The 144179-nt window shown below is 41.9% G+C and overlaps 4 protein-coding genes across 9 annotated transcripts; 3 read left to right on the top strand and 1 right to left on the bottom strand.

The window, feature by feature from the left end:
- Positions 1-44691: 44691 nt before the first annotated feature.
- On the bottom strand, positions 44692-59371 carry SETD4 (SET domain containing 4). Of its 3 annotated transcripts, none has more exons than XM_083500220.1 (11): positions 58102-59371; positions 56223-56331; positions 54628-54723; positions 54072-54109; positions 53082-53170; positions 50365-50797; positions 49038-49212; positions 46911-46992; positions 46338-46418; positions 46042-46165; positions 44692-45338 (listed from the first exon to the last, which is right to left on the bottom strand). In XM_083500220.1, the coding sequence occupies exons 2-11, from the start codon at positions 56293-56295 to the stop codon at positions 45204-45206; spliced, it is 1326 nt and encodes a 441-aa protein (XP_083356346.1). In that variant the 5' UTR covers positions 56296-56331; positions 58102-59371; the 3' UTR covers positions 44692-45203. The 3 variants fall into 3 exon arrangements, with proteins under 3 accessions (XP_083356346.1, XP_083356347.1, XP_083356345.1); XM_083500221.1 differs by lacking the exon at positions 58102-59371 and adding an exon at positions 57736-57838 and having other exon boundaries at positions 54628-55306; positions 55631-56331; XM_083500219.1 differs by lacking the exon at positions 58102-59371 and adding an exon at positions 57736-57838.
- Positions 57986-62381, top strand: LOC310705586 (carbonyl reductase [NADPH] 1-like). The gene is made up of 4 exons (XM_083500250.1): positions 57986-58058; positions 59482-59772; positions 60831-60938; positions 61106-62381. Exons 2-4 carry the CDS (start codon positions 59487-59489, stop codon positions 61540-61542), a joined length of 831 nt encoding a protein of 276 aa, XP_083356376.1. The 5' UTR covers positions 57986-58058; positions 59482-59486; the 3' UTR covers positions 61543-62381.
- Positions 62382-63865: 1484 nt separating this feature from the next.
- Positions 63866-72329, top strand: LOC310705584 (carbonyl reductase [NADPH] 1-like). Of its 2 annotated transcripts, XM_083500246.1 has the most exons (5): positions 63866-64332; positions 64673-65590; positions 66118-66449; positions 69794-69901; positions 70945-72329. In XM_083500246.1, the coding sequence occupies exons 3-5, from the start codon at positions 66161-66163 to the stop codon at positions 71379-71381; spliced, it is 834 nt and encodes a 277-aa protein (XP_083356372.1). In that variant the 5' UTR covers positions 63866-64332; positions 64673-65590; positions 66118-66160; the 3' UTR covers positions 71382-72329. The 2 variants fall into 2 exon arrangements, with proteins under 2 accessions (XP_083356372.1, XP_083356373.1); XM_083500247.1 differs by lacking the exon at positions 63866-64332 and having other exon boundaries at positions 65373-65590; positions 66142-66449.
- Positions 72330-74498: 2169 nt separating this feature from the next.
- On the top strand, positions 74499-139164 carry DOP1B (DOP1 leucine zipper like protein B). Of its 3 annotated transcripts, none has more exons than XM_083500159.1 (37): positions 74499-74749; positions 78870-79032; positions 85939-86120; positions 86651-86821; positions 88465-88654; positions 89895-89993; positions 90549-90672; positions 92357-92466; positions 93752-93866; positions 97500-97620; positions 98311-98430; positions 99193-99289; positions 99976-100167; positions 101315-102005; positions 104037-104308; positions 105361-105513; positions 106710-106810; positions 107382-107572; positions 109378-110995; positions 111726-111837; positions 112696-112881; positions 113992-114117; positions 114413-114547; positions 115097-115152; positions 118574-118678; positions 118780-118846; positions 121463-121607; positions 123087-123169; positions 123555-123664; positions 124366-124512; positions 125044-125105; positions 125259-125387; positions 127416-127552; positions 130027-130082; positions 131554-131709; positions 133591-133723; positions 136056-139164. In XM_083500159.1, exons 2-37 carry the CDS (start codon positions 78895-78897, stop codon positions 136311-136313), a joined length of 6888 nt encoding a protein of 2295 aa, XP_083356285.1. In that variant the 5' UTR covers positions 74499-74749; positions 78870-78894; the 3' UTR covers positions 136314-139164. The 3 variants fall into 3 exon arrangements, 2 of the variants coding, with proteins under 2 accessions (XP_083356285.1, XP_083356286.1); XR_014525393.1 differs by having other exon boundaries at positions 74529-74749; positions 124366-124517; XM_083500160.1 differs by having other exon boundaries at positions 74611-74749; positions 86651-86825; positions 88470-88654.
- The last annotated feature ends 5015 nt before the right edge of the window (positions 139165-144179 follow it).

The raw sequence follows: 144179 nt of genomic DNA, 5'->3' as shown, positions 1-144179 counted from the left end.
ATGCATTTCTCCACAAATACACATTTTTTGTCTAATGTACACAATGTCACGAGCCATTTTCACAACTTTATACATTTTCACTAATGTATCGATTTTTCTCCACACTTTCCCTTAACATATGCATTTTTAATACATTTTATTTCTTTACTTATTTAAGAACTGCATTAGAATTTGAAGAAATATAAATTTTGAAGGGTAGCTGTGTTTCAGTTCCCTGTATTCTGACTCAGTGGCCCTTTTTACCATTCCATTTGATTCTGTCAAAGGTTTTTAGCACCATTTCATCAATTTGGCTAAGCTTTGCTCTCCAGCTGTAAAACTCAGATGTACGGTATGTCATATTTATACTTTGGATTTTTATGAGCACCTTTAAAAGATGGTACATCTCATCTTCAGCATCATCACATTTATTTATATGTCATTTATATTTATATGTCATTTTTCCAAATTATGTTGAAAGTGGCTCGCAATAACAGCAAGAAATAATCTGTACAGAAATACAATAAAAATGTAGACAGTCTATATATCACTACATTTCATAGAGTATTTTCAATCCACATTAGTACACTAACAAAAACATTCACATAAACATTCCCCTAAACATATGGAAAACATATGAAGTCCAAAGCAGCTGGAAGAAGAAGAAGAAGAAGAGTTTGGATTTGATATCCCGCCTTTCACTCCCCTTCAGGAGTCTCAAAGCGGCTAACATTCTCCTTTCCCTTCCTCCCCCACAACAAACACTCTGTGAGGTGAGTGGGGCTGAGAGACTTCACAGAAGTGTGACTGGCCCAAGGTCACCCAGCAGCTGCATGTGGAGGAGCGGAGACACGAACCCGGTTTCCCAAGTTGGTGAAGACTGCCTTAGGCTGCAAGATGCGGATCTATAGCTCTAATTGAGAAAAAGACATAATAAAATACAGTGGTACCTTGGTTCTCAACCTTAATCCATTCAGGAAATTCGTTCCAAAACCAAAGCGTTCCAAAACCAAGCTGCACTTTCCCATAGAAAGTAATGCAAAATGGATTAATCCATTCCGGACTTTTAAAAACAACCCCAAAATAGCAATTTAACATGAATTTTGCTATCTAACAAGACCATTGATCCATAAAATGAAAGCAATAAACAATGTACTGCAGTCACACAATCAATCAATCAGTAGGTAAACTGGGTTCCACACAGTCACAGACCTCGGCATAACACTCAAAGCAAAAGTGTGGCACTCAAAACAGAAGCTTAACACTCAAAACGGAGCACGTTCGACTTCTGAAAAAAGTTTGCAAACCGGAACACTTACTTCCGGGTTTGCAGTGTTCGGGTTCCAAGTTGTTTGAATACCAAGGCATTTGAGAACCAAGGTACCACTGTACTGCTATTCCCTGACACTAGCTTTGACCAACTTTCCCCTACGTTTTGCAGCAGCTGCAGCAAACAAAGCAACTTATGTGCAACTAACTTTCCGTTCCGTTCCAATCAGCAAACACTCTGTAGGAAACTCTGGATAAACGGGAGAGAACTTCTCCTACTAAGCACACACATCTGGATGGCAAGAAAGCAGATGATAGATGGAATCTTCCGCCCTACCATTTCCACATATGCCCAACCTAAATTCCATTCAGTCATTTCTCTATCAGCCCTCCAGATTGAAGGAACCCAACTCATTTCTTTAAAAATGTATTAAGTTTCCGCATCCATCAGATGGACAAAAGAGTCCGGTGTAGGCATGAAAGGGGTCTATTCCAATCTATGTCTAAGAATCTTTCCTGTCAAAAGAGGCATTAAGTTTGAGCATTCTTTTGCATTCATTTCCAAAGTAATGCATCTAAACTGTTTGGGAAAGCATATTTTGTAGTGTTGTTGTAAGCAACTTCCTTTGAAATAAAAAAGGGTTTCCAATATTGTTGTGATGCATGGAGAGGTATGTCTTGCCTGTGTATTTATATTTTAGATCATCTGATAGATTGCCATAGATAGGTCTGTTGTGTAACAAGGTGATGCCATGATTAATATAACTATTAGATTATGGCATGCACAGCACAAAATGAACATTTTGCAGAAGGAAATCATGGCATAGCACCACAAAAATGTATGCAAAATGGGATAATAAACTGGGAATGTGCTTTCCATATAAGTGGGAAAACTTTTGTAACACAATCTCAGTAATAGCGCACCTTCACTGCAATGAACAGAACAGCGGATCACTTTGGCTTCCTCTGTTAAAAGGGGGGAAAGCAGAACAATAGGCTTATTAACCCTTTATAACTGAAAATGGCTTGTTCCGAGTTTCCTTCTCCAAGCCCGAGGTCATGTCCTCCTTTCATTTTCTTGGGTTCTGTTTCAGTCTGACAAGTAGCAATTGATTCCACTGCTGGTTAGGCCAGTGGTAAGTGGAGGATGAAGTTTCAGTGAAAACAAATAGCACTTCACGAGTCTGACCTTTCCTTTTGAAGCTTTTGTTGTGGTTTACTTGAAGATGTGCTTTTTTAAAGACTCTAACCAGTGGTGTCTATCTGTGCAGTTTTGAATAATCATCTTCATGAGCTTTACATTTGATAATGAAAGCTGCTATTATCTCCAGTTCAAATAACAACCTAATCCTCTTTTCCCATTAATTATCATCACCATAATCAGCAGCAGCCTTAATATTTCTTTCCCACCTTTCTCCAAAACATAGAATGAAGTAGAGTTGCTAGTAAATAAAATCATAGCAGTGCAATGATAAATCAATCGTATAATACTATAAAACAGTGCAATTTAAAAGGGACTTCAGACCATGCCAAAAGCTTTCCAAAGGATTTCAGAGATTTTTTGAGAAGGATACCAAGACTGGGCCAAGTGAGCTTCTCAAAGGAAGGAAACCCACAATTTTGACACCTTAAGAGCACAAGAAAAGCACTGCTAGATCATATATAAAGCCTATCTTATCTAGTATCTCATTTTCATTGTGGCCACCTGAAATGTCTATGGGATGTCTACAAGCAGGAAGTATGTGTGATAGCCTTCTACACACTTGTGATTCCCAGCAACAGAAATGCCCTGGTTTGTTGTAGCTGCTATCCAAACCTCCCAAGATATCAGGATGTAGGGCAGAACTTTACAGAATGTAGAGTTGGAAGGAACCCTGGGAGTCATCTGGTCCAACCCCTGCAATGCAGGAATCTCAACTCAAGCATCAATGACAGATGGCCACCCAACCTCTGCTTTAAAGAAGGAGAGTCCACAGCTTCCCAATGGAATCTCTTCCACTGTCCAACAGCTCTTACTGTCAGAAAGTTCTCTGAAGATCAGTGATTATAATGGGGTCCAATCGGGCACAGACATTCCAGTAAGTAGACATGGCCCAATCCACTTAGTGCTTTTAAAGTCAGTACCTCCAGCATCTGAAACAGCTGCAACTTTCTTTCTCTGAAGAAGACAGATGGTCCGTCATCACTTCTAATCTGTCCCACTCCCCATTTGAGCAGACTGCCAGGTTCTCAGAATGATGGAGCAGCCACTGTGCCAGTTGTTTTTCACACACGCAATGCTACACAGAGTGGCCACCATGAACCACCTACATGAAGCTCCTGGACCACATTTTGGATCCCCCTGCTCTACATAAAACTCTGGGTGTGATATTTAGCTCAAGGGAGAACTTTGGGAACTTAGAATATAGTGTATAACAGGAATCCATGTGCATGAATTCAGTCATGTCTGTGAAATGCTAACACTGCGATTTGAAAGGCAGCCATTTCAAAGTAGAAGCGCTCTACAATACGTCTCTGCATGCATGTAATGGGACTTTTTTGTTCCCTTTTGATGCCATCAGTCCCTCTTACTCAGCCTGGGTAACAGCCACCTCCACTTATTCCACTGTAGTAATCAGAATTTGTCTCTAAGCGTCTCCTGAACTTTCTATCTTTGAAATGTCTTTTTCCATTACATGCAAATTGTTGTTGCTGTTTTAAACGAGCCCCCTTTGGAAATCAGAAACGAATTATAATGAAAAGCAGACAACCTCAAAGGATCATTCATTACCTGTCTGCAGCTATTTATATTTTGCTAAGAAAAGAACAGAGCCACAGGGCCCGTGTTCAGAGCCGTTTGCTTCAGAATAAAATATCTCAGAAGTGGGCTTCTATATTTACAAGCAAGCTGTGATTGCCAAATGGAGGCTTTATGTCCTCCTCAAAAGAGTGCCCAGACGTTGCATTTGAGCTGAAGTGAACAAACCCTTCCTTGCCAATAAAATGTCATGTCGACGTGGGAAGGTTTTATATTTTTGCTCCACAGGTGTCTTCAACTTTTATCAGGATTTCAATCTTTTTCCTCCTCTACTATATTTCCTGCCTAGGAACTGCCCCTGAAATAGACTTTTGAACTCTGGATATGATTTGCTGACTGTTGGACTTGATCCTGACAGAATTTCCTTCCAGCTGGACTTGATCTTGCCCATACCAGCTACCACTGAGCCCTGAATGCTCAGGTGGATAAAAATGGTTCCGTTTAGCATATTGTAATTTATGTTTTATGTCACTATACTTGTGATTTTACCCTTTTTTAAAAAAACAACACAGACCCTAACAGCCAGTCTTCACGTGCATTATCTTTCAAAAGTTGATTACCTCAGCCTTGAAGCTCATCCACATCCTTGCCATTTTTGTAATCCTGTATGTGTGATAGGACAAAGGAGCTGTGTGCATGTGATTTAATATCTGATGTAAAGTGTGCAACTATAACTTAGAACATGAGAGTGCTTCCTCTACTCTAGAATGCTCTCCTTGGAGAGGACTGCTTGCCTACATATGCACTATACATTTAAAACACTATACAGTGGTACCTCTGGTTACGTACTTAATTCGTTCCGGAGGTCCGTTCTTAACCTGAAACAGTTCTTAACCTGAGGTACCACTTTAGCTAATGGGGCCTCCCGCTGCTGCCGTGCCGCCACCACACGATTTCTGTTCTCATCCTGAAGCAAAGTTCTTAACCCGAGGTACTATTTCTGGGTAGCGGAGTATGTAACCTGAAGCGTATGTAACCTGAAGCGTATGTAACCCGAGGTACCACTGTAATACCATTTTAAGAGTCCTGGTTTCCCCAAAAGAATCCTGGGAAGTTTGGTTCATTAAGGGTACTTAAAGTTGTAAAGAGACCCCTGTTCCCCATATAGAGCTACAATTTGCAAAGTGGTTTAACGATTAATTGTTCTTACTAGGGAACTCTGAGAATTGGAGTCCTGTGAAGAGAATAGCAATCTCCTGACAGCTCTCAGCACCATTATAGCAAGCAACAAGATGTTTGAGAAGATGTTGGAGTTGAATTAACTGATTTTGTTGCCTCTTTTGACCTGTTGCACCATGGCTCTGACCTTGAAACAAAGAAGGAAAACCCATCAGAAAAAGAGTGTGCATGCCAGGAGGTGCTTGAAATGTTGATTTGGAAACAGTGAGCCAGGAACCCCTTGAGTTGTAATCCAAACTGTGACCTCTAGAGACAGCACAACCTGAGCCAAACACTCTAAGGAACCAGCACATTTTACACTGGAGGCCTCCCCAATGTTCACTCACGAATGTGCAATGCATTAGTTGACTGAGAGGTGGCAGAACCATAGGTGCCAGGCCAAGAAACCTTCCCGTCAAGGCTCTTCGCAACTCAAGGAGGGGGTGGAACCCAGGAGGGCTAGTCTGGCCAAAGTAGGATAAGTAGCTTCTGCTGAGCTCCATACCTTGTTGAATCCATTTGTTTGTTTGTTTGGAGCTATCCAAGGTCCTGCAGCTTCAACGTACAGTGGTACCTTGGTTTGCGAACAGTCTAGTTTGTATACGTTTTGGATTACAAACATGTCAAACCCAAAAGTGCGTGTCCTGGTTTGTGAACTTTTTGGGGGATTACAACCCATTATTTTTTTTGGATTACAGACAAAAAAAATTGGGAGGCCCCATTGGCGAAAGCCTTCCTTGGGTTACAACCTGTTTTGGTTTACAAACGGACCTCCGGAAAGGATTATGGTTGTAAACCAAGGTATCACTGTACTGCTGACTGTTGGCTGCCTGAGTCAACCTTAGGTGCCCTTAGTGCCCCATGTACTCCTCCTCATAGTCAGATTATGTTAGCTGTTCCATTTTTGTTCTTTATTGGCTTCTTTATTGTTCTGTATTGTTCAACTGCTTTAACATTTTTTTTAAAATGATATTGTTAGCTTCCTTGAATGTTTTTGATATAAAGACAGAAGGTTTTAAACAAATAAATGTGCATTCCCAATTCCTCTTACCCTTTCACCATGCATATGGAGTGTAAAATTCACAGAGGGTCATCTGTATGTAAGTATAGCTATTCACTTGTATGGACTATGCCCTGCACTATATTGTATTTGCCCATGGGTCCACCAGGGTGGTGTAACGGTTAGAGTGTTGGCCTGCGATCTGGCAGAGCAGGGTTCAAATCCCCACTCAGCTACAACGCTCACTGGGTGACCTTGGGCCAGTCAACTGACAGGGTCATTGTGAAGATAATATGGGAGGGCAGCGCCATGTAAGAAATAAATCTCTATGTACCCAACACACACGCATAAACCCAACAAGGGAGGGAAACTATGCCAGCCCTGGAGCTTTAAAGCAATGAGAGGGAAATTTTAAAAAAAGACAACCAAGAACAATAAAAAGGGGGAAAGCCACCTCCACACAGGCCTGCCTTCTACCCTGGCTGGTGCAACCCAGTGGGGCTTAGGAAGTGGTGGCCCTTCTGTTGTAGACTCTCCCTTCATACCTCCAAGGGATTGCTCTGCCCATTGACTGAAGCCAGTTTATGAGAGACAGAGAAACCACAGGTGACCAGTTCCCCCTTCTCCTCACAAGTACAGGGCATGCCTCTTCTAAGATGTTGCCTGCTGTGACACATGGGAATGGACTCCCTCGGGAGGTGGTGGACTCTCCTTCACTGGTGGCTTTTAAGCAGAGGTTGGGTGGCCATCTGTTTTGGATGTTTTAGTAGAGATTCCTCATTGCAGGGGGTAGGACTAGATGACGCTTGGAGTCCCATCCAACACAGCAATTTTATGATTCTATGATTCTTTATTTTGTTTTGAAAGGCTAAGTGCCTAGGAACAGGAACGCAGCCTTGTCTTCTCACTTCAGGGTTTCAAGCAGAATTAATTGCCATCATCTTCTGCCTGGTCCCTTTAATGAGGGTCATCGGGGATTGAATCAAGGGCATTCTGCATGCAGAACATGTGTTCTGTCACTGAGCTCTTCCAAATGGGATGACTTGAGGACTGACTGCACAAAATTCTCCCATGCATCTCAAACTGCATGGAAGTTAACGGGTAGAGATTTGTACAATATAACCAATGAATTAAATATTGGTTTATATAAATGGGAAAAAGACTGCACATACAATGGTAATATATTGGTAAAGGTGGAGGAGACAAAAGATCCAAATTGTATTTAAAAATGTATGGAATTCAATGTCGTGCTAATATTGTTCCATCATTGCAAGCATTCTGCTTGCCCAACAGAGTAATTTCCCCTCTTCATCCCCCCATGTTTTGTTCTTGGGGTGCTCCCAACCCACCAGAGATGATTTGAGAGGGTGGAATATGTTGGGGGAAGAGACAGGGGGAAGCCCCATTGTGCTAGCGGGACTTGTGCTAGTTCTGCTAGCGCAACTGTTTAGTTGAGTCTGGTCCAATATGTCCTACAGCTTTTAAAATGTAATGCATATTAACTCTGCTCAAGCACTGACTTTCTACTGGAATTAAGCAAACATGCCAAAAGGCACAGGGGAGCTTTTGGATCTAAATCCTAGCCTGCATTTAAATATATTTAAAAATGCAAGGCTGTTTGAAAGGGCCAAATTAAATATTTGCTCCCACAGACTTGTGTTTCAACACAAGCTATTTTTAAACCAGTAACCTGCCATTTTCCCTCCTGATGAAAAAGGAATTCAGCAAGAACTCTGACAAAACAAAATAAAACAAAAGAGACACTGTAATCTAAAGCCATGCTGTAAAGGAAGTTCATGCTGCAGACTCCCTGACTAATCAGAAAATGATGCAGATGTGAAAGGAAATAGGGAGTCCGGTTATATTTTCACGCAGCTGAGAATCAGATGTTTGGAAATACCCTGTATTTTCCCCCTAAATCCTTTTGGCTGTTGATATAAAAGCAACTAAATGCACTAAGGAACTCTGGCCTGATGATGAGCTCATTTGCACACATCCTATACTAATAGAACTTTGCTGAATGGGTTGAAAATGCATCTCATTTGAACTAGAAGAGTGAGCTCAGGGTTCGCTTCAAAAAAAGACATAAAATAGATGAGTCAGGGACACATTTTTCCACTGAACTTGCCTTCCTTTTATAGAATCTGTTTGGAGAAAGAAAAGGTGGCAAACCCATTTGCCAAATAAATCATCACAGTATATGCTTGCGGAATAGGGATGGCTAATCTTCCTTGTGAGGAAACGTTTAAACAGCTGTGCTTTCTACCTTACTGAGGAGCTTGTAATAGATGTTTATCAGCCCAGGAACAGCTCCCCACCACCACTCACAAATGAATAAAAGGGGGAAAGGTTGCAATCTCACAAAAGAAGGGCATAATCCAACACACAGTGAAGTTGTTTAGGCCCACTGAAATCAAGGGCTTGCAACCTAAAGTGAGTGAAGAAAATTAATTTGCATCTACTTGTGATTTCACTGCCCTCACCACCACCACCAAAGTCTCTCTATGGTGCCTTCCATGGCACCTGTGAAACACCTCAGAAAATATTCCCTCAAAAATCCACAATACACATATGCCTACAATAAACCCTATGGCTACTTAAGAACCGCACAACATTACCACTATGAAATATTTGATCACCTCCCAAAGAATCTTCTTCAAGATGAAGCTGTCCAGTTCATTGTTTGTTCCTTTTTGTTGGATAGTTTTAATTTTATGTAGTCAGAGGCTTTCCAATCTCAATGTATTATTTGATTTTGTATATTAAGAAAATGAAATAGGGAAACAAATATCTATTTTAAAATCCACGGTCTGTGAGAGAGTGTTTGCTCTCCCTGCTCAGTTCCTGTTTGCCCTGGCTCGGTAGGCTCATCTCCTGCACTGAATATGTCCCTTTAAACATGCCCACATTTCCCTGGATGAAATACCAGGATTAGACACCCCTCTCTCATGTGTTCTAAACAGTGGAAAGGTGCAGAGAGTTTCTCTCTGTGAGTGACAGTGGTGGCGGCTGATACAAGTGCCTTTTTTCTGATGGATGGAGAGAGCAAGCCCACACTATTCTCTTGACTTCCTTAAATCCACTTCTCTTAGGATCCTATCCAATGGATCATAATTTGGCCTAGCATTGTGAATTAAAAATGTTCTAAGCCATTGTGATCAAACAAAAACAAGTCCACCTGCACCAATCCAACAGCAGCACTAAGAAAAGACAGTTACAGCCGCTTCACTTCACAATGTAAATCCTTGGCTAGGCCTTTTGCTCACTGCTCATTTTCATTTTGGCCCCTGCTAGCTTGACTCTAACCACAACAAGCAGAGTGGGAATTTCCTCTGCCACTCAGGAGTTCTCTACTTCATATGCTGCCTCCCAGGAGTCCTAGGAGACAGGGAATAGCTGCATTGCTGTGCAATTCAGCTCTGTGCACATTATAGTATTTGTTTTATGTAGCACTAAACAAGCATGTGTAATTGCTTTTCATTAGTCATACCCACACTAGCTGGTAATCTTAAGGGTCAAGGGCATTTGCAGGTGTGGGGAGACACAAGCTAGATCCATCAGGGCTCCTCTCCTCTCAGCTGCCATCTGGGAGCAGCTATTCCATCAGACTTCAGGGCTCATTTCGGCTACTTTGTAGGGGACCCAGCTACATCAGGCACTTCCTGCCCCATAACTGGGCCAACTGGTCATTACAGGAACAATTGTTGGTGCCTGAGGGTTTTGCCCTCCTTTCCCCTCCCTGTCCTTTCCTCCTTGTGTGTCATATTTCTTTGCTTGTTTTCTGTTATAAGCCTGCAGGTATGGACTGTCATTATCGCTTAAGCCTTTTTTGCTAAAGAGTGAAGTACAAATGCTCTAAATAAATAATAAATACAACAACAATAACTTATATCTAACTGGTTCATATTTCTTTATCAGCAGAAGGGCCTGTTTTTCACAAATCCCACCATTTTAAAGGATCCATTATCATTCTGAGTTGTCTCTTTTCAATACATACATACATACATACATACATACATACATACATACATACATTTGTATTTGCTTCAGAATCTGTTGTTATTTTTTTTCATCCTCTGCCCTCAACTTTTCCTGAGGTAGTTTTTATAACCAGGGGTGGGGAGATTGTGCCCCCCCCAAATGCTGCTAGATTATGGGTCTCATCATCCCTAAACACTGGCGATGCGAGCTGGGGCTGATGTGAGTTGGGAGTCTAACAACATCTGGAAGGCCACAGGTTCCAGATTGTTGTGGCACCTTAAAGACTAACAAATTTATTATGGCACAAGCTTCCGTAGACGAGAGTCCACTGCATCAGACTCAATCTTGTGTCTGGTGGACACTAGCGCGTAAAAGCTTATGCCATAACAAATTAGTTAAGACTTTAAAGAAAGTGCCTTATTATTTATGATACAACAGACTAATACAGCTGCCGCTCTGGAAATTATTTATAGGATCACTGTTTCCTTTGGAAATGAAAGCACAGGAGATTTGTGTTGCCCTTCCAATGAAGTTGTTGATTTAGAAGTTGCAGTGCGCAGGTTGAAGACATTAGGTGATCAGAAAGAATCACACAGCATTCCAGATTATTACCAGCATCAGTCAAGCCTCCCAAAATCTAACCTCAGGTTGCACATTTCCAGCTCTCCTTGCTCACACTTTGTCAGATAGCCCTTTTATTAGAATGCATTTACTAATGTGCATTATTGGAACATAGGAAGATACCTTTAAACCACATCAAACTATTTGTCCGTCTATGCCAGTAGTGTCCACTCTGCCTGGAAGTGGCTCTCCACATCAACTGTCACTTGATCATTTCAACTAGAGAGGCCATAGGATTGAATCTGGGATTGCCTGCATGGGAAGTATGTGATCTACCACTAAGATATAATCTTAGAAGAGAGCTGTTTCTGGTTTGTGGAAGAGAACATTGTGGCTCAGAACATTACTTTTCTAAACTCATATCCCAGTTCAGTTGCCTCAAAGCACGCATAGGGCCAGGGGGCTCTGAAGCTTACGATCTACATGAAGACTGCACCCCATGAATGTCAGGAAGTTCTCCATTGAGGCATAGTTCTTCAAGTGATAGACATTCAGGTCAACCTTATTTTTGTTTGGAGGAGCAGTTACTTGCCATATCTTCCTCTATAAATATAAATGTAAGGCTGTCACCATGGAGCTCCAATTGGAAGATTTCTAGTGCACAATCCTGGATTTGTATGAAATCAGGAAGTTGGTCAGTGGAGCGAGAGGGGGAGAAGCCCTTAGTATGCTATATATGCTATATTTTTTTTAAAAAGAAACAGTATTTTACATTTAGAAGTTATGGGGAGAGGAGCATAGGGAGCATAGTGTAAAGTGTACAGGCAGAGCTGGTGTCACAATTGCCCTCTAATCTAACAAGATTTCATCACAGTAGGTGCTTCTATCATTCAAGCACCACACAGCAGTAACAGAAACACTATTTTGTTTAAGATATTTCTGTGTTGCTCAATTATTTCCTGGAAATGGGACAACAAATTTGTAAAAGCAAGCATTACCTTAAAATGCCTGCTGTGACAAGAAAGTCTTAGTCAGACATAGGCAAACTCGGCCCTCCAGATGTTTTGGGACTACAACTCCCATCATCCCTGACCACTGGTCCTGTTAACTAGGGATGATGGGAGTTGTAGTCCCAAAACATCTGGAGGGCCAAGTTTGCCTATGCCTGCTCTTTGTTATGTTCCTGAAGTTCAGCAAGAAGGGTGCCTGACTAACCTCAGCTGGGAGGCAGTTCCACAGACGGGTCCACTACACTGAATGCACAGCTGTTACTTTACTGAATGCACAGCTGTTACTTTACTGAATGCTCTAGATTCCCCCAACTCTGAGCTAGGGAACTGGACCTGATTCCCAGGGAAGTGTGCTATGCTTGCAGTGATTTCTGGATTTAGCTCAGTGTCCCCTTGATTGGTTAATGGCTATGGCTAAGATGGAAAAAGCCATTTCCCCAAACTATGCCTCAAATTATGGGTCATTCCTTCATAGTACAAGGACTCCTTGGCTGTGCTTTTTGCTGAGGATACCAGAGAATTTGAAACAGCCTAAAACAAAAGTGTAACAGCACTTATATAATTTGATTGATTTGTTCTTGAACATTAATTATGCTAATTGTATCTGACACTAGTCAAGGGCAGCAAAAGGCCCTTTTCTTCTATTTTGAGCTCACAACAAAAGGAAGAATATAGGACACACAAGAGATTTTGCTTTATTTTATTATACCTGACATGAGTCAAATGAGGTTGCACTAAAAGCTCTGTCTGTCTTCTGTCTGAGCATTAGCCTTTTAAAAAGCTCTACTGAAAATTAGGTCCTCATTTAATATATGTATGGGATATGCAAATACAGAAAAGTAACAGCCCTCTGAAAGCATAGAGAGATTCCTTGCTGTGTCTGAAAATCCTCTTTCCCACTTGCAACTCAAAGGACAGGAAGAAAACGGCTTCGCAAAATGGATATTGGAACCTCCAGAATCAGACATAGTCGTGTCATTGAATACCAATCGCTAGGTAGAAAAACTGCCCTGAGATCTTCGGATGAAGGGCCATATATGAATGTAATAAATAATAAATACATACATACATACATACATACATACATACATACATACATACATACTGGAATAGAGCCATTGCCTTTTTATGGGCTTCCCACAGGATTTGACTGTCCCCATAGGAAACAGTGGGGGTCTTCTTAGAATATATTTATGTACCTCGGGGATGTGAAATCTTTCTCATCTCAATGGCCACATTTTCTCATGGGCAAACTTCTGGGTGCTGCAGACTAATAGTGGATGGGGGCAAGGCAAAAGAATTGGGCAGAGCAATGGATATGACTCACAGCTTTGTGCAGCAGGCTGCATTCCAGCTACGCAAAAATCAGAGGTTTAAATAGATACGCGCACCCCACAACATCTGCCATCCAAACAAGCAAAAGCATTATCACAATCCAAAGACACTTCCCATCCAGGCAAGGGCACCCAATGAGGGCATAGAGCAGGACCACTGAGGGATGTGGTCCAGGGAGAGATGCACAAGGGAGGCACAGAGCCACATTTGGCCACCAGGGGACTCTGTCCTGAGAGAGAAAGCAGGGCGGCAGGGGGCATCACCCATTCCAGAGTGTGGGGCATATACAAAATGTCTGCTTTGCATATGTTCTAGAAACGTATTCACAACTGCAGTGCCCATATCAGTAGATACATATGGGAAGACCAAGCATCTTCTCAAGCATAGGGATTAAAAACCTGTGTTGATCCTATCAGCCGGAAAATAAATGGGTGGAATGGGAACCCAGATATAAATGACTAGGATGGAAACCCAGAACACTACAATGTGTACTTTTGTAATAGTAATACAGTGTGAAACTGGGCTTTGCAGCAATGTACATTCAGCTTGCAAGATACAAGTGATGCACGGAGGCACTTAAAGCAGCCTCAGTGAGGCAGTCAAACCTGTGGAACTGCTTCCCCACAAGAGTTTCCATGCCAATGGCAACCATAATTAGATGATGATGTGGGATGTATTCACCATTCAAGTAGTTTAATTCACCCAGCACATTTTACCTGTTGGAATCAAAGGACCATGAGACCAACAGTGCAGAGAGAGCCCAAGGCCATGCACACTTATGCATTATCATATCATTAATTACTTAAGACTTGGCTTGTGTTTGTCCAAGGCGTTTGGGGAACAATGGTCTGTTATTCCAGGACTGAGGAACCTTTGGCCATCAGGATGTTGTTGAATGCCAACTCCTATCAACCACCATCTTCAATGGTCATAGATGATGGGAATTGTAATCCAACAACCTCTGGAGAGCCAAAGGTGTCCCAGCCCTGTATTAGTCAACCACTGTGAGAGGGATTTTTTTACTACCACTATGAGAGGGATGAAATTAAGATCCTGTGCATTTGGTTCCCTTAGCACCCCTTCGTCCACAGCTCTGTAGACACATTGGTGGATCTTTCTCCCCTCCACCTGCTTGCTTAAATTTCCTGTAGGCTACAGAAGTTATACTACAGAGGATCGGAGTGATCAGCAACTTCCCTCAGGAACAAGTTGAAAGACATGTCAGTTCTTGATTTCCTTTTCAAGATGAACTTAACAATGATCAATAAAACTGGAAGATGGCTGGCACCATCCACCTCAGACAAGAACAGTGTAACAAGCCACCTATGGAAGTTTATTTTAGAACAGTCCAGACAGCTCCACTGAATTTAGTGAGAATCGTTTTAATGGATTTAACAGGAGATGTCCTGTCACCTTTACTTCTGATTTAAACTGAGTATTCCAGTTCCTTTTTTGTTTCATAATATTCATTGCACATTCCCCCCCCCCCCTGAATCTTAGCTAAAGGGTTTCCTGCTTGGCAGGGGGTTGGACTCGATGGCCCTTGTGGTCTCTTCCAACTCTATGATTCTATGATTCTATGATCTCACCACCTCTTGAATGATGCCCATGTAGAATCCACCCACAGATGCTAGACGTACCTCCACCCTCGCCTCGGCCAGCCATTTTATTCTCAGCATAGCACAGCAGTTTTCTGCTTGTAGGTCCCCTTCACTAGATCACAGTACCCCACTTGTTACTTGCACGAATGAGTGCTTTAAGTACAAAAGGGCTTTTTAGCCACACCCCCATGGCCCATGGGCCCTTCAGGCTTTCCACATGTTCAGGGCAAACAGCTGCAGGAGAGATTCTGCTGTACTCTTGTAGGCTTCCTACACGATTTAGAACCATTATCATGCAGGGACTCCACATGACGCAGGGACTCTACATGAGTCCAGGAGGATCTCTGCGGCAGATGTTAGCCCTGAACATGAGGAACATGAGGAAGCCAAAAGGAGCTGCATGTCAGTGGGGCTAAAGTGGTGTGCCCAGTGTGAGGTAGCAGTTAGGAGTGCTAGACCAGGATTTCAGAGACATAGGTTCAAATCCTCTCTTAGTTATGAAGATTGCTGGGTGACCTTGGGGTCGTCACTGTCTCTTAGCCTAAGCTACCTCATAGAGTTGTGAAAATAAAAGGGAGAGTGGGGAACTATATATGCCACTTTGAGCTCCTTGGAGGAAAGTGAGATATAAAAATGGAGGAGGAGGAAAGGAAAGAGAAGGAATATGACAACAACAACAACAACAACAACAACAACAACAACAACATTTTTCTTTTTTTAAAAAAGTGGCCCCACAGTCCCGCTGAACTTGTGTTGTCTATTCATGTAAGTAGGGCTAGCATTCCTCTTGAAAAGTTATAATTCTCTAAATAATCCAAGGTTATACCTCGTACTTAAAAACAACATTCTTAGATGGTTTCCTTTTCGCCCTATGCATAGGACCAAGGAAGAAAACAGAACTTTGCTTCTAGCAACGAAGTCATATTGCTGCACAAGTTAACCAATGCGATTGCCATCAACTAACTGGTTCCTTGTTATTATCCAGGTGTTTATGCTGGATGCTGCTGCCTCACATAGCATCATTGCTCCAAAAGGCGTTTGCTACCTTAGACGTAGTCTAAACACAGACAAGTACAAACTGGCCACACACAAAAAAAGAGAGAAGGATTTCAAAGTGCTTATTTTAGAAAGACAAAATCAATAGCTGTGTTCCAGGCACCAGAGGCTACAAAATACTTGGCCATTATGCTAAATGCCAAAGAATGCAAACAAATGCCAGCAAGCATTCCACTGATATGTGCTTATATCTGTACCTTGAAATCATCCTGAAAATCAAAAATACTTGGGATTAACACTTCCTCTTAATCATCCAGAACTGGCTGCTTCCAAGAACTGTGTCAGACATAATGATATTATTGCCAGGTAGGAACAAGAGACGCCCACCAGGTCAAGCTTCCTAAAACATAAGCATTCATCACCCATGATGAAAGTGTATATATGCTTTTGCCTACACTAAACAGAGATCCACACAGGGGAAATGCCATGTGGGAAGCAGTACTGAAAGAGAGAGATCCAGGTTGATTGACACATTAGGCTGAAACAGAGAGACTGCAGTCATATGCCCACTTACCTGGAGGCTTAGGCAGTAAGTCTCATTTCCCATAGCAACCGTTGTGAAATGGGTTACTATTTCTTCTCAAGCTACATGTTATGTAGAATTCCATAATTCATTCCTCCACTTCTTGCCTTCTTTTAACTCAAAGCATGATTGGGCAAGCTAGAGCCAAGGGGGTAGATGGGAGCAGAAAATGCATTAGCAAACTAATACAACACACAACAAATCCACAGAAAACGCATTCCTGAGTTCATGGGTAAATAAGATTGTGGTGAAAACTCACCAGCATTGAAGCCAGCCAAATCTTAGACTTACATCTTACTTTGGCTGCTTTAAAAGAAAAACAGGCGAGGGCAAAAAAAAAAGTCACAGAACCTCCCTTAACAGTAGTTTGAAGCCTGGGATTGAAAGAAACCTCATGACATGGAGGCCAACTTTGACATGAATGACCCAACCTTGAAAAGGTGTCCTTGAAAGGCAGAGTAGTTTTACAAAAAGCACCTTGATGCCAGTTCCCTTCATTTCAATGGGGCTTACAGGCTAAACCTGAAACAGTGGAGAGTAAAGTAGGGTTAGGAAACTTGTAGTCAACCCCCCGATGTTCTTGGCTTCCAGCTTCCATCAGCTCCAGCCAGCATGGCCAGTGTTCAGGGGTGATGGGATTTATAGTCCAGCAGCAACTGGAGGGGCAATGCAGTAAATGGAAGACTGGAGAAGCAAGGATAACAAGGGATGAAAGAAAGGAAATACTGTTACACATATATAGATTTTCACTCAGGTTTCAGTCAAGGGAGAAGACTAAGGAGTTATGGCAAAGTTACCCACTGATGATGAAAAGAGTACCATAAGCTGGAAATCAAAGCATCTGTTTCTCATATTCAGTATTAAGCAGGCCAATTAATGGAAACAGCTGGAAGCAAAAGGGCCACCCATGGAGACTCAGAATCCTTTGTGTCATTTGGAAATCCTTTTTTTTAAAAAAACGAGAAGCAACAGAGTTAGCCTGTCAGAAAACAGACCAGCAAATGAGGCCAATGGCAGAGGGGAGTCCACTGTCAAATCTGGTAAAGAGTTAGGAAAATTCCATGAGCGAGGCAGGCAGGAGCTGCTCAAAATCCAAAGGGGAAGCCTGTTGGAAGCTGAAAAGTGAGCAAAGGAGGTGGGAGACAAGTCCAAGGCTATATAAGAAGAGCCTGCTGGATCAGGCCAATGGCCTATCTAGCCCAACATCCTGATCTCACAGTGGCCAGACAGATGCCTATGGGAAACCTGCAAGGAAGACCTGAGCACAGTTCCTGCAGTCTTCGGCAGCTGGTAATCCGAGACCAACTTCATCTGACAGTGGAGGTAAAATATAACCATTGTGGCTAGTTACTGTTGATAGCCTTGTGCTCCATGAATTTGTGTAAATCTCTTTTAAAGCCATCCAGGTGGCCCTCACTGACTCCTGTGATAGTAAGTTCCATGAAGGAGTGCTTTCTTTACCCTTTCCTGCCTGTACACAGTATTTAAAATGTGGTTGCACCATAGATTTGGTATAATGACATTCTGATATCGACAGTTTTCTGTTCAATTCCCTAGTGTGGAACTTGCCTTTTTTACATCTACCGCACACTGGGCTGACATCTTCCTTGAGCTGTCTCATACAACCCCAAGATCTCATTCCTGCTCAGTCACCACCAGTTCTGACCTCCTGACTATACGTGAAATTAAGATATTTTGCCCCAACATGCATCACTTTACACTGAATTACATTTGCCATCTTAACCCCATTCACCAAGTTTGGAGAGGTCCTTTTGGAGCTAGTGTAGATATTTTCGCCAACTAATGTATTTTTATGTACACATTACCTCGGCGTGTGCAGATTTGTACCCATTACTTGGTTGGAGAACTGCACAGAAAAATTTGGAGAAGTGTAAGTTTCAGTCCATTTATTGTTTCAGGAAGTTCAAGTTAGGTAGGCACATGGTACACTTACCTGCATTAGGAACAGGCGCAATTTTGTCCCCTCTCCCCAGTGTATACCGATTGCTTGGCTTCTATCTTTTCACCATCTGCAACTTACTCTCAGGTAGACCCACTGACCTATAAACTGCTTCAAGCAACTTTTCACACCATTCCAATGAGAGATTTGTCTTTCGAATAACACCAGCCTGTTCAAGGGCAGATACTTTAGGACACTGGATAATATTTCTCCCATTGCTAAATTATAAATGTTCTACAGGTCTCTACTTAATACCAATGAAACTGCCACTTTAGGGCAAAATGAAATTAAAACCAGGATTATTATGCCGTTTTAATGGCCAGACTCGCATAAAGTGATACTCTGCAGCCATCTAACCTTTTCATAATCAAGTGTAAAATTCCCTTTTTCTTTGCTTTTAATGACTCATAAAAGACTTGGTGTATAAGATATATTTCTCTTTCCGTTGTAAGCGGAGCCAGGGTGGCTGTGCCTTCCCTGCCTATTGCAGGTATTTGGTGCCAACACTCTGATCCATATGCATGAACTGGATATACACATAAGAGCTTACTAAACAAACTGGACAGAGTCCCAGAGGGAACACTCAAAAATGTATTAATCAAAGTCAAGCGGCAGAGCAAATTGAACCAGTTCATTAATTATGAAAATTCTCTCGCAAAGTGACATGTTGTTAACTGTGTGGAGACTTGACACATTTTCATCGGGAAAGGGCTTTTTTTTTAATACTGTGACTCAATATGAAGCATTTAATTTTAAAATTAAGAGAATCTCTCTCTCTCTCCACAGTTTTTAGTCTAAATTAAAATACACATATATACTTTTACACAATATCTTCTTCACTTTGCAAGATCCCTGCAGTACTGATTCGCACTCGCTTCTAGCATACAGAGGGCACTTTAAATACACGTGTCATGCTAACACAAGTTCACAAATCTCCATAAACTGGAAGCTGCCCTGGGTACATATGAATCAACATTCAATTGCCATTTCCAGCTTTAAATAAACCTTCCATTAAGCTGAAAGAAATCTCCCCTTCCCCAAAATTTCCTCATGTCAAATTTTCTGCAGATACGTTCTCTGGAGTCTTTATTGGACATTCTATAATACTTGATTTTTACATTTGATACATATCCATTGTTGGCATGTAACAGATTCAACATCTGACAGCATACTGATATTTTGTTGTTATTTCTTATTACATTTGTATCTCACCTATCCTCCAAGGAGATCAAGGTGGCATACACATTCAGCCTCCTCTCCATTTTATCTTCACAACAACCCTGAGATACATCAGTCCTGCTCCCCGTGGGGGTCTGCATCATCAGCATGATCTCTGTGAGAAACAAGCTGGCAAAGAAGCACTCAGCAAGGTTGGACTCTCTGCTCATCAGCTAGTAAGCAGAGGGTTCAGTCATATCCCCACAAATCAGATGACATCACCCAGTGACATCAACTGATTGACAGAAAGGTGTGTTTGGGGGGAAATGCCTTTGCAGGCCAGAGGTTCTGCATCCCTGAGAAGGAGGAACATTCCCTCCACCGAATCACTGTTTGCAGTGGTGCAGCCAGAGCCAGATCTTCGGGCCAAAGCCCAGAGCCACAAATCATAGGAGGTCTCCAACACCCAGAGAGCAGCAGATGAGGAGAGAGTTGCAAGTAGGCCCCGTGTCAGCACCATGTTGGCCAGAAGGCACCTGGCTGGGCATGTATATCGTTACAAATGCTCCCTTTTTATTGTTATTATGAAAATATTTATCTTTTTCTAAAACACAATGGTGCTTAGTCCCATCAGGGCAGCAGAAGCAACACTCATTTTATTCTGGTGGTCCTGCTGCTGCTAACATTTAAAAAGGTAAAGGTAAAGGGACCCCTGACAGTTAAGTCCAGTCGCAGATGACTCTGGGGTTGTGGCGCTCATCTCGCTTTGCAGGAGGAGGGAGCCAGCATTTGTCCGCAGACAGTTTTTCCGGGTCATGTGGCCAACATGACTAAGCCGCTTCTGGCACAACGGAACACTGAAACCAGAGCAGCACATGGTAACGCCGTTTACCTTCCCACCGGAGCAGTAATTTAAATAAGTTTAAAATGCAAAAATGTACATTCTCAGAGTATTGTAGAATTCCTCTTTTTTTTGTAAGCAGGGTTGGCAAACTCTCTTTCTTTAACATACCATAGATACATGGACTATTTCCTTTGAGTGAAGGCTTCATAAGGAGTCCTCTGATCAGTTCTAAAACTATCAACAACGGACCTCGCTTAGGAACATAGGATGCAGCCTTATACTGTCTGAATCAGGCCTTTGGTCTACCTAGCTTAGTACACTGACTGACAGTGGCTCCCCAGGATTTCAGACCGAGCTATCTCCCAGCTGTAGCTGGAGAGTCTGTAGATAGAAGCTGAGAACTTCTGCGTACAAAATAGATGCCCCACCACTGATCTCCAGCCCTTCCTCTCAGTCCTAAAAGCCAGACACAGACGTGTGCCTTAAAAATGTACCACCATGTGTGAGGAATGGATTCTTCCAAATGTTATCCTGCCCTGAAAGGATCGTGTCTTAAGGGAACATTTTTAGAAGAAGGAAATGTGAATGCCATTCTTATTCATTTCTGGCAATCTGCACGGCGTTATATTTATAAAATGGGTAAAGATACTTGGGCAAAGTCTATAAGTGTCCTTTCCAGTAATTTCAGGTCTGGAAACAAATAAGAAAACTGTAGCTTTAAGACAAATGGAAGCTTAAAGTTAGTGAAGCTGAAGGAGGGTTGGTTCCTTCCTGGTGGTGTGGGAGTCGCTTCCTTCCTTGTGGTGTGAACTGATGCCAGCACCACCCCCAGGAAGATGTTATGAAGAAATCATGTAGACAAGGACAATTATATGGTTTCTTCCCACACAACTGTTACCTTTTCTCCAACCCTAGTTGACATTCACATGGAAAGAAAACCTATCATTTGCTCTACCCACACAGTTCCTCTCTCCACACAATTCCCGTATCACTGTGGGCAAGTGTGAACCAGTTCTGTGTTTGCTAAGAACATAAGAAGAGTTCTGCTGGATCAGTCTTGCGTTCTGTTTTCACAGTGGCCAATCAGATGCCGGTTTGCTGGCTTTTTTGTTTATGACGTTCATTTATTAGACACTTCATAACATGGCTTCTCTGGGTGGCATACATTAATAAGGCCAAAGCAAGATTAAAACATAATAATATAATCAAATACAACAATAAAATATAGGACTAGAACAAAACAAAACAACAGATATCAACTACGGTCAAGTAGTTAAACAAAGCCAGCCTCTTAAGCCAGTCCTATTGCTTCGTTACTTATAAATGCAGGACTTACCATTGTTTTTTCACTTGATGGTTTGTGTATTGCCTCATGGCCATAAAAACACTCACCTCCATGTCTGCCACTTCCTAACTGCATTCTCCTTCTGTCGGCCTTGTGACAGAACTTGTGTGTTCACGCACAGAGAGACATCAATACTCAGCCCACCATTGATTTGTGTCATTGCTTCTAACCTAAATGGAAGTATATGGGAAAAGCAGGGGGTCAGTGTCCAGTTAGGTGGCTGGTGTCCCCAGAGGGCCCTGAGTATTAGTGATCCACAATTCCCTACAGAGAATTGTACTAGGCATACAGTGCTGTCTATTGTTGTTATCCCAAGCAGGGAAGGAGTAGAAAATTAAGAAAGGGAGACTTAGAAGAACTGTGGGGTGTAAATCAAGCAGACATAGCAGAGGTCTCAAAAGAGACATAGCAGAACATCGGAGGAAGTGAGCTAAGCCAGAGGCAGCAAACCAAATGGAGTTGTGGCAGCTTCTCCCTCTGTCTCTGTCTCTGTCTCTCTCTCTCTCTCTCTCTCTCTCACACACACACACACACACACACACACACACACACACACAAAGACACACTAAGAGAAGAAACAGTACTTCACACAATCACAGACAGAGCACCTCAGCTTACCTTCCTCATTGCCTTCCACAAATGCAAGCCACTCACTGAAACCGCAGGAAGGAAGGGGTGGAAAAGGCATGTAGAAGGAATAAATAAGCATGTGTTCAGGAACTGGCCCTCGATGAACAACCAATTAAATCTGGAACTTTCAAACCTCATAACTTGAAGAACTATGGGGTTAATGTTGCACAATAGAGAGCTCTGCAATCACTTTGAGTTTCTGATATTACCTAAACTGCCCAAAGGAGAAAGTGAAGAGTTAGGACAGTGGTTCTCAAAGGGTGTGCCATGCCACACTGGTATAACTCTTCAAGAGCATTAGCTATTATTCAACAGTTCTGCATGATGATATTGTTGTGAACAGGGATTTTCAATTCTGTCAAATATGAAAGATCAGAAAAGGAAGAGGCTTCTTTGTACTGAAGAGGAGATGAGAGTTTGTTGATCTCAAATTAGACCTAATATAAATGAAATTACCTGGCATAAACAAGCTCACATCTCTCACTGAGTTTGAGTACATACTTAAGATACATATGTAAGAGGTTCATTTATAATTATATTTTGGGAATGATTCATATTCTGATGTAGCTGCATTGTTTTATAAATCAAGCACTGCTAGTTTTTTGTTTTCCAATGTATTTCTTATCAATAAAAAAATTGGTGTGGCGTGAGCAAATTTTTATTCTGGAAGTATGTCCCATAGAAAAAAGTTTGAGAACCACTGAGTTAGGAGGTGAACAATGGTAGGAAACATGAGAAGCCTGCGCCTCAGCCACTTTTCATCAGGGCTTTCGGAAATTTAGTCAGATTGTCATTGTCACAAGATCCTCAATGCCCAACTTCATATGGATAGTACAAATCATGTGGATATTCAGTCTTTATAACATGAGACAATGCTAGAAAATTCAGCTGGCTGAATTATACAGCTGTATAATAGGTTTTCCATTACTTCTTTTATATAATGGGCTTTGCTTTAAACAACGTTTCCCAAAAGTTTCATTCTCACAGTAACAGGATGCCTCTAATCCTTCTGATTCTCTCCATACAGCTGTTGCTTTCAAAGGATGCAGCCCAGATCCTATTGAAGTCAATGGTAAAATGTCCAGCAAATTTAATGGAGCTCTAAATAAGTTGCCAGATAATGCCATCTCCCCAATGATTTTGCAGGCAAATTTGCATGTATAGCTTTTTGACCAGTACAAGTTCTGGCATTTTACAAGCCAGAATAGCTTCTGTATTTCCAATCATGCTGGGTTAAGCCATGACCAAGGACCAGGCACAACTGAGTACTGTACTTATTCTCCCTTTGATAGGAAATGAGTGGAAGCAGCAATATTTAGTATAGATAACTGGCGACATCTAGTGAGCAATTTATATAATGCACAAAATGTTCCAACAAAATTCCGACCTTGATTAAAAGTATGGAAGACCAGCTCTTGCAGTCACCATAGGAAAACTTATTGATCAACAGCCTGGGTCCTGATAAGTCTGCAGTTCAGCTGAAGGGGTTTTTCTGTGGATTGGCAGCTTTGCCAATAGCCCTAAGCCCTTTCCTCTGGAGAGAAGAGCTTGGAACCTAGGCTGGAAAATCATCATACACCACATTGTGTTTATTTGTGGTGGTTTTTAACTGTTGTGATCTGCATTGGGAGCCCTTCTTGGCTGAAATGCAGGGTATAAATATCATCAATCACTTAACTAATTACATGAGATTTCAAGATTTGAGACCTGGGATTGCATGTGTACATTCGCTCCTCCCTACTGCAAGTGTTGGAACGGGTTTGGTGGGTCACCCAGCCATGCTGTTAGGAGTTCCCTATTTAGTTGCAGAATCGAACAAGGAAAATGAAAAAGCAGCAGTACCTAGCTCTTCAGGAAAGCTTTTGTTAGTCTAGTGTTTTCTATACTATTTTAATAATCATACGAGAGAGAGAGAGTGTTTTGATCCTATTAATGTTTAATTGTTTTTAAATTCCCCCCCCCCCATGTTTTTAGCTGTTCTTATTTTATCTGTGAGCTGCCCTGAGTTCCTGTCAGGAGAAAAGGTGGGGTATAAATATTATAAAATTAATAATATTTAAGCACTTTGTCTATGCATATAAAGTAGGACTATTAAGCCTCTTAGGCTTGCCAGTCAGAAGGTCGATGGTTCAAATCCCCGCAATAGGGTGAGCTCCAGTTGCTCTGTCCTGCCAACCTAGCAGTTCAAAAGCATGCCAGTGCAAGTAGATAAATAGGTACTGTTGAGACAGGAAGGTAAATGGTGTTTCTGTGTCCCATTGCACCAGAAGTGGTTTAGTCATGCTGGCCACATGACCCAGAAAGCTGCCTGTGGACAAACACTGGCTCCCTGGTCCTGAAAGCAAGATGAGCGCCGCAATCCCATAGTTGCCTTTGACTGGACTTAACCATCCAGGGGTCCTTTACTTTTACCTTTTTACCTATAAAGTAAGAGCATAAAAGGGCATGGGTTGACTTTCTGATGCTCAGTATATGGACACAGTGACCCTGATCCAGGTTTAATCATGCCTTGTTGCATGCAACCAAGGGTACCAGAAGGGAAGTGCATCTTCATTCCCATCAAGTTCTCCAGGTGTGGAATAAGTATTAGGATGCACTCATAAGGATTCCAGATGCACATCTACATCACCTATAGGCATGGGACCCTCTAACTGGATAGAAAGATGTGTGCAGGATTTGGGAGACCCTCAAACTTGATACGTATAGTGGAAACTCCTAACTGGAAGAGGTGAGATGTGCCTGCCCCTAGTAGTGTGCGGAGTGAGGTGTTTAACAGTTCCCATTCACCATGAGGGCTGTCTTAAGCATATCTGGCACCATTGTGCAAAGATCCCTCCAGCCCCCCGCCCCATTTTCCAGAGTTGTTGTCAACCTTTTCCCAAGCCTCTGCGGGGATCGCTCTCCTCCTGCGGAGGCTTAGGAAGCAAGCTTCACGTATGGTTACACAGCTGGCAGGCGTGCAGAGAAAGGGGAGGCTGCCGGCAAAGCCATACAGCTCCCCCACTCACTGGGGCGCCCCTGAGAGGCCAGCGCCCTGGCGCAACACGCCAGTAAGCCCAATAAGAAAGATGGCTCTGTTCACCATCTTTCTTGTTCTCCAAGTGCCCGACATGAAATCCTCATGAATCCTATATTCGTCAATCCCAACACACCCTGTAACTGAACATAGATTGGGCCTTGTTTCCAGTGCTGGGCAGAACCTACTGTGTGCCAGCTTCCATTCCTTTAAAGGCTTCAGAAGTCAAGCTCAATGAATGGAAATGCCATTGATGCTTTTGACTGAGGGAATGGTTATTGCTGAATGAATTTCTGTCACATTTTGCTGATCTGAATGCGACCTCTAAGGAGTTCTCAGCAGACAAACAGCTCTATAGACTCTCTCTTTTTGATATTACATGTGTTTTTGTTCCCTTGAAAGGCTTTTAGCCCTGAGGTAAGGATTAGACAACAATTTAGCAGCCTTAAAAGACTTCAGGAAAAAAACAACCTGACAGCCTTGAAAGAAGGAGGCCTGTTTTGTTTTTCAAAGGTGTAGCATTGTTTTCTGGGCTGCCACCAACAATATGTGCAGAGAAGAATCAGTTTTACAAATCAAGTAACACTGAAAGCATTACAGAAGTAACATCTTTTGTAACTGTTTATGTTCGATTGATATACCCCACAAAAGACATCTCCAAACATTTTAATATAGATTCTCAGAAAGGAGCTGTGTTCAGCTGAAACACTTTGAACTAATTCAAACAAACCACAAAGAGCGGCATTTTTTTACCATCATGTTGGCAACTGTTATATCTTTGGCAAGACAAATTCAAGGGTATTCCCTTCACTGAGCAGAGCAAATTCTGTCTAATGGTTTGAATCCAACAAAACCACCTCCAGGTCTGTTCTGAGGTTTCGTCTAACTCTCCAGAGCAGAGTTTTTGTTTGATTTTATTTTGAGCAGGGAGCACAAAGGAAGAGGAGAGGGATGACTTTGTTGGATGTAACCCAAAATGTCTCTCAGATGTAATGGTGATGGATGGCTATCACTCTTGAATGTGCTCTATTCAATGCCAATATAGCAGAGCCTGAGAATGTTGCTATACTTAGATTATAAAATGTCTTTGGCTCTAACCGCTGAGCCCTTCAATTCAGAGGAGGATAGGAATCACACACAGATGAGGATAGGATTTGCAACAGGGCATGCATGTGGTGCTGTTTAAATTGACACTGGATGCCAGCCCATTGCTTTCCATCAGGATCAGATCCACCTGATGATATCAGGTGATTGACAGGTAGACAGCCCCACCCACCTGCCAGCAGAAGCCGTGACCACTTTTTAATCTGGCTCACCAGACGAAAGTGGTTTCCCACAATGAACTAAGCATATTAGTTCTGTAAAAGAATATAAACAATAAATGGGTCAGCATTTCTGGAATAAAACTTAACCAATAGGCTTTGGATCTTGTATATGAAACTTCAAAGGAAGAGGACAAGACAATTCACTTCAATGCCTCTTATGAACAATCAACTCGGGCAAACCTGCAATTTTCAACAATTGCTAACTGAAATAATATAAACCTATACCTGAGCAAATTCCAGACCACAAAATTAACCTTTCTCAAAGTTTACCATATTGTTATTCATCAACTGAGCCATCAATGTAAACCTTCCCAGGATAATAAATATCCTGTATTGAAATGCATTGCAGGGGTGTTGTAATATACTGTATTGCAAAGGATTCAACCTACAGTGGTACCTCAGGTTACAGACACCACGGGTTACAGACTCTTCAGGTTCCAGACTCTGCTAACCCAGAAGTAGTACCTCAGGTTGAGAACTTTACCTCAGGATGAGAATGGAAATCATGCGGTGGCAGCGGGAGGCCCCATTATCTAAAGTGGTACCTCAGGTTAAGAACAGTTTCAGGTTAAGAACGGACCTACGGAACAAATTAAGTTCCTCCCGATGTCTGCTTTTGGTTGATTTCTGTCCCCTCCAATAGTGGCTGGTGGGGCAGCAGACATAAAGTGCTGCTACTCTCCCAGCTTACAAGTACAGCATGTTACTGCTGCAGTTACCAGAGGGGAGGAGCAAGGTATGGGGAGTTCAGCGCTGCGCAGTGGAGCACAGTGGAACCAATCTGCTGCTCCTGCCATTATGTGCATGTACATAGGTTATTTAAAATAGGAAATGTGATGATCATCTGAGGCCCTCTTTCACCTGTCACCTTCACAGGAGGTCCAGAGGGCAGCAACACGAGAATGAGCCTTTTCTGTGGTGGCCCCTCATTTGTGGAATGCTCTCCCTAGGCACCTTCCTGGCACCTTCCTTACATTATCTTGAGGCACCAGGCAAAAAAAAAATCCTCTTCTTCCTAGCTAATTAAGCAATCTATGACCTTTTAAATTTGGGTGGGGGAGTATTGTTTTGTTTGTTATTATGTTTATGTTTTGTGTTTTTATACTGCAAACCACCCTGTGGTCCTCAGATGAAGGGCAGTTTATAAAATTTAACAGCAGCAGCAACAACAGCGTGTATATGTTAGTTATTGTCCCATTTGCTTCTGCATTTAAGAGTTTGTAAGGTTTGGTGCACTGCTGAATATCACACACTAGGCCTTCAAATGTGAGGCCTTACAAATCAACATGAAATGTGATAGGTAAAGGTAGGTCGGCAGCTAAGCCTGCTCTGGAAGCCAAGCCAGGAAAAAATACATTGTTGTTGACAGGTCTATAATGCTGTGTTAGACAGCACCCATAGAATGGGATGGATGTGAAAAGCTCACAGAAAGCCACGTTGAATAGAGGGTGGAGGAAGATTCGATAACATTCCAAAGTACTGAAAGATAAAGGCGTGTAAACTTGAAAAGGAGAAAGCTAAACGGATCATCAAACACTGCATTTGGGCTTGAGTGAATGCGGCATTAACATAAATATTGAAACGTTTGCCAATAGCTACACACAGGGAAGCCAGTCATTCTATAGAAAGAAGTACCTTTTCTGTATAGAAGTTAATCAGTACCATGAAGGTTAATGGCAAGGACCCAGGTGCTTCTGATCCTGGCTGTACAGGCAATGCAGAATAGGAAGCAGTGATATTTCCAAATGATAAACTGGGATTGTTAACCAGCGACCCTTCAACCTGCAGCTGGTGCATATTTCACCAGGTGATTATCCCAGAATAGCTGCAGTTGAAATTGGGCTTGAGAGGGAATAATGGAAAACATTTCTCCACATCAAAGGCAGTCTGCTACTGAATACCAGTTGCTAAGAATCACAAGTGGGGAGAAACGTGGGTCTGCTTGCAGGCTGCCCGTGGGCATCTCATGGGCCACTGTGAGAACAGGATGCGGGCCTAGATGGGCATTTGGCCTGATCCAGAAGGCTGTTCTTACATTCTACCAAACAATACCATTTGGCAACAAGATGTCCTATATAACCCAGCAGCTCTCCTTGGGCTTTGAGAGGAATTTGTAGGGAATACAATCTTTGCTGAAAGCTTTGAATAGCAGGGGCTTTCTTCTGTGTCAATGTCATTTGTAAACAAGGCCTGACATGAGTATCTTTTATGAGCATTCAGAAAGCACAGCTCTTCCATACACACACTGTTCTACCGATAACATCAATGCATTCATGTCAAGAATGGAGAACTTGTGGTCCTCCAGATATTGTTGGATGACTAGCTCCCATCAGCCACAGCCAACTTGAACCACAGTCATGGATGATGGGTGATAACGGGTCAAGCAAGATCTGGAGGGCACCGTTAGCTTGCCAGGCAATAATGATGCAATGCGATACTGAAAATCATTGGCACTGAAACATTTCAGGGGTTAAACACATTTTGGCTTTTAAATAAATACTGAAGTGTGATTAGGAGGCTTTCACAGGACAAAAACTTCCCAGATGGTATCGTTATATCACCTCTACACATCTGTCTTTGATTCGTTAAGCCATGTATCAAAATTGGATTTCATTTTAATACACACCGGGAGAAAGAAAAACTATACCATGCTAGCTCTTAGACAGTGGTCTTTCTTTAGCTATAATCCCAGGAGATTTTCTGGATGATCCAGATATCTTTAGAAAGCATAACCTGCACATTTCAACACCACACCTCCATTCACCTTCAGAAATTTGGAACCTTCAAAGAACATAAAAAGTAAGATTTGCAACAAAGGGATACTGCAAAGACCCAGGAAGGATAATGATACTGCCAGCATCTCCCTAAAAAAGACACCATCATTTCTCTTATTAGCTAAGAAGCTATATAGCTGAGGAAGCCCAAACATCAATGAGAAAGGAAATAAATGTGGAAACAGTTTTAAGGTTGCTCCATCATACATGTAAATCAAACTAGGATCAATTTCCAGATCTGGAACTAAGAACTTAAATCTGAGTTTGCTTATTTCCTCTTCGCTACCAATTTGTATTCCTTTTTGTATCATGTCTTTTTAGCTTGTAAGCCTAAGGGCAGAGTATGTCCTGTAAGCTGCTCTTTACTGTGCTGACTGGGGCTGATGGGAGTTGTAGCCCTAAATATCTGGAGGACACCACGCCAAGGGTTGTGTTATTTTGTGTGTGCCAAATGTCATAGCAGACTTCTTAGGACCAACCACCAAACAGATCTCTTGTGATTTTTGCTTTTCCTATTTGCAGCCCTATTTCTCTGAGGATGTGGTAGGGGTTCACGTTTAAAGCTGAATCACACTTTTTGAAACAGTATGAGAACCAAAACACAGCCATCCTTCAAAATTAGAACTTATCCAAATTTTATGATGCTGATCTTCAACCAAATAAGATTTACAGAAATGCCTACATTAGGAGGAAGAGTGCATAAATATGCATATATGAGTGAAAAGAACATTAAAACATATTAGGGAAAATACTTTGCAAAGATGTGTAGATTAGTCAAAACGTCATATAAATTGAGAAATTTGCCCTAAAATGCTGAAGAATTTTAATAAGGACTTTTTATTTTTTAAAAAAAAATAGTGAACTGATACGGAATCATGAAGAACTGATTTATGATTGGAAAAATGAGAAACTGAGAGAACCGAAGTTGACCGATCCTTCCATTCCTAGAAGTGAGTGTTGCTCTGCAAGATCACCCTCATCCCCTGACATAGCTATTAGCTCAATTGGGACAGGGGCGGCATCTGCTCCTATCTTCTCCCCTCCCCTATTGGGGGAGGGACATGAGAAGAAAGGATTAAACACACCCTGGATCATGGCTGTCCTACATCACCTCTGGTTTGGCTCAAAGCGGTTGGTGAACCACAGGTATTTCCTTAAAAACCACTAATGGTTCATTATTCTAGCCTTTATCTTTAAAAGGTCACGTATTTTGTTTTGTGGATTTGTAACTTTTTGTGGCTTTTGTGGCCAGCCCTGCTTCAGAACCAACACTGTTGGCCTGTGTCGCTGCTTGCTTCTCTCTGCTCAACCTGTTCATAAGTAAATAAAAAGATACTGCCAGGTCTCAGCAAATCTCACAAAGGAAACCGACTCTGAAAATCTGCTCTGGAGCGTCTCGTCGCTTGGGGAAATGGGGAACACAAACCAGTATGGTTTTTTTTTGCTCTTTGCAATTGAATTATACAAAATGCCACATGTTGGGTAAATTACCATAAAGATCAACCAAGGAATTGATTTCTGCACTGATTTAATAAGTGAATAATCTGTATGCCATTTGCACCAAATGAAAACAAATGTTAGTACATAATCTAAATGACAAATTTGGGAGGGAAAGTGGTATTTCTTTTCATATGTATAAATGTTCATTTGCATTGCTTGCTGCTGAAGACATCTCTTAATATGTATTGGTATTAGTCAAACACTGCTGCCACTATTTTTCTTCCTTCCTTTATAAATATTTTTAATAGACAAGGAGACTTACAATTTGCATGATAGGCAGATCATTAATTAATCTCAAAACTGGCCAAGGTTCATATTTTGCTGTGATTGTCAAACCGGAACACCTACACGCTGCCTAAAAGCTTTGGAAAATCAACTTCCAATCATTTATCACAGGGAAAGGTCAGAACTGATTAAATTCTGATTCTTCATCATGCTCTCTTTCATATGCACTTAATCAAGGTTTGCTTGGAATATGAGAGATTCTCAGCCATTTCTTTCTTTGGAAGAACACCCTAAAGCATACTGAATGAATAAATGCAATGAGTGAAATTAAGATCATAAGCATGCAAGTGTCCTGCTGCATCAGGGCTAAGGCCCATCTATTCTAGCATTCTATTCTCACAGTACAGGACCAGCCCACCTATACGGTCAGATGAGGCAAGTGCCTCAGGCGGCGAGATGCACAGGGACAGCAGATCCTGATGTCAATCTTTCTCTCCTCTCCCCCTGCCTGTTCTTGATGTAGCTATTCCTTCACCCCTTCTTCCCTGGTGGGGAGGTGGCACCATTTTGGAGTCTGCCTCAAGACAAACTCACCAGATAGAGACATTACTGATGTTTCTAACCTGAAGTAGGATCTGAGGTCACTGCCCCTGTGTCTTCCACACCAAATGCAGCAATAAAAACATATAATGTTAATAAAGTTATCTGTAAGTACCAGCCATGCTTTCACCCCCACCCCAATGTTTCTGAATCAATAGATGCAGGAAAGCCTACAGGAAACACCTCCAGCAAACTTAGACACAATGGAAGTTTCAAAACTGACTGTTGATATTTGCTCACGTATTCTTTCTAGCCACCTGTGCTGAGTTTACAAAATGGGTGTGTGGTTCTTCTGTCTTTTGTGTTTGCAGCTTGCGTTGCTGAGATACGGAGTCTCAGGCCCCAGCAGTGAAAATAAGCCAAATTGTTTTCTCTTTTATTTGAAACCCAGGCGTTCTCAATCAGATCATACACCTGAGTGACGCTAATGAACTCTTTTATGTGGCTTGTCATAGGCTGTCTTTGGAAACTCAGAGTGATGGAGTACGGTCTCGAGGATTTACGAAAGAAAGAGACTTTAAACAAACAGTACAAAGCCCAGATCTAAACAGACGGCGAGAATTGTGGTCCGTTCCCATGCTGTCTGGAGTTGCAACATTATATCACATCTGTGCAACAATAAATGATCTGCTTAGTCATCAGCCTAAGCAGTGTGTGTGTTTGGTACCCATCTGTATCTCTTGAAGGGGCAGGGTGCCACCCCTGTGCAGGCCTTGTCGTGCCACTTCCGTTGCTGAACAGATTTCCATGTTTCTCAAGTGCATGGCTGGACTTCTCTGCAAATTTAGACTCAATGCTGAGCGATGATGTTGATCTACAATTTTTGCAGAGCAAACCCAAGCAGGGGTCAGAGGGCCAAAGCAGCAAATTCACTGCAACATCCAGAGCCATACCAACAACTTTCAGCTGGGACAGATGTGCAGCGAAGCTGTTTGTTTCCTTTTTGCAGCATCAGCTGCCTTATTGTCTCATATCCACCGTAATAGGAACCCGTGGGGCTTCATCAAACTTTGATAGAGTTCCACCCCACACTCTTCCACCAAGTAAACTATTTGGACACAGTGAGCATTGGCAAACAAAATGTGCAAACACTGACACTTTCTGTCACTTCTGCACCTAACTCATACTGTAATATTTCTCCTGCCGGGGCCTCTCTAGACACTTACTTTATTCCTATCTCATCTTTCATTCTGTGAAATTGACACTGACGTACATAGGGTCCCCCGGCACTCACCAGACCCAGTTCTGCTTAGCTTCAGCAAGTTGGCCCTGCATCCTGGACTCTGAGACCATGGCCTGCCCGAGACACTTCATACAGTCTATGCAGAAGAATAATGGCATGGCACGCACTCTTGAAGTTTTGCCATACAGAATAAACTCACTGAGCTTTCCTTGAGTAAGATTCAGAGCATGAGGCCAGTTCAAACAAAGCTTCGATGGAACACTTGTAGTTACACAGCCGTTTGGCTGCAAATGGAGACACAGAACAGAAAAGTCTTGTCTCACACAACCTGCCTGCTTCCTTGTTTGCTATGGACCCTCTCCTTCAGGCCCATGCCTCTTCAGATGCAAGCTACTTTCTTCCAGGTTTGTTTTTAAAACTTAAAGAAGCTGGATACAAAGCCTGTGCAGAAGAACAGCACAGGAACAAAAGCAGCTTGCACAAGTGGCGTTTCTGAACTTTTAAAGCAAGCAGAAGGGAAAGGGTTAAGTAGTCTCTCTCCCTACCATCCTTCCAGCCTGCCGTGGGGTTTTTGTTTGGCTTTTTTCAAGGAGGAAATAATCATAGAACTCCATTTAACCTGTTGTTTGAGGTGCTAATACTGAAAGAAATGTTAGCTAATTCTCATGACACAATTGGGCAGGGTTTGTTTGCTTTGGAAGGTGCTCTGTGTCTTAGTGGGAGCCCAAAATAACTAATCAGAAAGTTGTTCTAGAGGGAAAGGTGGGGATTTCAAAACATTCAACGGCAGCCAAGTTGCCAGGAGTACATGCAAATGAACTACATTCATGCTCTGAAACGACATATACTAAATAGATCAATGTATGCACACAGGCACAAAGTACACAAGAGTTCTCCTTTGCATCCTCAACTCTTTGCAGCCTCACTGACCCTCTTTCACACACTGAAGTACAGGCACTCCTCATCAAAGGCTGTGCTTGAAACCATATGTATGAAGCTTTCGTTAAAATCTTGTGAAGTTGGCTTTGAGCACTCCTAGTTATTTTGCAATGAGACTAGAGTAACAGGATCTGGTTTTGTTTTTTAAACTTACCTTCATTCAAATGCTACTTTTAGTTGTGGTGTAATGACCACAAGAGAATTTTACAACCTTGATTTCACATGCAGAGCATGTCATTTGGATCGCATGGAGAAAGCTGGAATTTAGCATCCCAGAGCAAATTTCCAAAGACTGGGCTTCACCATGTGAATCTCTCATGTGGGAAGCCACATTTGTAAACATATTCACCAGATTTGTAAATAGCCTGGTTGCCTGTGGTGAGCAAGAATCTCCCCAACCCCTGGAAAGGGAGATTAGCAACAACAACAAATGTTATTTTCTTCTTCTTCTAAGTTGAGGCAGTAACTGAGGAACATGGGTATATACGGGAAGACAAGGTAGTCATAGAGCATGTTACTTTTGCAAGCTGTTTTCCAAGGCTGGCATTGACCACGTGGAATCAACATACATTTGTGCAATTGTTCAGATCCATTAAAAGTCATGCAGCCATTTGATAATGAGGCATGGGTTGTATTCTGTGCCTCTATCCCTTTCTGGCATGGCCATCTCAGAGGGGAAGCAAAAAGAAGCCAGGATTCACAGCTGTCTGAAGGAAAAGGCAGATGTGTTTACAAATACAGTCTCGAGTCACCAGTGTTTACTGTGGCTCCAGCCCTCAAAGCACATAAGAGCTCCTATCCACTTTTCAGCGTATCTCCACTGAGGTTTTTGTGGTAAGCCATGAGAAGTGTTCCTAGAGTTACACTATCTAACCACACTTGTGTTATCCCAGCATGGCTGTGGTTTGGTCTTCAAATAATCTCAGAAATCAGCAAACATCATCATACCTTGCGTGACCCCTAAGCATAATGAATACTACTGGATGAAAGCAAGCAATAGTTTAAAACTGTGATTCATTTGATTGCTGATTCAGCTCTGCAGTTAACTATTTCTACATCCAGGTCAGACTCCCAATATACACAACCAATAAGTGGTGCAGAGGGCAAATAAAGAATGGTCCTTGGCCTTTAAAGGGGCCTAATACTGGGATCCAAAGGTCACACTACATGTATAGGCTGCATCAACAGTTGTGCAAAAAAGCATCGCTATTGATTTTCTCCCCACCAATAATATTCAATGGTTGAATGTGGTTTGCTGTGTTAGGCTGCAGGAAACACACAGCTAATAAGACACTTCAGCATCTGATCTGCCAAGCCTCTGAGCAAATTGGCACCTTCCTTTTCATCAGTCACCTTGGACACATGTCCAGTTATTCCATACTGAAAATATTACATTGTTTAAATTCGTTTTTAAAAAGTGGTGGTTTACTGAATTATCAGTGGCACTCACTTTGTGTCCTGTCAACTTTGTCACCCCATTCTGAATAGGATGACAACTATTATAATGGCAAAAATTTACAGCATAGCTTCATACTGTGGGGGGACTTGACTATAGCTACAGTGGCAACTCCTGAGGGATGCGGACAACCTATCCCATTAAATCTCATATATCCATGGCTACCACCAGCATAAATCAATGTAGATTTGAACGTGCATCAAAATGCAGGTGCCATCTAGCTGCTCCATACTTTCAGTGAGATGTGCATTAGAAAGCACACACAGATGAGCATCCAAATCAGCATCTGACTTGCTCTCATTCTACTCCATCTCTTTTAATAGGCTGTATATTTGGATACAGCTTGTGTAAGAGTTTCTGTATCCTTTTGCTCTTCAAAATAATGTGTGCAAGAATTTGTGCTTGCAATCACCAATAATTTTGTATTTATCTTTAATTTATTAATTAATAGATTTAAATACCAATGGATATATGAAAAATAAATCAGATACAATCATACACAATTGTTCATACCAGTAGACTATGATACTCAGGACAGAAATCATGGAATCTCTAATAGAGAGCTGAAAACCACATTGGCCCAAAATTTGAGCTTTTCAGCTCATAGGAAATAATTTCTAGATGTCATTCTGAACCTTGACGTTTGTTATATCTTATATGCACACTCTTGCATATCAAAGATTGAGGTTTCATTCTTCCCACACTTTTCAACCTTTGCAAGACCAACATATTGATGGTGATACCCTTTTCATTCCTTCTTCCATTCTCAGCCCCAGCATGTTCTTCTATACAATCCCCAGTGTTCCACAGGCAGCCATACAAGAATACAGCGAAGCTCTCAGTGAACAGAAATGTAGGGGGGAAATCCCAGCTGACTCTACTTTATGGCAGGATGGGCAAGCTGTTGCCTCCAGATGTTGCCAGGCTCCAACTCACATCATCCTTGAATAGTGGAGTGGCCATGCTGGCTGGGACTGATGGGATCTGGAGTCCAACAACATCTGGAGGGCAACAGCATTCCCATCCCAGTCTTAAAAAGTAAAGTATTGTTTATTTACTCTTACACACACACACACACAGAGAGAGAGAGAGAGAGAGAGAGAGATGCTGTAAGTATAAGGCAGGGGTCTGCAACCTTTAAGACAAAAAGAGCCACTTGGACCCGTTTCCGAAGAAAAAAAAACTGGGAGCCGCAAAACTCGTCATTATAAAAATAACTTTTTTATTATTTCTTTGTTTGACCCCTCAGAATTACTCCTCCTCATAGAAATAAACATTAAATTAACAAGTTACCTTTTTGTGTGTGTGTGTTCTTCACTCCCCTTCAAAACAGTGACCAGCGTACATGCCCCTTACAATGTAGCGGGCGGGCGGGAAGGTGACGTCGGGACGGTGCGTGACTAACGCACGCACCGCCCCCATGCGAAGTCACAGCCAGTACAGCGCCCGCCACAGTGGGGAGTGTCGGGGTGCACAATGCGCCTCCTCCCCTCGCTAGTATCCGCCCCGGAGCCGCGGCAAAGGTGTAAAAGAGCCACATGCGGCTCCGGAGCTGCGGGTTGCTGACCCCTGGTATAAGGAATCCATTCCCATTTAGTTGAGTGGAATCAGGATTTTGCTGTGTAATTATCTTTTTGCTCTCTTGAGCTATAAAGTTGTCCTTAGCAACCTAAGATTAAAACATGGTTCAGAGTCCTTTTTAAACAAAAAAAAATGATGATCTACAATTTCCAGTAAGCATTCCCTTTTCTTCTAAGCAACCCTTACATTGGAAATTCTTGATGATAAAAACAATATTCTCGGTGATTAAAATACACTTGTGGTTATTTATGAAAGCGCAAAATAATTACCAGTGTTTCTTCCTAGAATTTCCAGGCTTAAAAAAGTATTTGGGTGAATGGATGTATTAAAAGCATGCGTATACATAAATAATACACAGTGTGTTAAAAATTTGCCATGTCACTTAGGTCCTGTGTTTCCAATCCATAGAGCAATCAAATCTGCTGAAGAATGGGATCAGCTAATATAGAAGGTTATAAGGGAGTTTAGAGAAATGTGCCACTCACTTGGCTACCACACCCAAAAGCCATGTCTTCCACTGTCTGGTATGTTTGGGATACATCAGAAGGGGCCCTATGTATGCACTGACAAAATTCCATAGAGTTCCATAGGGGACATCCTGGTTGGTCTGGGTCCTGCACCCCATGTAGAATGATAAGGTTCACAGAGATAATATAATTACCGAAGGGACCTTGTTGGACTCCCTCTAATCCAATGTTCTTCAATCTTGAATCCCCAGATGTAGTTAGACTACAACTCCCAGGACGTACCATTTCCTGCATGTGGCTGAATTTCTCATTGGCACCATCTCTCCCTAATATACCGTATTTTTTGCACCATGACACTCACTTTTTTCCTCCTAAAAAGTAAGGGGAAATGTCTGTGCGTGTTATGGAGGGAATGCCTACGGGTGGCATGCCTACGGATTTTCCTCCTCTAAAAACTACGTGCGTGTTATGGTCGGGTGCGTGTTATAGAGTGAAAAATACGGTACTTTTTCGCTGATCCATTCACTGTTGCAGACTCTTGGGAAGAATTACCATGCCTTCTCTCTTTTTACAATATATAATTATTTCCTTAAATAAAACAATGGGGAGTAGAACCATTGGAATGAATGGCCTAACTTAGTAACAGTTATTAATTTCAATGTCTACTCTAATTAAAACAGAGTTGAATACCAGCCCAAGGGGTGACTGTCCTAGAATGAAGCTCATAAGCCTACTGTGTATATTAGGGGAAACTGAGTGAAAAATTCATTTCAGATTCAACGCCAATCTTTCAAAGATTAGGAAGAACATTGGGCCCTCTTCAATGAAGCCTCATCATGCACCTGGTCAGAATGGGGGTAGGGAGAGAGAAACCAACCCCATGCAAGCCTGACTTGTGAAAACTGTAGTATTTGTTAATCCATCTTTTGTCATTACTGTAGACAAGCACACCGACAAGAGGTGATGAAGTATTTTTCAATTTGCATGGCTGCATTAAGAGGAAAGGTGATTAATTGCACAGAGGTCTTGGTGTGAGAGTCATTACTCAAAAAGGAAACACCCAGGAAGAAATCTATGACTGCATGAAAAAAAGGGAGGGCGTCAACATGCAAGAGGTGCAGTCATCGGGCAAAATATTATACCTTTCCAAACTAGCCAAAACCACAATAAGTGGTTGATTTAAAAAAATAAAACCTTTTGAAAAGAATTCAGAAAGTAACTGTATGTACATTGTGGTTACTTCCCAGACAATACTGTACATTACTAAAGAAAAGCTACTTCCTGAGGTTTAAGAAGGAGAACTCTTCAAGTTACGGAATGCAGACATACATCATGTCTGTAGAGATTGAGGCGGGGGGAGATCAAATGTAATATTTTCTTTCAACACAGACAACTGCTTTGAGATTTTCCACCCAGACAGCCTTGAAAACTGCCTGCAGCCTTTGCCAATTACTACTGACAAATACCACTTGGTCCTGAGTGATGTTTTAAGTGAAATAAAACAGTGTGGAAAACTGAACATGATGAAAGGGCTCCTTCTCTTTTCTTTCCCCCCCCCCCTTTCCTAAGAGGCGACTACAAGTTATATATTCACAAGGAAAGGTATATGCTTCCTATCCATGACAAATTCCATATGAAGTCAAGAGCCGAGGCAAACTTTGTTTGACAGTAAGAGGAAAGGAAGACTGAACTCATTTTCTTGACTTCTAAAACATATATTCTTTTAATTTTAAACAAAGGAAGAGAAGCTAATACAGTCCCCCTGTTCAACATCATTCTTCACAATATCAGTGCTCTAATGGGGTAAACTGATTCCTTACTGTGTGTGCGTGTGTATAGGATACATGCAGGATCCTTGCAATACAGACTCTCGATACTTTTAGCATTATAAAATGCTTTGAACACAACAAACCAGCAGCCATTTTAAGAGGCTTAATCATCACGGGCAACTAAAATAAAGATACAGATATAGAAGTACAGCTCCCTCAGAGTGTACATGAACCTTTGTTTGCCACCAGGAATGAGATGTCCTGTGCTTTATTCAAAATTTAAAACAAGCAGGAATTAGGGTTTCTTTGCCAAACTAAACAACCACTATGCCTATCAACACTTGCTACTGCACCCATATCTTCAAATATGCATCACTACTCATTTCTTTCTACTATTCCACTTTAGAATAGACTGTTCTAAACAAGAATAATACTTTATTCTATTCTCTCTCACACAAAAAACACACCCCTTGGCCTGCTGCTTGCAGCTTTCATTACCAGGAAGGGGAATCAGATGACATTTGTCATTAACCCCAGTTTAGCTGATCCTTGGGCATGTAAAATACAAACCTCTGCTAGTCAATATAGCACAACCAATTGCTCCTAAATAGCAGCATAAGAAAACAAAACACATCCTGAACCTTGGGAAGATTCTGTGGACTAAACATGTTAACAAACAGGCATGGGTATGCAAAACCACGCACCACACATCCCTTGTATGAGGCACCTGTGGAAATCCACAGCAATATGTTCTTGTGAAGGTCAGTTTTATAACTAACTGGGTATACAAGATCAATGGGTTATTGGTTTTCAAAGGTTATCAACATGTTCCCAATGGGAAGATCAGTGATGGGAGACATGCTTCCCTGAGATAACTTACTTGCTGCTTCCAACCTGAAGGCAACAGTGGAGTTTTGTGTGCATGCTATATAGCAACATCTTGAGTGAACTCACTTCTCTCAGCAGTCACATACAAAAGAACTTCCTCAATAAGTCAATGTGCAAAAGGTTTCCAGGTTGGTAAAGTATTTGAAAATTACTGATTACAGGTTGGAAGCAGCAAATTTACTTGTTTGTAAATAAAAGTCTTTATATACAGGCATCATCAAATATCTGCAATCAGCATGCAAAGTAGTCAAGGGAAGCAGAGCTAAGGGGCTGTGTCTGCTCAACTGCCCAGGTTGATGGACAGTTGGATATGCCAGGATCTCTGTGGGATACGGGACACATGGATTGACCCTGGACTGGATATTTGACATGTTGACTTGCCGCCAGGTAGGCCAGGGGTTTGAGACAAGTGTGTATCAAGCAACAAAATTTAGGACTTAGATTTTTAAGAGCTGGAAGGCTCTTCTATCAAAACTGAACCCACAGTGTATTTGGGTAACTGGAAATGTTGTCCAGTGAACAGGCACTTAAACTTTCTCACTCTTCCAAAACCTCAAAGAGCTATTACGGTTGCATGCTGCAGTTCCCTGCCAAGACCATTAATGGTCAATTTAACTGGACTCCACTGGAAGGAAGTGCAGGCCCCTGTGATGAAAGCTATCAGGAATCCCTATCATGTTGTGCTTTATTGCAAATATTAAATAATGCCGTTAGGAAGGATTTGAACCTTCCGCTTTTAAAGCAGGTGCCTGGTAGACTGATGGGCATTATGGCAGAATTCATTTGAAGGGAGAGGATAAGTAGATAACCAGAAGGGTAGCCTTTTTAAGGCTGGCCGTGAAGTTGAGAGCTCAAATCATCTCACAGTGAGCTTCAGATATATGTAACATTTTGTATGTCTTGTCTGTGCTATGCTTCATGTGATGTTTAACATTCCATGTTGTCTGGGGTCTGTTACTCCAGTTATTTTACAATGAGCCCATATAAATAAATCCAATCTGACCTGACCAAGCCCTAGTGCTGTCTACTTTGGGGGGACTTAATATGCTGTGTGCTTATTAAAATGGGCAAACAAATTCTCTTTGAAGAGGTTTCAGAAATACACTTTTGCCTTACTTTTTCTTGAATGGCAGAAGTCAGTGAAGAACTTCACTAGTGAAAGAACAAATATATTTTCAAGCATTGTTCTTTTTAAAATAATAATAATAAACTTTCAGTAAAGGGTAGCTTCCACTGCAGTATACATGTGCCCTCTAGTGCACTGCTATGTAAACAGCAGTGGTTTCTCAGAAATTATCTTGCCAATGCCTTCTGCATTTGTCTTGAGTTTAGCACATTGCTTCCTTTGTGAGCAAGGCAAGCATGTTTAAAGTACATTACTCCCCCCCCCCCCGATTGCTGGGAACTGTAGTGTGTTAAAGGTGCTGAAAACTAACTCTGTGATGGGTGAACAGAGTTTTGGGGTGGTGGGGGTGATTTAAATGTTTGGTGTGCATGTCTTGCAATTGCACATTTTAAAAAGGTTTGTTTCTTATGGCTTGTGAGCGAGGATGACACCATGATTTAACCGTATTAAAAATATTACTGACATAGTAGCTAAAAACAAAACCAAGCTATTAGTAATAGTTTCTTCTGCACATTCAATGGGCAAGATGCTTATTCACTTTTGCAGTGCTTTTGTAACATAAGATGCTATGCATAATCTTCAGCAGCAGCGCTGAGGCTGGGACAGCAATTTGCTGAAGACCAGGGTCAGTGTGGCTGAAATTTAGAATCACAGAATTGTAGAGTTGGAAGGGATCACGAGGGTCATCTACTCCAACCGCTTGCAATGCAGGAATCTTTTGCCCAACATGGTGCTCAAACACATGACCTTGAGATTTAAGAGTCCCACCGTCGTGCTGACTCTGTGTATATATACAAGCAAAAAATATAAAACACCTAAAAGTTTTTGGAATCAATAACAAGCTTCATCCATAGGCCTTTAGTCAGTATCCCCAACCTACTAGGCCAGATCCAGAACAGACCCACCCTCAGGCGGGATGGGCAGAGCAGTCTTTAGCCAGGGGTGCAGGGCACCTGGGCGCCAAATTCTGGGGGGCACCAGGTGCCCACCGCTAAAGTCGCCCAAGCTCTTAACTAGCTACCTGTTGTGAAATAATAATTTTGATCAAGATAGAAAAACAAAATACATATATACCTAGGTCTTACCGAAATGTATACCTACTGTTTCACTAAAGGACTTTCAACTTTGTGTGCTCATTTACCAAAGACGCGACACGCCAGCGGCGGCACTTATCATTCACAACAGTGGCACTTGTCAGACTTGGGGGTGCTGGGCAGATCTTTGCACCCCGATGGCGCATATGCTAAAGACTCCCCTGGGGGCGAGGGGGCCATTTTTCACAGGTAAGCGGTCACTCAGCTGTTGTCATATGTCACAAAGGAAATGCACTCCAACTGCCCTGCCGATTCCTCCATTCTAGCCCTTTCAATTAACCTTGTGCTACTTTCCCTGTCAAAAGCAACGCTTTTGTGAGGGGAGAAACCACTCTCAGCTCAATACCAGCAGGAGTTTTATTTGGGGCCAAATTTAGAAGGTGCGGAATGCAAGTTCTGCTTAGAGAGGGACAGGTGGATGCACACTGTAAGATTCCCAACTGCTCCTCTGCAGCCACAGCTGTACCTGCCCCACATACGGCATCGGGTGAGAGGCAAGTGAGCAGGGTTGGGGGGGGAACCCCGGCAAGCCTAATTAGTCCCTCTGGCAAGAAACAACATCATTAAAAGGCCCCAGACCTGGGCCATTGGCAACGGACAGGTATCTTTGCCCTACAAAGGAAGATTCATTCTACGTTCTGGTCAGACAAGACTTGCATTGACCCAGTGTCACCCGAGCAGATAGCAGTGCACTGGCTCCTGCTATATTAGACTTTTGCCTGGAATCACTCAGCCTCCATTCTGATCCTGTCTTGTTTCTTCAGCCACACAGTCCAACTTTGAGAGTCTAGACAAACAAACTTCACAGCTTAATTGCTTCGGCTGACTTTTGCATTCATCTCTCCGCACCACCAACATCACCGACCTACCCCACCTACAGCATACCTTTCAGAATTCCAACATGGCCAGCACCCTTCAGCAACAAATAAGGACAGGGATTAAATTCATGCTGTGACAATAAAATTCAGACCACAACGTACATTTAAACTGCTTTTATGCTTATCAAACTATCTTTAAGGTTCTCCTGGCTGCACATTTCAACCATAAAATGCTAGGAATTTGTGTGTGCTATTAGCACAAAAGCAAAAATAGCCCCAGGTGGATGTGAAGCACAGCCTATGTTTACAGTCCCTGTAACAAGTCCAGCCTGCATTTAGTTTGCAATTAAAGCAAGCTAGGCATGTTTCACTTTGCAGCAGGGCTAACCTTTTCTTCCATTCTCCCCGTTTATCGTCTCCATCTACACTCATAGATGCACCATGCTGCAAATTGCTTCATATAATTCATGCTGTAAAAAAAAAAGTCCCTTTCTTCTAACGTGGCTTCATATTTCTAAGGAATATTTCACTTCTAAGAACAGTGAATCCTTAAAGACATCACTTACTGATCTTTTCCCCTTAGTGAGTGTCATCTTTTGACATTTCATTCATAATGTACTTAAAAGCTTTAATTAACAGAGTTTGAAAGTTGATACTATCTTATCTTTTCCTGAATAGACAGGTCTAAAAGCACTAACGCAAGATGAATGATTCCCACATTTTATAGCTGAAGCTGGGAAACTAAAAACCATTCTAATGATAGCTGTAAAATGATATCAAGGGAGCTTCTGAGATCACCACCCTCCCCCTTTTTTCATGAGTACCTGACTAGTAATAACCAGCAGGGGGAATAAAACACAGTGCCTTCCATTGGCATAACAGTGTAGAAGGCATATACTCTTTCCTGTAACTTTATTATAGCGAACACAATTGTTTCGCTGTTAAATTTAAATAATGCGCTAAAGTGAAATGTAACAGCGTCGCACGACATATCACTCCTCTTGGCCTTTAAAAAAAATATGTAGTTGCGAAAAAAATGCTAAGTACCAGAAAAATACTTAGCTATGTAATATGCTAGCTGCTTCATCTCTTCCAGGATAAATAATGCTAAAAAGAGTAAAATCTGTCTTTGCTGGGGAGGTTTGATAAGCCTTATAAACAGATGGAGAAAAGTCAGGTTACTAAGCAGCTCTGATGAATTCCTGAGACACAGTCAACACAGAGACTGCGTAAAAGGAAAATTGCCATATTGTTAAGGATGCCTTGCTCTCAAAACTAACAACTCAACCTTGTTAATGGGGACCCTAACACAAATTCTGAAATTCACCCTCCCACACGAATTCAGGAGTTCTGCTCATCTTCCAAGTCCCTTCTTGGTGTCTTGCTTCTAATGGAGGTTTGGCTGGTGGGGATAAAAAGGCCTCTTTTTATCATGGTCTCCCCACAGGCAGGTGCAGCTGACCCCCACCCCTTTGTCCACTTTTAAAACTGTCTTGTTCCTCCCCACCCCCATTAATGGTAACTCTTAGGATTAACTCTTATGGGTTTGTATTTCCCCCCACCTCCCTTCTATTTTATTAAGCTCCCTTCAGTGGCCTTTAAATTATTTTACTGTGGTACTGTTCTACTCAAATTGTTGCAAGCTGCCTTGTGTCTGCTTTGCCAAGAAAGTGGGGAATACTAAGTTTTATAATTTAAGTAAATAAATAAGCAAGCTGGTGGCTTTTGCCAATAAATAAATAATTTATTATTTATACCCAGTCCATCTGGCTGAGTTGCCCCAGTCACTCCGGGCAGCTTCCAACACATATAAAAACATAATAAAACATCAAACATTAAAAAACCTCCTGATACAGGGCTGCCTTCAGATGTCTTCTAAGAGTTGCAGTGTTATTTATCTCCTTGACATCTGATGGGAGGGCATTCCACAGAGCAGGAGCCACTACCGAGAAGGCCCTCTTTGCCTGGTTCCCTGTAACCTCACTTCTCGCAGGGAGGGAACCGCCAGAAGGCCCTCGGAGCTGGATCTCTACATCCAGGCTGAACAATGTGGTTGGAGATGCTCCTTCAGGTATACAGGGTCAAGGCTGTTTAGGGTTCTAATGGTCAGCACCAACACTTTGAATTGTGCTCAGAAACATACTGGGAGCCAGTACAGATCCTTTAGGACTGGTGTTCTATGGCCCATTGCACACTAGGTATTCTATTCTGTGATGCAACTCTGTTCCAAGGAGGTCAGATTGTGGTGGAATGTAAATGCTGAAGAATCTCTGCTGACATTTGCAAGATCTTTAGGTCTTCTGTACGCAACGCCTCAACCAAAGTTAGCTGGCTTGCAAGATGCTGGCGATCACTTTTTAACAGAGAAATCTGAAAAGTGAAAAGGTAAAAAGATCATTAATAAAATCCTATTGGACAGAGAGAGGCCTGGGGGGGATTTGCCCCCACCCATGGTCTAAGGTTCCCCACCTATGTGTGATGGAGTGCAGAGAACCAATATTCATGGCTCCTGCACAATTATACAATTATCCATTGAAAACTGTAACAGCCAAGTTACAGATCATAGATTTAGAATAACATTCTTGATAGAAATCCATTAACTAGAGGTATGGTGGGCTCTCCCTTGCTGGAAGTGTACAAGCAGAGGCTAGAGAGCCATCAACTAGGGATGTTCTAACTCTGGATTTCTTGCATCAATGACGAGGAAGATCTACATTGCCAAGAAGTCCCCTTGCAAACTTCATTATTATTATTTGCATTTCCTTATCACTTACTACAAAACTGTCTCAAAGTGCTTAGGATTATAGAAGCACACATACAATGCTAGATATATATATAGAGATAGACATAGAGATATATGAGAACTTTAATTAAAATAATTCTATGATACTGTTTTCTATACAAATTGAACCATCTTCATTTCTGAGTGTTAAGCTGGTATCAGTGTGCGGGATTTTCAGTCTTTTGGGGATCCTATTGCTCTTAAATGCAAGTAGGAAAGGGTTTTTTCCCCCCATGTGAGTTTCACCTCCAGCCCTTGGGTTACAGCAGGCTAATTCATTCAAACAGATACCTTCTGAAGGGCATGCTGGGTCTCCTCTGTCAATGACATACATATTTTTGTTGCGAGATCCAAACTCTTCTTTTCATTCCTCTTTGAAATTACATCTCCAATCAGCACTTTCTTCCAGGAAGTACTACAGTCAATAAACGTAAACACATTTATTGTGTAAATGTAATAAATGTAAACACATTTAGGTATTTTGCTTCTGATCCAGCCATCAGACAGCTAAACAAAGTCCAACAATGGCATTCAAGAAATGCAACTTTTGCATTAACGGCCATTTTCAGCAAACATTCGCTACTTACAATTGGTCTGCTTCAAGACATAGCAGCTTGAGAGCCGTAAGAAGTCTCCAAGATGGTCCATCCCAGTCAAACGTCAGATTACTACGAGACGAAAAATAATAAATCATTTTTAAAAGGATCTATATCCAACATATTTTATAATAGCAGCCTCATACCCAGCACCACTTGGGAATTCTAAGCAACTATAAAACTTAGTGCAGTTTTGAAAAGTTCAGTCCAGCCTCCTGATTCAAAATAGCAGAATCCAATTGCACCCTAACTTGGAGGAAAGCCTGTTCCTTGTCCTCATGCAAAATATGGTTATGGTATGTCCAAAGTGAACAGACAACTTTCCAAAATATGTAGTACATACTGCATACGTACTGTATATGACACACACATTTATTAATATTAGCACAATTTATAAAAGGATTTTACTTGATTATATTTTATCCAATTTTTGTCTAAGGTTTAACCATGGGAGGCACCCACTGATCAAAATCTCCTAACCTATCTTCTTTGTTGACCTGAAGTTATAAACTAAAATCACAGGAGGGAGGCTATTGCGTTCCAAGATACATATGCGTACTTAACTCTAAAAAGTTGTTTTCTTGTAAAATTGAAAGTTTCGTATGCCTCTGCTTATCTTCTGGAAGGGTATATTTGAGTAAGGTTTCTGAAGAAAAAAAATTTTTTAAGCAAATAAGTTACGAGAGTTACGGTAACAAAGAAGCCTTTTGTGTGTCTCTAGCACTATTAACTATTAGCATTTCTGCTGAAAATATTTTAGGAAACAAAGCCAAGAACACATTCGCTCTCACTTGTGGCTGGGTGCTCACATAATTTTAGCATGACTGTCTGACTTCACTGGCGTAGGGGGAATCTAGAAACACACACGTGCTGTGGTTGCTTGACTAGAGGAGGAAAAGCAGGTTTTCCTTTCCCCAAGAATGGTCATGTCCACACCATACATTTAAAGCACTCTTACAAGTCACTTTAACCATTAGGACATTCCTACAAAGAATCCTGGGAGCTGTAGTTTGTTAAAGATGCCGGACAGTGTATTTCTGTGGCAAGCAAACTACAGTTCCCAGGATTATTTTGAGAAATCCATGACTATTATAAAGAGCCACTTAATGTATGGTGTGGATGTGATCAGTGGGAGGGAGAAGGAAATTGTGTGTGTATATATGCTTGTTTAAAATGAATGTATTTTGATGGAATAGAATATGATCATTTTGTGGAGGGTTTGGCAGGTGTACTTTAAGTTGCCTTGTCTCTGAGACTAAAAGCCTTCCCAACACAAACGTATATATATGAATGACATGACTGAGATACCCTTCCATCAGAAAAACTTCAAAGAGATTTGCATAAAGCAAAGTTAAAGAAAATACTGATAAAATCAAACTTTAAGCACAAGTAGACATAAATAAAATTTATCAGCTGAAGATACAATCTACACTTTAAAAAGAAGCATGCACAATAAAATTAAGTGTCTGAGTAGGCTCGCCTCCCCCACCAAAAAAAGCCTACATAAAACAAGTGGCTCCAGCCTAGATGTGGAGAGTTGGAAATGAAAAAAACAAAACAAAAGGCAAAACCCTAGCAAAGAAAAACCAAGGAAAAAGGAAAACCAAAAACAAGCTGGCTATTTAAAAACACAATAAAAAGGTGGGGAATCTGCCTACGGCTTAGATTTTCCCTGCCAGCCCCAACCAGAGTGTGTGGGGGGGTTGTTATTATTTAATTGATTTACAATCCAAGTTGAAGCAACAACATTAGCTGCAAAATATAATAGCTGACCGCAAAGAGCACACTGCACACAAATACCAAAGCATTAAACAGAGTGTAAACACCAGCAGCTAAAACTTAAAGGACAAACAGATGCTGAGTGGCAGAAAGCTGAGTTTTCTCAACCAATTCCATAGCTAAGCCAAGATGACCATTAGCACTAACAGCAGAGTGCTAGGATAATGTGTGTACCAGGATAATGTCAGCTCTCAACAGCAAAGGATGATGGCATCCCCTTCAGCGATCAAATTCACCTGGCACATTTTGCACCTGGCTATTGGCCACTTGCGACCAAGTGAAGATGGCTAGACACCAGGATGATGCCTGACATCTCCACCATCTGGAGGTGCATGCCTGGGGATCCTTGGATTAGTTTTCACACACTAGCAACACATCCTGTGTAATTCTGTTATATTTCATTGGCACAATCAGAATGAATTTTAGGAACAAAAACGTTGTACTGAAAAATATGGCTTTTGAGCCATCTGCCCCAAAAATGGCAACTTGGCATTCTATTTTGGCGACTAACCCTGGTTTAAGGAGCCATTTGGCACCTAACTTTTATGTCCGAGTTTCTAACTCTGACCCCCATCATTCCCAGAGTTATAAGCCAGAGGTGGGCAGGCTTTGGAGAGATGTTATACTGCCACTAATAGTTACAAGTAAAGGACAACCTCACTGTGGGCTTATCATTATTCTACTACACCGTGCATTGCCCTGGTTGATTTTCAAAGGCAGCTCTGCCCAAAACTTGCAAGATGAACTGAAGTCAGGCAGGTACAGTGCACAGCTAGCTGCAAGTGGTAGCTGGAACCCTTAAAAAATGGTAGTGGAATTATAAGCTCCGCCCACTGAGTGGCAGGTTGGCCGTCCTAAGCCTCCAGTAAAACTGCATCACCCATCAATGTCAAGATCAAATCTCAAATTTACCTGTCCCAACATGCACACTGCTGTGTGGATTGGAGTTCGCAACAAAACCATATTCAAGAAGCAGGCGCTGATTATCATGTGGGCCATAACAAATAAATACTTCTTTGTATTTCTGACAGCCTGAAAGTGTTCTTATTTCATAACACTTTGTCTTCTCATTAAATGCAGCTTTCACCTTGGAGGAGGAGGAGGGAGGAGAGAATAAGGCAATTTTATCTGAAAAGAAAGTTCATGAGAACAAACCAAGCCTAAAATGTTTCAAGTTATTTGTGAACCACTCTTCTTCCCAACACCAAGGACAACAGAAAATAGGAGCGTGTGGAAACGGCAAATTTAAATGCCAGTGCTGGAGGAAATGTTGACTGTTTGGTGTCCATCTCTTGATTGTGTGCCGCAAACGGCGTCTTCACATCTTACTCACTTGGAGCGTCCCTGTGTGGTGCAAGGGAATTAGGACTGCAGCTCCTGGCCCATGCATTGAACATGGATGCCTACAAAAAGGCAGCTATGTGTGAACTCCTGCATAGCAACTCCATACAATCACAACCACCACCACCTCAATACACACACCATTTTGAGGATAAGCAGCTGTTCATGCAAAGGTGTATTTTTGCCAATGCTCACACAACATGTGGCCAGGCGCAGAAGGGTCCAAGGAGTTGGTAAGTTGTCTGCCCTGGTTGTGCATTCCCTGAAGGAGCAGGTGCAGAGTTTGGGGTGCTCCTACATCCAGCTGGGTCACTGGAGGCACAGGCATCCTCAATGGCTAGGAGTGCCTTTCTTACTAACTTCTATCGGCAAGACAGCTGCAGCCGTTACTGGGTCAGGTTAGCCCGACCACAGTTGTCCATGCATTTGAAACCTCACAGTCGGTTTGTGCTCCATGTGCCCTTGGGGTTGGTCTGGGGGCTGCAGCTGGTGCAGAACACAACTTCTATCACCCCCGAGCAATGGTCAAGGGGGCCTGGGGCAGATTGGAATTGTAGCTCGAAACAAGTGGAGTGCACCAGGTTGGGGAAGGTTGATCTACTTCAAAGCAGAACATTAAACACAATGAGCCTTCCAACAATTAAAGTACTATAGTCAGCAGAATGACGGATGTCCCTTTTTGCCTTTTACCTGGGCTCTGGCAGAACACACGGATTAATTTGGGAAAGTATTAAAAGTGGGATTTTTTTGTGCGAAACACAGAGAGGAGTAATGAAAGGAGGGTACCTTGAAAGAAGGCATGGCTGGCTGGAACTGTTCGCACTGCACAGTTCAGTTCCTATTGTTCATGCCAATCTCCCACCTCCATATTCTAGAAACCTGGCTTCAATTAGCTTACCTGGACAGCTGGATTGTGATTTAGCAGATCCAAGTAAGGGGCCAAGGCGTATGTATTTGACTCCCTAGAAAAACAGTCCCCCTGAGAATGTTTCATATACACTGTCCTGGTATTAACGGTGCACCAAGCCCACCGAAAGGCACTATAGTTAAAGACAGATGCTACGTCTTCAGAAAACAGAGGCTGTAAGGAGAAGAAAAATGGCTGGGACGAAACAAACAGCTCCTGGACCCGTCTTCTTTGCTCAAGGGCTTTTCTTCTTAAGGGCTCAGGGAAAAGGTTCACTGTTTCTTGCTCCAAACAAACAGGGCAGGTATATGTTTCGGGTAGGAGATCCAGGTATGGCTTCCACAGAGATTCCTCCTTGCAAGCACACTTTTCTGCTATTAAAAATGTACACAGTGCTGCCAAAGGAGAAATGGGGGGTCTCCATCTAAAGGCAGAAGAAAACATGAGAACCACAAACACTCCTTACTACATTCCTATAGCTTTAAATGACACAGAAAGCTGCTCACGTAGCATTAAGACTTACTTACGTCACCATCGCCCATGCAAATGCTATGAGTAGGGGCAGCCAAGATGGCACCTTCCCGATGTTGCAGACTTTGTGACTCTCAAATACCCCAGCCAGGATGGCCCCAAAGATCAGGGGTAATGGGAGATGTAGTCCACAGCATCTAGAGGACACTACATTGACTACTCCCACTCCAGAGTAAGCAAATTAACCAGAGGATCCAGTTTGTCCATGTGTGATGGATCGGCCTTGGAGTCATCTTCACGGACACCCAGAAGCCAGTCATGGCTGGGCAGAGTGTCAACCACTCAGGAGGCAGTGGAGAGTTAAGACGGAAAGTTTAACTGTCAGGTCTTAAATAGGGCTTAGGGTGTAGTAGATTTTAGAAAGGGTTTGTCTGGGAACTAGCTGGGCTTGCTGTAAAAAGACTCAGATGCTTTATGCTGTATAAATATTTCATATTTCATTTAAGCAAGGGAAATATTATGTAAGCAGCTGAAGAGGAGAGGGCAGAGGGTGAAGAAAGAGCTGGCGAGGGGGGCGCTTTTCACATCCTCTGGACCCCCTAGGAAACTCAGCAAACCTGCTGTACAGTCATGCCTCGTGTTATGTTTGCTTCACATTGCAGCTTTTCAGGTTACAAACGTAGCAAACCTGCAAGTGTTTACTTCCAGATTCACTGCGCACGCACACATAAAAGCAATCTGCGTGCTTCGCACACGTGCAGTAGCGGTATTCTACTTACGGACTTTTCAGGGTGCAAACAGCACCCCGAAACAGATCACGTTTGTAAGTAGAGGTACCACTGTACCTGGAATTGGGTGTGGAGAGCGGAACTGAATGGGACATGGCTGTGGGCAGCCTGAGGAAGTACCATCCACCTTGGGCCTGCCCATAAAAAGCAAGCCTAGAGTGAGAGACTAGGGTGATGTCTCTGGCTGCCAGGAACTCTTCTCATTGTGAGACTTTTGTGGGTGAGCCAAGAGTTTGTTTGAACCGTGAGTGAGAACCCGGAGCCTGAGAGGGAAGAAGTGCCAGAAGGAAAATGAACTGATATTCTTGATTTTTATATATTAGCAACTTTGTTTTCAAATAACGTTTTTATATCCAACTGTATTTTTGTAATGTTTTGTTTAAGTCATCTGTTGTTGCTTCAGTTTTTTGTACACCACAGAGATATTTTTATTAAGTCCTACAAATATTTTAGAAGAGCATAAATAAAGAGATAGAAACCAAATAAAACCCTATTGGAGTCAGTGATTTTTAATCATTTCAGTCTTGTTCATCTGCCTGCAGCTTAGGTTTCAATTCTATAACCACCTACCTGAGTGCAAGTCCTACTGAAATCAATGGGGTTTGTTTCTAAGTAGACTATAAGGGCAAGGACATTTGCAGCACATACTGCCCATGGCTACTCAGAAGTATGTCCCACTGCGTCCAATAGAGCTTACACTCCAAAGTAAGCGTGTGTGAGGCTGCAACCAGTTTTCGTTCTGAAGTAAAATACTTTTCTTCTGCTTCTACAGTGGTGCCTGAGGTTACATACGCTTCAGGTTACAGACTCCGCTAACCCAGAAATATTACCTCGGGTTAAGAACTTTGCTTCAGGATGAGAACAGAAATCGTGCAGCAGTGGCGCAGCGGCAGCAGGAGGCCCCATTAGCTAAAGTGGTGCTTAAGAACAGACCTCCAGAGCAAATTAAGTTCTTAACCCGAGGTACCAGTGTATTAGTTTTTATTGTTTTGAAAGTTTAGCATATATACTGATCAACAATTCTAGAGAAAAAGAAGCAGAGAAAGGGTAATTTTAGTTTTAATTTCCATTACCTTTCCCTTGCTTGTTTTTCCTTATTAGTTATCATTATAAAGCTGTTCTGTGCAATACAATCCTATGCATGTTTCTTCAAAAGTTAAATCTTGTTTACTGGCTAGAGTATATTCCCATGTTGAGTGCATTTAGGGTTGTGGCCTAAATATCTAAATTTCCTGTGGATATACTTTATTTCACTGTTCTTTTCATATTTGTGTCTTCAAATATATAGCACCAAATAACTTCTCTATCTGCATGGCTATGCTGAAAGCGATGGAAATGATTCTGATAAGAAAAAGTACAGTGTGAGGAATGCTAAGAGTAGGTTCAAGGGAGAGCTAGGAATTCTTGATAGACAGAATTCAAAATTGTATTAGGGGATTGTAAACTTACTTTACGATGAATTCTCCAAGGTAGCTGCTAAGGACAGTATCAGTGGTGAGCAAGCATTTTTCAGGCAATGAAATAATCAGCTCTTCTGCCTACGATTTTTTAAAAAGAAAGAAATCAGAGTGAACATACTCCCAAATACAAACTGCAATAAGAAATGTCAAAATGCACACATAATTATCACTATTGGGTCAAGAAAAAATATTGCACTGATGAATCCAAGAAAAAATTAGTATGGCCTGCCTGCACCTTAACAAAGAGCATTAACTTCAAAGAGGCTTTTCTTCTTCTTTTTTTACAAAAGACTGAAAGTTGTCACTTGAAACAAGACAAGCACTGGACACTTTAGATACAGACTATATTACTCAACAGAGTGTTGAAAGATTAATAGCATTGGCAACAAAGAAATATATTTCTGTTCTGATTAATAGTTGAGTAAAAACCAGATAAACTATAGTTTTTAATTGGTTGTCAGCACCTTTCTCCAGTTCTTTAGAAGTTATATTTAGCCATGAATGTATGACTTGAAGGTCGAAACTTCTATTCTGATTTTTATTGTGGTCAAACCATTACAAGATTACCTCAATTTTGTTAATTTCACACACTGAGTATTTCTAGCAAATTCACTACTAGGAGTTGACCACCTCCTATGCCAATTATTTCAGAGGAAGTGGTAAATACCAGCTTTTACCACCTGGGGGAGCAAAATCATTCACAATAACTTGTTCCACAATAAAAACAGTGTTAAGAAATTGGCCATACACCAATCTACAAAGCTCAGAAATAATTATTTTAAAATGGTTGTTCTGTTTAACCCCCCCCCCCACTTCAGAATTTGATTCTGTGAATCCAGTATAGTCTAGTGCAAAGGCAGCTTTAAGACAGTTGTTAATACTATACACAAGGATACCATGGGGGCTGGTAGAGGGAGGGATCTCATATTTTCAATCTGGCCCAGAAGTGGTGCACCGGCCTCTTCTTTGGAATACAAACCTGAAGAGCTTTTGTGGTCATCAATCCTCTTCCTGTCTCTAAAAGACAAAAAAGAGAAAGCTGCAATGAAATTCACTCCTGGTCTCTCCAGAAACTTGCAAATGGTTGTTAACTGGTGGTTCAAGAAAAGAAATGGGGTCGGGGGCAAGAATTCAAAAATGGTTTGTATCTTCACCACCACTAGGTTCCCCAGAGATATGCAGTATTAATTATTTCATTATTTGACTTGTGAAGCACCTCAAGGCAATTTGACATTACAAGAAAAGCATGTATAAAACAATTTCATACACATGCATACTGCATACTGCATATCTAAATAGACTGCTCAGGCCTCGAGGAAACAAGGCAGAAGGAGGGGGAAGAACACAGAAGAGTTTTAGAAAGCATAAAAACTCATGGAATGTTTAATCAGAATTATAAATAGGGCATGGAAGCTCCTGCCTTCAAACTTTTGCCGCGGAGGCATCCCAGCTGTCCCTGGATCACCTGTAGTTTCAAACACAAACAAAACACTCAAATACAGCTGAAGTTTGTTATAAAAGTATTATATCATTACCTGAAAATTGTGTTGGCCGTAATTTATTATCTTCATAGCCTCTTTCTTTCAGCCATTTCTTTAGCAGCACATATTCGTCTTTGTGGCTAAGATTTACTGAAACCATTATACAGAAATTATTGTACTATGGCATTCTTTCATTAATGCTGATTCACCAAAAGATGTTTTTCACAGCAACATAACTACTATACATGCAAATCACAACACTGGGGGAAAATGGATGCCATGAAAGTACTTTGGCTTAGCGGAATAAACAGAATAACTTGGCAGTACAGTAGCAGGACTGCGCTCCTCCCTGATAAAACTATTTTATCAATGTTACCCTATACACAGGAAAAAATAGGGGATAGGAATTCCATCTTCCTATCTGCACTATACAATGTGCATTGGGGTTCACTAATCACTTGGGCTGCAATCCTTAGCACACCAGACATCAGAGTACATCCAACTGAACACAGTGAGGCCGCTGCTCAGAAAACATGTACAGGAGCATGTTGTTACACTGTGTTGGCTCAATGGCTTTTATGAACATTAACCCCAGTTGCAATACTGAATTAACTATTCCCCCACTCCTAAGCTAGTGTTGTTTTCCCATTTCACTGATAAAAAAAATTCAGTAACAATATGACACCCTGGTTTGTAAGAATGTAAATGCAGTGGTGCCCCGCAAGACGAATGCCTCGCAAGACGAAAAACTTGCTAGACGAAAGGGTTTTGCGTTTTTTGAGCTGCTTCGCAAGACGAATTTCCCTATGGGCTTGCTTCGCAAGACGAAAACGTATTGCAAGTTTGTTTCCTTTTTCTTAACACCGTTAATACAGTTGCGACTTGACTTCGAGGAGCAACTCATAGAACGTGGCGTGGTAGCCTTTTTTGAGGTTTTTGAAGACTTTGGTGATTTTTGAAGCTTTTCCAAAACTTTTCCGACACCATGCTTCGCAAGACGAAAAATTCGCTAGATGAAAAAACTCGCGGAACGAATTAATTTCGTCTTGCGAGGCACCACTGTGTTTTGTATTACAAATCCCATTAAGTTGTACTAGCTTAGGTTAAACTTTTTCCATTTGGGGAAGGCCACAGCAGGTGGCGCTGTGGGTTAAACCACAGAGCCTAGGACTTGCCAATCAGAAGGTCGGTGGTTCGAATCCAGGGTGAGCTCCTGTTGCTCTGTCCCAGCTCCTGCCAACCTAGCAGTTTGAAAGCACATCAAACTGCAAGTAGATAAATAGGTACCGCTCCGGCAGGAAAGTAAACGGCATTTCCGTGCGCTGCTCTGGTTCGCCAAAAGCAGCTTAGTCATGCTGGCCACATGACCCGGAAGCTGTACGCCAGCTCCCTCAGCCAATAAAGCAAAATGAGTGCCACAACCCCAGTCGGTCACGACTGGACCTAAAGGTCAGGGGTCCCTTTACCTTTACCTAGGCTAAATGCTGGAATGCTACATATCAAAGCATTCATTGGCCCAGCATGTGTTAAGATAGGACTTTAGGTAACTTTGTAATCTTCACTTTTAGACTTTGTTTAGCTTTCCGAGGTTTGAGGGTGCCTTAATAATAAAAGGCCTTGAAACAAACAAACAAACAAAAACACATTACCACCACATAAAGACAAACTTCTCGATTGTTTTCTTCGCCTCTTTCGACATGTTCGACCTTTACTCTTCTTCATGTTAATCAAAGGCCTTCAGATTCTGTAGATCAAATTCTGCATGGAAACAAAATGCATTTCTTACAGTAGGTTTTTTCAGTTGCTATAGATACAAATATGTTTTACACCATGATAAAGTTGGGAAAAAACTTTCATGGCCAACACACTCATAGATGGCTTAACACAAAAAACATCAAATGTGCAAAGAAACAGGGAACAAAAATCTCATCCTCTTGCATCCACTGAACTAACTCATTTTGGAACAGACCAACAATAGCCGACTAGTTTGCTGGTTGCCTATCTTCATATTGCCAAAACAGAGTCATGAGGGTGGCATTGGTAGGCTTTGGTGACCCCACAAGGTTTGAGGAAGTACAAAAAAACACAAAAAACCCACAACTATTGTGGGAGGGAGAGGTTCTAAGGGGATGGGTGGGGAGGAAAAACAGAAAACAGCCAATAAACACAGACTGTGTAAAGCAGGCATGGCCAAACTTGGCCCTCCAGATGTTGTGGGACTACAGTTCCCATCATCCCTGACCGCTGGTCCTGTTAGCTAGGGATGAGGAGAGCTGTAGTCCCAAAACATCTGGAGGGCCAAGTTTGGCCATACCTGGTGTAAAGCATGCACTGAGATCTATCAGAGCGGGCTTAAAAGTTCCATACTGTATTAAGTTGTTCTCTAAAAATCTGCCCCAAGTTAAGATATACTGCAGAGTAGTTCATCACATATTTGGTGACAGCTGCACTGCATGTGGGTTTACTGTCGGCAAAAATATTAAGCGTTTCCAACCATAACTGTATTTCCAAAACTAATTTCTGAACATATAAAATGAGACTATTCATCTAGCTATTGGCTAGCTCTTGCCACCAAATACCAGCTGCTGGGGGCCAAAAGCAGGACAGGGTTTTGGCCTTTAACCCCTACTTGTAGGATTGAAAGGGGGCAACTGACAGGCCACTGTAGAAAGGAGAACTAGAGACAGCCTTAGTCTGAGGACCATTATTGGTGGAGGGAATCCATAAATATGGGGGAGGGGGGGTTTACAAAGAAGCAGAAGCAAATCCTCATTTATTATTCCCTCATTTCACTACGATCATAAACACACGAAGACCAATCCTATATATTATATAACAGTGCTTTTTTCTATTAAAAAAAAGTTTAGGTACTCTCATTTTGACTCAAGAGAATCACCATTTTATAGTTCAAATCGGGGGAAATAAATACAGTACATGGACAAAAGTACAACGATTCACAAAATGTTTAGGGGTATGCGTAGCCCTGCCTGCTCCTAGGAAAAAAGCACTGGAACCAACAGAGCTCCCGCCTATGTAAAAACAGCACATGGCCAATGCTGCAACACAGAGCGACGCAGCCTGCAGAGACGTCTGCATTGGGATTTGCTGCCTCCCTAAGGAACAAGCCGCGCGGCATCTCAGCGCACAGGCAACTCCACTCACCGAGCTCCCCGCAGCCCCCCGGGCCCCTTAGCGGTTGCCGCGCTTCTCCCTTCGGCTGCCACCGCCCCCAAACTCTCGCGGGCTCCTTTCCCAGGCTGCAAGTGGCCGGAAGAGGCGGGCCTTGTCCTTCCACGGCAGCCGCCTGTCGGCCAATCCCCTGGCGATTCGAGAGAAAGGGTTGAACGAGCGCCGCTTCCCATTGGGCGGAGAATAAAAAAGCGCACGCTTTCCTCCTTCACCCCAGCAGGCGCAGCTCTTTAAGGCGCCTCCACCCGATATAGTTGGAAGTCGAGCAGCTTTGCAGCAGCCTGGTTTCCGCAAAGGTCTTTCGCGCTAATCCTACATTATAACTCTTGTTTTCCTAACCTGTAGCCGCGCAGCGACACTAAGGAATTTATTTGTCGCTGGGTGGTGTTGGCGCCTCTGGATCCTAATGCATTCAGCGAGTGCGTCGGTTATATGCGGGGTGTGGCTACTGGGAAGGTTGCAGCCACACGATTATGCTCTGTTCCAGGGAGCATTTTGCAGAACTGCCCTTGTTCATTTTTATTTTATTTTTTTGGGCTGCTCTAGGGTGCAGCGTCACGGTAGGGAGTGGCTTGTAGCTGTACAGTAACGCGAGAAGTTTCCTTGGGGAAGTCCAGCCAGATGGGCGGGGTATAAATAATAATTTTTTTTTATTATTACTGACCCTGAACCTTCTTTCTTTGTAGTCAGATATCTGTTCTATGTTTCGAGTTACGCCACTGAGAGATATGCTTTTGACCAGAATGGGTGCAAAGTGATAACAGTAGAAAGCATGTTGCCAGTTTCGTGCTTTCGGCTTCCCCTCCTGCATTGCACGACTGCATTTGTAACTGAAAGGTCTTTTTCTTCCCCCTTCGTTGGGCCTCCCTGCTCACGCTTAGGTTACCCCGTTGCAAGGTTATGGCGATCTAAAGCGGTGCTTCCGAAACTTTTGGAGGCCACTGCTCCCTTGGTTGTATAAACACATCCTCAATGCGCACTGCCCTACGCTGTGAAAAGGATTTTTTCAGAAGAGCGGTTTGCACAACCCACTAAGGAAGATAACACAGTAAAACTCAAACCAGTAAAAATAAATAGCATATTAATTGAAAAGCTAATCCAAACTAGTTTAATTAACTCAACAAAGTGGATGAAGGTGCAGTGGTGCCAGTGTGATAGTTGTTTACACCTCCAGTGCCACCCCTGCCACCCACTTGCCTCTTTGCACACACCCCCATAGGTACAGCCCACTTTGGAAACCACTAATTTAAAATGTAGATGGATTTAATGTTGACTCATGACACAGGGTATTTGATCAATAAAGATCTTAAGTCAGTGCCATGGCTAAACTGTGCTTTGGCCTCATAACTGGTGCCATGGCTTACAATGCAAAAAAGCAGCCCAATGCAGTTTTCTTGAAGCACAGTCCTGTGCCTGTCTACTCAGAAGCAAGGCCCACTCAGTTCACTAAGACTTACATCTAGGTAGGTGTTATAAGATTGCAACTTGGGACTCTGCATAGGTTCCAAAGTGGTGTACCAGTTTATTATTTTTTAGCTTTTCAAGCAGCTTACAAGGGGTAATTTATAGAACCAAAATCACACAAAATTAAAACAAAAGCCATTCAATGCTATTGTTGCAAAAGGTTTGATAGAATCTTTTTAGCAGTGAATAAATTAACCATCTCATTCTTTTTGATATTAATGTTCCTTTTGAGTTACTTTGAAATTTGCTTGGCAGGGAGAATGTCTAGTACTCCAGTGGCTGTGGTGACTGGATCCAACAAAGGCATTGGGCTGGCCATCGTGCGGGCTCTATGCAAGAAGTTCACTGGGGATGTTTACCTAACAGCCCGGGACATCCAGCGGGGCAAGGAGGCAGTGGCCAAGCTTCAAGAAGAAGGGCTGAAGCCACAGTTCCACCAGCTGGACATCACTGATCTGCAGAGTATTCAAACCCTCCGTGATTTCTTGAAGGAGAAGTATGGAGGATTAAATGTGCTGGTCAACAATGCAGGGATTGCTTTCAAAGGTAAAATACATTTATAGTCTTTGGCTGCAATCATGCAGTCTGGCTGCAAGTTAACTCTGCTTCAGGCTCCAGCCTTTGTCATTTTCTCTCTTGGTGAGTGGCTGTCTGTCACTTTCTGGTACTTCCTCACTTTAATTGCCTGGTTACCTGCACTATGAACAGGTTGCTAGGAAGAATTGTCCAGAGTAATAGGCAGAGCATTTCTAATTGTTAGCCGCAGAGTGTGGTGGAGCAGCATAGCCATACCCACAGTGCTTCTGCTCATGTAGGCTGGGATAGAAGTTGAGGGGAGCAGGGGAAAAGTCTAAACTGGCATAGGAATCAGGTCCAGTGCCATATAGTGATGGGAGAGGCACTGGATCCTGGTCCGACTCAGCCCCGTTGCTAGTAAGGCTTTTTGTGGGACATCAGCTGTGGGAATCCTGTCAGTGGTACTTCCAGTGGGCTGATTGGAAAGCTCTGTGCTGGAAAAGAGAGGCTGGTGCCGTATCAAGGGCAGAGGCTGGCCGAGCTGTTTTGGATCAGGTGGACCTCTGCTTCAGCCAAGCCCCCTTCTTCCCCCAATGCGTCAGATGTGAGAAAGGGGTTGGATTGCAACTTAAGGTTCTCTAGCTTCTGCTACTTGAAATACGCTTTTTGATAAGATCGCGGTTGACACATTAAATCATTTTAGATTCGATTTTTTAAAGTTAATTTAAAGCCTCACTGAGACATATCCTAGCAATGGCGATTGGAAACTGTATTTTGGCATAATGTTTGTCATTTGCTGTGCTTACTAATAAAACCTAGTTAAGTATTATTGTGTGATCACCTTTCTAGTTCACTTTTGGGTGGACCCCTTCTAATACTTTAATTGTAATGGTGTGCCATATCATCTGGATATAGTATTTTTTCTTATAAACTATTTATTTGTTTTATTGATGTTTAATCTCACCCTTTAAAAAGAAACTTTTCTCATGAATATTCAAAATAACTCTAAACTAATGAAGAAACAAAAGCAGGATTTTACAAAGTTTATATTTTCATAATGTCCATTCTGATTTTTGTTTGGCAAAAAGTTGCAGATACAACTCCATTTGCTATACAAGCGGAAGTCACACTGCGAACAAACTTTTTTGCAACGAGGGATATTTGCAGAGAATTGCTACCACTGATGAAACCTAATGGTAAGTGCTCCACACTGACTTCAGGGGAAAATACATTAAGATTTAGACTGTAACCCTATGCACACTTACCTGGGATCAAGGCCTATTGAACTCAACATGAGGTGGGGTGGAGGCAACAAGCTTAACTAAGGCTAGTTTCTTCTCCTTAACGTTTTCCCTTTTAATAGGCAGAGTGGTGAACGTATCTAGCATGTGCGGGGCTTCAGCATTGTCCCAATGCAGCCAAGACTTGCAGCAGAAGTTTCGGAGTGACACAATCACTGAAGAGGAACTAGTGAAACTCATGGAAAAATTTGTAGAAGACACCAAGAAAGGAGTGCATGAGAAGGAGGGTTGGCCAAGTACAGCTTATGGCGTATCCAAAACCGGATTAACGGTTCTGTCCAGAATTCAGGCAAGGCAGCTGAATGAGACGAGGAAAGGTGATGGTATTCTCCTGAATGCCTGTTGCCCTGGGTGGGTCAGGACTGACATGGCAGGTCCCAGAGCCCCAAAATCTCCTGATGAGGGAGCTGAGACTCCAGTGTATTTGGCCCTTTTGCCCCCGGGAGCCGATGGGCCCCACGGGCAGTATGTTAGTGAAAAGAAAGTGCAGAAGTGGTAGTTGTTCAGTGTACACTGAATAATGCATTTGCATTGTTACTACTAACTTGATTACTAGCAGTAATAATGCAAATGCAGACGTGGGCTCTTCCACTGGGATCTGCTGTAACAGTCATAGCAGGCTCCCATGCAAGGGAAGAAAGTGTTTCATAAATGCATCATATTGTCTGTTAAGCGCCTGTGCAAATAACTATTTTGGTTTGGTGTGTGCATGTGGCAGTTTGTGAGCATCTTTTTGCTACATTTGCTCTTCCCCGGATTTGGGAAGCTGTCTTGGCTTAATATGTATTTTCCAGCTATTTTGAATTGTTTTTGTTTCACAATGAGTGAAAACCATTTGCTTTTTGAATTTTAAATTGTGTATACATGATTTTCTCTCTTGTGCAAGGCTGTTTTATTTAATACAGAAAGCAAGCCATTACAGCCTTTACTGCAAATATGAATGCATGAAATCAGTAAAATGAACATGATGGCTTATCAAATATAATTTGGGCTGCTGTTGTGGGGAGGGTGCACGTGGGCTGTATAAAGAGAACAAATTTGCACTCTTAAACCCCTAGAAATAATTCACTCCACTGTTAGCATGGTGGGACATATCCTCCAAGATCAGGAAAACACGAAGGATCATTTTTATACATTATATAAGTGTTAGAAAATAAAAGTTGAATACTTTCTCTGTAAAAGGATCTCTTAACACCCGTACAAATGAAACTGAAACTAATATACCTGGATCTTTGTTTCTGATTAATAAAAATGTCTTCTAAACAATATACATGCATGCATTTTCATATGTTTGATGATAAAGCACATATTTAAAAATAAAAGGCTTGATCATGTTTACCTCTGGTTTTTTGTTATATTTTAAGGGGTCTGCATAAAGCAGAAGGGGAGAGATGCACTTATCCTGTATTGTTTTGTTTTTAAAAATTATACAAGTGATGGGGAAATTTTGTTTTCTACATATAAATTATCTTATGAATGCCATATTATACCATCTTAGTGACAATGGAAACACTACCTGTGGGAATAATTTCACCAGCAGTGCTGTACCTTCTTCTCCTGCTCAGTGCCAATAGACTGCAATGATTTTTTAAAAACCAATAATACTTAGGCATTATTTTTTTTGAATAATCAATTAATTTTAATTTTGAATCTTGAGAAGTTGACCTATCATCATACACAGTATGATAGGAATCACTTCTCCAAGTACTTGCCAAAACAGTACCATCCACACACAAGAAATAAGTAGCAGTTAGCTTGGGGAAAACATACGATTTGCAAAAGTGGGCTGAGGTGGGGGGGCTCAGTGGAGAAAATAGCCCAATGGGAACTTAAGTGGACATAATGCTGACAAATGGAGGTGGCGACTAGAATCCTGAAGTGGAATAGTCCATATGGCAACATTTAGCTGCAGATCCCACTTCCCAAGCAATGAAATGCAGGAGCATGTTTTGTTCGTTTTGGTAAGCCTCCTTTTCTAGACTAATTTGGCAGCCCCACCTGCCCTCTTTTCTTACACACAGCCAGGGGCTGACTGGGCCTGGGACTGGCTTTGACCCTACTGCTGGACTGCAGATGCTGACAGCAGTCCAAAATTAAAAGATGCCTGCTCCTTGGGAGAAAAGCGATGACAAACCTAGACAGCATCTTAAAAAGCAGAGACATCACCTTGCCAACAAAGGTCCGTATAGTTAAAGCCATGGTTTTCCCAGTAGTGATGTATGGAAGTGAGAGCTGGACCATAAAGAAGGCTGATCACCAAAGAATTGATGCTTTTGAATTATGGTGCTGGAGGAGACTCTTGAGAGTCCCATGGACTGCAAGAAGATCAAACCTATGCATTCTGAAGGAAATCAGCCCTGAGTGGTCACTGGAAGGACAGATCCTGAAGCTGAGGCTGCAATACTTTGGCCACCTCATGAGAAGAGAAGACTCCCTGGAAAAGATGCTGATGTTGGCAAAGATGGAGGGCACAAGGAGAAGGGGACAACAGACGACGAGATGGTTAGACACTGTTCTTGAAGCTACTAACATGAGTCTGACCAAACTGCGGGAGGCAGTGGAAGACAGGAGTGCCTGGCGTGCTCTGGTCCATGGGGTCACAAAGAGTCAGACACGACTAAACAACAACAACTGCTGTGCTGCCCTCCCAGTCCCTTTGGGCACCACCCATGGCTGCTTCTGCTAGTACAAGATGAAGCACCCAATTTTCATCAATTGTACCACTACCCACTCGCCCTGCAGCCCTCTGTGCCATATCCCACACTTTTGTAGAAGATCTGGCAACTTTCAGCAGCACAGGGGGCTGCAGTGAAATAAGGAGATGAGCTTGGATAAGCAAAAATGCTTTCCATAATCTCAACTCTTACGCTCACGTATTTTTATTTTCTTCTTATTTTAGTTACAGTACTGTACTTCTCTATAGGTTTCCCTTTACTGACTTCCTCTGTTGCTTCATGTCAGATTTCAACTTCTAGCCGCTATTCAACTTCATGGCCTTGGTGCTTCTTATCTTTGTTCCTTTTCCTCTATTCTCCTTAGCCTCTTGGTTTGCCAACCACAAATCTTCCGTTTAGGCCTCCCTTCCTCTGTGCTAGTTTCTGTCTTCAAGGTTTATTTCTTGTGCCAACTTCTTCCCTAAGTAATTATTTTGTATTTTTATGTTGTGAACCACTCTGTGATCTTCAGATGAAGGGCAGTGTACAAATTTAATAAATAATAATAAACTCATTCTCTCTATTGCATTGTCCTTGCATTGTCCCCACCACCACCACTTTCTTCCTATGCCTAGGCCAGGGGTCTGCAACCTGTGGCTCCGGAGCCGCATGTGGCTCTTTTACACCTTTGCCGCGGCTCCGGGGCGGATACTAGCGAGGGGAGGAGGCGCATTGTGCGCCCCGACACTCCCCACTGTGGCGGGCACTGTACTGGCTGTGACGTCGCATGGGGGCGGTGCGTGTGTTAGTCACGCACCGTCCCGACATCACCTTCCCGCCCGCTGTCAGATCGCGGCTCCGGAGATATATTTGTTTTAAATGTCGCAATGGTTTTGCGGCTCCCAGTTGTTTTTTCCTTCGGAAACGGGTCCAAGTGGCTCTTTTTGTCTTAAAGGTTGCAGACCCCTGGCCTAGGCTAATGCATGTACTCTCTCTTCTTTTTACTTTGTTCAATCTTTGCAAAGTTTCCACACTCCCTCCAATTCCTCCTTCCCTTCTTTTCTTATTTTGAAAAATAAAACCCAGTACAAGTTCCTGTTTTCAGGCTCACCACTAAATACAGTAATAATAATGGTGAGCCTGCAAGCAGGAACTTATATTGGGTGGTTGTTGTTGTTGTTTACAGCACCAAACACATATTAGCCACATTATAAATTGTGAATTATAATGAATTTGACACATGATATGAATTGTACCATTTTTAGCTTGTTTACACATAGGTCTGAACACAGGCGCAAACTATTTTTACACATCTTCGAGTTTGTGTGAAGAGTGTGCACTTGTTGTGTTGTAGTTTGTGCATGTTGCTACACAGCTTGTACACAAGCTGAATGTAACTTGCAAACACCCCTATTGCAAGGACATTTAGTTTAAGAAATGATCCACTTTGAACTCAGTGGGATTTATTTCTAAGTAAACATAAGGTTGTGGAAAGTGCTTCTCGCTTCCCTCTTCCTGAGGGCAAACTTGCAAACATAAAAGCTGCTTTTAGGTTTGTACATGTCTCATCTCCCATACACAGATAATACTCCTGAATGTGGAATATGTTACCTAACTTCAGACTGTTGCATAAACAAACAAGAGGGCACAAAGCTAATACCCAGAGGAGCAGATTTATCTTTGAGTTACTCAACGCTCTGCATCTGTTTTGTTTCAGATTCTCCTATAGGCTACATTCTAATATTCCCCCTCCTCCTTAAATGCTTGAGGCTCTATACAGCTGCCAGGAAAGGCGGGCCTCCAGCCTTTCCACCATAGCAACCTTGTCGTGCCTGCTCTGTGCAAGGGAAGGCGAAAGAGAGTCAACAGCAGGCGCAGCACAGAATCAGCAGGGTAAGTTCTTTTTCTTTGATTGCATGAACCTGCTCAATTCTGCTGATAATCTAAAAAAAAACACCAGGGTAGATTATGGCCTCCCTACTACGTCTCTGTAAATTGCAGAATAAAATAATGTGTAAAATAATGTTCAAAGGTCAGGAAGAGCCAATAGGCACACCCTGGGAATGGAGGTTTCAAAGCAATACTCCAAACCACATGCTCCAACTCAGGCAGTCCTTCATCTTTGCAATAGGGATAAATGTACCTATCCAGTGAAGTTGCCACTCCATGTGTCTGGCAAATTGGCTTCAGACAAAAAAACAAAACCCTTATGCCACAATAAATTCACAGGGTTTTTTTAAAGGTGTCACAAGATTTTTTGTGTTTGCTGCAAAAAAACATATTTATGGAATTACTCCAGCAAATTGTTTTTGAAGTTTTCTTGCTGATTATGCTGTGCTATCGGATAGCGCAATAATGCTGTGATGTTCTGACGCCATACAGAAAACATGCTCGGTTATGTGGATGTGTTTCTTCCTAAGGTGTCTTCCGTCCTATCGGATCAGAATCCGCTTGGCAGAGAGGATGTCTAAGAGCATTCCAGTGGCTGTGGTGACTGGCTCCAACAAAGGCATTGGGCTGGCCATCGTGCGGGCTCTATGCAAGCAGTTCACTGGGGATGTTTACCTGACAGCCAGAGATGTGGAACGGGGCAAGGAGGCAGTGGCCAAGCTGCAGGCAGAAGGGCTGAAGCCACAGTTCCACCAACTGGACATAAATGACCTGCAGAGTATCCGAACCCTACGCGATTTCTTGAAGGAGAAGTATGGAGGATTAAATGTGCTGATCAACAATGCAGGGATTGCTTTCAAAGGTAAAAACAGTGTTCAGTTTCTGGAAAGAAAGTATACGGGGATCAGGTCTGTCTGGGAGCACCGCAGTCTAATAAAAAAATGACCCTGTTGGTCCCCGATGAGTGAGAAGTTGAACTCACTGCAGTTACTTGGTGGTCAGGAAACTTTCATTCACCTTATTTCATATATTCTGGGGCTGAGCCTAGGGCTAAGAACAGATGCTGAGCTGAGCCCTCTAACCAAAGTTAAGTACTAGGTAAAGTACTTTTAACAGTGTACAGTACTTTGGACCCAGTGCAGTGCAGTAGTTAAAGATTTGCCAAAGATTTGCTTGTGACTTTCATGGGTCCTGCTCCTTCCTGCAGCTCAGGGCAGCTTCATACATTACTGTTTTCCAACACAGAAAATGCATCAATAGGACTAAGCATGAGAGCTGCACGTAAATAATCCAGTGTACCAATCTTGCATATGAGTACAGTGGTACCTCGGGTTACATACGCCTCGGGTTACAAACACTTCGGGTTACAAACTCTGCTAACCCAGAAGTAGGACCTCAGGTTGAGCTTTGCCCCAGAATGAGAACGGAACGTGCCAGTGGCACGGCAGCAGCGGGAGGCCCCATTAGCTAAAGTGGTACCTCAGGTTAAGAACGGTTTCGGGTTAAGAACAGACCTCCAGAACGAATTAAGTTCCTAACCCGAGGTACCACTGTATTCACTGCATGTACACATGTGCAACTTCATGTCTGTTGAGCTACACTTGAACCTGTTTCTTAATAAATGATAAAATCTTTTGCATGCAGCAAAGCATAATCTGTGATGGATAACTGCAAAACATATACAATTAATGTTTGATAAACATGCAATTTGCTTCTTGCATTTCCTGTGGAAACTATAATCAGAATAGTTAGACAATCAAACAATCATTCAGAAAAAGGCACTTTGCAGTTTGATTATTGGTTAGTTGCAGAGACAGAAGCAGCTAAATTTTTGTTAGTGATCTTTCTCACTATACAATACATAACTGTTCCATGCTGGAAGTAAGTAATGAAAAACACAGGGTACCTGGTGGGTAGCTGGCAACTGTCTATTATTATTACTAATTAGCAGTAGTAGTAGTAATTCCGAATGAGAGGTGATACTTTTAGCCTGCTCTTAGCTTTATTCTTGCACACAGAAACCATGGGTACACAGACATAAAATCAATTGTACAGTGGTATCTCAGGTTACATACGCTTCAGGTTACAGACTCCGCTAACCCAGAAATAGTACCTTGGGTTAAAAACTTTGCTTCAGGATGAGAACAGAAATTGCGTGGTGGCAGCGCAGAAGTAGCGGGAGGCCCCTGTAGCTAAAGTGGTGCTTCAGGTTAAGAACAGTTTCAGGTTAAGAACGGACCTCCGGAACGAATTAAGTACATAACCCGAGGTACCACTGTACTTATTAAGAAGGCAAATATAATTTCATGTTCTACAACAGAAATGAAAATTATTCCATCTAGATTTAATGTGGGTTTGTGTGTTATTGTTATTTTGTAATTTAAACATCTGGACACAATAAAATATATGTCATTCCCTCTCTTGGCATGTACAAGCAGCCAGAACTGCGGCAAACAATGCTAACTCAAGTGAATGCAGATGGTGTGGGAGCTTTGTACATCTTCAACATGTTTAAAAAATTGTATGACATCCCAGACAGTTTTGATGTGTGTTTGTGGCAGCCACCCTAGGTCTTGTGCCATCTGGGGAGAGGGTGTTCCCGGCTAGCATAGAGTGCACCCCTCTACTCAGCCGAGTCTCCCACTTTAAACAATAGGTGCCACTAGATAAGGTGTAAATTATTCCCACAAGGCTGTCTTTTATCAGCCGGCCTCCAAATTTCCCTGGGGTCTCCTTGAAGCCTCGTAAGGTCGTGTGGTATTCTATCTTCTAAGCTTGAGGGTGTTAAAAATAAGCCAAGACCACGCAGGGTTATGAAACAAGTTCTAAAGTTTACTAAACCTGGAAAAATGTGGGTATTTAAGAAAAAAGATATGCAGTGCAAAAGTTACAGAAAAGCAGTATATTCCCTTTAAAGCAAAATGGATTAAACCACCATCTACTTTCCCTGGACGAAACAGTCCCTTTATCCAGGTTTACAAAGTTTTTCCTTATCATGTTGAGTTCCACCTTGAACTGCCCATCTCCTCCTTTTATATTGCTATGAGTTGGGAGGAGGGGAGGCTGTGTGCCTGAGCCCCTCTTCTAATTGCTGGATCCAGCACATTTTCAGTTACTGAAATGGCTCGCTAATGAGTCATTACGGGAAGGGAGTGGCTCTGTGCCCGAGGGCCAGGGTGGAGGGTTGAGTGATATGAGCTAGAAGCTGGGTGCAAAAGCTGCAGGCTGGAAAGTCAGAGAGAAAGCCAGGCCTGATTTCTGCTGGAATCCAAGGCTGTGGCTATGGGAGAAGCAAAGCTCTCTTACGGCATTAATGCTGTAAACCCCTCCATTGCCTCTTGGGCTTGCCAATCAGAAGGTTCAAATCCACACAACGGGGTGAGCTCCCATTGCTCTTTCCAACCTTCTGCCAACCTAGAAGTTCTAAAGCACACCAGTGCAAGTAGATAAATAGGTACCGCTGCGGCGGGAAGGTAAACGGTGTTTCTGTGTACTCTGGCACACCTCATGATGTCCCGTTGCCCCAGTAGCGGTATAGTCATGACCCAGAAAGCTGTCTGCGGACAAACACCAGCCCCCTTGGCCTGAAGCGAGATGAGCACCGCAACCCCATAGTTGCCTTTGACTGGAATTAACCATCCAGGGGTCCTTTACCTTTACCTATGTGTATATATATACTGTATATCATAAAGACACCACAGCCTCTGCCATGCCTTATTCCAAAAGGAAACATGAACCCTGCATCAATGCCTCAACCCCTATAATCCTTCACTACTCAGAGATTGGGGTGGTGTGCAATAATATAGATTCCTGTCAATCACATGAAGCACCTTAGCCAGGAATGAGGCAACTCTCACATACCAAGGAGTTTTAACTAACTTGATATTTGAGCCTTGAGGTTATTTGCTAGGTTTCCAAGTTAACCCTATAATATCCCAAACAAGCAGACAGGTTATCAAACAAGTAAAATATACAACAGCTAGCTGGGGGTTGATGGGATAGTCTAAAACATCTGGAGGGCACCAGGTTGTTAAAGGCTGTAGTAAGATTTTCAATAATGTTACAGCTGCACAATGTAATTTCAACTAACGTTGACCATTAGTGGACTATGTTGTTTGCCTTTTTAGTGTACATGCTGGAAAGACTGTGTGCATTTGTACCTTAATGCATATTTTTGTATTTCCATTTTCTTTGCCCAATAAAAAGTGGAGGACCCCACACCGTTTCCTACACAAGCAGAAGTGTCCATGAAAACGAACTTCTTTGCAACCAGAAATATTTGCAACGAGTTATTACCACTTATTAAACCACAAGGTGAGCTTTGCATTTTCATCCTGCAGGAGTAAATATTGTATTTTTAAATAGTCACAACCCATCTGGGGACCTTATAGTAGGGCAGGTAGGAAATCAAAAATGAATAATTACTAATAACAACAGACAAACAGATAGACAGACAGACCAACTGAGCTTTTCAAGTCTGATCCTGTTCTTTACAGCCATCGTGTAAAGAGGATAGGATAGTACTCTTTATGTAGTACATGAAACAAGAGACAAATAGAAGTTGAACTAAGCCAGATAGGGCTTAGTGAGGTTTATCACACAGATTTATTGAAGAAGAAGAAGAAGAAGAAGAAGAAGAAGAAGAAGAAGAAGGGGCAGGGGGAGCAAACTGGATTTGTTTTCTGCTCTGTGTGATACAATATTGTAAAATCAGCAGCCTGTCAGATTCAGATTTCTAGCTATTTCGAGAAGCTAGTGAAATTACTGGCATCATACTGCACTATTGATCAACTCTGAGTAACTGCTGCATTCTATCTTGAAATGTCCAAACATTGTATACAGTGCTTTTTTTCTGCATACCTTTGAATACCCCCAGAAAAAAGCACTGTGTGTATGTGTTAAATGCCACTGTGATAGCCTTCAGAGCTATTAAACTCAAATTACACAGCATATATATTTTAGATTTTCCGTCAACCGTTTCTTATTTTAGAATATCTCCATGGCATCATAGAAAGGTTTCTGTTCTCGTGTATGCAACTTGCTTATGATTTATTCTTCATTATTTACTTGGTGTATGACACTTATTATTTCTACTTGCTCTGCAGAGTATTGGGTTGTACACAATCATGGGCATAGCCAAGGGGGGGGGGGGTTGCAGTACAAATAAATTTGGGGTAACAATACAAATAAATACAAATCTGAGGTTCTGGTGTGCCCATGTACCCAACGTTAGTGTTACTCAGAGGGGAACCATTATAAATAATTGGCTTGCCTAACTTAGGTCTGCCCAATATGTCTACTTTGAGTTGGATATGGTCCATTGGTTATTGTGGAATCACCATCTTTTTCTGTCACAGGAAGAGTAGTGAATGTCTCCAGTGTCATGAGTGTCCGGGCCTTGGCCATGTGTAGCCCAGAACTACAGCAGAAGTTTCGGAGTGAGACAATCACTGAAGAGGAACTAGTGAAACTCATGGAAAAATTTGTAGAAGACACCAAGAAGGGAGTACATGAGAAGGAGGGTTGGCCAAATACAGCTTATGGGGTGACCAAAATCGGGGTAACGGTTTTGTCCAGAATTCAAGCAAGGCACCTGAATGAGACAAGGAAAGGTGATGGTATTCTCCTGAATGCCTGTTGCCCTGGGTGGGTCAGGACTGACATGGCAGGTCCTAAAGCCCCCAAATCTCCTGATGAGGGAGCTGAGACTCCAGTGTATTTGGCCCTTTTACCCCCGGGAGCCGATGGGCCCCACGGGCAGTATGTTAGTGACAAAACGGTTCAACCTTGGTGAATTTTGGCATGTGCCCAATTTTATGGCGCTCCATTCTAGTTGAGATCAGACGGGCTCCTTGCTCCCTACTGAGCCTCCAGCGCCTACTGAAGACTAATTTTATTCCAGCAGGCATTTTAATTGTAGTTTTATTTTATAGTTTTAACTGATTTTTATTTTTTGTATTCTTTGTAAATCACTTAAAGGCTATTATAGTGAAGTGCTATATAAATTGTTTTAATAACAACTAATAAATAAAATAACTGGAGCTTATCTGAGATATTGCAGCTGGCTCTTAATGAGTAGAGCTCTTGAAAAGAGGATGGAGAATTTTTTTTAACCTTCCCTGTTGCTCTGTGGTCAGTTGCAATCACAATATAAATTTAAACACTGTACTACTCTGTACAACTTCACACGTAAGGAAACATGTGCATCTCTCTCACCCACATATACAAACACCTCCTGTCGCTACTCACATGTGTGTGTTTTTTTTTACATCTCTAGTGCTGCCTTCACCCTTAAAAGAAAATAGAGATGCTGGGTGTTTAAATCAGGGCCCATGCCCTGTAACCCTAGATTAATAGGTGCCAGCTGTAGTTATTCAATGTGGAGGAAAATACAGACATAGCCAACATAGTTAAACAAAATAAAATAAAGATCCCTGTCATATGAGCCCTTGCATTGAAAACCAGCTGCTGGCTAAAATGATGCCCTATAATTAACGTCTTAATTCCTACTATTTTGTTATATCCCTCCTGTAAAAAAAATAAGTGGAGCCCAAAGCTTGCTGTCCTTCTTTTACATCTCTACTACTTGTAAGAAAATGAGAATGCATAACCACTTTGCAGGAGAAATTAAATGCAATTATATTGGTACGGCTAACCTATTCTATATATGTAACTCTGAATCAGGCAAATAGTATTTTACATGAACTTTTGTGAGATTTGAATAAATTATGAACTGTTACAATTACCTGCTTATTTAGAACTTCTTAACACCATGATTAAAGTTTTTTTAATTAGGTTACTTTTTAAATACCGGTATTCTTTGTTTCAAAGCCAAGTTACCATATGATCAGCAAACCAATCACAAACCAGCTATCCATGTCCCTAAAGATCAAATCACCCACTACCATGGTCAGAAAAGGAAACCAGAACTGCTGCGTTGGGAGAAACAGGCGAGCTTTCCAGAGAAGCCCCCACCAGAATACTTCCCATCTCACTGATCTGTTCCAGCAGCTGGAGCAGATTTGCAGGATCAAAGCTGTTGGTGGAGCAAAGATTGTTGAGTGGGATGCAGTTATTATGTCCTATGATGGTCTCATCTACAAACCTTTGTTTATCCTGGTCAACTACCTTGGTCCCAAGGGAACAAACTAACTCCCTGAGGTCCAGGACTGATTTGCACTGAATACCCCACCCCTGATTCTGTCCATCAGGAAGACGTACAACATTCTGTGCTACACTGGATAGTTCCCACACCTCTGCTGGCATTCTACCAGCAGATATTGTTGCTGAGCGAGTTAATTTACTTGGGAACCTGGGGCTTGTAAGTTCACTAAGGGGAGGGACACAGTAGTCTGCCCTGTTGCTGAACTCGCTTGGCTGCCTTACTTACTTTGGCTCGAGGCTCAGCTCTGACGCTTGGGCACGCAGAAATGCACATTCAGCCTAGTCTCTCCTAGGTTGTTCTGCATTTGTAGCCCTGGCTAAATTCCTCCAGCTGCTGATGCAGGAGGTCCTCATTTGAAAATTGCAGAGAGCTGCTGCTCAGCTACTAGTTTCAGCCAATCCTAGTGAGCAGGAATATGAAAGGTGTGTTAGGTTAATATACATACAGTATGTGTGTTATTTCTGAGCAATGAATTATTCAAGGGATACAACAGTCACGCAAGGTTCAGCTCACTGGAGGCTGTGATATTTTTTGCAATATATGGTTTACAGTGGTACCTCAGATTAAGTACTGAATTCGTTCCGGAGGTCCGTTCTTAACCTGAAACTGTTCTTAACCTGAAGCACCACTTTAGCTAATGGGGCCTCCTGCTGCTGCCGCGCCGCCGGAGCACGATTTCTGTTCTCATCCTGAAGCAAAGTTCTTAACCTGAGGTACTATTTCTGGGTTAGCGGAGTCTGTAACCTGAAGAGTATGTAACCTGAAGTGTATGTAACCTGAGATACCACTGTATTTATAAAATGGTTTACAAAAAACCCAAAAGTAGCTCTAAAAATCTACAACCATAGTTAAAACATACAAGTCCAGTGGTGTAGTAGTAGTAGTAGTAGTATTAATACTACAAAGGGAAATCCAAATTCTTCCCCGACCCCCAAAGAACAATCCTCAATTTTGCCAATAGTGAAACATCAGGTAACATTTACTTTTGCTCTCTTCTTGTGGAAATAGCTGCCCACATGCCCCAAACAGGAAAAGCCAATGGCGGATAGCACGGAGTAGTGACTGAGCGGAGAAAACACAGCATGGAAATATTTCATCAGGGGCCACCCACTGATGGCTGGGGAAATAACGGAGTACCTATGCAAAACTGATGACTAAAAAAAGGTGTGGACAGAAACATGTCAGTCATACGTACATAAAAATTAGACTCTGCTGACCTAATAAAGCCCCCTCTGGAAACACTTACAACCAAAAGCCGAAGAGTGAAAAGGATCGCTAACCTTCATCTCCCAACCTTTCAACAGTATCCTTTCGATTTTTTTGCAGGATCCAGCCAATGGATCCAGGGACACAGATTAAGCCCCTCTTTTAATTACGAGATTGGCATTTCCCAAACTGCCCGCAGCAGCCCGACCTATGTACTCCGAGATTAGTGCCACACTCGAACCAAACCAACCCTGCAGTCCCCGCTTCTGCCAGCAGGTGGAGCTAGAGACGTGCCCAAACGCGCGATGTTGGGATGAACCATCTCATCGGGGCGGGGTGGGGGTGGGCAGCTGCGCCTTTGAATCCGACTTAAACATCGCCCAGGCGAGCTGTCCACGCTGAAGCGGCTGGGAAGGCGATAACGGGGACGAGGCGAAGCCCCGCGCCACTTTATAGAAAAAGCGGGTGTCCCGTAAATCTTGCTGTCACCATTCTTCCCCCCCCCGCGTTTCGAAATGGTACTCCCCCATCCGGCAAGGGCAAGGGGAGGGTGCGAAGAGGAGGCGTAGTAGCCCGGCCGCCCTGGCGACGGGAGATTCCGCCCCCGCCCTTCCTTGTAGTCTCTGGCTCCGGCCTCGGCCCCGCCCAGCCGCGGGACACGTCGCAGGAGAGGGAAGCGGCCGGGGAGCCTCAGCGAAGCTGCGGCGGCGACGCGCGCCCTTCCTCCGCGGTGGGAGCAGCAGCAGCAGCAGCCAGCGCGACGCCTCTGCCGCCTGTTCCTTCCTCAGTTGGTGAGTAGGGAAGATGGGGGACAAACTGCTGCTGCAATTGAGGAAGTCCAGCCTGCCAATGCTTCCTCTTTCCCCTCCCTTTTTTGCATAGGGAGGACGGCTGGGGGGGGGGGAACCTTCTTCCCTCCGCGAAGGGACCAGTTTGCCCCCCGACCAATGAAGCGCAGGTGGGGAGAGGGGAAAACAAAGCAAACACCCCATTTTCTCCCTTAAGCATCCCTTCAGGATCTCTCTCTCTATATATTTCTGAAATGGTGCTTATTCCTGATTTCACCTGAGGAGGGGAAAAGGTGGAAGCCAGCGCTCTCCCTCGCTTCTCCACATAGGCAGGCGTAGAAATGTTAGAGGGCATAAACACGTGTTTGTTTGTTTGTTTACGTGTTTAGCAGTGCCTGCGATTCTACAGGTTGTCTGTATCCTGCTGCCGGCCCCCCTCTCGGGTGCTTTCGCAGCTGCCTGTTATGTTGCTGCTGCTGGAGAACAGCTGTTGGGTTGTGTTTGCTATGTAGGAGCAGCAGCCTGTCAAAGGCGAGGAGAGGGAAAGAAGGGCGGGGGGAGGAAAAGCTGTTTTACTGCATAATCGATGCTGTATCTTTCCCCACCTCGCCTTATTTGCACACCATTGTGTGTCTGAATGATCTGGCAGAGCTGAAATGAAGGGGGGGTGATTTGAGAGAAGCACTGATTTTAGCACCAGTAAACAGGCTCGGTAGAACAGGTTTGGCTGTTCCGCAGGACAATGCATCACTGCCAAACGCTGCAGTTTTTCCCTGTCTGTAAGCAAAATGGAGAGAAGTAGAGGGCATTGTAATAATATTTACATGAATGGTCTATTGTCCCCGTTTTATGAGTCTTGTGTGTGCTTTGACCAGAAGTTGCATTTTAAAAACAAATGTCTGGTTGCTGTTTTTCTTTTAGTGCATTTTGTTTTATTCTGTACTTGATCTTTTTTTTCCAGAATAAGTTCCTAATTGTCCTGTGTTCTTTGTTCATTTTCAAGGCCGTCATACTTGGATAACAAACCCTCATTATCCATGGTTCCCAAACCTTTAGTGGCCTTTTAAAAATAAGAATTTTAGCAGTGCAGCTTTACATGGTGTAGTGCACCATTTGATTCAAGATGTTGTAACTGATGTAGGTTTTCCCTTCTCACTTACTGATTGAGGCATAGGGACCATATCCAAGATGTAAGCTGGCAATGGGTGAGTTGCCAGGCTACCAGTGATTGGTGACACTCTTAATTAGGGTTTTGAAAACCAGACTTCAAGTTTAGAGTATACAAAGGGCCATCAAGGTTCTGAATGATAGCCATCAAATTTTAGTGACAGAACATATACAGTGGTACCTTGGGTTACAAACACCTACAAACACTTCAGGTTATAGACTCCGCTAACCCGGAAATAGTACCTCGGGTTAAGAACTTTGCCCCAGGATGAGAACAGAAATCGCACGGCGGCAGTGGGAGGCCCTATTAGCTGAAGTGATACCTCATGTTAAGAACAGTTTCAGGTTAAGAACGGACCTCTGGAATGAATTAAGTTCGTAACCAGAGGTAATTTGGATTAGGGGGCAGATCTGATCACTTTATTTCTTCTGCACACTTCTGATAATAGAGGATGTTTGTCCTTGCAGCCCTTGACCAGGAATATTTCTGCCTGCTTCACAGGAGGTATTGATAAGAATACAGCTGCTTAGAGGGACTTCTACTAGACTAGAGTCTGCATCGGCTAGTGAAAAGGGCTAGTAAAATGAGAAAAATAGCAGCTGTACATTTTGTCTCATATCTCACTTCCTCGACTGCTAGAAGCTTACTCTTTTTAGAAAGATGTTAGCTGGTCACCTGGGGCTCATGCTGTGTGGGACAATTCACCTCCACACACATAGATACCTTTGCTGGTGCTTTTTTCAAACTGGTTTCTGGGAGGCCGTTAGGGTTTCCAAATAGCAGTTCTGAATACTGAGTTGATCTTGTCTCTTTTGTGGCCTCTTTTGACTGTGTCTTTCCCTTATTAAACTCCCCTGCCACCATGAAGTCATGGCCATTTGCCTGAAAAATACACAACACTTTCTCTCATGGTTATTAAGATGTGGCACATACAACATCATTTTCTACGTGGTTGATAGTAATGAAAGCTGCTGAAAGGCCCAGCATGAAGATTTTATTGACTATTAAAATATGAGCCATATTCAACTAGGACATTGCACTTGCAGAAGCCAGGAACAAGGGCTTCTGCTAGCACAATGGGATTTCCCTTGAGAGAACCATTGGAACAGTGTGCAGGGGAAGGAGAGAGAGAGTATTGTTACATATGGTAAGCAAAAATGCTGTCACAAATGGAAAGATACCCTTAGTGCTACAGCAAATACAGCCCATAGCTTCTAAAGTCATATGATAAGAATGGCTGGTATGTTTCTCCAAGATCCCCCACTTAATAATATAGCATACTGAGCAGCTTTCTTAATCTAAGAAAGCAACTCCTTCTATCTACATTTGCTTTTGCCTTTATAAAGAGTTAATTGTTAACTTGCTCACTGAGGCTTGCGGGAAAGTGTTCAGTTCCTGTTTACATCTGCCTCTGTGAATTAAAACATATCTCAGTTTCCTGACAGATGGAAAAAATAATAATCACTACTGTACATTTATTTTATTAAATGATAATTAAATGAAAACATAGTATCAGAAGCAATATATACAGTTGCTAAGTTTGGCAAACCAATTAAATCAAGTCAGGCTTCTTCAACCTCGGCCCTCCAGATGTTTTGAGAGTACAATTCCCATCATCCCTGACCACTGTTCCTGCTAGCTAGGGATCATGGGAGTTGTAGGCCAAAAACATCTGGAGGGCCGAGTTTGAAGAAGCCTGAATCAAGTAATGCACGTGAGAATGGAGTTTGGAACCTGTAGTCATCCAGCTGTTTCTGGACTACAACTCCCATCTGGACTACAACATCATCTGGAGGGCCACAGGCTAGCCACACCTGCTTCAAGTTTCACTCTGAGTCAATTGCAACAAATGCCTAAAACCTATTTTCTTTTAGTAGTGAAGTGTGTACTGTTAGACCCTAATGACAGGCTTGCCATATATAATTATGGATTGCTTTCCATTGCTGCTGGTTAAAATGTCTGATATACAACATTTTGTGCATGAAAAGGTTTGGGTGGCAGGCTTGTGTGCGTGCCCTGCCTCGAGTTGTCGTGTTGTCCAAACTGGACGAACCATTGCTTACTTGTTTGCCAAAATCAATCCCTGACTTGTAGGCAAACAGTGATTTACCCCAGTTCAGACAAAATTGCAAATTATGGTTTGCTGAGAATCCAGAAGCAAGTGCCGAAATCATGTGCACAAAGTGGTAGAGAGTCCACGCAAACCCGAGGCTCAAGCCTGTTTGTGCATGAAATGCCAAGTTGTAGTCTGAACCAATTTGCAGTAATCCTAATTTTTAGATGCTTATTTGAGCCTGAAAAACTGTGATTTGTTAACCATTAGTGCAGTTTGACATGCTTTCTTTGGTTATACAACTGAAACGGCATAGGATTCATAAATTACGAGTACCGAGTAGAGCAATTGTCTGTTGTCATTCTTACAGTGAATAAATAAAAACCTCTTGGTTTCCCATAACATAAAAATTACTAATCTGATTCCAGTGAGAGCAATTTTAATATAAAATACTAGGGTTTCTAGATGAAGAAAAAAGCAGACATGTCTGTAGCAATACTATTTCAAGTATCAACACAGCCTTGAATGTTAACGGGTATTTTGTCCTAGAAAGTGGGACATTCGAGTATATGTGAATGTGTGCAGTTTGGAGTATTTAATTATCTTATCATGTCACATTATCAGTAAAATAACTGATGAGTAACTTTCTTGTATTTCCGAGATTTTGTATGAAACAGTGAATGGTTCTTGCAGTTTCAAAGCATCTTTGGAACTGAACTACAGCCTCAAAGCAGTGGGATCACATTTTTTGGTAGAATTTAATTCAGCAAGAAGAGCATTAAATCAGCTAATCTTGTGTGTTTAGTGACCCTCATTAAGGACAACTGCATACACATAATGAGTACAGTATATAAAATGCCATTAAGATCTGACCAGAGTTTGTTTTTGTTTCTGTTTCCAAGAACATTTTGGCTATGAAAATTTAAAATGGACCCTGAAGAGCAGGAGCTGCTTGGTGATTATAGATACAGAAATTATTCTTCAGCAATTGATAAAGCTTTGAGGAACTTTGAATCATCGAGTGAATGGGCAGATCTTATATCTTCTCTTGGTAAACTTAACAAGGTACAGTATCTGGTTTTTTGCTGTTCATACTGTTGTTCAAAAAAATAAAAATGAAAATTTTATAGCACATAATGACAGCTAGTAGGCAGGTTTACAGTTTGTATATCATTCTGACAAGCTGTTGATAAGCAGATTCTGGATGGTATTCTAGTACAAAAGGCAGTTGCAAAATGAAACAAATCAATTTTTACAGAAGTACAAAAAGCAGCTGCAAATGATAGTTTGGAGGGACAGATAGCAGCAGAGCAACAAAACCCTCCAAACAGCCATGCTGGATTGTGTGGACAACTATGCTTCCAAAAATCCAGTTGATTCTCTTGGAATTGTAGCTTCTTTGAAATTTCCTAAGTCATGAATTGCCGTGATGCAGCTTCCCATATCACTGACGTGACAGTGTTTTTTACCCTGTGTAGTGTGACAGCTTTCAAGAATGGTTGGTCACTTTTCTGTTGTGGTTTGAATGCGTTGTGATGGAACCAAGTTACACATATAACAGCAAAATTCTCACTTCGTATTTCATGTCACTAAGGAGCTCAGCTTTGTTGCCAGCTTAAGTGTACCACTCAGTGAAGGGGGGGAGTCTCAGGGTCAAACACCAATTTTAGCCCTCCGGGCCTTTCTATATGGCCCTCAGCTCTCCCCAGCCATATCCCTCTCCTGCCTTGATTTACACGCTCAGTTATTAATATTTTTTGCCTGGCTAGAATGTGTCCTTAAGCTTGGGTAATGCTTCTTGTTTGCCTAGATGGAAGATACAAGAAGGGTGTGTGAGTATGTGTAGAAACTAGATTACTGTACAAAAGTAAAATTCATGTTCATTGCTCTGCCTCCTTTAGCCTCTGGCACTGCCCACCACAGGTATGTGCACCTCGCAGAAGGTTATCCAAAAGGGAATGTGGCACTCAGGATTAAAAAGGTTCTTCATCCCTGCCTTAGCACTTTGACTCCAAAAAAGCATCGTTCTGGATGCAGCTGTGCAAAGCAAGGGCTTATAGTTAAACAGCAGCATATATAAGCTATAATAAACAGAATATGTGCTTACCCTGATGCCAGAGGTGAGGAATCTCTACCCTGCAAGCCTAATTAGGCCTGGTTCTGGTCCAGATTTGACCCATGAAAGAATTTGTCAAAAACCACTCCTACATATGCAGCTAGGAAGGAACTGTCGGGATCTTAAAGAGAGCTCCTGATTCTTCCTTTGCAAGAGGAGCTCCCTATCAACACCAGTCAGTTGGTATCAGCCGCCCTGAGGAATTCCCTGTCTGCAGCTCCCTAGTGCATCCAAAAGAGTTGGAAAAAACGATTCACAGTGCTTTCAATCCAAGCCATTTCCTGTGCAGAGGGGGAAATGCCCTGTTTAAAACAGAGCATTTCTCTCTCTCTCCAGAGCAAGCCCTTTTGAAGGCACTCTCCCAGTTCCTTCCAGCTGATTGGCATCTGTCAAAGCTCAAAGGAAGTCTGTGTAGCTCCCAGTTGGTGGTTATGGCAACCTATTCTGAAGATGCACTTTCCGTGCCAATCACCTGATGTCATTATGACGCAAGAAGATGGCTCTGTTGACCTTGATCCTCTGTCTAGTTATGCACATGGAACCTGCTTCCACTTTTTCACTCAGTGCCAGTAGCTAGGAGGCTTGCGTCCAACCAGCTTACCAAATACTGTAGATCGCTTCATCCCAAGGAAGGCAAAATCTTTGAAGAGTTCTCTCTCCAGGGACCCTGGTGTTCTTCAGCCTTCATGCGATATCTCCTGAGACAAATTCTCCAACCCTAATTTGGCGTGCTCCCCTTCCTACCTCCTTTCCCCCCATTGTTTCCTACCCTTCTATCTTTGACTTGATTTTGATATAGCTGTGTACCTAAGGGGAATGCACAGCCTCCTGCTCCCCTTTCAGCCCATCTCTTCCTTTCTCCAATTAAGGGGTCTCAAGGGAAACAAGTTGCCTTCCTTTAGAGACTGAAGGGAACCTTTAAAACCTTGCTTACTTTCAGTTTCCCATCCTTGCCTTTGCCTGCATGAAACTTGTTTCTGTAGAGTAAAACCATGACCCATAATTCAAAAGGAAAAGCTCCCTTTAGCTCTGGTAAATCAGTTGTTGCGATAAACTCCTAGGTCACTGTGAGGCCTTAAGAAAAGACTTCCACACGTTCCATTTTTCCCTGGAACAGGGAAATATCCGTGCTTCCTTTTTTCTATTTCCACAATAATTCCTCTAGTTTCACTGTTCTCCGTCCTGTCCCAAACTTAATTTCGTTTTCAGCTTGAGTTATCCCCAAGGGAATTAGGTCTCCCATGCAGCCTGACAGATCAGTTCCCACCCCCACCCCCTTTGAACCACTTGAGAATTGCTGAAGGTCTTGGCCAGGCATAGGCAGACTCAGCCCTCCAGATGCTTTGGAACTACAATTCCCATCATCCCTGACCACTGGTCCTGTTAGCTAGGGATCATGGGAGTTGTCCCAAAACTTCTGGAGGGCTGAGTTTGTCTATGCCTGGTCTTGGCAGACCATTTAATGAGTTTTCTACCTGTTGCAGCAATTGCAGTTTCATAGAATGGTAAGTTGTACAATACAATAGAAGAAGCAATAAAAATACAATACAATTAAAAATCAGTATGAATCTTCAGTATAATGGATGCGCTGTCTTTCAACTTCAACCACAAATTCAGACTAGGTCTGGGCAATATATCGGTATACCTGCCCCAGCCGCCCCACTTCGCAAAGCTGTTCCGAAGTGGGGCGGGGGGGCGGGGACACCTGCCCCAGCCGCCCCACTTCGGAAAGCTGTTCCAAAGTGGGGAGGGTGGGCGGGGACACCTGCCCCAGCCGCCCCACTTCGGAAAGCTGTTCCGAAGTGGGGCGGGGGGGGCGGGGACACCTGCCCCAGCCGCCCCACTTCGGAAAGCTGTTCCGAAGTGGGGCGGGGGGGCGGGGACACCTGCCCCAGCCGCCCCACTTCGGAAAGCTGTTCCGAAGTGGGGAGGGGGGGCGGGGACACCTGCCCCAGCCGCCCCACTTCGGAAAGCTGTTCCGAAGTGGGGAGGGGGGGCGGGGACACCTGCCCCAGCCGCCCCACTTCGGAAAGCTGTTCCGAAGCGGGGAGGGGGGGCGGGGACACCTTCTGAAGGCGGGCAGGGGGCGAAAGTCTTTGTCCCCCCTGCCTGCCTTCCCAGGGGCTTTTAAATCGCCCCGGACAGCGGAGAAGTCCTCCGCTGTCCCAGGGTTTTTTAAAATGCTGGGGGTGGGAAGAAAAGCCCTTGTCCCCCCCCCCAGCCTTCAGAAGAGGTCCGGGGACAGACTGTCCCCGGACCTGGTCTGAAGGCGGTTTCCCTAGGAACGCATTAATTGATTTTCAATGCATTCCTATGGGAAACCGTGCATCGCAAGACGAAAAAACCGCAAGACGAAGAGACTTGCGGAACGAATTAATTTCGTCTTGCGAGGCACCACTGTATATTGGCTGGTGATACACCATGATGCTGAAAAGCTGGTATCACCTAGTCCTAATTCAGAAACACTGCAGATCACCTGAAATTTAGCTCATGGACCACAGCTTCGGAAACCCTGGTTTAGGCTATGCTTTGCTTGCACATTCTTCAATACCTGTTTGTTCCACAGAGGCATACTCACTAATCCTTTCGTTGTTTTGCAGTAGCCTATATCAGGGGTGGGAAACTGGATCCAGAAAGTGTGCTGGCTTGTTTATCTTCCCCACTCCCTTTGGGTGGCTAGAGGTGCCTGCCCCAAGGACATCAAGTGCCCCAAGTGGGCCAAGGTAGTATCTGGGGTAATGAGGTGGTGCCATATTACCATCCTTCTGACAAAAGCATTGCTGCCACTTACCTAAATGGTGCAGGGTAGGTCAGGGTGGCAGCAAGGTAGAGACTGCACAGGCACACTGGTGGGAGCGCTGGATTGGCACTCTTGGCGCACCCGTGTAGCCCTGACTTCACCAGCACCCTGACCCATCTCCTCACAGTTCTTATAAGCTGCAGCCCTTGAGAGGTCAGTGGTGTGGCACCGCACAGACCAATCCCAGTTTACTCTGTAATCCTGTACACTTTGAGCTTGGTCTGAGTTAACAGGCATGTGCAAAAATATTTGTAGTAGCTAATCCTAATAGCAGGCTAATAGTCCTAAAATAAATTTGTTGATCAGTCAGTGAGTTTTATACAAATTGTATTGATTGACTGTTGGTAATTTTTGAATCAGGAAACATACTTCCTTTTGTAGATGAATTGCATGTATTTATAGCAGGCATCCTCTTAGACTTATTCCCTCCTATATGCTGGCCAGATGCAAGTTTTATAACAGCATATAGAAAATATTTAAAAAATCTTTGCTGTATCTCACTTTTGCCATTGCCTCTGTGAATGTGCATAAGCCAGCTCCTATTGCTTTCTTTTCATCCCTGTTCTTTCTTGAAGTTTTCTGTAACAATTCTACCACGACCGTCTTACCTATTTTTAATATGGGCTTTTATGTACTGACTATTCACGTTGGTATGGAAATGGTAGCATTTTCTTCCTATTGGCGATGGAACAGAATCATGCAGAGCAACTCTTACTCATGGCCACAGCATACGTTATGCAACAGATGCATGTAACAGTCTCTTCATTTTGTGTGAGTATGTTTAATGAAGAACAGCTCTGGGAGGCTACAAGTTAAGTAGAGGAACGGCAGGGGAAAGGAACTGCTTAACTTCCCCATCTTTGGAGAGAGAGAAAAAAATTAACATTGGGGACCATACTCACCTAGTTTGTTCTTTGCTTCTTCAGTTGAAACTACTCCGTAGCTGCTAGGCACTGGCATAACACAACAGGAAAACCTTGGAAAATAAGTTTTTTCTTTGAAATGTTCACTGGAATGTGCTCCATTTGCTTAGAACATGGGTATTTGTTGCACATAAATGCAGTGGTCAAGGCAGAATGACTACTTGCAAATTAATCTTAGTTTGAGATGCACACTTAATTTATGTGTGCCAGGCAAAGCTGTACAGTACTACCTTTGCTTACATGTGCATTAATACTCTTTCCCCATCTGCTTCAAACTTGCATGTGTAGGGTTTTTTTCTTGTCTTTTTCTACAGCAGGTAGTAAATCACATTCTGAGCTTCTGGGTCTTAAATGCCCCGTTGGTGTTATGGGCAGTGATTGTAATTGGTCTTAATTAGATTTAATGGTATAAACTAAGTTCTCAACAGGATAGTGGGGATTTTCCAGTTGACAGGTCTTGATGTTGTAGCAGATGTTGACCAGTCTAACTTGTCATAGTAATGTTGAACAGTGTTTGATTTACAGTATTTCAAAATTTATTTGATGCCTTAAAACTACTAGGTAGTTTGCTTTAAGCTATTTTTAATGTTGCAGTTTAAATTGTTTTGACCTGCCCTGGGAACATAGACAGAAGGGTGGGTTATTCTTATTCTTATTCTTATTACTATTACTATTACTGTTAGTATTAATAATAATACAGCTCATTTCTAGTCAGGCAAAAGCTTAACTATCAGCCAGGTTCAGATGACGCATTAAGAAAACCTTAGCTTAGCTCACTCCTGCACCAAAAAGGACCAGAGAAGAACAAAGTGGCTGTGAGCTCCTTCCTGAGAACCCACACATTTGCACTGAGGCAAGGCCTGGCTTAGCATGATGTGTGGACCATTGCTTCATACTACTTCCTTATCATGTGACAAATAGGGTAACTGAGTCCTTCTGATAAGAAGTTTTAGTGCCCCCACGAGCTGTTCAGCTGAATGTTTGAGTGACATAGCAATACAGCCCTTGCACACCCATATCCATTTGTTTGTAGAAATGAAAATGATTAGCAAAATTTTCAAGATGGGTTTAAATTTGTAATATAAAACACGAGGGGGGAGGGAACCTGTTGAATGAATTTTTAAATATTTTTCCAATGCCATATTCTTTTGCATTATGGATCACAAATTAGCTGCAGTCGTTTGGATCTTTGATCAGTTTACTTTTGCAAACTCAGCATAGCAATTCACACACCCTTAACAAATAGTCCAGATGTTTACACTCTGTCTACTTGCTCCCAACCCAGTTATATATTCTAGCTTTTACATATTCTGCCTGTTCTAGGACTTCCGTGAAAAGAGAGAACTATTACTATTCTATGCCACAAAACATGCCTTTGTTTAACACAATTCTGTCCTTCTGAAACCAATCCCTAGATTCAGAGTGGTGAACAGGGGTTGGTAGCGCAACTGTATACATAGTCAAATTGTATGGGGACCACATTTTGAGATACTTGCATTGCAGCAGGGTGAACTAGATGACCCCATTGCACAGATTCAAACTGCCAACCTTCTGATCAGCAAGCCCAAGAGGCTCAGTGGTTTAGACCAGAGCACTACCCATGTCCCCATAAGTCTGCTAGTAACAACATGCATACATAATCTGATTTTTGTGCTGTCTTTCCATAGTCAAAACCATGCTCAAGGTGGCTTACAGCATGAAAAAATACATAATTACAACATAAGAAAAGCCATAAACAATAAATAAAACACCAAAAATACACAACCAAATTGAAACAATTTCCACATAAGATCTGAAATAAAGGTACAAAACAATTAAAACCAGTAACAGCAATAGCCCCCTCACACACACAAACAGTACTCCAGCCCAAGAGTGTTTTCGGCAGGTTCAGTTTTTGTAACTGGAGTCAGTCCAGGCCCCACCCTCTCAGGCCATGTGGAAAAAGGCCATCAAGGCAGGGAGCAGGTTCTCCAGGACTCACAGCTGAGGTGATCTTTGGCCTCTTCAGCAGCCTCAGCTCTCTGAAGGCTAGTTCTGTTAAGTAGAAGATTACAGTAAAGCTTTAGCTAAGTTCATTTGCTGACTAATGTTGATGTAAGTTATAACATTTAATTCCTACCATTATTTTACAGGCTCTTCAAAGTAATTTGAAGTACTCCCTTTTACCAAGGCGTCTGATTATTAGCAAGAGGTTATCTCAGTGTTTACATCCAGCGTTGCCCAGTGGAGTGCACCTAAAGGCACTAGAGACCTATGAAATAATATTTAAAATCATTGGAACCAAATGGCTTGCAAAGGACTTGTTTCTATACAGGTAAACATTCTACTTAAAAAGTAAGACTGTAATTTAATATTAGTGGCTGTGCTTGCAGATAATATTAAACTCTGGTTTAGCGCTGCAAGGATGAGTTGCAGAAGGCGCTCAAGCTCACGCTTCCCCTCCCCTCAAGTGCGACTGCAAAAAGCAGATTGGGAGCTTCTGTTTCAGGTAAACTACAGTTTAATGTCATGTGCAAACCCTGAACTGTAGTTAGTCTTCACTACTGTTGTTGAAACGAGCCAACTTCATAAAGTGTGGTTTGAGGTTAACCTGTTTGAACAAATAACTAAGATTAGCCGCAGTTTTCCAGGTTTCAGTAGTCACAAAAAGCTGTGGTTAATTTCAAATGGGAACAAATGTTTCTAAACTTTCTCATAGCTGCCTCAGGGGAGAAGGAAGTGCACAAGCCCAAGACCCCGTTCAACACATCATTGTAATACTAAGCCGTAATTTAACATAATGTGTGAATTCAACCAATGGCTGACACCCACTTTTTAAATCTCTCATTCTCTCTCTGTCACCAGCTCAGGCTTGTTTCCATTGCTGGCAAATGCAGCAATGTCGGTGAGGCCTGTTCTTCTTGGCCTGTACGAGAAATACTTTATCCCACTGCAGAAGTGCCTCTTGCCAAGTCTTCAAGCCTTCTTGATTGGACTCCTGCCCGGTTTGGAGGAAGGGTCAGAAATCTATGACAGGTTGGTATCACTTGCTCTTACAATAAATGTCATTACATTTTAAAAACTTTTTTAAAAATATACTTATTTAATAGAAATCCCCCACTTCCAAGAGTTGTTCACCTGTGCAGTATGGGTTATGTGGAAAGGCTCTTGGTGGAGTCAGAGAAGACAAGCTACTGAAAGAAACAGGAAGGGCAGAGCCGTAAGGATTTAAGAGTTAAGATGTTCTGTTTGTATTTGGCAAGGGCCACAGGACAACTTGAGCAGGAAGTGCCTGTGGCTGCAGAATCATAAGTGCAAACAAGCAGGTTTTTTTGGGTACAAATGGAAATGTTGCTGTGCCAAAAGGCACCTGGAAGCAGCAGGAAAAGCTCCCTTCTGCTTAATATTTACACGCTCTGTCAATGGAATTTAGAGAAAGCCTTGCCTGTTTTCAGAGTTTTATGGAAACATTTGCTTGAGCTTTATCCTCTAAACTCACCCTAAGCATTTTTGTTTTTTTCTTTCAGTCTTATAAGAGTGCAAAGTATGTCACTATTGCCTATTGTAGATAGGAGTAGGGGATGAAACATAGAGACTTAAAGCCTCTAACAAGATTATGACTGGTATGAGATTTGGAACATCAGTGATGCAGAACTGATGCAGTGTAGTTGAGAGTCTTGTCAGCCATCAAGTCTGTCTCTACTACGTGTATTATTTAATTATGCTCATAATTTGTGTGGGTAGTTTGCTTTTGGTTAAGCTCACAGGATGCGGGCTTCCTTTCTCTAATTCTGCAAATTCATAGTATACATTAATCCAGTTATGTAGACAACTGAACTATCAGAACTGATTTTCAAATATTAAAGCCTTCTCAGACACCAGATCTTCAACAAAATCCACAAAAGGCAGGTGAATGGGATACTGTTAGTATTACTTACCTTTCCAATATGTTTCACCGCCACCACGTTTGTACTCCCCGCCCCCCAAGCAAAGTCTTCGCAAAAATCTGTATTTGAAAGAGAAGAAACAAAGGTGGGAAGCTTGCATCCTGTTCTTATCAGCACTTCCTGAGGTGATTACTTCTTTCCGATCAAGAGATTCTGTCCACTTAATTTATTCAGATTATGAGCAATCATTGGGTGACTCGTACATTAAGTCTTGCCCATTAGTGATGTGACTTGGTGGGGAGGAGAGATTTAAAGCAGATGGCCATAAGTAGCCCCTTATTATATTTAAATACTGACAGCATTAAATAATTAGCAGCCAAAGGGTGAACATTTTTTATCTAAGTTGTATGGTTGAAGGCATGGTCCCATGATCCTTTGAGTCACAATTGCTAAAATGTGGTGGGGTTGACTAGAGTAGTAATTTCCTTCAGCACAACCTAGAATCATTTCTCCATCTTCTTCCGTAACATCAGTTCCCAATTTTGAATACCTGTGACGTACATGAGTGGCAATACTAATTTACTGTAGAAAGAGCAGGCCTAGACTGGGTATAACTCATGACAGAGGGACAAATTATGTGAAAATGTGAATGCAATGACAGTTCCAAACTGGAGTGAGTGATCTTTTCTAGATTAAGCTGTCGTTTTTTATTTAAAAAAAAAAGAATGGTCATTTGATGGAAGTGGTATAGAAACTTCCCTTTTTCATTTCCACTTCTTTTTGTTTTCACAGGACAGATGCTTTACTTGTGAAGTTGTCTCTAGTAATTGGCAAAGAAGTGTTTTACTCAGCATTATGGGGGAGTGTCCTGGTTAGTCCTTCCATAAGGCTGCCTGCCTCCCTTTTTGTTGTTAGTCATATCAACAGAGAATTATCTGGAAAACAGCAGAAGTATATGCTGGGAACTGATACTAAGCTCATGGTAGGTTACACAACTGGTAATGTGTGTTCTTTGTATGTGTTTCTAAACAAACAATTCTAGAAGCATGGGCAAACTACAAACTAATCATACACTCATGAAGGTGATACATAGCCATCCTTGGATGTCCTTTCTCAGATCATTTTCTCTGGCTGTGTTGATCAACAGCAACAAATCTAAGAATAATAGGGACCATGTGAAATCTCCCTCAGTTTAACTGCTTTGGAAAGGGGGTGAGTTTATATGCACCAGCAGAACCTTGAACTGGAACTGCATTGAATCCCTATTTGGAGGAACACACTTTTCGCTGAAGGCAACCATAGAATCATAGAGTTGGAAGAGACCACAAGGGCCATCGAGTCCAACCCCCTGCCAAGCAGGAAACACCATCAGAGCACTCCTGACATATGGTTGTCAAGCCTCTGTTTAAAGACCTCCAAAGAAGGAGACTTCACCACTCTCCTTGGCAGCAAATTCCACTGTCGAACAGCTCTTACTGTCAGGAAGTTCTTCCTAATGTTTAGGTGGAATCTTCTTTCTTGCAGTTTGGATCCATTGTTCCGTGTCCGCTTCTCTGGAGCAGCAGAAAACAACCTTTCTCCCTCCTCTATGTGACATCCTTTTATATATTTGAACATGGCTATCATATCACCCCTTAACCTCCTCTTCTCCAGGCTAAACATGCCCAGCTCCCTTAGCCGTTCCTCATAAGGCATCGTTTCCAGGCCTTTGACCATTTTGGTTGCCCTCCTCTGGACACGTTCCAGTTTGTCAGTGTCCCTCAGTGCCCACAGAGTCTTCAGTATAGAAAAATAAGAAAGCTACATTAGTTAGACGAAATGCATGTTTGATCGAAAGCTGGCCCTAGTTCTGCCTAACTAAGAAGGAGGTGAGGAGAGCCATGCTTGCTCTGTCATCTCTGCAGAAGAGAGAAGCAAAAAGTGGGATCAAGGAAGGGAGAAGTAAGAAGTGAGGTCAGCAGTCCTAAGAGTCTGGCATCTGAAAAAAATCACTACAGGTTAGGTGAGAAAGAGAGTCTAGGAAGATTATGGGGATTACACTCTTACCTACTTTATCCTCATGCAGACCCCATCAGCCTTACTACATCCTAACACTTCCAACAACTTCCCATTCCCTTTGCCCAAGGGAAGCTTGTGCCTCCGTCATGCCCTCCACTACCAGGTATATTCCTTGGAAGCAGAGGGGTGTATTCCTCAAATGCAATTCTGTTCTTTTCTTACAGGTGAAAGCTTTTTGTGTGTCAATGCTGGATTCAAATGTTCTTGTGCAAAGGAACACTTTGGAAGTGGTTCTCTTCTTCTTCCCATTTTATTCATCTTTGGTAAGGAAAAGACTTAACTTTTTGTGGTCCAACTTGCTACACTGACAGGCAAGTGCAAGGGAAACCTGCATAGGCTTTGTACATTTTCTGTACATGCAAGTGGTGCCTTGGTTTCCAGTTGGGTTTATTTTTTAGTTCTCCCCCACCCATTCCAAAATCAAACAAACCATTGGTCTCTGTGTAGGTATTCTGAAGATGTTTAAAGAAGGGGCAGCCCTGTACAAAATTCTGGTTCTCTAAGGAGTTCACTGCCGTATCTACCACCAAAACAACATGCTGCTTTAGTAACTGCAGTTTCTTGGCCACCTCAAGGGACATTTAATGCAGATTGCATTGCAATAAATCAAGTCTTGAAGTTGCCAGTATCAGAACTATGGTTAGGCTGTCTTGGTCCTGATAGACATGAACAGATTGCAGCTTTAAAGTGAGAGGAGTTTTATGTTGCAAATTTTTTTATTGCCACACCACAGTGCCGGTGGCTTTGTTTGTTTTTGCATTTCCTGGCTTTTGTTCGAGGAAACTCACCTATATCTGACTTGTTTGTTCTTTGTTTAGGATCCCAGTGAAAGTGCTGTCACACTGTCTAGATCTGATATAGTCCACCTTCTCTCAGCATCTGCCCAAACTCTCTTAAGAAGAGATATGTCACTTAACAGAAGGTTATATGCATGGCTGCTAGGTACTGTACAAATTATAGCCACATTATCTTTGTGTGTAATTTTTGCTATTGGTATTCAGATAACTTTAGTGCACACTCTTGAAATAGAATGTTTAAAAACTCCAGGTTTCATCTGTATTTATGGACCATCTACAGCAGAATACCGTTTTTTACAACCTTTTTTTTCCTGGGATATTCAGGGAGTATACAGACATCCCCAAACACTGTATTATATGCATCTTTGCTGGAATTGCCTTACACAGCTACAGCTGCAGGCCTAACCCCACTTCCCTGGAAATAGGCCACACTGAATGCAATTGGACATACTTCTGAGGAGGCGGGGATATGATTATACCGTATGTAGAGAAGTGCCATTTGTGTTACCTTGCATAAGATTTTGTGTGCACAAGCGTTTCCCCAATGGAAGGGGAGTACCACAGAAGTATCAATTAGACCAGGGGTACCCAACATGCCCCCCCCCCCCGCCATCACCTGTGGCCAAGCTGGCTGAGGCTGATGGGAACTTTAGCACAACATCATCTGGAGGGTGCCACATTGGCTACCACTGCCTTTGTCTTTGAAAAATTGCACCCTTTATTGTCATACATTGCTTACTCAGTGACTTAATTGACAGCTTGCTTTCTCAGTAATTCAGGAATACCAAGTAGAAAGTTTAAATTAATAGAAGGCTCCGTGTCCACTGTATTATGAACTATTTTGTGAAACAGAAATCAATATTAAGCCAGACAGTTGATTATTCACTTTGTAAGACTGGTGGGGTTAAAGGTCTATATTTCACTTACCAGGTAAATGCCATGGATCAGTAGTAGAGGACATGCTTTGTATGTAAAAAGTCCCGGGTTTAATCCTTGGCATCTTCAGATAGAGCTGAGAAACAAACGCTTTTGTCTGAAACCCTAGGGATCTGTGGCCAGGCAATGGAGATGATACTGAACTAGATAGAGTGAGTGATCTGGCTGTGTATAAGTCAGATTCCTATCTCCAGATCACTATTTTACATCCATACTAGATATTGCTTATGTGTGAGGGGAAAGTGTATCCAACTTCATGTCAGATTTTAATAGCACGAGCATAAATCTGACATCCTGTTTATTACATTTTATTTATTCAACCATTTATGGTCTGTTTAACACCTTAGTCTAGTAAAGGTGCACAATAAGGTCACAAAAAAGATACAATGAAGATAAAATCAGGTTAAAAGAAATCAGAAAAGGGTACTGCTAAAATAAAGCACCAGGCGTTCAACAACCAGCAGGCCTGTCTGAACTCAGCTGGAAGAGAGCTCCAGAAAATTGGGCCCTCAGTGCTGGATACACAGCTCCTGTGGATGCACTTTGGTCTCAATATTACTCACAGGAAGTTAGCATGCATGTATTGCATCTATAGTAGTAGCTCATATTATGGGCTTCCACCACCTACAGTATCGAATGTGACATGTATGTGACTCTACAAAAGACCAAAGAAAGTTAAATGTACTGCCACACTTTCTTTTAGATTGGTCCTGCTGCCAAATTAAGCAAAATCCCCTGATTCCACACTGATGGCTCAAGTGCTATTAATGTCGGAAGGGAAAAGCAGTTCAACCTTTGTCATAGTTGTTTGTGCCGTTGATTTAAAAGTATATTATATTGCATTCATGATATTTAATCCACTTTCATATTTTCTTTATTTATCATGTTCTCAGGTTCTGATATCAAGGGAGGTACTTTTCTACCAGATCCGTCTATTTCTATGTCCTTAGAGGACCATGCCTTCTACTTTTTTGGGAAATATTCCAAAGATCTTTTAGTTGAGGTGCGTAATATTCCTTGAAGAATGTAACCTATATTATAATAAATTCCCTGAAAGATACATTCCTTGTTGCCTAGTCACCCATGTGCAAGCTCAGCAGCTCATAGGATCACATATGGGAATTTTGGTGGTAGCATCCAATCCCAGTCTCAGTGTGTAGGTACAGCAGGAGGAAGTGGCACAGCCATGTCAGCAACTGCATTTCATTGCTGACATCATTCAACTGTCTCTACTAGTTATGCTTCTTTTTTGTAGCTCTGAGTGCAAGGAGGAAGCAGGTCATAATACTGGAACTGCAGAAAAATCAACATTTCCATTCAATTCATAGAGTCATAAAATTGTAGTTGGAAGGGACCCCGAGGATCATCTAGTCTAACCCCCTCTAATGCAGGAATTTCAGCTAAAGCACCCAAGACAGATGACCATTCAACCTCTGCTTGAAAACCTCCGATGAAAGAAGAGTCCACCAGCTCTTGTGGGAGTCTGCTCCGCTGTTGAACAGAACGTTCTGTCTGATGTTTGATTGGCATCTCCTTTCTTGTAACTTGAACCCATTGATTTGGGTCCTTGCCTCTGGAGCAGGAGAAAACAAGCTTTCTTCTTCTTCCATGTAACAGCCCTTTAGATGTTTGGAGATCATAGAATCATAGAGTTGGAATAGACCACAAGGGCCATCGAGTCCAACCCCCTGCCAAGCAGGAAACACCATCGGAGATGGCTATCATATCTTCTCCCAGTCTTCTCTTAGCCAGACTAAACATACCCAGCTCCCTCAAACATTCCTCATCAGGTTTGGCTTCCAGATCCTTGATCATCTTGCTTGCCTCCTGCACACGTTACAGCTTGTTAATATCCTTCTTAAATTGTGATGCCCAGAACTGAACACAGTATTTCATATGTGGTCTGACCAAGGCAGTACAGAGCGGTACTGGAAACTATACTTCTATTGATGCTGATTCCTAGTTCTAAAGGCAATGTGGGGGAATTGTCTGCTGTGGGTAGGAGCTATTGGCTATGCTCTTTCCCCTGTCCATGCCAAACCACATACTACTTTAGCCGCTGCAGCGCAAGCCACTATGTCTTCTCTGCAGTTGCAGGAGAACCACAATGTTAGGTTGTAAAAGAGGAATTCTGAAAATGGCTTTGGAATCTGCCATCAGTTTTCCACCCTTCTTTTCAGTCGGGGTTTGGCTGTGTATTGAGATTAGCAGTAAGCAGTAAGATTAGAGTAAGTGACAATGTTAATGCTATTTTTGCTTCCAAATTCAACATTTGATTGTTTTAACAGGCGTTGATTGAAATACTGCATCAAAATTTTGCAGAATCTGACTTGGAGGAACAGCATCATGCATATTTGAGACCATTCCGCATTCTGATAAGCCTACTTGACAAACCTGAAATAGGTAAGAAGGAAGTCTCTCAAGAGAACTAATACAAAAATATACTTGGCTACATATATTTGATTTCCATTTGTTCTAGGTTTGTGCCTTTAGCAAGCATCTGAAGTGGGATGACAAATGATGGTTAAAGAAGAAAGTTAAAGAACTAAGTCACAGCTAAAACAAACCATAGCCAGCAACAAATCCTGACTGCAGAGTATTGTTTGTTGGTTATAAACAAACCATACCAATTAATAAACTATGGGTTAACATTACATGTGAACAGGCCAATAGATGGCTAAGCAAAACAAAAGACAAACTTTACAGCTTCTTTGCCAATAGGTAGCAGGATGTAATTCGCTCTACGCGGGGCTGCCCTTGAAGCTGTCCTAGAAACTCCAGCGGCTGCAGAATGCTGCAGTGAGGCTCCTCACGGGGTCTCTGCCATGGGAGCATATTCACCCAGTGCTTTTCCAGCTTCACTGGCTCCTGGTGGAGTACAGGGTCAGATTTAAGGTGGTGGTTTTGACCTTTAAAGCCCTTCATGGCCTAGGACCTCGTACCTACGGGACCGCCTCTCCCAGTATGTCCCACGGAGGACCTTAAGGTCCATATATAGCAACACCCTAGAGGTCCCCGGCCCTAAGGAAGTTAGATTAGCCTCAACCAGAGCCAGGGCCTTTTCAACACTTGCACCGGCCTGGTGGAACGCTCTGCAGGGCCCTGCAGGATCCGATTTCTTTCCACAGGGCCGGTAAGACAGAGTTGTTCCGCCTGGCCTTTGGCTTGGAATCAACTTGATCCCCTCCCCCTCTTTTTCCTTCTGTGATGGAACTCCTATTTGGGGACTTCCCTGGCTTTTTTCTGGCCCACGTAGGTACAGTCTGGATAGTTGGCCTTGGTGAAGATTTGACGTTTTCATCCCCAAAAAGTTTTTGATTTGAATTTCTACTGAAATGAAGCTGCATTTTAATGTTGTATTTTCACTTTGTTTTTAAGTTGTATTTTAATCAATTGTTTTTATACTCTGTGTTAGCCACCTTGAGCCCAGTCTTGGGGGGGCAGGGTATAAATAAAAATTATTATTATTGTTATTATTATTATTATTTGTTTGTTTATTATTCTTATCATGATGAGTCCCAATAAGGCTTGTGCCCAGATCACTAGTCATGTGCTTCAGTATGCCTCCAGGATATGCAGGAAACACACTATGAACTGACCTTTGTTTTGTCCATATCAGCTTTATGGCCATAGCTTCATATTGGTTTTTAAAACCATCTTGTCTCTAGATTATGTTCTGAATGGCTGTCAACCTTGGCTGCTTGAGTAGCTCTTGTGGATTTCTATTGTGGAAATAACATTTCTGTTCCTAAATGTTTAGAAGTAACTGTAATGGTTCTAGGGGTTGCTCGTGCGTAAGCCTGTGCCAACACCTGGCTGGGTTGCCTGAGTGAACCTTTTCTGTCCGGACAGCCACTCTCCCGTGGCTGTCTCAATCGCTGGCAGAATCCGTCAGTGGGCGTTTCTTAAACTTCTTCCAGCAAAGAAGCTCTTTGACGCCTAGTCTCCTCCTACTCTCTCTGCGCGAAAGCCTTCTGCGCAAGGAGGGCGTAGGCAGCGGAGGACCTCTACTCTCCCTGCTGGTCCCCAGCAAGGCGTCATGTGACCGCCTCGCCGCTTCCCCCATCTGCCCCTCTTCTCCACTGGTGCTACGCTGATTCTCTTCCCCAGAAGATGGGCTGCCTCTCCCACTCCCGGGACGCTCTCTGGAATCCCTCTGGATTTTGCTCTCTCCCTCCAGCACTGATGGCAGTTCCCTGACAGTAACTGCCAAACTAATGTTGCATTTTCAGGGTCTCTTGTGGTTTAACTGTTAGATGTTCTGCAATCCTGCTTTTTCCTTCTCTCTAATAAAATAAGGAAGTATATTCCATTGGTATGAGCATGCTACTGTTACTTCACTTTTAAAAGCCTGACATATAATAGAAAACTACCATTATTTCATACATCTGTGCAATATTTAAATATAAGAGAACCTGTGGCATTATTTCTATCCTTTTGAAATATTGCTTGAAATTGGTGTATAGGCTACAGCAAGCAAGATCTTCTCTCAAAAGTATTGTTTGAATTTACCGTATTTTTCGCTCTATAACACGCACCAGACCATAACACGCACATAGTTTTTAGAGGAGGAAAACAAGGAAAAAAAATATTCTAAACGAAACAGTGGATGTATGATTTTTGTGGTTCATGCTGTGGCCACAGACATGTGATCTGATGGTGAGTTTGGGGTAGCCCAATGCAAAAATCCTGAGGATCCATGTGGATCCATGCTTTGTAACCACGTTTTTGCACCACTGCGACCCCAGGCAACAGTGGGTGCATGATTTTTTTGGTGCAAGATGTAGCCATGGACATGCTATGTGATCTGATGGTGAATTTGGGGTGACCCAGTGCAAAAATCCTGAGGATCCAGGTGGATCCGTGCTTTGTAACCACGTTTTAAGTGGGGAGGGAAGGAAAAGCACTCAAGGGACAAGGAGCACGCATGGGGTGTGTGGAGAAGGATGCTGCTAATAATGCTATTTAGCGAGCTGAGTGGGGAGGAGAGAGGGACAGAGAGCCTGCTTACTTTAAAGGAGCCAACCGGACAGGAGTGTAAGCGGCTCCTCTCCTCTCCCGCTTTGCTCCTTTAAAGCAAGCAGGCTCTCTGTCCCTCTCTCCTCCCCACTCAGCGGCTCTTCTCCTGCTTTGCTGTTTCAAAGCGAGCCACGGAGGAGGGAAGGAAGAGGAACCATGGATCCTCTGCTCACAACTGCAGCAGACCCCCCCCCCCGCCACCCGCAGGCATTCGCTCCATAACACGCACAGACATTTCCCCTTACTTTCTAGGAGGAAAAAAGTGAGTGTTATGGTGCAAAAAATACGGTATTTTGAGGAAACCTAGTGCAGATGTAAAGAAGCGCTAGCCCTTCTGCTTTCAAAGGAACGGGTTGTATTTGTTGTTTGTTCTGCTCTGAGTAGACCCATTGAAATTAATGAACATTACTTACTTGGCAGCATCTATTCTTTGAAACTCCCTGCTTATTGACATCAACCTTGGATGTTCTCTTTTCAGTGCCTGCTTAAAACATTTTGTTCAGATAACAAATCTGTGGAGAGGGGACAGGCCACAATAGTAGCTCAGAATAAATGTTGTATAATATGAATCGTTGCAGTCATTGAGGGGGGGGGATACATATATTTCTAAGTACTTGCAGTGGGTCTTGCTGAAGTCTTGCTGAGGAATATAAAATAGAAGAAAAGCTCCTGAAAAATAGTTGTATTAGTTTGTTGCAACAAAAACAAGGATCCGTTGCTTTAAAGACTAAAATGTAATGCCATAAGCATTCTAAGCTAAAGCCTACTTCATCTGATGACCTGAGACCAGTACAGTACTCAGCTTCTCACTAAGAATATAAAGGTTCTAGGAAACAATTTCTGATCACATTGTCGGTTTTTAATCATTCCAGTAAAAATGGAACAGGGCTTGACAATTATCTACATAATTCATTGGGCCACTAAGAAATTGGGTTTCTATTTCCTTCTCTTCTATGCTGAAATAAAATATTGCCACTCATTATGATCAGACTTCATTGTATCTTTCTTTTGTTGAAGGACCACCAGTTGTTGCGGATTTGTTTCTTGAAGTGATCAGAGCATTCTATTCTTATTGCAAGGATACACTGGGTTCTGATCTTAAACTTAGTTACAGTCAAACGGGAAATGTCCTTACAAGGTATGCTTTGGTCTTTCTTTTTCTTTTTTTGCTCTGACATTAATCAGGTGCCTAAAAAACACTACTGGGATTTGATTTATCTCCCCACCCCCACCCCCACCCCCGCTAGTTTCCTGCTGACCATGACTATTGTGTCATTGCATTTGAGTACCCAAATTAGCATTTCCCTGAAAGTAAATTTCATTGAAATTGAGCATTGAACTAGAATAGTTAGACAGTTAATATGTCGATCATTTTTTTTATAGGTAGTGGTGAGTGAGCACCCCTGCACTCAGTTTAGAATGGGCACACTGCAAGCAAATTGTAATTAAGGGTTTGGTTTTATTTGAGACTGCATCAAGCTGAGACCTCTCAATTCTCTTGATGATGACATAGGGGGAAATGGCTGCAGGGCCCCTTGTTGGATTATCAGCTGCAAAGGTCAATTGGAAATGTAGGTCCATTGATGCTGGTAGTCCAGTAGGGCTTATGGTATCATGGCAACTACAGTACATAACCCGTCTTATGGTCAGGATGCTGTCAGAAGCATATGCAGCAGAAATCAACAACAGCCGATGAGACATAGTTCCCATTACCCTGCTAGATTTCTTATTTTGCAATATATATTTGTTCTTTGACTTCTGTCCTTAATACTTCAGAATGCTTACTGCTGAATATTTACTACATTTGTTTGACTCTTGCTGTTTTTAGTGCAATCAAAGAAAACAAGAATGCATCTGAGATAGTTAAAACAGCTAATCTGTTGATCACATCCTTAAGCACGGATTTTCTCTGGGATTATATGACCAGATGTTTCGAAGACTGCTTCAGGTAGCGTGCACACTCTCTCTCTCTATATATATATATTATGCTGTTAGTGTTAGAGTCTGAACTTTGCTACTTATTCTTGACCTACTGTGTGTTGTATGTATTTCCTATGAAGTTTTATTGTCGTACACCACTGTAATACATTTTTGAAAAGCATTATAGGAATCTTTCAATAGTCATATATATATAAGTGAGTGAGTGAGTAAATGGCTGAGAGAATGGTAGAACAAATTTGAATTAAATGAGTTGGTTACTTTACCTAAAAAATATTCAATATATCCTTTTGAACCTGTTGGACAGTTCAGTTGAAGATAATGTTTGAATCTTAGTTTTGTTTGTTTATTTATTTCATATTGTTGATGAATTGCTTCCTATGAAATTTCTTTATTTAACAATAAAAGCATAACTAACCGAAACAATAGTTTTCATATGCAGGTTTTAAAAATCTTGTTTTGTTTGTTAACTTTTTATCTTATTAAAGGAAGTCAGGTTAATTCATCCTTTATCCTTAAATGTGTATGCATTTTCATGTCTTGGCATACAAGATCCTGGCCATTGATATAATGTATAAAACTTAGGGATGATATGCTGCTGCAGTGTTCACTTTCACATCTCTTCAATGCTTGAGCTTTATTACATTTCAGCCATAAATATTGAAACATTTCTTAGCAGCATTTCTACCAAAAGTAGCGAGCAAGATAAAACATCAGTGCAGTTCAGTTTCTAAAAAGTTTCTCAAAACCACGCTTTCCCTTTCAATTGCAGAAATAAATCTATGCAGACACAACTTATGACGAGGAATGTTGCAACCGTTTCAGAACTCTGCACTCTACTGATATTTCTTCTAGATGTAATACCATTAGTAAGTCAATTTCCATGTGTATCCCTGCAAATAAACTAATTATTAAGAAAACGCATTTTTAATTGCCAAATATCTGATGGTGCATGGACACATTTGTCATTTGAAAAGTGTTTTTTGCATACTAGTCTTGTCTTTATTATTTGCTCAACTTTTATGACTTAAGTCTCACACATCTATTAAAGAGCTGTGGAATGATAGGTTTTGTTCGAGGTTTTGTACATTTATGGACAGCTTTTGTGCCCTAGAAGAAAACAAAAGATTGATAATTTGAGCGGGGGGGAATATGCAATAATCTGCAAACTTGTTTTTACAACCTCGTTTAATATTGGATAACTATGTATGTGCTGTGTTCTTTAGCTGTTCTTTAGGTTCAAGTAAAGTGACTTCTCTAGGGTCTATAAATTATTTTATTAATTATTTACTTAAATTATTTAATATAACCTGCCATTCTTCAACAAGGCCCAGAATGTTAGCAACATGAGTAAAAGCAGTTGTTTAAAAAATGACATCAAAGTGTACAAGAATCAATCTTTATTTAAAATGTTAACACAATAAATAAGATTAGAAGAAAGATGTAATTGGTTGCCTGTATATACATAAAACTTAATAAGCAAGAAGAACTGATTTCTAAATTAAATGTACGTCATTTAAGAGATTTGCTTATTTGAAATGTCTTGTTTTTATAGGAACTTTATTCCGAAGTGCAGTCTCTCTATCTGCCACAGATGCTCTGCTGTATAGTGCAATCTCTCCTTGAAAACATGGAAACACTAAGTTTACCAGAGCTCACTCATGCCTTAAGGACATGCTTCAAAGTACTTAGCAAAGTGCAGATGCCCCCTTCCTACCTAGGTACTGATACAGGAAGCTCAGACACTGTAGGTATTAAGAGATGAGTTTATGTCTATAATAAATTTTGTGAATTGATTAATCAGATTGTTAATGTGGCCATTCATTATGCTGTACTGTAGTTCTTATGCTGTAATGGGACGCTTCGCCTCCCCCCCACCCCACCATCCTAAGTATTAATCTAGGTATCAGTACTATGTTTCTTGCAAATAACACAAATATTCAGTTTGACTTGTCATGTCAAGAGTCTGATGCTTATGGTGGCTTTCTGCACTTGGCCCAAAAGGCTAAATATTCAGTCTCATACATGATGAGAGGTGTAGGTGCTTCAGTACAGTATTTTGCTATAGCAATATTAATATTGGAATAACTATCAACCGCTACAAATATCCACTTCTCAGGGAAGGTAGTGGAGAGTTTGACTTTTACAGGGAGCAACCTTGCTCCTGCTTCTCTTGTGGCTTTCAGTACCACAGAGAGAGATATGCTCCTGGACCAGCTCCATCGGATGGGGATTCTGTGTTACACTGATTCTGATCCTATCTACAGGACCAAGTCCAGAAAGTTGTATTAAGAGATTGCTTTTTTTGCCCCCTGGTGGTTACACTAAGGGATGCTGCACTGTTTTATTTCAAATGGTATTTAATATTGATATGAAGCTGCTGGGAACATTCATGAGGGCAAAATGGCATCAGTACACTGAAACTCAGCTCTCTTTCTCCATAACATCTGAATTTGTGTAATACTTAAAGCAGAATATGCCTTTGCATTTGAATAGCACAAGGATAAGTTCCAGACAAATATAAATCCCCACTGTTTTCTACCAGATATGTGTCTTTGTTTCATGTAAGGCAGTGTTCAACCCCACATCTGTTCATTTACTTATAAAAATATTTATATGCCTATAAAGAAAATAGCAAAGTGGTTCACAACTGTACATAAAGCCATACAATAAAAACCATATAAAAGGTTTACATCAGAAATTGGATAGCTGTTGTGGAAGTATATATTTCTTGTTTGCTTGCACAAGCCTGATGGAATAGAAAAAGGTTTTACCAGGCATTTAAAACATGTAGTTAAAACATGCAAGGATATTTTAATGTTACTCATGTATGGTTTTTGTATAGAGTAAACCTCAACATTCACATTTGGGTCCACATCCTTGCATTATTTCAGAGCCCCACGAGGGAAGAAAACCAGGAACTGACTACAGAATCCAAAGTGCTCCAGAATGAAGATGACGCTCTTTTTCCTCCACTCAAGTCTGAAGACAGTGGTATAGGCCTTAGCACTTCATCCCCAGAGTTCGCTCAGCACTTGAGAATACCTAGGGTAACTCCTGAGAAAGATGATGTCTGGAAAAAGGGTGGAAGCATGCAGAAGACCTTGCAGTGCATCCAGGAGCTGGTGGCAAAATTTGCCAGCAAATACGTATTTGTCGTTCATCTACAAGATCCCAGTAATGGCAGTGTTCTGTCAGTGCATTCAAGACAAGGGGAGAAAAAAGGAAATCATTATCAAGCTGCTGGAAATATTTCCAAGAAAAGGAGCTCATGGGACTCCAAGCAAATAACTGTGCCTCAGTTTAAGCAGATGCTAACAGACCTATTCACTGTCCGAGGGTCATCTTTTAAACAGAAAGATCTGGATCCTCCATCTCCTTCAGAAGAGCTTGGTGGTGAAAGGGGGAAAAAGGAAGAAGAATGGGACATTGACCAAGTTATGCTTGACTTGGGAGATATGAGAGAAGACTGTAGAGAGGCCTTTGCAGCTATGTGCTACCTCTTATTGGATTGTACTACATTCCCTGTTTATCTTTCTGAGGAGGAAACTGAGGAGCTCCATTTGTCTCTCTTTCAAGTGCCTGGTAAGAGGAACATTATAATTTGCAGAAGAGTACATAATAAGGCAGTGTTGTGTATTCAATAATCTTCCATTAGAATTGCGCAAAAATAGTAATGTGATAGGGCTCTAAATTTGTAAGTGTAGGGCAAGGACCAGTTAAGGACATGTAGCTGGGACATGTAGCTTTCAGAGTGTTGGCAAAGAGCAAATAAAGACCTGAGTGAAGAAAGGATAGCCAGGTAAGTGTTGAGCGGATTGAAGGTTAAAGGATCAAATAGGCACAATCTCAGATTTGCTTTAACTGCATTCCAATGCATATTTACCTAGGAGTAAGTCCCACTGAGCATAATTGGACTTGTTGCTAGGTAAATGGGCATTCATACCTTGGTTGCTTTCTTCGGCTTGGCATGTTGAGGTTTGGATGAGATCTCTGTCTAATTTGTCTGTCTCTGTCTAATTTGCATTTCCTAATTGTGCATTTCCCATGCACAGTTGGCCAATGACTTTCAGACGAAAAATGGGTTGATGCTTCCATCATCTTGTTTAGTAATGTGTCTAGCAATGTAATGTACTTACCTAGTAATGTTCTTTAGATTGTGAGTACTGCCTAAGGCTCTTAGAAGACCGAGGTATCAGTGTGTTTGGAGAAAGTACAAAAATACCGTATTTTTCGTCCCATAGGATGCTCCGTCCCATAGGACGCACCTAGTTTTTTTGGGGGAAATAAAGGGGGGGAAATTCCCTTTATTTCCCCCCCAAAAGCAGGTCGGGGAAACAGAACCAGGTCGAGGAACAGCGGGATGGCGGCGCTGCGCCTCCCTGCTGTCCCCAGAGCTTGTGGGGCTGGCCGATGTCTGCCCCGCGCGAGGGGCGCTCCGCATCAGGGTGCCCCGCCCGCCGGGCGGCAGGCTGCTATCTGCAGCATGGGGAGCCCTGCGGGGAACTCCTGCAAGGCTCCCCACGCTGCGGATGTCTGCCTGGCGCGGGGGGGCGCTCTGCTTCAGGGCGCCCCTCGCGCTGGGCAGCAGGCTGCTATCCGCAGCGTGGGGAGCCTTGCGGGGAACTCCTGCAAGGCTCCCCACGCTGCGGATGTCTGCCTGGCGCGGGGGGCGCTCTGCTTCAGGGCGCCCCTTGCGCTGGGCAGCAGGCTGCTATCCGCAGCGTGGGGAGCCTTGCGGGGAACTCCTGCAAGGCTCCCCACGCTGCGGATGTCTGCCTGGCGCGGGGGGCGCTCTGCTTCAGGGCGCCCCTCGCGCTGGGCAGCTATCCGCAGTGTGGGGAGCCTTGCGGGGAACTCCTGCAAGGCTCCCCACGCTGCGGATGTCTGCCTGGCGCAGGGGGCGCTCTGCTTCAGGGCGCCTGACGCTCCGGGAAGCAGGCTACTATCCGCAGCCTAGACAGCCCTGTGGGAACTCCCGCAGGGCTGCCTAGGCTGCGGATGTCTTTCTGAAGCCTGGAGAGCGAGTGGGGTCGGTGCGCACCGACCCCTCTCGCTCTCCAAGCTTCAGCAAAAGCCTGCATTCGCCCCATAGGATGCACCCAGATTTCCCCTTCATTTTTGGAGGGGAAAAAGTGCGTCCTATGGGGCGAAAAATACGGTATATTAAAAGAAAAAACTTTAATGGGATAGAAAGCAAACCCAAAGCAGCCCAAAGAGGACTAAACATGTTGAATAACTAAAGAATGTTGACTGCTGGTTAGAAAGGAAAGTGGTGGTTGTGGGGGAAAGGAATGGCTGGGCTGGCTAGAATCCTGAGCAGGATCACTTCTATATTAGAGAAGGGCAGAGCATCAGTTTTGCAAACAGAAGGCCCCGTGATCAATTCCCATCATTTCTGGGTAGTTCTGGGAATGTCCCCTAGAGAGCTGCTGTCAGACAGTATAGACAACACTGATCTAAATGCAGCTTCCTATGTTCCTATGCACTCATAGGTGAAGGATGCATTGTAACATTTTGTGGCACTTGCATATGTTAAATGATAAATGTTTGTCAAGGGGACAAACAACAATTGTACTAAAACTGGAGCTGAAACTATTTGTCTGCTCTCCTCAGGTGGCTGTGAATCCAGTTTTCCCCTGTGGCTCAAATCCCTGATGACAATATGTTGCTGTGTCAATGACTGCCACATTCAGAATGTGTCCATCTCTGTACTGCTAGAAGTAATTAACCAATCCCAATCATTGGCACTGGTTATTGAAGACCGAGTAAAGCGGTATAAAGTTCCTGGGCAGAACCCCTTCTTTGGAAGGCTGCAGATGGTCACAGTCCCTCCTATTGCACATGGGGTTCTCAAACTTATTTCGGAAAAAACTGATTTCTACCAGGTAGTGTACTAAAATGCACGCAAAGCTACATTATAAACTTTTCATCATGCGTTGGGCATTGTTGTTTCCATGGAAATGGAATGCTTGTAATGTGCAAGTGGTTTAATGTTGTTTACTTGTTTCTAGCTAGCACTTGTGCCTCTTAAACAAAATGGCAACTGCGACTCTGGAAGAGCAGCCGTAATGGTGTTATGGGGTGGGGAAGGGAAGGGAAGGGAAGGGAAAAGACATCAACTTGCAGAAATAGCATGGGATGATATTCACTAGAGGTACAAAAACCAAACTCTATCCAGGATGAAGGTAGCTCAGCATTTCATTCTCCAGTGCTGATGGCCAAACCATTGTAACCGGCCAAGAAAGTAAATAGACACATCCTGCTGAAGTACAAATCATTGCCCATTTCCTTGCCGTATTAACTTTGAAAAGCACTTACAAATAATCCTTAGTAACAATTCTGTATTAAACTTTGCTTCACAGTCGCATAGAACTAATAAAATACAAAACACAAATTATATTAATGCACACGCATATCCTGTGGGGGCTTTGCTTTAGCAGAAAATGATTCTGCTCGTGCAAGTTGGGGCACCCAAATTCTGTAATTCTTCCTTGCCTGCTGCAGTGGGGCAGGGAGTTTATGTGCGATGAGAGTGCGCTGACTTGCTTTCCACTACAACAAAGTGAACTTGGAAAGAAAGAAATTGTAACATTTTAAAGAAATTATTATATCTTAACTGCCCTTTAAAACAAATATGCTTTCCAGTGGTATTCATCACTTAGATTATTCTGCTGTATAGGGGTGTGGGGTGGCGCTGTGTATGTTAAGGGTATTAATACCTAGCTACTGTGAAATGCATTTTTGCCCTATCAAATGGCATAGTTTGACTCGAGGTGTACTGTTTTCTGTGTTCACATTATCTTTTGATTGCATTAATAAACATGGTGCTGTATTATGGTGTGTGGTATAGAAAACCATGAACTATTTTCAGTAACACAGATTCCTTTAAACCTGCCTGAAAGTGTGGTTTTTTATTTTTATTTTTATTTCACTACAGAGAGTTGCTCAAGTGCTTTGGAATCAGCTAAACAAAGAGACGAGAGAGCATCACAACACTTGTGTAGAGCTGTTCTACCGTCTTCATTGCCTAGCTCCATCTGCTAATATCTGTGAAGACATTATCTGCCATGCATTGCTGGATCATGATAAAGTAAGGTTTATTAAAGGTTGTATAGCCTAACACAGCACCCTAGTTTTGTGGGGCGGGGCAGGGGGCATATCACAATCACTCCTAGAACAGATTTTGGGGGGAGCATGTGTATAGAAGGGAGAAAGTACCTTTGCCCGAATAGAAATCTTTGCTTGATAGGGTGCACGGGTTAGATACCACCTTATGTTTTTGGAATATCAGTGCAATATATTTTATGTTAAACTGGAGTTGTTTTGAAAACTGTGATTAACATTCCTTTCTGCTAAGACTTTTAAGGGACTCCATTAGACCCCAGATTGATACTGTTTAAAAATAAATAAAAAGGTGCGAGAAGATTAAGGAAGATCAGTTGTGTGTGGTGGAACATATGCCTTGCATGTTGAAGGTCACGGGCTCAATCCATGGCATGTCCAGTCTGAAAAACAAAATGTGTCTTGAGTAATGGAGCATTGACAAACCAATTGGAAACTTCTGAAGAGTTGCTTCCAACCAGAGTAGGCAGTCCTAAACTGAATCAGCCATTGGCTTCATGCAGTTTCACACAGTTCTTTGGCGGCTGCCCTGTTAAATGTGGCTCTTCTGTCCAGTAGACAGATGCTGTCTCAGCTCCACTCTTGGACTAGTCTCCTATCCCTCTTGAGTAAATATTGGTCAAAATCTTCCTTCTTACACTGCATAGGCTACCTGTAGCCCTAGGTTGGCAAGCACTTTGGGTAGCTCATTAGGGCAAGGACTGAGAAGCCTTTCCTCAAACCACAGTTTATATTTTATCCCTCCTTCTGGGTTTTGAGGAGTAGATGTAATTAACTGGATAATGAAGAGCAGATTTAATTAACCAGCCTACTTGCTAACAATACAGTGATTTTCTTCATTTTTGGAAGCATAAGTAGCCACATGTTCACTATAATCGTTCCATCAAGGCTTCATATTTCTCAAACTAAAAGGAAATAGAGCTAAGCTTTTAGAAGAATATTCATTTCATTCTGACTACTGCTATTTTCAAAGAGATCTCAAACATTTTTCTTGTATTGAGGGGCAAGTGGACATTCATCAGCGTATTCTTGTCTTTCCATAATTATCACTAATTTATGTAGGCTGCAAGGCTGCAATTTTAAATCTATGTAGTTGAATATATCAAACTAGCTCATAAACATTCTTTTTGTTCTGATTTTGCTTTGGGTTTCTTTCCTCCTAAGGGGACAAGGCTGGAGGCACTGTTCCGGTTCTCTGTCATGTGGCATTTGACCAGAGAAATCCAAGGCAGCAGAGTCACTTCCCACAATCGCTCTTTTGATAGGTATTGCTATTACTTTTATGTCTATTTTGATGGTGTAGGTTTAAATTACATTTACTTTTAGTCATTGAACTGAAAAGACTACAGTTTCATATGTACCCAAAATGTACCTAAGCCAAAAAGTATTGTTGTTGTTCTTCGATGGGCATCTTTAACATTGTGCTTAGCTTGTTTTCCTATAGCTCTATACAGAAACCTCCCACATTTGCACACTTAAGCTTGCTTTCAACCCATTATTGCAGGCCAGCCATAGCTTCTTCCCTACTTGATGTGAACATCCATACTTGTGTGTGTGTGTGTGTGCGCGCGTGTACACACACATACACAAACAACATTCACCTGTTTCTCCAATTCAAAGATTCTTGTGTTCACAACACCACCATAGAGGTTTCATTTTCTGCTGGTGGTCCTTAACAAACAAATTGAAGAAGGCAGAGAAGGTTACTATTGCTGGAAAAGCTATTTTTAAAATGTGTCTCTCTTTTTGTAAACTAGTCTTCCAGCTCAACATTTTAACATAATTCTATGTCACCTTGTCACCTTGAACAAATATTACTGTAATTTCTCCATCCAGGTCTCTCTTCGTTGTGTTGGACAGTCTTAATAATTCGGATGGAGCTATTGGTGCTGCTGCACAGGGTTGGTTGATACGAGCGCTGTCACTTAATGATGTTGCACGAATTCTGGAACCCATCCTTCTGCTTCTGCTTCATCCCAGGACACAGCGTACCTCTATTCACTGTGTCAAGCAGAAAAATTCAGCAGGTAAGATTTCACTTAAGAAGATTCCTTCTCCTTCAGGTGAAAGGTCCACCTAGTCCAGCATTTGGTCTCCCAATAGATGCCCCTGGAGAGCCTTCAAACCATGCACTAAAACACACACCTCTCTCTCTCTCTCTCTCTCTCTCTCTCACACACACACACACACACACACACACACACGGCAATGCTATATTTAATCCTGGAGGTTTCTTTAGCCATCAAGGCTAGCAGGAAGTGATAAGTCTTGGCCTTCCATGAACGCTTCCAATTCCCTTTTCAATGTGGTAGGTATCACTACATTTTTTTGGCCATGAATTCCATAATTTACATGTTATGGGCAGTATATTTCTTTTGTATTTCCTGAAACCACTCCTAGTCCTTTTCATGGGCTGATCCAGCCTGTAGTAGTATGAGAGCAGGAGGGGGGGATATTTGTTAGGCATGCCACCTTTTGGTCTAAACAGAAACCCCAAGCACAGAAAATGTTGGCCTCTACAGGGTAGAAGTCTAAATTTGCCTTCTATGTAGTACACCTTGACTTAGCTGCGCCTTAGCATTTGCCATTAACAGGTGCCGTGTGTGTGTGTGTGTGTGTGTGTGTGTGTGTGTGTTCCTCCCTTCATATCATCACACAGAACTCAGTATCTAGGGGTGAGTCTCAGACATTTAATTCTTTTTTTTTAACTAATAAAAATTGTTTGGCATTTCAAAAGAAGAAATAAACAATATTAGTCAATAACATAGAGACAAGCATATGAAGGTCATGCATAAACAAGATAGTTCAGAATCCAAGGCATTGATAAAAAGGGTTGAGGTTAAATTTTTAGTTACCTGGATGAAAGCAGTGATCCTCTCAGAAGGAAAGCACAAAGGAATAGCCCAGCAATGGCAATATTTATATCCAAATTTCCTGTGAAGACTTAAGGTTTATTATACATTAATATAATTAATTGTTATCTGACCCAATTACTAGAGAGAAATAAACTATTTTAAAAGAGAGGCTATAAATCCCCAAGTATATCTGGCTACATTAAAGAAATGCATTTAAATCCCAGCATTAGTATGTCTGATCATAGTCTAAACAATGTTATAACTTTTGCACATAGCAAAATACTTGGTGTATGTCTGAGCATACTAAGAGTTGTCATTTAGAGAGTTTATTTCAGCTTTGCTGTCTTTGTGAAAACAATATTTCCTGGCTAATTGGGTACAATTAGTAATTTGTAGCTTTTATGATAGGTGTTGTCCAGCTTAGTTATTGTTCTAGGGAACAATTTAAAGGTTTATTGTTTTAAGATAGGGAAGGGCAAACCAGAGGATCAGTATGTGAGCATGGCTTATCTCTCATACCTTGATGTGTATATGAGCATCACAAAGATACAAAAGGATGCCATCATTTCCAGTGTAAGAAGTCCAATTTGTTAAAGATCATAATCTACAAATACTAGCCAATACGTGTTAATTTTTATTTGCTGTATTTATAAATGGCTGCCCAAGAACATTGGACTCTGGGTGGCTGGCAAATAAAATGATAAAATATCATTAAAAAATGGTTTGGAGCATCAACAATTTCAGGCCAAAAGAAGAATAAAATCAGACACCTAAAACTATACAGCAGATAGACATTGCTTCAGAACATAGGTCCCTTAACAACAGTCTATTGTGAACACATGGCACAGTTGCAAAGAAAGAGGGTCACCCATTGTGTTCAGATACTGGGACGTGAAAGCGGCTGCTGTCTGAAGGCTGCACCTTCACTACTGAATGAGTGGTCACTTTTTTAGAAAGGCAATTTTGCTTTCTTTCAGAAGACATGCGTTTCTGGTACAAAAAGAAAAAAGTCCCTTTCCAGAAGTCCTTGGGGCGTTCTGAAAGCAGCTCTGAAGAAAGTTTGCCACTGAGCCAGTTTACAACTGTGGACAGGGAAGCCATTTGGGCTGAAGTTGAAAAAGACCCAGAAAAATGCCTGCTTAAAAATGAACTGGCTGTAAGTGATCGTTATCGGTGTGCAGAAGCTTCACCAGACGTAGACGAGGAGGATAATAGTGAACACACAGAGTCTGCTGATACCAGCACTGGACCTACGGATAGTGATAATACATCATCCTTTTCTCCTTCTCTGGACCAGCAGGATATGAACAATGACGAGAACTACAGTGGCTCGACAGACGACAAAGAAAGCATGAAGCTCGTTGGTTCTTCTAATGTTTATCCTCCTGAAAGTTCCAAATCTAGCACCATGCTCAATCTGGTACGCGCAGATTCTGAGAAAACTCAAGCATCAGAGTCTCTCTCAAGCGATGACGAGGTGGATTTGGAGCTTCAAGCCCTTACCACCGCTAGGTTGCTAAAACAGCAGAAGGAAAAACAGGAAATGGCCGAGGCTCTGTTTAAGCACATTCTTTTGTACCTGCAGCCGTATGATTCCAAAAGGGTCCTATATGCTTTTTCTGTACTTGAGGCAGTACTCAAAACAAACCCTAGGGAGTTTATTGAAGCTGTAGCCAGCACTAGCATGGATACTAGCTCCACAGCTCATCTGAATCTCATCTACAATCTTCTAGCCCGCCACCAGGAAGCTCTGGTGGGACAGAGCTTCTACGGAAAGCTTCAGACTCAGTCACCAACCGTGTGTCCCCATTCACTGTTAATAGAGTTGCTGACATACCTGTGTCTGAGTTTCCTGCGCTCTTACTACCCTTGTTACTTAAAAGTGACTCACAAAGATGTGCTTGGCAATAGGGATGTCCAGGTCAAAAGTGTTGAAGTCTTGATAAGAATGATGGCGCAGTTGGCTACAATGGCCAAATCATCAGAGAGCAGGAACACAGAATTGATACGCAACTTGCTTGGCAGATGCAAAGTTCAAGAATTTGTCCTCCTTTCTCTGTCCGCTTCTATGTATGTAAGTCAGAAGTGCTATGGACATACAATGGCCAATAAGACTAATGGGTTAAGTGAAGAGTGCATCCTTGAGGAAAGCCTAATCAACTTTGGTCCTGATCAGATTTGGAGCGAGCACCCGTTGCAGATTGAGCTGCTTAAACTTCTGCAAGTGTTGATAGTCTTGGAGCATCACCTTGGACAGACTCAGGAGGAGGTGGAAAATCAACCAGGCCTATCTAAGGAATGGCAAAAGTCACTTAACTTCCAGGAGGCCATTAGTGCAATGCAGTATGTGCATCCACACCCTATAACCTCGCAGGGATTATTTGTGTCTGCCGTAGTCCGAGGCTTGCAGCCCGAGTATGGCTATGGCATGCATCCAGCTTGGGTGGGTTTGGTTGCATATTCCTTGCCATTCTTTGGGAGATCTTTAGGTTGGACAGTGGCACCGTTTATTGTACAGATATGCAAGAACCTGGACGAACTTGTCAAACAGTATGAATATGAAACTCTGAAAGTGTCACCAAAGTCATCTGTAAGGTAAGAGAATGTTGTTCATAAAATCTGGCTTTTTCATGTTTAGCTAATTTAGCTGTTGGTCAGTATGGCTCATTTTCTATTTGTAAGTTTCCTTAAATTATTTGTTTGGTTTCTTGGGGAGGGGAAGGATGTAGGAACATAAGAAACTACATTTATATCAGGTCCGACTCTTGACTTTCTAGCCCAGTATTATCTACTCTGGCTCGCAACAGCTCTTAGGTCTCTGGAAAGAGGTGTTTCCCAGCCTCACCTACCTGACCCTTTTAATTGGAGGTGTCTGGGGTTGAAATGGGCAGCTGATCTTCTGCATGTAAAATACGTAATTTCACTGAGCTATACAAGCAAGACTTGTTTCAGCTTCTCAGTTCCACCAGTAGGGGAAATGTCCCACTCAATTCTTGTGGTGTCTCAATCAGATCAGGCTTTTCCCTGCCACATTTTCATCATCTTGCAAAGTTTGTCTGGTATTCCCCCTGCCCAAAAACCACTGTTGCTGTCCCCTCCCATCCAGGACAGATAATCTACACACAGCTCTCTCTTTGCTTTTATGAGTTAGCCAGTGGGCAAACTCTCCCTAGATAGCAAAGCATCAGCAGATAACTGGCTGGGTGGATTAAAAGCATAGCGTGCAAAGGAAAGGTTCTAGCTTAATGGAAGTGAATGCGGGCTATCCCCTAATTTCTTTACAAGACTGAAACAACCAACTGAATTGTTAACTTTCTCCCCAAAGCATGAATTCTAAAAGGGAAAACATCACACCAGATTATCCTCTTACCCTTTTGGAAGGACTAACCACTATTGGCCATTTTTGTCTTTTGGATCATCCAAATCAAACCAAAAAGGTAATGATGTTGTTGTTTTTCTTGCTTTCTTTTGCTGTCTAATATATACTTTTGACAGGTGATGTTTCCAGTTATTAAAGAATATCCATTCAAACTATGTTGAACTTTAAGGGTGTTACTGGATTGAAACCATGACAGCCTCATATTAGGAAAAGATGGAATAGTGAAATCAAGATAAGCCACAGTTAGAAATTTCCTTATGTGACTGTGAAAATGTTCTTCTGTATCAATTTCATGATTTCAAAGATAACTACTTTGAGTTTGTTGATTTAAAATGCAGCCGAGGGAACAGCGGGTATTTTAGTTTAAAGTATGTTTATATAGTCTATGCCTCAATATACTATGAGATGTGAAATGTGGCCAGACATTTTTTTAAAAAAATTGAAATCCCAGATAGGATTTTCTTTAAAATATCAAGTGAATCTGCACCCGATTTATTAGAGGTGATATTGAAAATCTATCCTGCCAACACATTTCATTTTCCACTTTATTTATAAATCTGATTGCAAAGCCAAGATAGCTATCCATTATTAAGGTAGTAATACTGCTGAAACAAATTCTGATTTGGAACCCTTTTTTTGCAAATTATAGGAAGTGGTATGTAGTGCAATTGTTTGTAGCCCTATATGCATAAACAAGGCTAAGCAAAAAATTTGGAATGAATTTTACAATGTGGTAAAACAGGGTCTGATTTATAATGTCATTATTGCAAAGAACACCCTTGCTTATTTTTTATATATTATATTGTTTAGGATTTTGAATGTGTTGTTTCTTTCCTGCATATCTATAGTGTGGGTGATCTCCAGTGTTGGTCATATTTGGGTTTAACGGGTTATTTATTTATTTTTGTATTCCCAGTCACCGTGGAATGTTGACCCTATAAACCTAAGAAATGCCAGGAATGCCATTTTGGAAGAGTTTCCTCGTATCATTAACACCATGTCTCTCCTTTGGGGTGTCATAAAAAAGGAAGATTCTCAAAAAAGACCAGCTGACTTCCTTGGAACAAAAGGCTCTTCTTCGGTTTACTTTAAGGCAACCAAAGTAAGCTTTATTAAGCCTGGGTGATCTGTGGGCAGGTGCACCACAGCTGGGAAAACCTTGTCCACATTTTTCTGATAGGAAGTTGCTTAGGTTAATAGGCATTTTTGGAAGTGATTGGCAATGCTTCTGCAGCAAGCCATAGAGATAAAGTTCAGGTGCCTACACCATTGAATATCTGCAGATGTAGTCAACCACTTTAAATACATCTCTATTTGTCAGAGAGTCACAGCAAATACAGAGGAGGCTTTTATCCTTCATCTTCATTGCTGGTGTCGACCCAGGATGTGGCACTGTGTAGGATCTGTCATCATAGGGGCTCTGCCTTGTAGGGCCCTGCTGCCCCCATGACACCGCAGGCTATTGACAGGCAGCCACCAGCAATGTCTGGTGTAAGGCCCCCAAATGAGGTGGGTGGAGGGTGGACTAGCCATGGATCCACTGAACTGTAGCCAGAGACAGGCCTAATGTGTGTAGTACCCCCACACACACACACATCCCATCCGCTCTGGCCAATGTGAATGCCAGAGTTTCAGATTTGTACATAAGAAAAGGCTTGCTGGATCACACCAAAAGCCCATCAAGTTCAGCATCCTGTTCTTGCAGTCACCAGCCAAGTGCCTGTGGAAAGCCAGTAAACAGCACCCAAATGCAACATCACTCTTTCTTGTGCTTCCCAGCAACTGGTAATCACTGATAGCCTTTTTGATAGCAATAGCTCTCCCACTATGCTTATCCCCACAGCTCCCTTGCTGGGAGTTAGGATTCCTCCCTAGGTAAACAAGCCTTCAGGAAATCGCCTTGGTATAAAGCACATTTTGCATGCACGCAACACGGTTATGGACTGTGTTTTCTCAACAGCAACTGTAATGTTCATTTTCAGAAGCAGCTTCCAGGTACCACATGGAAAAACTGCTGCATGATAAATTCTTGCTTATAATGAGAAATACATGCACAATGGGAATTTAGACTCTTTCCCCCCCAGTATGAGAACAGAAAGTGTGATTTAAAAATAGTGAGCTGCTTACGACATTTTATCAGGGCACCTGTCTGTAGGAAAACAAATTTCATCCAAACCCATTCTAGAAGAAATGTTTGTTTTCTTTTTTATAGACACTGAAGACTAAAATCCTTGACTTCTTGAATCCCCTCACTGGGCAGCTTGGGGTGCAACTTATAGCTGCAGTAGCAGCAGTGTGGAGCAGCAAAAAATCTCACAGGCATCAGAACAAAACAAAGGTAAAGGAGAAGAAGAAATCACAAATGTGTGATAAATAGTTCATTCCCCTGCCCAATGATAAGGTAAAACTTCAAAACATCTAGAGGGTACCAGGTTGGCAAAGACTACTTCAAAGCATTTGCCGGACCCCCCCCCCCAACACACACAGTATGCCTAGTTTCTTGTTTTTCCTGTGTCTGAACACCACAGTTTCAGCTCCTGTGCATGCTTGTAGAATAGAACCAGATATTTCTGAAAAGGCATGTTACAAATCAATTTACAAGGGGTGGTCCTTTATGTATGTTTTTGTTTCAGATTCCTCCCGCAGCTAGTGCATCTCAGCTTATACTTGTTGATCTAGTTTGTGCCCTAAATACTCTGAAGACAGACACTATATTGCAGCTTGTAAAAGAAGTTGTAAAGAAACCATCCCAAATCAAAGGTGAAGAGGTAGGTGTCGTTTTTACTCTGTCTATAATCTCTGTTACTCACAAGTTAGGAAGTTTCAATTGCTCATCAGCCTACTAATTCCTTAAGTTGATTAGTTCTTTAATGAAGAAGTTAGTGAGAGGATAAAATGAGCTGAAAGGTGGGAATAGACCAGGAGCTCTTGGTTTTTGCCTCATCACTATTTAAAGGATTGTGAGCAGCATACAGAATTGATTAGCGTTCAGATTTGGTCAGTCACATAGTAACTTGAGGGTTATCCAAGACAATAAACAAGAGGGTATATATCTGGGATAGCATGGCTAATTTGGGATCTCTATTCAACCCCAAGTGTCTTTCAAGGAACTGCAGGTGTCCCTGGTTTTTGTAAACAACTTGTAGGAAATTTGAAATTACAGTTTTATTTCTACAAAACCACTACTTAAACAAGTTTACTTAGAAGTAAGTCATCACTGAAATAATTTGTAGATTATTTTGCCTGTAATATGTTTCAAATTTCCATTAATGTGTTTTCTTTGTAATTTGGTAATAGGGTTTTCTCTTTCTTTCCAGAAATCTTCTCTAGTGGATATCCCAGTGCTCCAGTTCTGCTATGCTTTCACACAAAGGTAAATGAGCTTCTAGGCTGTTATACATTTCTACTTCTTTTTGAATCCAGTAACTACAAACATTAGGTGGGACGCGGGTGGCGCTGTGGTCTAAACCACTGAGCCTTGGGCTTGCCCAAGGTCGGCGGTTCAGATCTCCACGACGGGGTGAGCTCCTGTTGCTTGGTCCCATCTCCTGCCAACCTAGCAGTTTGAAAGCACATCAAAGTGCAAGTAGATAAATAGGTACCGCTCAGGCGGGAAGGTAAATGGTGTTTCCGTGCGCTGCTCTGGTTCACCAGAAGCGGCTTAGTCATGCTGGCCACATGACCCAGAAGCTGTACACCGGCTCCCTCAGCCAGTAAAGCGAGATGAGCGCCGCAACCCCAGAGTCATCCGCAACAGGACCTAATGGTCAGGGGTCCCTTTACCATTAACTACAAAATTAATGCATTTGCTTTCTATTCTTTCCTCTCTTTTTTTAATTGCACAGTATGCTTACAGTGAATTTTTTTTGGTCCTGATGCTGAGAACTATAGAACTACTTTGTTCAAGTAGCATGAGCTGCAAAAGAGTTAATACAAATAGCTCCCAAGTGCCCTATTGCTGCAGTAAGATATTGTGAGGCATGGTAGCAACTTAATTCATTTTACCAGAGGTAGCAAATGCGTTGCAGAAACAGTAAGAATGATTTGAAGCCTTTTTGCACCAGGGAATCGTTTGCCCGCGACCCCAGGACCAAAGAAAGAGTAAAATAACACCAGGAAAGTTTCTTCTTTGGAGAAAAGAGTTTAATCTGTGCACAGAGACAACCAGCAGAATAACTTCTGAAATCTGGCTGCAACTTTACTATGTCCAGCAAACATTCTTATACTTGAGAGCATTCACCCACCTCCCAAACTTCCCCAATCAGCTGGCCAGTTTACAACTTATTCCCTTTTAGGGCATATCTATATTGCTGGCTAAGCACTGCTGGCTAAGCACTCCCTCCTCTTATCCCTGTGCGTGTGCCTTTCTGCTGGCTAAGCACCCCCTCCCCTCTCCTTCGTACACGTGTCTTTTTGCTAGTTAAGCAGCCCCTTGTACGTGTCTTTTCTTATCTTGCATTACTGAAGCAGGAAGCGCAAGGCAGGAAATGGCCCCTCAGCCTGTCTGGTAGCTGGCTTGACCACAATTGCAGAAGTGAGTTTAGTGCAGAAACTCACTATGTGCAGATAACATTAAGATTAACCCTTCAGATTAACTATCTAATTAACAAGCTAGTCAAAGTGTGCACCTCTACAAGATTTGCTGTGGTTTTCAGTTGAAGGCTCCTGGTCAAAAGTCATCCAAAATGCAAAATAGAATGAGAAGGTAGCTCCAAACCTGCAATCTGTAGCATTTAGGAGAGAGGCTTTTTGGTGAGAGAAGGAAAAACACCATGTAGAAGGATTGTTGAAGGATTGTGAAAAGGACACAAGATCAGGATAGAAAGATAAGGAGTAGCGCATCTTTGTTTTCATTGTAAAGACTGCTTTCATTTCAGATTATTTCCAACACTGAGGTCATTGGTTCTTTCTGTCTTGTTTCACCTCTGAAGAATGTACTACTCATTTAAAAGAATACTTACGTAATTTATGGTGACAGTCTCCAGATTCTGGATTGTCTATTCTTTTCATCTTCATTGTAACCTGAGCTCCTTCAACTTCATTATCATAACTGGGTCATAAATATTGTTGAGGCCAAGAAGAGGAATCTTGACACCATTTGGTACCTGGCTGAGAGAGAGGTTGTAAATCTTTCCCCTCCCTTTGTCATCCTAATTGCCCAAACTAACGGTGTCAACCTCTAAACAGGGAAAATATGCTCTTTAAAAGAAAAATATTAATTCTGTAGTGTCCCATATGGTGGAATTTATTAAAACATTTGGAACATTTCAAAACTTAGGCCATCCAGCCCTCTCGCTTAATAAAGTAAAATAAAAGATTAATTTCTCCTGAGGTACAAAGTTCCCAGTTTTGACAGCAAGGCAGTGTCAACTTTCCAACAATAAAACTGTAAAAGAATGACCCCCTGTGCTCAAGAATTTAAGGAACCATAAAAACTCCTTAAACTAATAGAACATAAAAGAATGGAGATTGACTCACTAGAAATTAATAGGACAATGATCAGCATCCTGTTCCCAAAACAATGTTTTTACAAATTTAAAGGGATAAACCCAAGGCTACTAGCAAACAGATGCAGGAAAAAATCACTCAAAACAAAAATACATTGCCGCACCCAGAAGGATGGCAATGCAACATTCTCCTCTAAAGAAGTAATCTCAGAATTTGTTGAATTGTACTCAAATATATACAGAACTTGCCCAAACAGAGAATTAAAACTCACAGAACTTGCCCAAACAGGGAATTAAAAATTTCCTGGCAGGATTGCCCTTGGCAACCTTATTAACAGCAGAGGAACAAGAATACATGGACAGCTTTATTACCCCAGAGGAAAGAGACTGTCTTCAAAGACCTAAAACAACACAAAGCCGCTTGCCCAGATGGCTTTACAGCAGAATTCAACAAGAAATTCAAAGAAACCCTGATGCCCCACAGGACTAGCCTGTTTGATGACATCATAAAGGGGCCCCCATTCCTAAAACCTGGTGCTCCTCCTTCAAAATAGTCTCTATCTCAAAGCCGTTCAAAGACATCCACAAAGTAGAATCATACTGCCCATGTGATACTGACACAAAAACGTCCCCTAACAATAATGTATCAAACTGAATGTAACTGACGAAGGATTCAACGTTTTGAAAACTGAATGTACATTTGTTGCTCATAATTTTTTTTTAATAAAAACACAAAAAAGAATGCTTGGCCCACATCTTTTTTCTCCCAGGCCTTGTGGATCACTATTGCTTCCTGAAACCAAACTTTGCTTCACACTGTTATTGGGTCTGCTCCCTCTGCACAGAGCTTAGAAAATAAGTCCAAAAAGGTCACAATTAACAATGATTTCAGTCCAATCTTGGACACCTACAATAGTGCTCTTAGGGCCAATGAAACAATTTAAAAAAAATTATTTCCTAAATCATACTTTTATTATTGATGTATCAGATTTTATCCATTCTGAAACTGGGTTTTTAATAGGGTACCCAACCTAGTGTATAGCTGAAGGCAGTGTTCCTTTGTCATTGTAAATGTCCCAGAAATGTATTCACTTAGTGATTCTTTTATTCCTCACTTCACCATGAAGGCTCTGAAGTAAGTTAGAGCACTTGTGTATTCACTGCTATCTCAATGAATTGCATAAATTGCCTGACAGCAAGAATATGATTAATGGTTAATCTTCAACATGAAACTGAACAAAATAGCCTTTCCTGTAAGCCCCTATCTGATACTTGCAGTGTGCATGGTTTCAGTATTTTTCAGCACTGGAACTGATGGCTTTGTGTGTGTTTTTTGTTTTCCCTCAGACTTCCTGTCATAGCCTTGCAAGAGAACTTCCAGTCGTTGTTAGGAGTGTTGAAGGAATCTGTGCAGCTGAATTTGGCACCACCTGGTTATTTCTTGCTTCTCAGGTACGGCAGCAGCAGTTGTTTTTGCACACTACAATTGTAGCACACTTATAGTGTACACTAGTAGTGTAATGGTACACTAATTTGGGCTTATTCTTCTGCAGCACTCTGAATGATTTTGTGACTAGAACTCCAAACCAGGAAAACAAGAAGGATCAGAAAGACCTGCAGGTACTCCATAGCATGTTTTCAGTTCATACATGTAGATCTTGATTTCTCCCTGCTCCCCCATGTCATGCACCAAACTTGACTACTTAATGGAAAATATATGCTTAATGGTCCCAAACCACTAGCTTGTTGTGAAAAATGGGTTCTAAATTCAATCCATATACAGTGGTGCCTCGCAAGACGAAATTAATCCGTTCCGCGAGTCTCTTTGTCTAGCGGTTTTTTCATCTATTAGCGGCTTAGCGGATTAGCGCTATTAGCGGTTTAGCGGCTATTAAAGGCTTAGCGGCTATTAAAGGCTTAGCGGCTATTAAAGGCTTAGCGGATTAGCGGCTAAAAGGCTATTAGTGGCTTAGCGGCTTAGAAAAAGGGGGGGCGGGGGAAAATCGGAACACTCGCAAGACGTTTTCGTCTTGCAAAGCAAGCCCATAGGGAAAATCGTCTTGCGCAGCAGCTCAAAAACGGAAAACCCTTTCGTCTAGCGGGTTTTCCATCTTGCGAGGTATTCGTCTTGCGGGGCACCACTGTAAATTGACTGCATCAGCAGGGTCTTCCGTTGAAGCAGGTACTAAGACAAAAGGGGAAAACCTTTGTTTTAGCAGGATCTTGCTACCTGTGAGGTACAAATTAGGGACTTCAAAGCACTAAGTCACGTGGTGTCAGCTGACTGGCAGATGGGCAGCCCCACCCACCGGCCAAATTTTACCAATGAGGCAGATCCTGCTAAAGATCTGGCCCATGGTTTCAAAACAGTTCTGCTTCTGTGAGGCAGAACTGGGGGCTTTGGGGGATGATAAATCAAAGGTCCATACCTACCAGACTTGCTGTAAGTGAGGGCTTCAGTTTTCCATTGGAAGATTCCTGAGCAAAAATAGCGACAATCAAAAACATAATGAAATAGTAAACACCATAAGAAAAATCTGGCCTTTCTAAGGCCTCTTAGCAAACAGACAAGCTTGCCCAAGGAAATGCAGAAATCACAGACCTGTTCTCCCCCACCCCATAACACCAAGTCAGCACACCCTCATGGAAGATGCTGTTGGGAGAGGAAGGGAAACCAGTGTAAGCTAAAAGATGTAAGAAAACATTGAGAGAGTGCCCCCCCTTCCCAAAGTCTCTCTCTTCTTTGTGTTTCCCTAATAGAAACCCCCCTTTCATTTCGGATCTCAAACCACATTCTGGTTCTCTCTGGTACCCCTGAACAATTTCACTTCTCATTAATAATTAGTCCTTCATTAATTTATGACTTGTAGCAAGATACTCGCCCTCTTTGTTTCTTTTCCTTCACTTTCATCCTTAAATATTTCAGCTTTCCTTATCACAACTAAGTCATAAATTGTGCCAAAATCTGGATGAAGAACATTGAAACCAACTGGTTTCTAATTAAGATCTTGCCCTACTGCCTTACATTAATTGCACAAAACAAAAGCTTCTGACTCTAAAATGGGAATAAAATGTTGATAAAAGTAAAAAGAATCTTATGATGTAACAAGCATCACCAGGGACATGACAACACCACAACCTTCAAGTGCCTAGTTCATATCGTTTACCCCTCTTTCCCCCCCACAGTTTATACCTGGGGTGTTTTCCCTTGAATACTCTTTCCCAGTTTAATTAAACAGAGGCATAGGTAATTCTTAAACTCTGAACAAGAAGCATGGTATTAAAAGGTACCCAAAGATAAAAATGGATGAAAGTAATAAGGTATTTCATTCCTGATTAAACAAAGTCTGTTTTTGTTCCAGCACAAACTCAAAAAGATCACAGAGATAAATTATCTTTTTTAATTAGCATAGGGAGTAACCTATTTTTAATTAGCATAGGGAGTAACCAGAATTTGCTCATCTAGGGGTCCCTTTGGTGCTACTATTAGAGAACTTTCAAACGCCCATCTTCAAAGGAAGATATAGGGCCCATTGCTGTGTTTATCTCAAGCTCTGTATGGTAAGGATGATACTTGTATTCAGGGATGCTTAGCCAGCATCTTTCCTGCTCCTCTAGCCTGGGCATAATAATAATAATAATAATAATAATAATAATAATAATAATAATAAATTTTATTTATATCCCGCCCTCCCCAGCCGAAGCCGGGCTCAGGGCGGCTAACAACACTAAAATAGTGCCATAATGATCATCATGGCTTCTTGTAATCAAACAGCAAACAGTTCTTACCAAACATTGGTTCATACCATAAGTGGAGCTCTTCCTTGTGTACTTTACCCTTGAACCCAGAAAACAAGTCAAAAAGAACATAGCCAACATGTAGTTATAGATCCACAATATGTCCAACAGAACTTTTAGGATGGCTTTTTAATAGAAAAACGAAAATTTCATTATTCTAATGGGCCAATAGGCATATCACAAATGCCTTGCAAACTGCACATCACACATTAGCCACACTGAACCTCCAGCAAGAGGTTCAGTATTTGGTGGGGAGGGGGAATGACTCTGTAGCATGCACTGCCTTCACAGAATTCAAATGGAGTAAAGTGATATTTTGGTTTGCCACTTGTCTCCCTTCTCACAATAAAACAAATATTACTTCCATAAGACAAAATGCCCTGAGTGATGTCTATATGCACGAATCACTCGTCTCTCTTACTCTGCTTTCCCTTTCAGGAGGTAACCCAGAAAATATTGGAAGCCGTCGGGAATGTTGCTGGTTCTTCGCTAGAACAAACTAGCTGGCTCAGCAGGAATCTGGAGGTGAAAGCTCAGCCTCAGGTTGCTTTAGATGAGCCCATGGCTGAAGATGATTTCTGCGGTAAGAAAAATGGAGACAGTTCTATGGGCTAGCTGTTGTTTTATACAAGCATTTTAGTCCCACAAGTCTGCTTAAGGTGGAGGGAAGAAGTAGGATCGGGCAATTCTAAAACACTGGCCATATAAGGAATGTTTAGGTTTCACACAATGCTCTTCCACCAGCTTCCATTTTGGAGCACAAATTCATTTAGCTAGATAACTGATAATATAGAACTGGAGAGGAGAAACAGCAGAGCTTTTCCATCACATCTGCTGAAAGCAGTTGCCTTTAGCTCTTCCCCAGTTGTTCCCTAGAGACATTCATTCAGTCAAGTTACTTGAACTATTTCCGTCCCACATGGTTACTGTAAGATATGTGACTTTGAGAAGTAATACCTAAGATTCCCTTTCCCCCTCCTCTCTCCCCATTCATTTTTCCATGTGTGTCCCATGCCTTTGGGACTGTGAGCTTGAAGGGAGGGGCTGTCTTATTACTAATCTTTGTAAGCCCCTCTGGAACCCTATTTTTGGCTTAAGGTGGGGCAGAGATGCTTCAAATATGCCTTTTCATATCTGTCTGCCCCTTGAGTACTGACCACAGCACACAGACTCTTTAGAAGGTAGATAATAGGAACAAGGAAACAGTAAAAGTCATTAGGTTAGCAAAGCTGGAGAGGTGTGTGTGTGTGTGTGTGTGTGTGTGTGTGTGTGTGACTTTTGAAGATAAATTAGTTATAGAATCAGTAGAAGATAAATGGACTGATATTCCCAAGTCAGGTTGAAACACTTTAAGAGGTGAAGTCTCCTCAGAATTGTGCAAGCATTTGATGACACAAATATGCAGCAACTTTCTTCCTTCCATTATAGAACTTCTTTCTTAAATAATTTACTTGATTTATCAGCTAGTCTTCAGCCAAAATATGTGACTTGCAAAAATAAAACATAAAATGGATCGCTAAAAGGCCAATATAATTGAGAAGGTTTTCACTTGGTGCCAAAAAGAAAATGGGGATGGCACCGGCAGCTTCCCTTTAAAGGGCATTTTAAACTGCTAAATTCAGGGACTGGCAACACATTGCATTTTGTGTGCATATATAAAGAGCCCCCAGCAGCTGTTTTTTCCATAAGGAAAAGCAGCTTGGGGTCTTTGTAGTTCTAACTACACAATAAATGCTAATGTGTTTAAGGGGGGGAAAGCAAAGCCATGAGGTTGAACTTTAGAGCAGGAAAGCCATTGAGGACCCAGGAGTACTCAATCCTTTATTTGCTTCTAATGCCCCACACTGGGTTCTGAATGCTTGTTGCCTTCTGTTTGGTGAAGAACAGGCTCATTTGCTGGTTTTAAAGGCATGTGGCTAGACATTCAGACTAGATAAGTCTTGACCAATGTCTTCAGAACAACTTTCTAACCATCGGTCTCCCCCCGCCCCCAAAAAACCACCCACTACTAATGGGGAAATGTTTAAGGGAGGGCATGAAAAAAATGTTCCTTCTTCTACAGATACATCAGCAGTACCTTCTTCAATGGTCTCTGCCTCTGCCCCATCCGTCTACAGTGTTCAGGCCCTCTCTATCCTTGCAGAGGTGAGTCCTGATTTCTTTTTACTCTGAGAGGGAAACCGCTCTATAGCCACTATCCTTCCTATATATATGTTCCATAAGTGAAAGCTCTGCATGTTCACTGACCCTCCATTAACAGGCAGTGCTGCTTGAGCATACAGCGTTAAGCCAGCCATGGAGGAGGGAAAGGGGGATGCATCAGTTGCATTGCTAATGTTTTGGAAATCTATCTGAAGAAGTGTGCATGCACACGGAAGCTCATACCAATAACAAACTTAGTTGGTCTCTAAGGTGCTACTGGAAGGAATTTTTTTATTTTGTTTTGGAAATGTGACACTTCACAATTTTCAGGATTACTATGAAATCAGAAGAGCTGTTCTTTTTTAAATGGAACGTTCTTTCTCCATAGGTTCTTGCTTCTCTGCTGGATATGGTTTACCGGAGTGATGAAAAAGAGAAAGCAGTGCCTTTGATCTCACGTTTGCTGTATTATGTGTTTCCTTACTTACGCAATCACAGGTAAATAAATTTTTCCTTACATCACCTATATATAACTCATGCAATATACGCACCATACTTGGGGACCTAACTTGGGCAGATTCCTTGCTTCAAGGTCAAAGCTCTTCCAAGACTGTTATTTTGTAATCTTCATAGATCTGCCAAGTATTAAGTGATTGCCGCCTACTGCCAAGATAGCACACGTTTCCTTATTGAAACGAGTCGAGAGCATAGTAATTGTGATGCTTTTTTTCTGATGGTGGGGAAATGGATGCTTGACTGGCATGGAAGTATGTGGAAATTTGGGAGGGTACAATGAGAATTCAGGTTCAACTATGGAAACAGGTACTCCTCTCCAGTTGACAGTCCTGACTTACAAGATATGACTTGGCTTAAGGTTGCTCCTTGAATACAAATCAGCAAAGCAGCAATCTTATTGCCAGAGGTTAGAAATGTCAAAAGAAGAACATAATAATTTATCAGCCATGATAGGGTTCCTCTGCTTGCTGGTGGTACTGACTCCAGATCTGAGCTTGGAAAAGATAACACATTAATTTTCCTTGCAACTAACATAATTTTTTGTTCAATCAATAATTATCTTATTGAATATCAACAAGGTTAAAGTAGAATGTTGCTATGAAGTCTGTCAGTTTTGGGAGCATGTGAGTGACATACATATTTGGAAAGTAAGTGATTTGTCTGTTGTGTGTGTTTGTTTACAGTGCCTACAATCTTCCTAGCTTTCGTGCTAGTACACAGTTGCTCAGTTCTTTAAGTGGCTATGCTTATACCAAGCGCGCATGGAAGAAAGATGTCTTAGAACTATATATGGATCCAGCTTTCTTCCAGATGGATACTTCATGCATTCAGTAAGGTGTATGACTCGGGCAGTCTTGTTGTTGGCTTCTGAATGTACAAATGGATAAACTCCAATAGATTACAATGAAGTTGTACTTTTAATTTGGAATCTCTCTAAAGTTGCTAATTTTCCAGTGATTTCATTCAGAAAAAGAGCAGGTTATCGTCACTGTGTTGAGAGAGTATTTTTAACTGAAACTTTGATTACAATACATCTGCATCTATTCTAATACATTATTTTAAAGATGTGCAAGGCATGGTAAAAAACTAAAGTCCCTCAGGACTGTTTCAATATCAATATGAAATTTTCTAAAGAGAAGTTAGACTGTCATGTGTAGGAAATTGTGATAAACTGTGCAGCTTGGAGTTGTCAGTGTCTACATTCATCATAAACTAATCACAAGATTTGCACAATTTTACTGCCCAGCACCTGGTTGACTTTGAAAGAAATGTCATCTTCCTTTGTGTTTGCTTCACACAAGGTGCTAGAGGATTTAAACTTAAATTACACTAAACTTTACTTAATTGTTAAATTTCTTCAGTTGGCGAGCCATTATCGATCATCTTCTGACACATGAGAAAACTATGTTTAAAGATTTGATGAGTAAGTATTTTTTCATAATTATTATCCCATTACTTTTAATAGAAAGTTCAAATCAAGAAGAAAACAACCAATTAAACTTTTTATCAAGGTAGCAGCTGTTTTTATATATAAAAGCAACTTGATGTTAATAGCAATTCTTGTTCTTGATTACAGCTATGCAGAGCAGTTCTTTAAAACTTTTTCCAAGTTTTGAGCAAAAGGCGATGTTGTTAAAGCGTCAGGCCTTTGCGGTTTTCAGTGGAGAAATTGATCAATATCACCTTTACCTTCCTTTAATACAAGGTGAGTGTTAAAGTTTGCATTGTTCACAGATGTCCAGTAAAAGATGTGAATGCATCTTTTAAGAAGCATTGCATACACATAGGCTCAGTTCGTTTAACAACAACAAACCATTGTGTTAAATAAACAATCCACAGAATCATATCCTCCTGCACTTCCTCTTTTACACCAAATCATATGAAATGGAAAGCAGAACTGCAAATCAGGATAAAACAGGTTTGAAATTCTGATTTGGAGGGCAATCACAAAGCATAGTTTGCCAGTTAAAATGCAACAACAAACTATGATCTGCCATGCAGGGGAGGGCATTGGAGCATGCAAGAAGGGGGACGGGGAGGGGAAATGAGCCTGATGCTTGCTTATGCAAAAGCCAAATTATGGTTTGATATTACAGATGAATGGAGCCAAGTGAAGGTTCCAAGTTGGCAGTGAGGTGCATTGCTCACAGAATGAGGGTCTGTTGAGTTTTCTCTAAATCTGAGGGATGCAAATTCATCTTCTGATTTTAGAGACAGAGCTCTATACCCTTCAGAATAGTCTGACTGGAGTGGAAATTGGAGACACTGTGTTGCAGCAGTTCCATCCCTATCTAGATAGGCAATCTCTGGAGGTGGTTCTGGGGGAATAGTCTTCCACCCCTTAGTAAGGGGTCAAGCATGTTTCTCCCTCGTCCCCAATTCTATTTCATATCTGCACGAAACCACTGAGTGAGGTCTTCTGGAGGTTTGGGATGAGCTGTCATCAATAAACCAGTGGGACCCATCTCTTAGTCCCATTTTCATCAAATCTGAGTAAAGCAGTGGAAGTACTAAATCAGTGCTTATATTTTCACTAATACACTGGATAAGGGCCAATAAACCCAAGCTCAGTCCAGACAAAACAGAGGTAATGTGGATCAGTGATTCTTCTGCTCAAGGGAGAGGTGTTTGTCCTATGTTAGACAGCCTTGCACACCCTGGAGGGACAAGTCTGCAGCTTAAGGATGATCCTTGGTCCATCACTAAAGGCACAAGTTGCTTCTGGAGCACAAGGTTCCTTCAACCTGCTTAGACTGGTATACTAGCTGTGACCCTAGCCTTGTGGCAAGACCACCTGGGAGAATTTTACCTTTATGATTTCTATATAACCATGTATCCTAATGATGATTTCTATATATCCATGTATCCTAATGATGCTTAAATCACTAAGGCTTCAGTAGGGCTACAAGTGGCTAAATCTCAGGAATCCAAAGTCTACCTTTGGCCTATTTCTCTCTGGCCGGCTATTGTGCTTGAAGGCAACGATAAATCTGATGTGTTGGCATTTTTCTATAGGGAACCTTCCCCAGACTGTTTCTCATGCTCGTGAGATGGGGGACAGGAAAGAGAAGTCTGCCACAGAATGCAATGTTCTAGCCCAATAACAGATGGGGGGTGGGTTACTCAGGCTTCAACTGTCAAATAGGTTTCTTTTCCTCTTTATAGCTGAAAATTAGGGTAAAGGGCATCATGATGCACAATATGGAAAAGCAGAAGTATTCTTTACATGGGCATAGGAAGGGCTCTTGCCCCGCTCATTGGCTTGATTTTGCTGCAATATAATAGCACTGTTTGTAATCAGGTATATAAACCCAATGCCCAAGGGGCTCCGGGACCCAGGCTCTGGAAAATATTCCACTGGGTCTTTATTGCTCAGCAATAAACTTTGCCTTCTTTTTCGCCACTGCTGCGTCTGTCGATTCTTGGACACATTTTGAGTGGGCAACTGGTATTCCTTGTGGGCTGCCTTCTGAAGACTCTTTTGTATTAGTGCCGAATATGGCTGCCAGGTTACTAACTGGGACTGAGCATTATGATCATATTATGCAGTTTGACATTATTTTGCAACTGTAATTGTTATCCTAGTTCATAAGTGTAATAATTTTCCAATGGTTAAGAAGCTCGATCAGTCCCAGGATGATATAACTAAGCCAGCCAGATACGTTTTAGCGCTCCTGATTCATTACAGTTCAATATAAAAGTGTCTTAAATCTTTTTGTAAATTTTATTCTAGAGCGACTGACTGACAACCTGCGTGTTGGACAAACTTCTGTAGTAGCTGCCCAGATGTTTCTGTTCTTCAGGGTTCTTTTGCTAAGAATTTCCCCTCAGCACCTAACTTCATTATGGCCGATCATGGTGACAGAGCTGGTAAATGGTCCTTAGAAACAAGATGAGACAATAGCCTTCAAAATCTCAGGGGAACCTCCATTCTATAGTCCATACTTGGCCCCCCAGGTCTTGGCATTCAGCTTGCAAGCCCATTTGTAGGAAGCCATGGCCACCCACCCTACAGCTGACATCATAAAAAGGGACCCCTGACCATTAGGTCCAGTTGTGGACAACTCTGGGGTTGCAGTGCTCATCTCGCTTTATTGGCTGAGGGAGCTGGTGTACAGCTTCTGGGTCATGTGGCCAGCATGACTAAGCCGCTTCTAGCGAACCAGGGCAGCGCACGGAAACGTTGTTTATCTTCCCGCTGGACCGGTACCTATTTATCTACTTGCACTGGCGTGCTTTCAAACTGCTAGGTTGGCAGGAGCAGGGACCGAGCAACGGGAGCTCACCCCTTCACAGGGATTTGAACCGCTGACCTTCTGATTCGCAAGCCCTAGGCTCTGTGGTTTAACCCACAGCGCCACCTACGTCCCTGACATCATACCTGACATCATACCTGGCATCATATCTGGGGCAAATAAGGATGGGGCTTGGCCTAAAGAGGCTTTGCACACCAAAACCCAGCACTAAGCAAAATGAACCTTCCCACATATCATTATGTAGCACCCTGCTTGTGGTTAACGCTTAGCTGGAATGAAATATTCAACGCAGCAATAGAGAAATTAAAATAATTATTTATTTGTCAGACAAATAAACGAGAGACACAGTGGTATATGGTTACCAATGCTCTGGCTTCCAGCCCTCATGGCCAGCACTTATATTCCCTCAGCCCAGTCCCCTTGCTCCTCCTTTGGCTGCCTCTGTCCAATCAGTCTGGTTGAATTTCCTATTGGCTGATTGCTAGAACCAATCATAAAAGATACACCCATTTCCTATTACCTTTTATGGGAGACAGAGAGCTATATTTTCTTCTATTTATAAATGGCAAACAAGTAGCCATTAACCTCTACAAGGCACCTTAATTACCAGATAACCTTTGGCCCCTCTTTCCCTATTCCCTACAAACCAGATGGTTTTTAATTTCATTTTAAACAGAGGCCCGGCAACCATATGTCAGGAGTGCTCCAATAGTGCTTCCCGCTTGGCATGGGTCTGTGGTCTCTTCCAACTCTAGGACTCTATGTCTCTATGAAATAAGAATCTAACATCTAAATTTCTTGCTTTCTAAATCCTTTGCATAATTACATTTAAGCCAATATATTTAATACATTAATATATATAGATTTTTAGAAGAAAGGGAACTTAGTAAAAAAACAGTTTCCAAAAGCAACTTCCGAGAGAAGCCTCTTAGTTTACAGCCCCCCTTTTGCTGCTGAAACAGCTGCTGTTCTAAAAGCAACTTCTTCAATTTACCGTTTGGCTTAAGTCTCAAATGGGAGGCATAATAATTGTTTTTGCAACTTGTTTATTCTGTAATTTGTAAGGTCAGTGACCTCGCTTCTCAGCCTTTTTATGACCGCAATAAACCAGGGGCCCTCTTTAAGATGAGCACATCTGCCGATGCACTCACTGCCTGGCATGAGAGATACAGATATTTTAAAATATATTTTAAGCTCATTTTAAGAATACAGGTATCTGATCAAAATATAAGCCTTGATTAAAATGCAGACTATGAACAGATGCCTCAATTTCATGCTAGAGCAGATCAATCTACTTCACAGAACTCAATGCTAAGCAGTAAAGAAACATAATTTGAGGCCTTGCCCTTCTAGGAAGGTGCCTTATTTTAGCAGAAGCATAATAGATTCCTGTGTAGGTAGCTCTCTAGACCGCCAGACTTGTAGACTCTAGGCTTTGAGGGGAAATGGAGTAGCCCAGTTAATCAGCAGTTCCTAATCAAGAGTAAAGTAAAGAGTTATTTGTTGAAGAATAAGAGTAACATTGCAGAAAAGAAAATTTATAGTGTAAGGTTTTACAATATCAGCTGATTTTCAATCCAAAAGCCGAAATTTTCACCAGGATTGAACCCTAAAGATAAGACCCTAATCTAAGTCCAAACGTAGCACCAAATTTATAGGTCCAAAAGCCAGCCCTCAAAGGGTTGTTTCCATTATATAGATATATATGTCATTTCCATTATATCTTGCACTTCTCTTTCTTCTTACTTTAGTCAAACAACCCTAAATAGAATGGCTGAGGAAGCCGTTTTGCAATAAAGCACTAGCAAGCAAATTAAATAAGTTAATCGTCTCACTATTGAAAAAGTTAAAATGAATGACCCACATGAACAGACCTATAGGACTTTTATCGGGGGGCAGATAAAAATCCAGCGCACCAGGCCCAAAGGTTTTCCCACCGCTGGTGTAACTAATAGGAAATTTCAGTAAACTGTTGACAGTTGAGTCTTGAGATAGTTCCTATATGCATAATGTAATGTAAAGCTGAGTTAATATTGAATTGTATATATTAATACCTTGTTGGTTTCTTCTTTCAATTCTGCTACCCAGATTCAAGCATTTATACAGCTAGAGGAAGATTTAGCTGAAGAGGAGGAACCAGCAAAGTAAGAATTTTTTGCTGTACATAATAAACAGATGATCCTTGGTGAGACCATTCAGTGTGGCAGTTGTAGTTGCTTGCGACCTTGTGACCTGTTTCATAAGTCTGCTTGCTTTGGGAAAGAGCCATAGCTCAGTGGTAGAGTTCTTGCTGTCCTTGCAGAAGTCTGGTTCAGTCCCTAGCATCTCCAGTTAGAAGGATCAAATAGCAAATAATTGGGATGATAATCTGCAGAGCCACTTTCAGCCTCAATATGCAATACAGGGCTAGATGGATTGTTAGTCTGACCCTGATGTGAGGTAATTTGTGTTCCCAGCTTTACACAAATAAAATAGGATGAGGATCATTGTAGGGAAGACAATGGGCTGGTCCACGAATGCATTTATATATATTTTTCCCTCAACATATGATAACTCAGCACCTGATGACAGCTGACATGCGTGGCCAGACTAAATTGAAAAAGAAATGTACTTGAAATGACTTTGAGAGTTCTGTCTGTGTTACTAGACTGTGGTGGCTCATTCACAAATGCAGATCATAGTTTTTATATTTCAGGGAATGAACATTTGTCTCAAACCAGGCCAGTAATTTTAAGGGAGGAAAAGAGAAGCCAAAGCTTTCAGATACACAAAAGATTTGGTAGTGGAATAGCTCCTTATTCGGAAGTTGTATTTCTGAAAGCTGAAAAGTAAGATATGTGGGATAGAATAGTGATGTGCCCCTTTTTTGCTGGATGGGTTGGAATATTTGATAAAACAGCAAATTTCACATCATCAGAAATTTGAATGCTATAATGAATACTGTTATTGCCAATAAATTGTTCTGGCTTAGCATTTTATTTGAATATCAACTATTTGCTTACATGGGAGAAAGTCCTCGAGAAAACATTTGAGGCCATAGTGGACCTTTCACTGTGGAGCATAACCTCTGGGGCCTCGATAACCACCTTCCAAAGTCTTTTCAGATGTAGCACATTTGTTTCATAACTAGCATTTCTAATAGCTGCTACCTCGCAGAAGCAAGCTGCAGGTTACACACAAAGTCCCAGCTCTCATTTTCCTTTTATGAAAAACAACTGTGATTTTGAGTAGGGAGCTCTTTGGCCTTTTCCTAGCATGCCATTTTCCCCTTTAAAATCACCTCCCACCTTTTTCCCATAAGAGGGCATCAGATCTATACGTATGCACCTGTTAGGCAGGGCTTCACCCAGGATATGGTAAGAAAGCACATGAAGACCAACTTGCTGAAGTTAAAACAGGTTTCTGGTAAGTGGCTGATGGGAGACCTCCTAGAAAAAAACCAGGGTCCCTGAGGTACATGATAGAAGAAAGGTGGGATATAACTGCAAGGATATAAATTTGTAAGTCATTTTTGGTTTGCCTCTTATTCAGCATTTACCTTTTCTTTAAAAATCCAAGAGTAGCTAGCTATGTATGTGTTTCATTCCTTAATTTTCATATTGATTAATTTCACAGGCACAACAGTAAAATAAGTAAACAGAAAACATCAGAGGGCAATGGCCCATTGCTTGGTGACATACAGCAGAATGAGCTCTCCTTGTATTTATCAGCCTGCAAATTCTTGGACACTGCACTTTCTTTCCCACCTGACAAGATGCAATTGTTTCAGATGTAAGCATGCTTATTTTTATTCCTATGACAGTCAGATAGTGCAGCATGTTGAGAAATGAGAGCATGTGAAGGTCATCAGGTAGCCCTTGTACATCCCTTTGCTGCATTTTCCCCCTGGCCTTTTTCTGTTTGTGAGCCATCCATACGCAGGGAGGCCAGATTGTATCCTGCCTTCCTAGTGCCGCATTGCCACCTGGAGACTTCACATTTTCAGTAAGCCTTTCTTCTCTTTGCTGCATAGATTTGTTTATTGACTCCTGGGGATTGATGGTTTCTGTGTTTCACTTATTGATTTTGTTTAGTTTCTTTGGGTACCTCCCTTTTGGTGGCTGTATGTGATAACTGAGTACACTCTTCATCTGCAAGATACAAAGCAGTCCTGCGGTTATTTTGTTATTATTTTTTAATTCATAAGTAGAAAATGTGGTGGGTGCCTTTTTGCCTTCATGGTGTGATAGTTTAGTTTATGGTGCTGCAATAAGAACAGGTACCCCACTAATGTCCTGACAGTTCACTGCCAAACCTACATTAGTTGCTCCCACCTGATGGCGTGAAAGAAGAGAGATGGTGCTGTCCATTGGTCATGTGTGCTGAACCGAAACGAGTTGAATGATTGTGCCCAATAACCTGTTGGGTGATTTTGTGCTGTCAGAAGTTCAGTAAAGTGATTCAATTTCCCACAGCAGCCAAAGTGTAACTGAGGTTGTTTTACTTACTAAATACAAAACACACTATACACAGTTACTTCAAGAAGGCTTCTCTCTCTGAGCCCAGAGAAGGTTTTCAGCTTTCAGAGTCCTTGCTTAAAGTTCTCAGCAAGTCCAAGGCCACCAAACTCCTGCAACTTCAGTCTTCTGTCTCTTCTCCACAATATTTCTCCATGCAGAATGCTTCTGATATAGGCCAGAACTACATGCTAAGGCTGCACAGCACAAAGACTAAGACAGTCACAAGTTGTCTGTAGCTGCATTCTGGGGGAAAACAACACATTTTTTTTACCAACTTATGGAGCATTAACTCATTCCTTAACCAGGAATAGGTTTTCACCACAGTGGAATAGACATTAACACTTGTCACATACAAGGACTGTATAGAGAACCTCACAATTTTCTACATGAGAGTGGCTTCCCAGAATAAAATTGTTTTCTTAAGTGAAAGGGCCATAAAGAACAGTGGTGAACTGGCATAACTTGATTGACAACGTTTTCCCATAGAATGGGGTTCTAACCACAAAAGCATCTGTGCAAAGTAAAAAGGCAGCATATCGCATCCATTGCTGGGTTGAAGGGAAATACTGCATTTTACTCTTGAAAGAGCAGCCAGAGGGATCTTATTTCCTGAGATCAAGAGATAAAGTACTCTGGCTGGTCTGTAGAGATTGCCGTCTAAAGATCAGGGAGAATACTTTATCTCAATCAAATCAGCAGATAAGCCTGTAGGGGCGGACAGGCCATTTCCCATAGCTGGGCAGCTGCATCCAGGCTGCAGGTTAAGCACTCTTGCAGAAAACAAATGAGGCCTGCTACATCAAAGTAACTACTGCAGTCTCAAACTAGATTTTGCACATTGGTGCTTCATTTCAGTATTTGAAACCAATCGAAACATTAGTGTTGTCCTTGTAGTACAATAGAATTTCTGAAAAGCGTCTCAAAATGACAAGCATATCTGGATGAATGTGGAGAAAATGTCACTATATAGGTTCTGCTCTGCCAAATGACAATCAGGAAAAGAGGGAGCTGAGCTACCATCCTTCTCCTTAAATAAAGCTGCTTGTTGACAATAGTTGGGCAAGAATGTTTATTCTTTTCTTTCTTAACCAATGTTCTCAAAATAGTTTCCTCCTGTGTATGCTTTCTGATATCAAAATGCTTTTGTTTCCAGGTACAGGTGGGCCTTTGTTCCAGAGGTGGACACACAGGCTTACAGCACGACATCCTCAGATCTAATGGAAAATCACCAGGAATGCAAACCGCATATTGTCAGAATTGTGGACTTAATAAAGCGGAAATATGGGGTAAAGTCTAAATTTCAGTTGGTTTTCATAGTTCTAATGATTTCATAGTTTGTTTAGAAGGATTACCTAGCTACATTTTGAAACCTAAATGTCCTGACTGTCCAGATTATATTTTTATATAGTATATTTGTATCATGCTTCTTCCATGACAACAATATAAATAAGCCTTCCAAGTCAGAATAGTGGCCTAGCATATGGTGCAACTAGCACAATCTATGCCCAAGCATAGTAAAAAAAGGGAAGTACAGTCGTACCTTGGAAGCTGAACGGAATCCGTTCCGGAAGTCCATTTGACTTCCAAAACGTTCAGAAACCAAAGCACAGCTTCTGATTGGCTGCAGGAAGCTCCTTCAGCCAATTGTGTTTTTTTTAAATAATATTTTTATTAATTTTCTATTTATACAATCCAATAGGCCACATTAATACAATTCCAAATTATAATATAATCCAAATAAAATAACCAATTATTCCATACCAAATCACATAACTTTGTGTGGCTTCCCATGCTCTGAGGTTCGGGCCATAATGATCTAATGTCCTGCAATAGAACTTAGTCCAAATAATACAATTCTTGGGTTAATCCTTATTTTATTTTGTCAGTCACTAATCCAACAACTTTTTCGCCTTTAAATAGCCCATCCGTTAATTTAGCAAGAGGGTTAATCCTGTGTTATTCTGTGTAGAATATTTTCTGAGCTTCTTCTTACTTCCACCAGTTGTCATCCAAAAGTCTCAGCAACTCTCTGTTGGTTTCGTTTCTGCACACAAGGGTAATTTTCAGTGCATCACTCCAAGACAAAGAAGTCTGGCATCCCGCCAGTAACCCCGGGCAGATATCCAAGATTTTGTACTGTGATCTCACTCCAACTGTTAATGAGCAGATTCTTCCCAAAATCCTGATAAATCTAGTCAAGAATTCTTTTTATTGTTCCAATTAGGGTCGTTGCCAAATCCTAATCAAGATTCTACACAGTTCCATCCTTTAGTTAACCCATAGAAATAATCAAATGGTCTTTAAATCCCGCTTGCGTTTTCAAATCATTTATCACTTCGGGGGAGATTTGCCAAATAAAACAGCAATTATATCAAGAGAGTAAAAAATGGAGGCTCACCCCCCCCCACATACCATTCCAATTGTGACAGAAGTCCTTCTCCAGATCGAAACCTTAGCCCTCAAGACAACCTGCCAACTGAATCAGTCTCTATCTCCCCTAATTCAGAGCATGCCTGTTAATTAAGTCCAAATATCACCTTAAAAAGAGTACTTCCACTTGTGGCCTTGGCTTTGGAAAGTTGTCGATTATGCACGGTGCATAACACCCAGCGCCCTCTGCCCCCCTCATTGCTTCAGAACGGGTGGGAGGTATTGCACGATCTGTGGGTGAAGCTAGCCTCCCCCGGCCCTGGGGGAGTTTTGTGAGGGTAATTACTCCCATATCATCCTCAATTAGCCACGTGAAGCGACTCCGCTGGCATGGGCACAACTGAGCCCCATGGTGGTCGGTGCCGGAAGCCGCTTTTTTGCTCCTTCAGCCAATTGGAAGCTGCAGAAGCCCCACCAGACGTTCGGCTTCCAAAAATAGTTCGCAAACCGGAACAGTCACTTCCAGGTTTGCGGTGTTCAGGAGCCAAAATGTTTGAGAAAGCCTCTCCTCCTTCCGGAGGGGAGGGACTGTGAGCGGGAGACAATTCCTGCGTCACGCAGGGGGCATTCTGGTGTATGGTGTATGGAAGGGCAAGGTGTGGCCATCGCCTACCTCTTCACTTATGGGTATTCTGTTAAAGGAATCCAGCGGTCGTGGATCCTGTCCGATGCCCTGTGTGGTGGGGGGGTCATGGCACAACCCTCGGTGACATCAGGGGAGAGCTTATAGTTGTATTTGCATCAACAGGCTCCCCCTACTGGTGGTTAACCCCTCATTAGACTCACCCCTCTCCGAGTGGGTGGAGTCAAATTTGCTGTGGTCCAGTGCCTAAGCCAATACCTTCTCACATGCTGTAATCAATAAAGTTGTGGCCTTTTCTTGCCCATTAACCTAATATACTGTGTCCACGTGTCTTCATTCCCCCAAGCGGGGATCGGGTCCTCGAATCACAACTAAGCTGTTCGAAAACCAAGGTACGATTGTAATCTAAAAAAGGAAAGTGGTTGGAATTGTTGGAATTGAAAAACCTGTTATCTAAACTTTGGTAAAATAAACTAATTGTACAATGTTAAAAACTGCTGAATTAAAATTAAAATCCCAGTATTCAATACATGTTTCAGTTTATATACGAAACAAAATTCCTGTAAATGTGTATTTGCAACTTTAATTTTTTTGTGTTCTTACAGGATCAAACTACCAATGAGAGAGCAACAAAGCACTATAGCTTCCCTCTTTTGGACCTTCGTTCTATCTCGAGCATCACACAGTTAATGCCATTCTTCAGAATACTAAGCTGTGCTTTTAAAACTGAAAGCAGCAAGGCACTGAATACGCATAGCTCAAAGGATTTCAAACTGGACTATCCAACTGGCAGTGGAACAAGGACACTGAAACTACTGGAAGAGTGTGTGGAGCATGACTTTATAGAAAATATGGAAAGTTAATATGCTTTAAAGTACTTGTATTATACAAAGGTTGTAATTGCCACTCAGTTTCAATTCTATTGAAAAAATGTAAATATGAGAATGAAACATTTTAATGTTGACAGATTTTACTTCAGTTTGTTTTTTCCTACTGATGTAATCTTTCGCCTGTTCTATGTCTTGTTGATAAGTGGCATGTTGCCTCAGGTTTTGTGGAAGCAAATTAGCATTATAAATGTGCACATGTCTTAAGATGATTTTTGTTTGTTTGTTTGTTTTACTTCCAAAGTAAAACAAGCATACTTTAGTTCCTCATGTAATGAAGGCAATAGATAGCAAATCAATCTGAACAAGACTATAATTCATAGGAAATTTTAAAGACAGGATCAAGATATAAACACGGAATATTTATAACAGGCTTGTTGGCAGACGGGAACACTCTTCTGAAGTTATTTTAGTCCTGCCTCTGAACATCTCTGTCGTAAGCAGATGCAAACAAAATAGCATGCTGTACGAATATCTGTGATCCTTCTGCCGTAGCCTTTACAGCCTAAGCCTACAAGCATATGGAGTAGGCCTTGCTGATCTTAATGGAAATTGCTTTTTGGTAAAGATTCATAAGATTTTAGGTTACAAGGGATATGTTTGCATAGGATATATACAACTAAGAAGGAAAAAAGAAATTATTGGAAATTTATTTGACTGGTTTTAAAGTCATTGTTGTCTTCTGTAGTTTGCTGAGTTATTGCTGAATTGTTTAGGCCTAGAATTTTTTTTTAAAAAAATCAATAAAATCTGTTTTTTAAAAATAAAAGAGAGAAAAACATTAAAAATTGTGTGCATAGGGACTGCACAATTCTTGAAAGGCATGTATATATAATAAAATGTAGCATTAGAGGTACTGAATTTTCTAAGCAAATACTTTACAGTGCTGCACTAAAACATCTGCGCAGATAAATATTTCCTCTTTTAAAGTGTTGCAAAAGACTGGAAACAACTGCTTTTGTTGTGATTTACGGTAATTCGAGGGAGAAGGTTTTGGTTCTGCCATTTTTCTGGCATAGCATTTGTAATGCACAAGCAGACTAGGATTTGTGAAGGGTATTGGCTAGATGGGTGTCATGCTAGCTTCAACTGGAAAAAGTGTTAAAACAAGAAGTCTAGATAAACAGAATTGCTAGCCTGTTCTTTAAATGTATTGGATATTATGCTTTCCTATTTTTATAACTGTCAATGTAAATAATACTATTTCTTTAGCATGTATTTCCTTTCCCCCACAATATTGATATATCTAGCACCTTCACTTCCTAAAAAAAAGACTGGGCAGAATCCAGCCAAAGTTGAGCACTTTTATTTCCCATTTCCTTCAGTAGGAAATGTTTTAATCTATTTAAATCTCTCCACTGAAATCAATGGGGCTTAAAGTACTTGTACTGTATATGGATGAATTGTGCCGCAAGTTTTTTTGTGTGTGTGTGCAATATTTTTGTGGAACACTTGGATTTGAATAATTAAAGCCAAGAGGTGTTTTCCTTTTTCCTTTATTTCAGTGTTGTCACTTTTTAGAAAACTGCCCACCAGTACCAAAAACACGTGGTGTATAGTACAAAGGTTTCTGACAACATTCTTTCAACATTTTATATAGTAGACTATTTGTGTGCTCTTATCTACTGGCCAATTAATAATGGGGTTTCGGAATTCATTTTGATACTAAATAAAATGCTGATACATTCATTACATGCTTTATTGTAATTATGTTAAAGGGACTAAAATAAGCATTTGTTAATATATTTGGTAAAGTGATGATGAAATTATGCTTCTAAGCTAAACCCTCATTATGAATGTGAAATTAAATTCATCTGAATGTAAATTAATTTCATAAGTTGCTTTATCAAAGGTATGAAGGTGGTGTATCCATTTTAAAGTATACCTTGCCCTTCAATATTACGCGTTCATTGGAATATTAAAACAATTTCAAAACTTTAAGCAAATGTTGCCAGCACTCAGGGAAACAGAAAAGTCTTCATTTGCAAATCTTTCTTGTCCTAGTACTGTGAAGTGCAGCTAATCTCAGATATTTCACAATACAGTTCACACCATTTTCAACCCACAGAAGTAGGTAGATACTTGGCATTTAATTAGTAACTTGCTGTACCAATCAAGATTACATCTCTCACTAAGCTTTCTTCTAATTTCATTCTTCTTTGAAACCATCCCTTTCTTTGAAACCATCTGAGGACTATCCTATTTATCAGTTCATGCCATTTAAACATTTTCTTAATTTTCTACAAAATTGCATCAACCTGTCTACTAGAAGTGCTGTTGCTTGATGTCTACTAAATATCACATACTGCAGGTTCACATTCAATGTAACAAACAGCATTCTGCCTTTGTTTCTTCAGGGCCAGTTTCCCACATCTTGTTGTGCAAAAATAATTCCATTTTGGGAATAGGAATAACAACACGGAGTTAGATTTGTGATTCTCTGGTCCACTATAATGTTTCTGAGTTACTGTTCATAACTTACAGCTGCATTAGTTAAATTGATTTAAATATTTGTATTTGCTAATTTGGGGAATAATTTTTCATATTGCTACTGACATTTGTTTTCCTACTACTGATATAAAATATAAAGAAAATGCAAATTTGATTGTTGCTTTAAAATTATGAGTTTTGTAGTTGGTACACCTTAGAAAACATCCTTAAAGTACTAAAAAAAACTGAGGAGACGTTTGTGGTATTTAAAATGTATTGCCAAAGAAGAGTCTAATATAGTAACTGAGAGAATGGCTGCTGTGTAAAGTTGTACTGTGTAATTGAATGTAACTTTCATATTAAACATTGTGTTGAAATACCTCTTGAAACATCAAAAGCTTTGTCTTTTTCCTGTTAATTTTCCTTGTATTTTGCAGTTTTATTCATTTCTAATCCTTACATTCCACCTTTCTAAATAACAATAAATGCAAATAAACAACAAAACAGTAAAATAACAAAATAGTCAAGTTGTAAAACCAAGATTCTCAAAATAATTTTTGTTTGGCAGTATTAGCAAACACCTTATTTCTTGGGTTAAATGGGGGGGGAGTACCGTATATTTTGCTGTTTTATATGTATTTGCTGTTTTATAGCTCAGTACTATTACCTGATATCAGGCTAAAGTCCAAATAATTATTTGAAGGTCAGCATTGAGCTTATAAGTTTCAGACAAGGAAGAAAAAGTGAGGGCTCATGATGGCAGGCCAAAAGGTAGGGGGGTTTTTCGTGGTTGTCCTGTAGTGTGTTCCCCTTAAAACAGACTGTCTCGTTTTGGAATCAATGGAAGGGAAATCAATTAAACCTCCTGGTTAGATGAACAATATATAACAATATATCTGCTGTATCTAATATGGTGTACATCTGTTCATTGTTTTCCATCCATGGTGCCAATACTGGGAAGTAGTACTCAATCCAGGATTAGGCTAATATGTGACTAAAGAGGGTGTGTACTCTTACTAAAAAGTTTCGTTTCCTGGCTATTAGATTGTGACTCATGTGACCTGACAGAAATCTTCATTGCTTTATTGTGGCGTTCCCTGGGTACTTACAAATATATAGTCTCATCTAAAAGCAACTGGGAGTGCATTCTGAGATCTCTTTGATAAGATTTAGCCTGTCCGCACACACAGATTGCTGTTTCACACAGGCCAGAAAACCGATAACAAAATTAAACAAATGTACAATGGTACGTCGGGTTACATACGCTTCAGGTTAGAGACTCCGCTAACCTCAGGTTAAGAACTTTGCTTCAGGATGAGAACAGAAATCGTGCTCTGGCGGCGCGGCGGCAGCGGGAGGCCCCATTAGCTAAAGTGGTGCTTCAGCTTAAGAACAGTTTCAGCTTAAGAACAGACCTCCGGAATGAATTAAGTACTTAACCCAAGGTACCACTGTACATGTGTGCAGACTTTTTAATAATATAAACGCTTCATAATTTATTAGAAGTTTTATGCTGTAGATGTTACACCCCTAGAAGATATTCTAAACCATGGGTCGGCAAACCAAGGCCCGCAGGCTGGATCAGGCCCAATTGCCTTCTAGATCCGGCCCGTGGATGGTCCGGGAATCGCTGTGTGTATCACCAGCAGACGCGTTCTTTCCCTCTCCCTCCCTCTCCCTCACACAGCGGTGCTTTTCTCCTCAGGGACGGAGCAATCTTGTCACTCAACAGCGGAGTCGGCTCGCCCGCCTGCCCACCTCAGCAGGGCATTACTGTGGAGGAGGCGTGTGACGCCGGCTGCCAGCTGCTGCTGCGTTTTCCTCCTTCTCTTCCTCCCTCTCCCTCAGTCCTTCCTTCCTTTTCTGTGCCACTTTCTTCATGGTCGTCGCCTCCCTCCCTCCCTCCCCTCTTCATTTCTCCCATGGTGGTTAGGCAGGTTGTTGCGATGGCCGCAGCCGCTGCTTGCGGGTTGGCGGACAGCTCTGTCTTTTCCGCAGTGCCTCTCAGGAAGCAGCACCAGGTGGTGGGTAAAAGCTCCAGTGACACCCTGGTTCCCCTACCTCCTCCACGGCTCCTCTGCCGGGGCTGCTGCTTCTGTCTTCGCTGGCCAACGCAGCCTCCTACCCTGCCACGGCACCTGGCTGGCAAGAGAAGCCCAACTGCAGCTATTGGGACAACAACTGGGACAGGTAAATCTTCAGGCCTCTTTGCGGACGGGCAAAAATCGTTCATTTTTTTTCCCTTTCAAAATATAGTCCAGCCCACACACGGACTGAGGGGCAGTGGACCAGCCCCCTGCTGAAAAGGTTTGCTGACCCCAGTTCTAAATCCTGTGGTTGTAAGCTAGAATAATTAACAGTGGACCGTGTCTGAATAAAAATGCACTTTATCTGTCGTCATGAACTTGCTCTGAAACCTGGGAACCCATCCTTGGTGATCCAGCAGTTACCATATACCCAAGATCCAACACTCACCCCCTGCACAGTACACTGCTACCACTGCTACCAGCCATTTGGAAAAATGGGTGTAATTGCACTAAGTGCTTGGGCCATGCCTCAAAGAGCCCATCTCCCATGTCTGGAGTCTGTTTAGAGAAAAATCCCAGCTGCACTGAGTGGTTATAAATAGTCCGAGGTCAAAGGCCTAAAGCATGACTCATGCACGCTCCCTTTCTCTAAGGAATGTGTGTACGTGCAGCAGTGGGTATAATGGCAAGGCTAGATTCAGCAGTCTCTGCACGAGTGTGAGATATTAGCTCAGTGCACGCCATCAGCAGTAAAACTGGAGGTATTGTGCTATACGGTGACAGTACTGTAGAGTATGGTGAGCTAGTGTTGTAGACAAATGTCCAATTGAGTTTGGGTGAAGGTAGCCAAAGAATCATACCAAGGTGGGAAGCCAGTGTGTTTATTAGAATCATAGAATAGAATCATAGAGTTGGAATAGACCACAAGGGCCATCGAGTCCAACCCCCTGCCAAGCAGGAAACACCATCAGAGCACTCCTGACATATGGTTGTCAAGCTTCTGCTTAAAGACCTCCAAAGTAGGAGACTCCGCCACACTCCTTGGCAGCAAATTCCACTGTCGAACAGCTCTTACTGTCAGGAAGTTCTTCTTAATGTTTAGGTGGAATCTTCTTTCTTGTAGTTTGGATCCATTGCTCCGTGTCCGCTTCTCTGGAGCAGCAGAAAACAACCTTTCTCCCTCCTCTATATGACATCCTTTTATATATTTGAACATGGCTATCATATCACCCCTTAACCTCCTCTTCTCCAGGCTAAACATGCCCAGCTCCCTTAGCCGTTCCTCATAAGGCATCTTTTCCAGGCCTTTGACCATTTTGGTTGCCCTCCTCTGGACACGTTCCAGTTTGTCAGTGTCCTTCTTGAACTGTGGTGCCCAGAACTGGACACAGTACTCCAGGTGAGGTCTGACCAGAGCAGAATACAGTGGCACTATTACTTCCCTTGATCTAGATGCTATACTCCTATTGATGCAGCCCAGAATTGCATTGCCTTTTTTAGCTGCTGCGTCACACTGTTGGCTCATGTCAAGTTTGTGGTCAACCAAGACTCCAAGATCCTTTTCACATGTACTGCTCTCAAGCCAGGTGTCACCCATCTTGTATTTGTGCCTCTCATTTTTTTTGTCCAAGTGCAATACTTTACATTAAAATTCATCTTGTTTGTTTTTGCCCAGTTCTCTAATCTGTCAAGGTCGTTTTGAAGTGTGATCCTGTCCTCTGGGGTGTTAGCCACCCCTCCCAGTTTGGTGTCATCTGCAAATTTGATCAGGATGCCCTTGAGTCCATCATACAAGTCGTTGATAAAGATGTTGAATAAGACCGGGCCCAAGACAGAACCCTGTGGCACCCCACTCGTCACTCTTCTGCAGGATGAAGAGGAACCATTGATGAGCACCCTTTGGGTTCGGTCAGTCAGCCAGTTACAAATCCACTGAGTGGTAGCATAGTCAAGACCGCATTTTACCAGCTTCTTTACAAGAATATCATGGGGCACCTTGTTGAATGCCTTGCTGAAATCAAGGTAGGCTACATCCACTGCATTCCCTTCATCTACCAGGCTTGTAATTCTGTCAAAAAACGAGATCAGGTTAGTCTGACATGACTTGTTTTTCATAAATCCATGCTGACTATTGGTGATCACAGCATTCCTTTCTAGGTGCTCACAGACTGTTTGCTTAATGATCTGCTCCAGAATCTTCCCTGGTATTGATGTCAGACTGACTGGGCGGTAATTATTTGGGTCCTCTCTTTTCCCCTTTTTGAAAATAGGGACAACATTTGCCCTCCTCCAGTCTGCCGGGACTTCGCCTGTTCTCCAGGAATTCTCAAAGATGACTGCCAGTGGTTCTGAGATCACATCTGCCAGTTCTTTTAATACTCTTGGATGCAGTTCATCTGGCCCTGGAGACTTGAATACATCTAAACTAGCCAAATATTCTTGTACTATCTCCTTAGTTATTCTGGGCTGTGTTTCCTTTGCTGAATCATTTGCTCCAAATTCTTCAGGTCGGGCATTGTTTTCTTTATCGGAGAAGACTGAGGCAAAGAAGGCATTGAGGAGTTCAGCCCTTTCTGTGTCCCCTGTTTGCATTTCACCATCTTCTCCTCTGAGTGACCCCACTGTTTCTTTGTTCTTCCTTTTGCTACGGACATACCCATAAAAGCCTTTTTTGTTGCTTTTAACCTCTCTAGCAAGCCTGAGTTCATTCTGTGCTTTAGCTTTTCTGACTTTGCGTCTACATGTGCTGGCTATTTGTTTGAATTCCTCTTTGGTGGTTTCCCCCCTTTTCCATTTTTTGTACACATCCTTTTTTAATCTTAACTCAGTTAAAAGTTCTTTAGATAGCCACCCTGGCTTCTTTAGGCACCTTCCATGTTTCCGTCTCATTGGTATTGCCTGAAGTTGTGCTTTTACTATCTCCCTCTTAACAAACTCCCAGCCATCATGAACGCCCTTTCCTTTTAGTATTACTGTCCATGGGATCTCACCCAGCACTTCCCTAAGTTTTATGAAGTCAGCTTTCTTAAAGTCAAGAAATTGAGTCCTAGTATGCTTGGCTGCTCCTTTCCGCTGTATAGTAAACTTCAGAAGAGCATGATCACTCGCGCCTAATGATCCTTCCACTTCTACCCCACTAACCAGGTCATCAACATTGGTTAGGACCAGATCTAAAATGGCTGTTCCTCTTGTTGCTTCTCCCACTTTCTGGACAATGAAGTTGTCTGCAAGGCCAGTGAGGAATCTGTTTGACCATATGCTCTTGGCTGAGTTTGACATCCAACAAATATCCGGGTAATTGAAGTCCCCCATTACTACTATCTCCCTTCCTTTTGCATGCTTGGCCATCTGTTCCAGGAAGGCATCATCTATGTCCTCCGTTTGG

This window comes from Podarcis liolepis, assembly GCF_965112155.1.
Source record: "Podarcis liolepis genome assembly, chromosome: 4".
In the NCBI taxonomy this organism is placed as follows: Eukaryota; Metazoa; Chordata; class Lepidosauria; order Squamata; family Lacertidae; genus Podarcis; species Podarcis liolepis.
The sequence above is the reverse complement of the archived record's forward strand: the minus strand, read 5'-3'. Positions and strand labels throughout refer to the sequence as shown.

Excerpts from the sequence above, each read along its gene's own strand:
- SETD4 (XM_083500220.1), bottom strand. The coding sequence starts at position 56,295 with ATGAAGAAGAGTAAAGGTCGAACATGTCGAAAGAGGCGAAGAAAACAA. Across the intron at positions 49,213-50,364 it reads ATCACAATCCAGCTGTCCAG|GTGAAAGCTGCATTTAATGA; the intron begins GTAAGCTAATTG and ends TCCTCCTCCAAG. Across the intron at positions 46,419-46,910 it reads CAAGAAAACAACTTTTTAGA|TAATCTGACGTTTGACTGGG; the intron begins GTTAAGTACGCA and ends TTCGTCTCGTAG.
- LOC310705584 (XM_083500246.1), top strand. The coding sequence starts at position 66,161 with ATGTCTAAGAGCATTCCAGTGGCTGTGGTGACTGGCTCCAACAAAGGC. Across the intron at positions 66,450-69,793 it reads TGCAGGGATTGCTTTCAAAG|TGGAGGACCCCACACCGTTT; the intron begins GTAAAAACAGTG and ends CCCAATAAAAAG. Across the intron at positions 69,902-70,944 it reads ACCACTTATTAAACCACAAG|GAAGAGTAGTGAATGTCTCC; the intron begins GTGAGCTTTGCA and ends TTTCTGTCACAG.
- DOP1B (XM_083500159.1), top strand. The coding sequence starts at position 78,895 with ATGGACCCTGAAGAGCAGGAGCTGCTTGGTGATTATAGATACAGAAAT. Across the intron at positions 86,121-86,650 it reads AAGGACTTGTTTCTATACAG|CTCAGGCTTGTTTCCATTGC; the intron begins GTAAACATTCTA and ends CTCTGTCACCAG. Across the intron at positions 121,608-123,086 it reads GGCTGAAGATGATTTCTGCG|ATACATCAGCAGTACCTTCT; the intron begins GTAAGAAAAATG and ends CTTCTTCTACAG.
- LOC310705586 (XM_083500250.1), top strand. The coding sequence starts at position 59,487 with ATGTCTAGTACTCCAGTGGCTGTGGTGACTGGATCCAACAAAGGCATT. Across the intron at positions 59,773-60,830 it reads TGCAGGGATTGCTTTCAAAG|TTGCAGATACAACTCCATTT; the intron begins GTAAAATACATT and ends TTTGGCAAAAAG. Across the intron at positions 60,939-61,105 it reads ACCACTGATGAAACCTAATG|GCAGAGTGGTGAACGTATCT; the intron begins GTAAGTGCTCCA and ends CCCTTTTAATAG.